The sequence below is a fragment of the Centruroides vittatus genome, unplaced genomic scaffold (genome assembly GCF_030686945.1).
Source record: "Centruroides vittatus isolate TY-2023 unplaced genomic scaffold, ASM3068694v2 scaffold_149, whole genome shotgun sequence".
NCBI classification, from domain to species: domain Eukaryota; kingdom Metazoa; phylum Arthropoda; class Arachnida; order Scorpiones; family Buthidae; genus Centruroides; species Centruroides vittatus.
Window position 1 is genome coordinate 2,813,746 of NW_027122681.1, and position 105,671 is coordinate 2,919,416.

The 105,671-nt window shown below is 31.7% G+C and overlaps 2 protein-coding genes and 1 long non-coding RNA gene across 4 annotated transcripts; 1 reads left to right on the forward strand and 2 right to left on the reverse strand.

The window, feature by feature from the left end:
* Positions 1–20,837: 20,837 nt before the first annotated feature.
* Positions 20,838–81,602, forward strand: mon2 (Mon2 homolog, regulator of endosome-to-Golgi trafficking). 2 transcript variants are annotated; one of them, XM_067284924.1, is made up of 36 exons: positions 20,838–21,033; positions 26,495–26,558; positions 27,996–28,123; positions 29,393–29,524; positions 31,189–31,321; positions 31,411–31,511; positions 33,601–33,726; positions 34,953–35,150; positions 35,231–35,355; positions 36,335–36,640; positions 36,897–37,202; positions 40,727–40,896; positions 40,971–41,158; positions 41,236–41,340; positions 42,440–42,594; positions 42,779–42,826; positions 43,028–43,115; positions 44,322–44,423; positions 46,971–47,081; positions 51,401–51,576; positions 51,643–51,805; positions 53,046–53,309; positions 53,385–53,519; positions 53,597–53,731; positions 53,811–53,917; positions 54,044–54,241; positions 54,332–54,494; positions 56,733–56,873; positions 56,951–57,079; positions 76,235–76,352; positions 79,149–79,215; positions 79,301–79,361; positions 79,593–79,719; positions 80,504–80,738; positions 80,900–80,982; positions 81,068–81,602. In XM_067284924.1, exons 1-36 carry the CDS (start codon positions 20,923–20,925, stop codon positions 81,232–81,234), a joined length of 5,166 nt encoding a protein of 1,721 aa, XP_067141025.1. In that variant the 5' UTR covers positions 20,838–20,922; the 3' UTR covers positions 81,235–81,602. The 2 variants fall into 2 exon arrangements, with proteins under 2 accessions (XP_067141025.1, XP_067141026.1); XM_067284925.1 differs by lacking the exon at positions 42,779–42,826.
* Positions 70,745–73,595, reverse strand: LOC136987251 (D site-binding protein-like). The gene is made up of 3 exons (XM_067284958.1): positions 73,437–73,595; positions 71,690–71,924; positions 70,745–71,493 (listed from the first exon to the last, which is right to left on the reverse strand). The coding sequence occupies exons 1-3, from the start codon at positions 73,507–73,509 to the stop codon at positions 71,229–71,231; spliced, it is 573 nt and encodes a 190-aa protein (XP_067141059.1). The 5' UTR covers positions 73,510–73,595; the 3' UTR covers positions 70,745–71,228.
* Positions 81,603–82,434: 832 nt separating the features above from the next.
* LOC136987258 (uncharacterized) lies at positions 82,435–83,914 on the reverse strand. The gene is made up of 2 exons (XR_010882592.1): positions 83,653–83,914; positions 82,435–83,155 (listed from the first exon to the last, which is right to left on the reverse strand). It is a non-coding gene; the product is annotated as an uncharacterized lncRNA (long non-coding RNA).
* Positions 83,915–105,671: the final 21,757 nt, after the last annotated feature.

A 105,671-nucleotide genomic window follows, 5' to 3' on the forward strand; every position in this document is an offset into this window, starting at 1 on the left:
ATGCTGATAACCTTATCAGTTTGGAGACTGGAAAGCAAAAGTAACACGTTAAGCTGTCACTTAGAAATAAGAATCATTATTGAATAAATTTTTAATGAATGATTCCAAATAACGACATATTTACATGTTTTATCATGTCAAAATTTTTATGCTTTAGTCTACTGAAAAAAGATCAAAGAGGAAAAAATTTCATTCTAAATTTTCTGTCTGTCAATGAAAAATCCCCAATCTGGAAATGCGAAGTGGCATTGCACGAAAACTGCCTTCGGTTCTCAATGTCACTTTCTGCTTTACTGTCCGAATTTGCCGTGCGACGTTCCGACGTCACTAGGAGTACGGTGCACGTACAGGAGCTCAACATTGCTGTTTTCCTGAAGCATGCTTTGTGGTTCAATTTCATGCTGAATGTCGAAATAATGGATTAGCGTCTTTATTTCTAGTATTATATTTTTATTGCCACTTTAATAAAAGATATCACCAGATGGCAATTTTGGCACTATGCGGTGCAACCCCCAAATTTATGACTATCATAAACTAGTGATGAACAACCTGCAGTCTGAGAGATCCTAATATGTGACCCCCGAGGCAACATAATTTTATTTTTCTGTATTCTGCCTCATTATGCAATACTAATTAAGCTGGTATTCAAGGCAAAGAACGTTCAAATTTGGCCAGTAGAAATACTGTATGAGAATAAACTGCATATTACTAGTTTGTATATCATAAAACCTTCAACTCTGTAAGAAAAAAATGATGTGGTCTGCTCGAAGCCTATGAAGTTCACTTGCAGCCTGCAAACGAACATTTTTAAAACAAATCAGAGACGAGTGCGGCAGAAAAGATTAAAACTTACTGGTTTAGAGAAAAGAAATTTATCTTTATTTTTAGTTTGTATTCAGAATTGGATTTCTAAAATGATTAGTACAACAATCAACATATTTTTATATTTTTCTTTCATTGTAATCTGTTTACTTGATACTATTATCTAGTATCAATACCAATGTTTATTTTTGTAAATTGTTCACAAAGCTTAGCATATCATGTTGATAAATAAAATGAATAACTGTGTAGTTCAAGTATTTATCAGTTTATCGTATTACAATGATGCTGATTATATTTGAGATTAAATCACATTTGAATATTCAACATAGTAAATTAATTCTAATTCCTTAATTGAGTTTAAGTTAAGGACAATCAGATGTTAAGCTGAAAATATTTGCTACCAAAACTAAATAGTTATTTTGTTTGGAAATTCCAATTGATGAGGTTTTTATTTATTTTATTTTCTCATTAATTATTTAATACTGTAAAATTACTTCTGATTATTATTATTTGTGTGTACAGAAGCTTATGCATAATAAATTTTAAATTTTCACAATGTTTTGGGAACAGTGTATAAGCTATTTGTTTCAAATGTTATCGTGAGCAGGAGTTAGTCCAAATGAATGTTTGTGGATGTTTTTCCATTATCAATTAGTTTCTTTCAACAGCTATTTCTTTTTTGCTTCGTAAGCACGATAAAGTGCAGTTAATTGAACACTAGGGTACCCTTTCATCGGTCTTTTTAGTTGATACATGCTTTACACATTCTGGCTTCACAACGCTTCTCTTCAGTCAACTAATTTAAGATGTACTGTACGTAATTATAACATAATACCAAATCTTTTGAATAATACATATAGTTTACAAACATACCTTCAATTCTGTATTTTATGTTAGTTTTAATTGGTGCAAAAACACGCTCCTGGAAGATGTGCGAATGGGTACAAATTTTCTTTTTTTGTTCCTTTCTGTTGTGACATAATTTAAGCAAATATTTTAACATAATCCCTCAAAGTAAGTGTATGCGTAAGTGCAGATCCTTAACATTTCATTTCATTCTGCTGTTGTACACTTCGAAGACAATTATTAGTTTTAATTCTTCCGAGACTGCATATTACTCAATAGATAAACACTTACTCGAAAACCTTTTAAACATGCAGCCAAATTTATTAACTTCAAACATTTTTGGTCTTGTTTGTAGATTAAAAACTTTTCTTAAAACTACGACAACACACTTTGGTTTAAACAATTTAGTAAGTTTGTTGTAGAAAAGACAATCTTTTCTCATGCACACACTTTTACAGCATTTTTCATCTACATCACGTAATCTTGTACCGATTTACATAATTTCATTAGCGTGGAGAGTCAAACTGTAGCTAGATACCCCACTAAAAATTTTTTTGATTAATTAAAGATACCATTTTATAATTAAAAGTACTATTCTTGATATGTCTCTTAGATAAGGAAATCCGACAGGAAAATCTAATTTAAATATATTTACGATTTTTAACATTTATCTAACATTATATTTTTTTCATGTTTATAATATTTTTAACCAATTTTCGTTTATTTTAACGCTAAGATTTTTATTTATGCTATTTTTATTTCTCAAGATCTCAGTACTTTTTTTCAATTTTCTGCTATATGTATCCTTTTCTTTCTGTAGTATTTTTATATTATCTGGATCTATATTGCTGTTGTTTAGTGTACAATGTTCATAAAATGCAGAATTGTTTCTGTAGTATTTTAAATCTGATATATGCTCCTTAAGCCTCGCCTTCACTTTTTGCTTAGTTTCTCTGATGTAGTATTTTGTGGTACTGCATGCACCTGTACATGGAATTTGGTAAACAACATTGTTAATTTCTTCTAATTTTTGTTTCTTTTTTTGAGGATTGTCTCTTTTTAATTCTTGAGTATAATTTTTCATATTTTGGCAACAGTTTTACGTTGATTTTTTTTCATTTCTTTGTTAATCACTTCGTATAAACCTTTTATATACGGAAAAGCCACAAATAAGTGGTTGTTTTTCTTCGTTTTTTGAAGATTCTTCCTATTATGTATTTTTTCTTCCCAGCTTTTTATTAACCTATTTGGGTAGCCATCTAAAATAAATTTCTTTTTCAATTTGTTTATATTATCATGCATATAGACGTTTTTACTAGTTCTGTTTTTTATTTTGTTATATTCCATTGTAAAGATGTCCTCTTTTATATAGAGAGGTATATTAGGATCATATTTTACAGTCATTTGTACTGAACATGATTTTTTGAAAGGTTTAAACTCCAATTTAGCTCTTTTTCTTTTTATTATGATGTCTAAATAACTTATTTCTTGTCTACTTTTGTCGTCTTCTTCTATTTTGAATTTTATGTTGTTGTGTACGTTATTTAGTTTCTTGGTTATTTCTTCAATTGTAATTTCTGTTTCTTTATACAGTATAATAATACCGTCTACATACCTCCTACAGAATTTTAACACTTTTATCTTTGATAATTTTATCGATATCTACCATAACTAATTCCGCCAGTTTTGGCCCAATTACTGATCCCATGCTGATACCGCCCGTCTGTGTGTAGAATTTGTCTTCTATTGTGAAGTAGTTGCTCCTGTAAGAAAACTCTATTATTTCTATTATCTCTTCTGTTTCTTTAATTTATGTTCTATGATTTTAAGCTATTTCTTTTTAGAGGTCTTTTTAGTGGGCTGCAATTTGAAAAAATTGTAGACCTATAAATTTCCATTGTCACCAGTTTATCCATTTGTCTTTCCTTAATCTCAAGAACGGAGTTAGATAGATGAAATCCAAGACCAGATATGGAAACCTTAGAGGCAGGAGGTCTCGATCAACTATATATGAACTAAATCAACGCTATCTCCAACCTATTAACCGGAGTAAAATTTGTTCTAAAATTCGCTAACGTTTTCGTCGCCCCTTCCGGGCACTTCCTCAGGCATTCGATAAAAGCGAATGCCTGAGGAAGTGCCCGGAAGGGGTGACGAAAACGTTAGCGAATTTTAGAACAAATTTTACTCCGGTTAATAGGTTGGAGATATCGTTGATTTATCATCTCGGGGTATCAGAAGAATTAGAAAATATATGAACTTTCAATGCAAACTGGAAGTAACGCTATTTCAAGTCAAAACTTTCCCCCGAAAGCAGCTAATAGATGACTGGCACGACTCTATTGTTAAAGGAAAATTATGATGTACAGGGCAAGCCACTACTAATCTGAGATGGAGAGCATATATTTTAGATTAAATTAAATTAAAAATATGATTAAAAATTGAAGCTCAGCATTGTGACAATGTCACAATAAATAATTGCTTATTTAAATTACACATAAATAAATAAATGTAAATTTAAATAAGAAGACCTGTATAAAGTAGTATTAGTTTTCTATATGAGGTCGAAGGTTAATGAAGATAATTAGCTGTATTTTATCATCATAAATTATTTGTTTACATTTTACCTGATATTTATATATTGGTTGTAAGTATAATTTTTCAGTGTTTTTCTTTTTAAGTTAATCATTAAAGATTTTATTCTGTATTTAACTTATTCCTGATAATAGTGGATTCTTTAATGATTACTAATTTGATCATTAAAGATTGCATTTTATTTTAAAATTTTAACAGATAATATTAATGATAGTAAAGTTTTGATTTTGTATTTATTTAAGTAGAATTAAGTTTGTCTTTTTTTAATCAGTTCTATTACTTTGTTTTTATTTCAATAAGTTCTACCATTTACATTTGTGTGGTTACCAATGTTTTCTGTTACTACTGTGTTTTTAATGTGGTTAAATGATTTATGTTTTACTTTGATTTTATAACTTTTTGATTCTGTAACATAAAATCATTTTTTCTAAAATTAAGCTGGTAATTGAAGATTTCATTTCTGATCCAAATGAAAAATGCTTGAAATTAAACACTTTAAGATCTACTTTTTATATCAAAAAAGATGGCACACATAGCTCAAACTCGTGTTCAAACGGCGTTAAACAATCTTCTTCAAGATTTAGATAAGTCGCATCTTAGAAAAATGCAAGGTGACATGCATAGATGTGCTGCAAGGTGTTGCGATTTAAATACGGCAAGTATGGAGGAAGTTCATCAATGCATCCAAAACTGTCTTAAAAATATATTTATTTACAGTATCATTATTGTCTGTTGATACGCCTGTAATTATAGCTGCTATTAATAGAAAAAAGTTATTTCTCTCACAACTTTTGCAAAATATTGGCATAAAATTTGGAAAATTTAATGTTATAGAAGATTGGTAAGGCAAAAGTATGAAATTGTTTTCTTCTCAAACTATATCGATGCCTAAGTACACCAAACAAAACCTTTAATAAACCTTTATAAATAAATAATTTTAATATATAATTGACAAATTTTATCAATCTTACACCAGATCTGCTAGAATGTTGTTGACCTGAAGCAGATCTTGTGTAAGATCAAAAACATTTGTCAATTATACATTAAAATTATTTACTGGATTATAAAGGTTTTGTTCGGTGTACTTAAGGCAAAAGTAATTATATTGAAATTATTAAGTGTATGAAGAGAAGTCACAAAGAAATTTTAAGACATTTTGCTAATTTACCATATTTTGCCACACTTTTTATGCCCAGATTTGTAAGGGAAAAATAAGGATGTGCACTATACATGGTTAGTACTAACTCCATATCTGAATAAACGTTTTTAATTCTTTTATTTATGCTTATGAGTTGAAAAAAAGTAATTCTAGAAATCAATAACAATATACAAAAGTACCTTGGAATTATTGGTTTTGATGAACCTGTGACAAATTAACAATGAAAGTGATTTTGACCAATGATTCAATAAAATGAATTGAAGAATGACGTACTATCAAATTAAAACAGAAATTATTAAAGAAAAGAAAAGCAACACTTGCGATATTGATAGTGACTTGTTACTGGTACATAAAATTTCTTGTACCTTGTATCTGTTCTTGTGTTTTGTAATTATTTGTTACATGAAATTTCTTGTACCATAATATGTTAAAAAGTAAATGCTAAAATTCCTTATAATACAAAAACCAAGTACCTAAATATAAACAAAAGTTTGAATTAAAAAATTAAAACAAAAGATTTTTTTTCCTGAAAGTTCGGGCCAAAACCACAGACATGCATTATACACAGCAAAGTATGGTATTCATTCATCATCAAGGAGTTAGAAGTTACAAATCATTATACTTCTTGGCATTCAATGTAACTCTGTTCCAATGATAGTTACATGTTGAGATTATTGGGAATCTTTTTATATTGTATGTATTAAGTGTTCCTTATCAGTATTCATTATAATAAATAGGCATAAACAGAATAGACTAGATGTAATGTAGGTGTTGATAATCATTTCATGCATTGTAAATTATTATTATTATTTGTACCGTGCATTTAATGTACTGTAAGTACATTTCATTAATCTTTATATATGGATGATACATAAAAACATAATGATTCATTATAGTATGATAAGGAGAAAATGCTATATGCATATAAATACTGTAATTGTATTATTATTTAAATGTATTTAGAACGATATGTAAAAGTCACCTCTACAGTTAAATATAAAGAACTACATTAAAACTATTAAAGAAAATTGAACAAAAATATTCAAAAATCTTATAATTTTAAAGAATGAAAATCTAATAGTACTTCGATTCCAATTAAGTTTGAATGTAATTCTGTTTGAACTCAACTGCTCGACATTTGAAAAAAGCCATTTGGAGAACCAATAAAATTATCCAACTTCTCAGTCAGTTTATAATAATGTCTATATATTTAGAAATAGATACACCATATAACCATTTAGATTACGTTCTTATTACGCCAAACCAATAGCCATAAACTGTATATGGCACTCGGCCAACTGTAGTTTCCACTCTTACATAAGACAAATTTCACACATAAAAATCAATAAATCTGGAAGTTATAACAAAATGAAAGAATCAAATACGGTTGAATTTTTTTTAGATTATTATTTTAATTCCATTTTCATAATGATGATTGTCTTAAAACAGATATTATTTAGACATTTAAAAGTTTTTAATTATGCTTGTTATGTATGTACTGTGAAATTTAAATTGATTAAATTCAATATTCTATTTATAATTGGCATTCTTTACATTATTTTAAAGATATTACAATTGGATATTGAAAACTGAATCAAATATTAAGTATTTTTAGTTTAAATATAACAATAATATCAAATTGTAGGTCTAAACCATAATTCAGATTTTGTTCAAGATCAAACTCTTTCTTTAAGTGTTTCTAAATTAAAATTAATTTTAATAATAAAAGATACATGAAGTGACAACATTGTCTATCTTCTATGCTAAATTATTTTACAAATTGATTATGTGAGAGATTGGACTTGACGAAATTTTTGAGAGAAAATTTTTCGTCTTTCAAATGTTAAATTAGTTCAAAACCCAGCGAAAACAAAATTTTTTCAATTTAATTATCAGAGGATGATTGCATCTCTCTCCCAGAAGTCACTTCCTTTCCCAGGGGACTCATCGAATGTGTCACCAGGAACTAACAACAAATATTCACCATTGGTCGTAATTAGTAACGTGGCTAAAAAGAGGGCATTGTAACCAAAGGGGGAGTACCCCCGAGATAAAAGGATTGAATTGAGGTCAAGAAGGTTGTCGTTGAGAGTCTGGGAATTCGCCGATCCTTTTGTTTTCCTTTCCACCAATCCCTCGACCGCTGTTCCTGTCCGTTTCTGCCATTCTTCAAACTCGACAAGCCGACATAACGAACTCAAATTCTTTCCACGATCCAGGATGATCCCATTCACCTGCAATCTTCAGTCTACGACCTTGACAATCAACGCACCAATCAAGGTATTTCGCATCGCGCATAATATTGTAAGCTCTCTCTCTCTTAGCTAGGAACTTGTTAACTTAAATACTCAATCATGTTACGCTACGTAGCTTTGTCCGATTTAAGCAGCTCTTTAAAGGTAAACAGAACTCTCTGCTAACCTATGTATATGTGTAAATAATTTATATAAATAAATGGGTATTTTTCTTTTATAAATAAGTTGAAGTGTGAACTTCTTTCAGCCAAGTTGTCTCTTGGTCTGTCTCCATCCTGGACTTCTAGTATTTACATACGTGACCGCTTGTGCACAATCGGTATAGCAGCCGAAGGTTTCTGTATCAGCCTTAAAGGATACAGTAGTGTCAGTCTTGACGTAGGCATCACCGGTCTGGTGCCGACCCTCCGGTCACAATTAAATTATAGTCAAAAAACTTAATTCCTTGATTTACTTATTCATTACTTATTCTTACTTAGTTCATTTTTTTTCTTTAAATTTTCAACTCAGTTCAGAGGCATTTTTGTTGTATGCAGTTTCCAACAAACTTTAGTAAACTTTTTCTATTTGTGAAAATTTCTGTGTAACTCAAAACTAATTTTTTAAACATATTTTACACAGCAATATTAATATTATTTTGGAGATTGTAAGACATACTAAGTTACTTAAAAATGAAAAGTAATTATATCATACGATTTTAAGATTTATTCTATATCTTAAAAACAATTAATTGTATCCCAGGATTCCGGGGAAAAAGTGAACTGTTTCTCGGAATCCCGGGACAAGCAAAAGATTGGGAAATGCGAAACCCTAATGACTACTATTTAAAGACACACGTAAATTAAAATGTCTTAATCACCATTATTGTGTAAAGAATAAATTAGTTTTATTTAATTTATTAGGTTGTTATGTATTTAAAAAATATTATTCTTTTCTGAAGTTACTTACAACTAGGGCTATAATTCATTATTATTTTTGTTAAAATGATATATTTTAACAAAAAAAAAAAAAAAAAAACAAATGTAAGCTTGAAACATTAAATTATTGATTTTATATTGGTAAATGTATACATTGTATAATAATAATTCTCTAGTTGTTTGATATATTTTTAACTTGTGATATATTGATTATTCATATTTACCATTTTCTTTTCATAACATTTATAATAGCAGAATGTATAGGTAGTATTTGCAGTTAAAAGTATAATATAATCTTACAATATAATAATAATAATAATTACATAATATATTAAATAATAAATTAGAGCTGTTAAGTATAGAATTGAAAGCAATTATCTACTAAATAAATTATGCTAATAATATGTCTGTCGAAAATAAATTACAAAAACAAATTGCTTGTATCTTCTTCAGAGCGTTAGAAGCCGATATTAAATATTACACTATTTTTCTGATAATAATAAATTGAATTCCGTTCTGTACGTTTATGTATATAAAATTAAATATAATATATTTTTTTTTTACATGAAAAATATTTTTATATAGAAGCATTTGAAGTTTGATCGTGTAACTTATGTTACTGTAAAATATCACATTCAAAAATATATTACGTTACTTGTTTTGAAACAAAAACAAACTAAACATGTCATAGTTACCAAATTAATACGTTAATTATTCAGCACAACATGTACGACGACATAGAAAAATAAATACACTAATCTCTGATGTACGTGTATTTTCATTCCCATAATAAATTGGTTCAACTTACATTGATTTTAATATTGATTATTTTGGATGAAAACTGTTTTGTTAGGCTATTTTTTTTTTTTTTTTTAAACAAAAATGTATCTTATAAAATAGAAACCCATTTGTTTTTATTGTATGAATATTTTTTGACTGCTTTTTCATTGTCACATGATTTTTGATTTCTTAATTTGAATGCTGTTTACATTGAAATGTAAATTAAAAAGTAAGTGAACTGAAGATGGAGGAAAAGCACACTGAAAATATTTGTGATATAAACAAATGAATTTCTCTTTTATAAAGTATGATTTATAAATATTTTATCCAGTTTTTCTAATGATATATAAATGTTAATAATTATCTAAGAACGAGTATTTTAAAGGACAATAAAATAGTCCACATTGATGAAAAAGTTCCATAAATACCGAAGCGTACACTTCACAACGGACCTTTACTTGTAGGCTACTGCTGGAGTTGGAGTTTTTATCTTCCCTACAGTTTTTATGGAATTTTTTTTTCAATGTAAACTTTTCTTATGGTCCTTTAAAGTATTCGTGTTAAAGTATGTGATGATTCCCTTCTACAGGAATTTTAATATTATTGTAATTTTACTATTATAAAATATCTGGTGTTATTTTTATTCTGAAGACTGTCAAACTGATTGATTATATGAGGAATATCTATAATTTAATAATATATTTGAAAACTACGGAAATTTAGATATAAAGAATTATTTTATAATCTTGAAATTTGTTTGTTCGTTCACTCACAAAACTTTACAGGAGTTATAATTTATTACAAAGCATTTGTTTTGTTAAATTATGGCAATATAACACTTGGGTGATCTGCCTAGAGGTGATCCTTTTCGGGAGGTCTTTGTAAGGTTAACTGGCTCCTATTCAGGCATTACAGACGTGGAGAAAATTCGGAAAACCCCACGTGGCCAGCCCGTCCTGGCGAGGCGCGAACCCACGACCAAACTCCCAGTGTTTAGGGAATGGAACCGCTTGGCCAATGGTGGACCCTTATTACAAAGAGAATAAGATAAATTTAGAAATTTGGTATCGGAATAATAGGAAAATTAATTTAAAAAATTTTTTAAATATTAAATTGTTTTAATTCTTTTTCAAATAGCTCTCTGAATTTTTTTTACAATAAGTAACGGATTTTCTGTTTAGTAATGAAGAACTTGGACTGTACTTCAATAGTATTTTTCAGCTTCAAAACTTTAAAATATGAATAATTTCCAACATTTACACTATATATATCTGAAAACTCAAATATTTATATAATTTTTTTCTTATTTCATTTGTTCCTAAAATTTTTCTTTCAGTAGCTAATTCCCTGGATATTTTAATTTTATGGGAAACGTGGTTATAAATATTCTCTGTTTAATCTGTTATGATAAATTATTCATTGTTATAAATTATTCATTATTAACTGTATTTTCGGAAACGGTTAGGAGATGATGAATTAAGCATTAATAGTTATGCCACAAATTACATTTTACTGACATTACACATACAAGAATAAAACCAGAAGCATTAATCAGACTGCAGTATAGTAAATTCCAATTATCTGGATGCTGATTTGCAGGATTGCCTGCCGACTTGATTAAAAATAAATAGGCATGCATGTATTTATACTGTAAATGCATGAAAAGTAATTTTTTTTTTCTAAATATAGAAAATACGCTATATTCGCTTCTTAGGTATTTTTTCACATTTACTGTTTTATTTTAATACAATTATGTATGTATATATATACATCTTAAAGCCAGATGATTATTACATTAAAGCCAAACAATTACCACTACTAATAATAATTGTAGCCTGAAAATCTGATAATCGTTTGGCTTTATTGTGTATACATGTACTATACATAATGGGATGTTCGAATAGAAAAAAAATTACTATATTAAACAAAAATACAATTATCCAGATATTCTGCTTATCCAGACAGCTGTAACTCCAATTAATTTGGATAATTGGAGTCTCACCGACTGTATTTAAGAAGCAATTATTTATTGTGACATCGTCGCAATGCCAAGCTGCAATTTTTAATTTATTTAATTTAAAATATATGCTCTCCACCTCAAATTAGTACTGTAGTGTTTTGCCCCTGTACATCATACTTTACCTTTAACAATACTCGTGCCAGTCTTCTATTAACTACTATCAGGAAAAAATTTTTGAATTGAAATGATGTGACTTCCGGTTTGCATTGGAAGTTCGTATATAGTTAATCAGGGCCTCCTGCCCCTAAGGTTTTCATATCTGGTCTTGTCTTTCATCTATCTAACTCTGTTTTCAAGATTAAGGAAAGATGGATGGACGGGCAAACAGACTGACAACAATGGGAATTTATAGGTTAAATCATAAAATAGATTATTGGGTTGTAATTTTTTCAAATTGCAACCCAATAATCTATTTTATGATTTAAGACTTTTTGACATGTATTGGGCTCAGGTTTATTCATTTCTCAGACTTCCACCTTTTTTGCGAATGAAATGAAAAAACAGTCACCTTAAAGTCATTTGTGGTCCTTATAAGTTTAGGTTTAAGGCGCATTAATAGCCAATAGAAAATTAACATAGTCATTCGAACAAGAAGCAAATTATACTAAAACTAAGATTTGTTTTTGCCTATAATTCGTATCTGTATTTTGCAATTACATCCGATTTTCGCTTTTATTTTGAGTGTATCCAATGAAATATGCATTCTTAAACTTCATTGTCCTCGACTTTGTACTTCTAATGTTGCGATTCCATTATTCAAAGTTTCCTCAATAGAAAGCATTGTTAATTTAAATCGAATGGAAAAGCAGTTAAAATATAAAATTTATAATGATAAACTGTCAAAACTATTTTGTTAATGTCAGTTAAATTTTAATTACACGTTTAATATTTTTTGAAAAATGTCTGATACTTTATCTCGGCAATCTATAATGCTTCGAAGCACGAATTACAAACTATACGTTTGTTTATAAAAATCAATTAAATACATAAATGAATTCTTTCAAATGATATTGTTAAATTAACAATTTAGAAAGTTATCATTAGGTATTTTTAAATAGCAATTACTTAAAATATTAATAATTCTGTGTAATCGAATTTAGAGTAGTTTTTTTTATCGATTGCTTCGTACTTTGTTAATTTTAATGTTTCTACCGAAATTGATTGATGAATTTATATTAAAAATTTTTTAATGCTGTTTTTAAATAGTAAAAAATAATGTAATGTTAAGGTAAGAGGGTTTTTTTTTATTTATTATCTACTGATTTTTTATTAACAGGGTGTTTTTAATGACTTCTTTTAATTCAGAATTTATAAATTCCCATTTACTTACAAAATCATTGTTTTAATAGAATACTTATAATTTTTAAAATCAGAATAAATTAATATCTGAATATTATCTCGACAAATTAACTTGACATTTACAAATTTAAATTAGGTCGTGTTAATTATGCCATTAACTGTTCCATAAAATTAAATTTTAATTGTGTTTTCCTTATATAGGAGTTGTTAATTATTGCAAAAATATAGTTTATTAAAATATGTAAATTATTATTTAATTGTTAATTAACTTCTTATGGGTTCTTCCTCAGGTTTTCTTAATTCTAAGCTGGATCTTCCAAATTCAATTGATAACATAAAATTGAACCACAAGATGAAAGGTTCGGATAATGCAATTTATGTGTGTGCGTTCCCTGTGTCATCTTAAATAAGATTGAACACTAAATATCACTGTCAAGTGAAGCCTGCCATGCCCCATTGAGAGAGACATCTCTTCCCTAAAATGAATGCACGTGGACTTGGAGTAGGCCTTAAAAATCTCGACTGCCTCTAACTACTTAATGTGTGGGGTAGTAAGGATGATTTGGGCTCTGGGAAAGTCTGCTGTAGTATCAGGCTCTGTCGCGTATGCGGACAATGTGGTGGTATTCCTACTATGCCGTATATCGGATTTATGTTCACACATCCTGACCCCCATTGAACGTTTAGTGGACCCAATGTACAGTACATTGGGTCTACTAAAACACCATCTGAGGTCTGACAATTGGTATAACAGAATTGAGAGAATGAGTGATTAAATCTAAAGTATAATCAATGAAAAAAATTGTCCTTAACTTAATGAGAATATTACAAAATATGTTGGCAAGGAATGTCATTGTCATTACTCACTTCTGATTAATCGTTGAAGTATTTCTCCATCTACACAATTATCTTGAAAATTATACATTGTAATGTAATTCTGAGGATATATATGTGGTGCCCGTCCCCCGCGCTAGCGAGATGGTCAAGTCGAATGTCGTGCGCACCCATTCTGGCGCACGCGGGAAAAGACGAAGACGAAGCTTAAGCGCATTCTTCTCCCCCGAGGCGAAAAGAAGACGGCGGTAAGAGTAGGAAAGGAAGAAGTTACGACGTGTTTGCCTCAAGACGATTTGTTAGTGTTCTTTGTGTTGTAACGTCCTCTGTATTATATTAAAGTGTACGTTCTTATGTGTTATAAGAAGTTCTTCGTGTTTTCTTAAACTGAGTTCTACATGCGCCTCTTAACGCTCAGCTCAGCCATCCACAGACACCACATATATAGTATTTGTTATGATAAAACTATCAGATTTGCTATTTTATTCTCTTGTTGTTATAGAAAAATTTTTTGAAAATAATGATAATTTTTCATATATTTATCTTATATTTGATCCTATTGTTTTCAAATTGAATTATTTTGATTTTGTATTTCAAATATTTTGGTTAATTAAAAACTTGGCTTCAGTTCTAAAGTGTGTGTATCTTTGCATTTGTCTTTTAATTTGGACACTATTAGATTAAAATGTATTTTGTAAGTTATTCATAATTTTTAAAAGAACTTTTTACATTTAAAAGTTAATTTTGTCTGCTTAGTAATATCTAATTTCTTCCAATGAAAACTGCATTTTAATTAGAGTATTATTCAATTCAGAAGATATAGTTAATTTAATTGACATTCTCATAATAAAATTTTTTCCTTGTGTTATAGTATTGTAATTACAGTTAATTTTTCAAAGTTCGATTTTAAACTTTTTACCTTTTAAATAATTATTACAAAATTATGTTGTAGTCTAGTGCCTTTATTCTATTATTACACAGTCCAATTGTAAATTCCTTCACAGTGGACCACGCCCGTGTGGTTCAGCTGAGTGGTGACATCAAAACTAACTTCGACTCTTTTCGTGTGCAGTGTGCCTGTGACGTCATCATTTCATTCCTGGAAGCTCTTCCCATTTTCAGTGGAAAGTCCCTCTGCAGTGGCAGAGAGACTTTTTGCTGTATGTTTGTATGTGTTATTGTACAAATGTAATAAATGTACTTTTTATTGAACTTTTCGACATATTTGAGTGTAACAAATAAATTAATCTATTTAAATTTTCTGAAAACTTTTATTTATTTTTGGCATTCTGGAATAAGAAATAATAATGATTCATTTTGAATACTGACGAAAATCCGAAATTGCAAATAAATTCAAAAATTATCTAAGATTCAAATTTGACTCGTCTTTATATCGGCACGAATCGCATAAAGTAGATCAAGAGTTATTTTATTTTAAAACACAACAGCCGTACACAAAGTGTTTAGCTGATTTAGCTGAAGAAAGGGTAGGAAAAGAGGGGAAGGGAAGGAGGAGGGTGAGGAGATAGAAAGAAGTGAAAGGAAGGATTCCTGTGATCGGCATATGTACAGTAAGGTCATTACTCCAGATCGAGAGTTATAAAATCTTGGATTTTCCAAACTGCAACTAAAAATTTTTGGGCAGTCAATTGTTCTCAGAATCAGTTGTTTTGGTGATCAGTTGGCAGTCACAAGTCATGTATCAGTCTAAATGGCATGACTGACAATGCATTTGACAATGAAAGTTGTGGATTTAATTTTTCATGTGTATCAAAATTAATTAATTTGATTTTGTTAATTATTAAAGTTTCTAACAATTGTAACAAGAAATTAAAATTTGTGAATTATTAATTAAAATAATTAACAAAATCAAGGCTGGAAATTTTTATTTGGTACTTTTATGTAGTTTGGTGATATCACATTAAAAATCACTTGTTGTTAACATAAATTTAAGTGATTATGCTCTTTATTTAAATGAAAATCGATATTTTTGGATTTTTAAAGTCACGATGACTTATCATTGCTAATTATAATAGATATATAACAATATAATGTATAAAAACTCATTTATTTTATTCAATCTTTTGCCTACTTTTTATTAGTTGTAAATCTTATAAATCAGAATACATGTTACTTATATTGAAATTATATTTTATTATTATTGATACATATGATTTCAATATCAATTGAAAATGTCGATAATAAAATATATATTAAAATAACCAATAATATACAGTAATTGTCCTTGTTGACTTATTCTGAAACTGTGTCTTTTTTTAATTCTTTATTTATTTCACAACTGGTTGCATAAGTAGACACTGGGATCTTTAACATCACGCTTTATTCAGGAATATCTTGCACAGATATGCATTTCAGACATACACCCCTCTTCCGTCGGCTACATAATAGAATATGAACACGTAGTTTTCACATTACAGTAATTCTTTATATAATGGTGTAATTTACCATTATATAAAGAATTATTGTACCTTTTTTTCTTTTTAAGACATTTAGTAAAGAGGTACTAATACACATCTTTTTAAAATACATATATTTGCAGTTAAAATTTTTCCGACATTGAACAGCACTTGGCCTTCGTTAGTGGTAGTGTTTTTCACCAGGTTTTCCTTAATCTTGTTAACGTATTAAAAATTTTTTTTGCTTTTTAAAAACATTTATAATAAAATATTCTTTTTTTATATTTGTACTTTTTACATGAATTTATATTATTACTTTTTTTACTGAAATTTTGCATTTTACTTATCTTCTAATTTACATAGTAATACACAATTTTCTCTTCCATTTATAATTAACTTACAGGTATACCTCGAATTACGTTGCTCTCGAGTTACGTCATTCCCGATTATACGTCGTTTGTCAAAAAAGTATATGGAAAAATAAAAATAAAGTTTAAGTCAGTTTATTCGACTTTAAATCCGTCCTCCATAAACATTGAAGTCGTAATATCACTAGAAAAGCGTTGAAAGCACATAAAATCATATTAAAATATGTACATTTACAGTAAATGTTAATATAATCATCATAAATCCTAGGGAACGAACCATGAAAACATCTGTGTTTCTGTGTTGTCGTCTTATTTAGCGGTCTTTAAGTGCTCATTATTGGCGTTTAGTTACGACGTAAGTCGAAACTACGACTTATGTCATATCTACACAAGTAAATTCGACTTACGTCGTTTTTCGACTTACGTCACCTCTCCTGGAACCAATTACCGACGTAAGACGAGGTATACCTGTATTTATACTTAATAGCTTGTGAGCACTAAGATTGGTTTTACTTTACTGCTAGACTTATTATACCACCACAGGACATCAAATTAGACTTAGAAAAACACTATTTTATTTGCGGTAAAGCCAATTTTAGTGCTCACAAGCTATTAAGAAGACTAGACATGAAGTGTATCATAGTATTCATTCGTTATTTATACTTCTTTATACCAGTTTTCATTAATCTTTATATTTAAATTCTTATTGATATTATTTTATTGACTTTTTATAATTTCAAAACTTTCTTTAAATTTTCTATTTTACCAATTTTTTTCTTTGTGTAAATTTTTTACTTTTTCATTGTTAATATTGCAATTATCTATTGTGCAATGAGCAAAAAAAAAATCGAATTTACTCTTCTATATTATAAATCGGCAACACGTTCTTTAAGTCTTATTCCTACTTTCCTTTTTGTTTTTCCTATGTAATTTTTTGGGGTTTCACAAGTACATGGTATGGAATAGACTACATTTGTTGTGTTACATATATCTTCTATCCTATTACTTTGTTGAGGCTTTATTTTTTGTATTCTCTTTTGTAGTTTTTGTATGTTGGAGCTAGTTTTATATTTACTTTGTTAAAATCTTTATTTATTTCTTCAAAAAAAAACCCTTTGATATAAAGGAATGCTTTATAAAACTATCATTTCATCAAACTTTGTAATTATATGAATATATTTCTAAATTGCAATAGTTTATACTATTTTTGATGATTAAATTCAGTGTTTTTTGCTCGAATAATAATTTACATTTGATGTACTGTACTTGAATGAATTTCATAATTAAAAATTAGGCCATTAATATAAATAGCTTTATTAGTTTAATCAGTTTTAAGTTTTGTATTTATTAAAACAGTTTATTTTCAATTTCATTGATTAGATAAACCAGGAGTTGCAAACTGGTAGCCCACAGGCTGGATACATCCCTTTAAAGCTTTATATACAGCCCATGGCCTAATGATTCCTTTCCTAAAAATATTTACTTAATAAACTTGTTAGATATAATATATTACAAGAAATTCTTATACAAACTGGCAATTTAAAGCTTCTTCCTACTGTTATATAATACACATATGCAAAATACCATGTTAAATTTCTAATGTTAGTCTAATTATCATTTGCGATTAAAATAATTTTATAAGAGTAAATTAATTAAAAAAGTTTGACTTTGAAATGAAAAAGAAAGCTTTCAATAAAATTCATAATGTTGAATGCATATTATAATATCAAAATTTATAAAAATTACTGATGTAACGAATAGTATATTCAGTCTCAGCCAAATACCGAATATTCGGCCAGGAGCATGGCCGAATGGCCGAATATTTGGCTAAACTATTTGGCTTGATTAACGCACATACGAAAATTGGCGCGCAAACCGCATTATGGCAATGATCATGCACCCTGCTCTCTATTGGCCCACTGTCACTACAATTTTTTCTTCCAGCAGGTCTAAATTATTTAAATTAATTAATTAAATTATAATTATTAAAGTTAATATGAGATGGAGCCTAACTTCTACCTCTAGTGCCGAATTGGTTTATAATTTATGTAATAGCCGTAAATAGCCCGATATGATTCGGCATTTATTGGTATTTAGATGTAAGTTATAACTTATAAGTTATTTTTTTTGCAATCGATCTTTTTAACTCTTTAATTAAGCAGTAAAATTTTATTTTTACTACGTATTTGTAGACTGAATAGTACCCTAAGGAATATACTTTAGTGGGGACATATGGTCTAGTTTCTCCCCAGTTGTGGAACAGTTCAAATATATTATTGGGGGTTTCTATTTGTGATATTTTGTTGCTATTGTTTTTGTCAATATTTTTAAAATTAACATGATTTCAAATGTTATCTTTTGCATATAATGAGAACTGCTCATTCTTTGCTTTATATATAAAATAAATTATGTATTAGTTACTCATCTTCTAGAAATAGATAAAGAATTCTTTCATTAAATACGATAAGTTTCAATAAAAAATTTCATAAATCATTTTAAAATATCGTAAAAGATATTAAAATATACGCGAATACGAATATAACATAATTAACTAAACAATAACATTAATGCCCGATACATTCTAACCTACACGCCATCGATGCCATAAGATATCGGGCTAGATAAAGGCTATAATATTATTTAATTACGAAATAATTTAATACTAGAGTTAGATGCTATTTCTTATTAACTTTAATAATTATAATTTAATGTTCAGCATTAATAAAAGTTACCAAAATGATTAATTTACTGTGTTTTTGTTATTTCTTACGCCTGTTTTTGGGTATTCGGTTGAATAGTGATTTAAATATTCGGTATTTGGCCAAATAGTGAAAAATAGGCCGAATACCGGGTAGTAACCGAATATTCGTTACATCACTAATAAAAATATTATGTAAATTGAGTGAATATTTAAAAAAATAAAATATTAATAAAAAAGTTATATATATTTATATATAATGTGTTTTTTTTAAATTTTTTATTTTATATTTTATTTTTTTTATTTGTTTTTATTTTTATATATATATAAAATTGTAAAATTATATCATTAAAATCATTAAATCATTCTTATCTGTAAATTTGAATGATTTTCCAGAGCTATTGTTTTCCTCTATTCATTGTTTTTGTTTCATAAACAAAAACAATAGCTGTAGGAAACCATTAAAAATTATAGATAAGAACAATTTCAATGATTATTATTATTTGAAATATATGATATAGCATTATAGTATATTTAAAACACTTAATTCTTGCTAAAGAAGTCTTCGAATGGTATTTGTTTTGTGTAAATTTTATGTCTAGATTCAAGGTATAGAATGCCTTTCTGATTGGCCTTGCTTGTGAGTGCTGTGCGCATAAAAAAAAAAGATTTTATTTTCATTAGTTTGCCTAGCAGCTCCAGTTTGCCATATTCTTTTCCTCCTCCTCCTCCTTCCCCCTTGAGATGCCAGGAGGTTCATGTATAATTATATACCTGTGTCTTAATTTAAATGATAGAAATTAAGCCAATTTTCTCATTCTGGTATTTGTTTGTGCATTAAATATTTTATTCCAAAATAGAATAATCTTTATATAAACTTTTTCTGTAACTTGATAAAGGCCTATTGATCAGGCCAAAAACTTTTTTTTTTTTAAATTTAGTTTCTGGAAAAGTGTGTAAGGTGTGTTTAGTGTTGTCTTATAATGGTGAAATTCTAGCCTAAAATATTATTGATAGTTTAAGGACTGATGAAGATGGGATAATTTATTATTTATATAGAGCTAGTTCCAAAATCAAGTAAGTAACAGTTCATCTGGAAAAAAGAATTAATGGGAATGAGTGATTATTTATTATGACATTGTCACAATGTCGGGCTTCAATTTTTAATCATATTTTTAGTTTTTTTAATTTAAAATATATGCTCTCCACATGAAATTAGTAGTGTCTTGCCCCTCTACATCATACTTTTCCTTTAACAATTTGAGTTACACTGATCATCTGTTTACTGCTTTCAGGGTAAAACTTTTGAATTGAAACAACATGACTTCTGGTGAAAACCAGAAGTTCGTATATAGTTAATTGGGGCTTCCTGCTCCTTGTCTCGGATTTCATCTATCTAATTCTGTTCTCGAGATTAAGGAAAGACAGATGGACGACATTGGGAATTTATAGGTCTACAATTTCTTCAAATTGCACCCTAATGATACAGACAGCTGGATGGGTTGAACAATTAAGGTGACAACCATTCAATTATCTATTCTGGAGGGCCTGGCGTTGAATCCAAGCCGGTCGAAAACTACCAGGAAATTTTGGGAGTTGTTTGTCCAGATATATATTTTATCTGGCCTCGTCCCTCACCACGTGAACATGGCCGAACCCATAACAAACTCACTAGAAAAAAGGTCCTCTTATTGCCCACAGGGTGGAAAGAGTTAAAAATAAGGGAAAGAATGATTCAATGACGTTCCATCATATATATAATTTTAGTTTAACTTTTAAATACAGTTATGCAAGTTTATAAAATAATTTGTGACATGAAATTTAATAAATTTTATTTTTATTTTTCAGATTCAAAGTGGTTATCATTGCATAATAAAATTAGCAGTATTAGTTAGTATTAAAGTTTTTAAATATGACAACTCAAGAAAGAAGTGCAGTTGAAAAGAAATTATTAGAAAATCTTCAGAATGATCTGAGATCATTGTCTAATGAAGCTAAAAAGAAACATCCTCCTTTAAAAGAGGTAATTTATATGAATGTTTTGCATAAAGTAACATTTTTAATGTATTAATAACTTCTTAAATATAATATTTTTGACTAACATCTTCAAGATTCTGAACAAGAAAATAGTCCTTTAAAAGATTAAAAAATTTTTAATTTAATATTCAAGGACTGTATTCACAAAAGTGTCATTAACGATGATAATGAATGCTAACAATATCATTAAAAATAATGTAATAATTTATTGTAGATGTGATTTGCAAAAGCTGCTTGTAGAATACTGTACAACTGATGTCAAAGTAATTAGTCTGTCTATGGTAAGAATCAACTTGAGAGCAACAGTGCACGTGATGCCACTCCAGTTAAACCATTTCTGTATGTTGAAACCATTCCTCTTTTAAATTACAGTAGAGGATCGATTATCTGACCCCCGATTAACCAACTTATCGGTTAACCGACTGCATTCTGGTCGGCAAATTCAAATGTCCGCTAGTGATGTGGCGCTACAATATTTGGTTATGTCTTGGCTACTTTAATATTATTTTTGTTAAATTTTTGCATGTTTTAGCTGGCAGCACTGGCTCGACCATGAAAGGGAGGCTAGTATTTAAACCAGGCCTAATACACTATACTAATAATGTATTTTTACATACTTTTCGGTTATCCGACTTTTCAGTTATCCAACCAACCCCAGTCCCCAATTGAGTTGGATAATCGATGCTCTACTGTATATTTTGAGACACTATGAAGTGTTGATACTAGACACTGGACTTTTTTGCATCCACTTTATTTTCTTATGTACTTTACCGTCTTTAAACTAATTATTTAGTGGATGTGAAAAAGTCCAGTGTCTAGTATCAACACTTCATGGTGTTTCAAAATGTAATTTAGTTAAACCAGTAAACACATTCTCTAATGATGTCGGCACTTTTTGCTTAATATGCCAGGCACTATGGGAATTTTATTTTGTTTTCTCTCATTAAACGGCAGAAATACTTTTCTGTTAATCGTGTTTCTTTCTTATATCATTCATTGACTGTAAAGAATTATGCATTTAATTACTACTACAGCAAACTTGTATTCCTATACCAGAACATGAAACTTCCATAACATTGTTTATAATGGTGGAAACATGTTATCAAATGAGGAAGAAAGCAGAAGTAACTTGCCACAACTAAGTAATCAATGGCTGATGCTCATTAGTTAATACCTAAGTTGATTCTTTCTATAGACAGATTGTAGTTTCTTCTAACAAGGGTATAATAAAGTCATCACTTCCATTGGCTGTGGCCAATAAAAAAATTAGTTTTACTCCTCATTGTTTCAGAAATTGTTTAGTGATGGTAATCATTGAAGAAGAAGAGTGATACGAAATTTTATATATTTTTTTAAAAATTGGTTATTAATGTAAAGAATAATAATGGCTTTACATAATGAATACATTCTGTAGTGTATAAAATTGATTAGATCACCATGACAACATATTATATATTAAAACAAGAAATAACTACTGTCTGTTGGCATTAAACAGTTTTTATCAACAAAAGTGTTTTTTGACATTTTTATCGATGTCATCTTCAGGCAAAGAACATAACTTTGGAACATGAAAATTTTAACAAAGAGGAACATTAAATATTCGAAAATGGAACACGTATTTTCGAATACAATATGAAATATTCAGAAGGAAATTCAAATATTTCTAAGTTAAATTTAAACCAACATAGGCACGAGAACAGCATGCGCATAGAGATAAATTAGTATGAAATAATGCAATCTGTTCTGATTTGTGTTGATGATAAAAATTGTTTAATGCCGACAAAGAGTAATTATTTCTTGTTTTAGTGGATTCTGCGGTTTGACTAACAAATATATTTAGAACATTTTTATAGTAAACTTAAAATAATAATTTGTTTTGAATTAAATAGTAGAAATGAAAGAATAAATGAAGAAACTGTATACAATTACATGTCTATTTAATGAAATGTCAGATTTGTATAGAAACCTAACATATAATTTATGTCATTATATATGGATCAAAAAATCTCATAGAAATAAAGGAGTACAACTGACATTCATCATTGATAATATACTTTAGTCCAATTTTACATAAATCATGGTTTGTATAACTAGTTACTCTAGTTGTTGTTACTTGATTAACATGAACACCATTTCTTACAATAGATTAAAACTTGCCATTACGGTGAAATTTTAATATGCAAAACAACAAGTATTGGCTAGAACGATATGTGCTCTCTTAGGACATTTTTATATATGAAAGCAATGCTCGTTGATTAAATTAAAATTACTTCTTTTGACAAACAATTATAACTAATAAGTTTGAAAACTATATCATTAATAATTAGACAAGATAATTAATAGATTCAGTGTAAATGTTTATTTCCAGTGTTGACAATGAGCTAAGTTTCTACTGCCATCTTGAAGTGATGGATAATGACACCCTTCTGTTGTCTTAAAATAATGAATGTAGATTAACATTTTAATTAGTGACATGTTTTGTGAATAAGTTCATGCATCATTATACTCTATAACAATAAAATATTATCATTATTTTAGTAATGACATATTCATAAATCCAGCCCGAAATTAAGAATTTGCAATTTACGTACATACTTCATATCTAGGGATTGCAATCCAGCAGTGTTTTCAATCCAGCTGGATTTTTGCTGGACCAACATTATTCCAGCTGGATCCAGCGCGGATGTATTTTTGGTGCAATAAAGTGTTATCTATCTATCATCTATCCAGCAATTTATGGTATTTTTTAAAGAAATAAAACATTTTTTAAAAAATACTTAAGAAACTTTCATTATTTAGACTGGTCACTATAAATCAGTAAAACTTCTTACACATTTAGGTAGTAAACTTAACTTTGGTTCGGTTTAACACTTGAGATAGAGATAATTAAGTTTAAATGTTTAGTTAGATTATAATTATAATGTAATCTTTAAGTTAAATAATAGCAAAGGTAATACTACTAATTAATTTATATTAATATATTATAATAATGTAAGGATGGATAATCAGTGGCTAAGTGGCTATCAGTCTTACCAGTTTTCTTATATAGGCTCTACATATCAGTTTGTAGTTATTTATAAGTAATTTAATTATTAGTGTTAGTAAAGTAGTGAGTAAGTAATTAGTTATTATTATCACAATCATGAATCACATACATTCATATCATCATATATCTAAGATATTGATACTTATTAATTTAATTAACTATTTAACTAACTAGGTAGTCTCAGTTTCTCACTAATTTTCACAATAAAATTGCCTATCGTAGCCCACTAACCACTTATAGAATTAAAGTTAAAAACTCATACTTAATAGAATTAGAGTATAAGTTATAAAATATTAGTCTTGTCTTGAATAAAGTATTTTAAAGGATTAAATAAAATTAAATCAATCACTTCTGTTATTTTTTTGACTTTTCTGGAAGTAGGATCTCGAGAAACAAATGGTATTGATGGTGTTGTCTCCCAACCTACTTCTTAATGAATTGCATATATATCCCGCTGCGGAGAAGGCCCTTTCTGCCTCTACGCTAGTTGGTTTCTTTCTTTCTTTCTTGTTTATATGTAGACCCTAGCCTGCCAGAAAGGTTTCAGGATCATCAAATAATCATAAATCGTTCAGTCACATGATTCATTGACGTCACAACCGACCGTAAATTAGAATTATGCACCAGGACTAGGAGAGGAATTACTTATTTTATTTAGCGCGAAGACACTTTATTTAGCGAGAGCGGAAAGTCAACTAGCAATTAGATCAGCAGAAGTAAAAGGGTGGGCGGTGCGGTATAGAGAGGGGGTGTAGCATGTCCCGCACTGAATGGCAACGTCACTTTTGCTGCCGAGCGATAGTGCACGAAGCAAAGTGGCAACCCAACAACATAGACTTTTGCACCATTATTTAGAAAGTTAATTGAGTATTTGTGGATCTGCAGTGCTGGATCCAGCAGGCTGAAGAATGTGCTGGATCCAGCTGGATTGCTGGGTGAGGGATCCAGCAATTGCAATCCCTATTCATATCTGATGTGAAAATGCAATATATTCAGGGCCTGAATTCTTAAGTCAGTCAAAATTTAAATTTTCGGATTATTATTGGATTGTTTCACTGCTTAATTTAAATATAGCCTTAAAATAGTATGGTAGTTTGAATTGGATTATATCATATCAGGTACATTAAACATTTTAAAATCTGTTTTCAGTTGTACACTGATTTTATAGATACATAAACAATGTCACTTATTACAGCACTTCACGACTGCATTAATTTGACATTATGTATTTAATTTATAAAAAGAACTTATACAATATTCAATTAATACTTTAATATTGTTTGAAAGTTTTATTTATATGGGATGTGAGCAATGAAAAGTTACCTTAAGTTGGAAAAGTAAATTTTGCTGACGAACAAAAATGCTCTCTTGCTATCCTAAGTTTGATTATTTTGCATGGTGTTGTGATGCTAGTTCTGGCTATTGCATGGTACTTTGCAAATATGTTACCTCGTTATACTCATACCAATACAGCTGACCCTCGATAATCCAACAGGTATGGGACCAAAGGGGTGTCGGATTACCAAAAGTGTCCGGATTACCGAAAGTGATTACATATTTGGCATTGTTTTGCTAGCAGTAGCCTACAATATTCCTACATTTTATGAGTAAAATGCTGCCTAGGTTAATATGGAAATGAAACACCCATTTCGGTTAACTAAAACGTGTTTATTAAAAGAAATATGGAAGCCAATAAATGTACATACAGTATGTATAGGCATAAATAATACAGTACTACAGAACTGCTCACGGAAAACACAAGAAATGTGTGTTATCGTGTAAGAATTGGGTGGGGAGATTCATGTCGCGACATCCTACTGTGCAAGCAGACACATAATGGGACGGGGACTGCGGTGACCTTGACGGGAGGTGCGTCGGACTACTGAGCATGTCGGATTACAAAAGCGACAAATTATCAAGGGTCAGCTGTACTCGTTTTGTTATCAGAATTCATTCATTCAGTAGTGAGCTTGTACATCTGTTTGCTGTTGAAAATTGTGAATTAATTTATTAACTGAAAATTGTAAGATGACTTATCATTAGAAATGTTTTACATTCACACTAATGTCCTCTGTAACATTATCAAATTGAATAGCCATTAAAATTTTGCATAATTTTCACATTCTATTATTATAAATTGTTTTTTTTTAATTATTTTCCATGCAAATGTGAAGTTTTTTTTCTGAAAATTATAATTTTATAAATTAAATTTTTAAAATTTTACATCCCACTCAATATTTAACCACTTGAGCTGAGTTTTTTTTTTAAATAATTCTCTCAGTCCGTAGGATAAGATGCACTCAAAAAATGATTTTTTCAACGTAAAGTATCTTTATATAGATTGATCTTATATATGTAGAATTTATGTAAATAAAATATTAACATTTTATAATATTTATAGGCTGCCGAATCTGGAATTATAAAAGTTAGAAATGCATCGGGAAAACACGACGATCTTCGTTTAGGTAAATGGTATATTATTATAATTACTTTTAATTTCATTCTTGCATTTTTATGTTTAGAACAATAGCTATTTTTTTTGTTTTGATTAGCCCACTCTTATTTTATAAATCAGTGGTTCTCAAACTACAGAGAATGGGGGATTTACTAGGGATGCGATAGAAATTAATAATAATGTTTGTTTCCAAGTATAACTACGTTTGAAGTTGATATACATTTGTTTTGAAACAGCCTAATAACTGCCTAGGTAGTAACTAAGTCATTCACAACCTTATGGAGCAGCAAAAACTTTTAATAGCTAACATTTTTGGTTTAAATATGACTGAACGTCCATTGAATATTTGAATATTGAATGAATATTTAATGTCCATTTAAAGTTTCTGTCACTCAAAAAATTGTGAATAACTTAGTTACTATGTAGACAGTTACTTTTTATATTACGCTATGGCTTTGCTGGCTAAAATGTGTCATAAGATTGTTTTTAAAGATTGCAAGATGGATACAAAAGTTTGTAAACCGGAGAATGGTTATTAAATATGACCAAAAAATGTTATATAAATAAACATCTCTAAGCCCGGTGAGTATATAATAAATTACCAACGATTGCCTAAAAATCGGGCTATAAATTGGCTAATTAAATATAGATATAAAGTAAATTTGTTACTAGAGGTAGATGTTAGGCACCATCTCTTATCTAAGTTAATAATTATAATTTTAAATAAATATTAAATAAATTTAGAAAATTTGGAATAAAAGAACTGACCCCGGGCCGGGCGAAGACTCACTCGGGGTCCTGGTGGTGTAACTGGCAAGTGCACTGCACGGCAAGCGGAGGTTGAGGGTTCGAGCTCCGCTTCGGTCAGTTCTTTATTCCAGAAGGTTCTAAATTTTATTTAATATTTATTTAAAATTATAATTATTAACTTAGATAAGAGATGGTGCCTAACATCTACCTCTAGTAACAAATTTACTTTATATCTATCATTTAATTAGCCAATTTATAGCCCGATTTTTAGGTGATCGTTGGTAATTTACCAAAAATGTTAGTTATTAAAAGTTTTTGCTGTTATAAAGTTGCAAATGACTTAGTTAAACTTGTTTTGTTTGAAATGTCATTATATTCTATCAAGAATATTCTATCAACTATATAATTTTCTTAGGGTGTTATGTTATTCTAGTAAAACTAATTTTTATATCCTAAAGAAAATTATAGTTCAGTATTCTGTTAGATAAACAAGAATATTTCTTTAAAAAGTTTGAGAATCACTTTTATAAATACATCTTTAAATAACTGGAAGCAAAATTCATAATTTTAAATATTTTACAAATGTTAAGAATATACATGGTATACAAATTACAGTTTTATCACTGTTTAATGATCTAATATAAAATTTAATAATGACGAATCTTCTAAAAATACATTGTTTAAACTTTTTAATTAGCATTGTTGTCGGAAAGTCCAGAAATTCTTGAGCCATTTTTTTTGGGATGTGATACAAAAAATCCAAAAATCGTTCAGATTTGTTTAACTGCCATGCAACGATTAATTACTCAAGAAGCAGTTTCATTGGTAAGAAAATTTAAACATTTTTAAATTACATTTGAAATGTTCATAATATTTTTATATGAAAATATTAAACAATATATAATTATCCATACTGTAACTTACGTATAAAAAGTAAAAAAGTATTGTAATATAGCAAAAATTATTGTTAATATAATTATGCTTGTGTTTATTGTGTGTAAAATACACTTGTAAATGCACAAACTTGAAGGATTATGATTAAAATTTGATTCGAATTCCATGGAATAGAAAGTAATTAATCGAGAAACTATTTTAATTATGTTTTACTAATTGAAAAATGTGTAGACAAAATTCATTATCCATTGAAGAAATTATTTGTAGGATCCATTTCAAGTCTAACGAAGAATTATCAGTCTGGTAGCATTTTAAGTTCAGAATTAGGATCTAGTTGATAGGATTTGATGCATTGGAAAATTAGAGAGAGTTATGAAAAAATATATTTAAAAAATTTCAGAAGTCTAAAAGCATGTTGAGAACAGAATCTTCAAAAAGAGAAGTGACAAGAGGAAAATGTTTAAATTAAAATAATGTGACTTCTGGAAGCTCGGAAGCTCATATATAGTTAAGAAGGGCCCCTCCTGTCCGAGCTTTCCGTATCTGGTCTTGTCTTTCGTCTGTTTAACTCCATTCTTATGATTAAGGAAAGATGGACGGACGACAGTGGGAATTTATAAGTCTACGATTTTTTCAAATTGCAGCCCAATTACATAGGACAATTTCTAATTTGTGTCAGAACCTTAACATATGTAATTTATGTGCAGATAATGGATATTATATAAATTATAATAAAAATCAAAAACATGAAAGTTTGATTTTTATTAAAATTAGATTTTAATTAATATGCGATAAGAGAATTAAGAAAATTTCACTGTAACAAATATCTAGCATTTTATACTTACATTAAATTTTCTTAACTAAAATGCATTTTTAACCGAGAATACTTGTAGGCACATAGGTGCATACCAAAAATTGTAAACAAATTGCAAAAAAAAAACACTTGAGTATTTAGTAAACAGTTGACCTTGGTGTTTATTTTTTACAGTTCATATTTTAAATTTTTCTAGAAATTATCAAACTACAAATCAGAATGAATGTCAAGCAAATAATAAACTTTCAAATAAAAATAATAATTGCATTATATATCAATATGTATAACTCGGTTAAAAAATATTTTTTACTAGTGTAATATTTATAATTTGAACATTGGTATTTTAAATGATACATAATTTACATTTTTGTTTTTTAAATTTTTAGACGGCAGCCACAAATATTATTTCGTGTCTTTGGAGTTTAATGGAAAGTGGAACCGAAGAACTAAAGTTATTGCAAACTGTAACATTGTTGTTAACAACCAATACAATAGTGCAAAAAGAGACATTATCTAAGGTAAATTTATAATACTGTATTTAAAAATAGATATTTAAAATCTTATTTACTATTGCCGTCTGCAGGTTAACTTGGAAAAATTGAAGAAGTACTCTATTATTTGTTGTTAATTTTTTTTTATACTTTTCTGGCTGTTACATGGGAAAGTATTGTAATCACGTCAAATTTGACTCTTTGGATGTTTGCAAATTTTGACATTTTGAGACCCTTGAACAAGTGTTGTGGAGTCTGATGTTTTTGGTTGGAGTTGGTAAAATTCTTTCAACTCTGGCAATGAAGTTTATTATTGGTAAAATGTGAAGTAAGAAAAACACTTATTAATTAATTAGTATTTAACCTATCATTACTAGACTGCTGCTCTCACTTTTATTTTAAAACACTTGTAACTTGGATTTCTTTGATGTTTTGGGCCAAACCCTCATCTACCTTCCTTCCCAAGTATCCCCTTCGACAAGATATCGGAATCTGAAATAATAGTCATTGCTAACACACTCGGAGCAACCTTTGTCACTCGTGTTGGAAAAGTTAGGGCAACACTCATAAGCAATTGTGTGTCTTTTTTGCAGTAGTACGATTCTAATTGCAAAGTAACATTGTATATGTGTACTAAACATGGAACGTGATTAAATTATTTTCAAATGGTTGGGATGAAGAGTCTAAGGAAGAAAATGTAGGCTCTTGGCAGACAATGAGAGTGAGGATCTGCACATGAAAACCCTGAAAATGTTGAGAAAGAAGCTAGATCCTTCACAGGTAACATCAGTAGGAAGAGAAAAGTGTGCATATTGCCAAAAAGGAAAATAGCATCTAGGTGTATAAAATGTACTTCGCTGATCTGAGGATACCACATAATAACAATCTGCAAACAATGCCATTTTAAAAATCCAGATCAAATAGATTCAGAACTTGAATACAAATTATAATTAAGTTTAACAATAATTTCAGATATCGTGTTTCTGTTTCTATCGTCGAAATTAATTTTAATGTATTCTAACAGAAGTAAAGTAAGTTAAACATTAAAATCTGTATTATTTATAACAAAATATACATATAACTTCCTGATTCAAGTCAAATTTATCAAGAGAAATCATTAAAAATACGAAAATATGTAGGATGAATGTGACAAATCCAATCACAGGGAGTGCCGGGTTAAAGAAACTTCTTAAAATAAGGACACTTGGATAAAGTTACATATCAAAATGATATTAACCTATAAAGGCTGTTTTATAGCAAAAATGTTATGTGTATCTCATACAACATGCTCTATACTTTCTGAAAATTGTTTTTAATTATGTAAGGTCCACCAATGGCTGAGTGGACAAAACCACCAAACTCTTGTAGTTAGATGTGGGATCGTGCCTAGAAAGTAAACACTTATGGTATCCCTTCGAAGCGCCATGCTTACCTTTACCAAACAGAAGTTCCCAAGAAAAAATTTGACTTTCATTTTAAGTGCCATAATTTTTACTTGGCACAATATTATTTTTATCCTGGATGTTTTACTTTGGATATCAATTATTTTTTTGATCAATTTGACTAATTTTTTCACCTCTCTTCTTTTGGTTTCGAATTTTAGCTTGAAATAAATTTCAAATTATAGTTTGAAATTAGAAAAAATAATTTAAAATAAAGAACGTTTTATAATATATAAAATATACTTTCAGGCACTCGTTCTTTGTTTTCGTTTGCATTTTACAAAAAATAGCACAACAAACAACACCGCATCGGCGACCGTTAGACAGTTAGTGGCAGTAGTATTCGAACGGGTGCAGTCGGAAGATTCCACACCAAACGAAGGTATTTCGATAAATTTTGAGTTTTATAACTTTGTAGAAATACTTCATTTATCTATTTGCATTAATATTATTATTAAAATTATGTTTAAGATAGGATAGGTGATTTAAGTTTAGAAGAACTCAAGACTGGTAGTAGACATCCTCCTAAGTCATTAAGACCTTGCGCTGCAGATGCTTTTTTGTTATTTCAGGTATTGGTTTTAAGAGAATAATTTGTATTTAGTTAAAATGGTTCAATGAAAGATATTAGTCTTAAGATAAAAAAGGAAACATTAAGTTTAAATATTATAAATTATGAGAATATTATGTTTATTAACATTAGAATAAAGTTTATTATTTAAATAGATCTTTTTAAAATGCATTTTATTTATAACTCCTTCATATCGATACAGTTTTTGAAGGTATAATAAGTATAATACAATAATAATCAATGGATAATGTGTATAAAAGTAATGAATTTTTTAATCTGTTATTTATTTTAAATTTTTAGCATATATTGAAAAGTATAAAATAAGTTTATGCTTACCTGTTTACAATTTGTTTCTTTTCGTTCTTAGTAAATAAAAATTATAAATCAATTTTCACATTGAAATTTTAATTTATAATAATTTAACATTTGATAATTTGCAACTTTTATTGACTTAACTAACATTGAAGATATTTTATAAATACAGTAGAGAGTCGTTAATCGGAATCAGTTGGGGACTGGGGTTGTTCAGATTAGTGATTTGTTCGGATTACCGATTATGTACGAAAAAATATATTAACCTGTCCGATGTTCAAATTTTTCTCAGTTGCGTGTCGCTCTCCGTGTTGAATTTTCGTCGAATTTAAGCCTAACGAAAATTTTTATAATAATAATCGAGGCTATCGTATCGTTAAAAATTATTTCTTCATTTTGTACAAACAAAATAAATATGTTGAAGAATATAAAAACATGAAAATTATACTTTAGAAGTAAATCTAGTATCAAAAACGTTCGATTCAGCACAACACGGTCTGACTGAAAATTGTTCCGATTACCGGCGATTCCTATTACCGGGGTTTAGATTAACGACTCTCTACTGTATATACATTAAAGTGGATTTTTATTGGCCAGAACTTTGTCCAATGACAGGAGACCGTGCTGATCTTTAAAGAACCATTTGAATGAAACACTCTTGAAATTATGCCATTCTTAGACTTTTGCTTAGAGTTTCATTTAAGTTATTTGGTGGACTTTATTGTTTTTCCACTTGTAACAGTTATTCATCTGTATTTTGTTTTTTTTTTTTATGGTGATTCTGGGTGCGATATGAGCATGAGGGATGAGTAATCATAGTGAACCTATCAAGAAAATATTGTTTACGATGATTAGATGCTGACAGCCAGATAGTTGAGGTTTTAAGTTGTCAGTCTACTGTGCTGAGGAACCTGGGATTGAATCTGGGTGGGCAATCTCAGGAATTTGTGGGCAGTCTGTCCCAAATATGTTGTGCCCCGTCTCTCACCATCCTCTTTATGTGCCGACCAAATTTGTGACAGATATGGAAAAAAAGGCCCACTGAGTGAAAAGAGTAAAAAATTGAAAATGATTGTATTAAGAGTTTGATCTATCATTGATATCTTGATGACTAGCTCAGATTAGATGTTATCAAATAGCAATGTAAGGTAAGTGTCACTTGGCAGTTTATGAAGTGACGTATATCAATTGCACAACAATATGCCAAATTAGAACGACGAGGAGGATGATTTGTTTCAAGTTTGGCGATTTGATGCATACTACAGTTTTCTGTTTTTGTAACATATTTGGAAGACTAATTTTCTGTTATTCAACTTGTTTCTACATTTGAAAAAATTATAACATATAAATTCCTATGGTCTTCTGTCTGTCCATCCTTAATCTCTAGAATGGAATTAGATCTGGAAACCTTAGGGACAAGAGACTCCCAATAACTATATACAAACTTCTGGTTTATACTGGAAGTTGCATTATTTTAATTCAAAGCTCTCCTCTGAAAGAAGTTAGATGACCGGTACAACTCTATTGCTAGCAGGAAAAGCATGATGTACAGGGACAAGACACTACTAATTTGAGATTAAGAGTATATATTTTAAATTAAATAAATTAAAAAATATGATTAAAAATTGTAGCCCGGCATTGTGACGATGTCACACTAAAATAACTGCTTGTTAGAATATATGTTTTTAAGTTTATTTTAGTTTAATTGAAAATTATAAATGTTATTTATGTAATTTAAAACTATATTGCAGATTTTTAATAACAAATTTTTGTTTTAGGATTTAGTTCAGTTAGTGAATGCCGACCAACCGTTCTGGCTTGTCGGTTTAACAGAAATGACGAGAACTTTCGGGTTGGAATTACTAGAATCAACCCTCACTACATTTTCTGATGTATTCTTTAAAGTAAGAATAATTTTGAAAATTTATTGATTCATAAATTTTTACATAGTTAGTCTTTGATATACAATACGCTGGTTTAAAATGTTAATTATATAAAACTGTACAGAAGTAAACTTAAATTAGTGCTGTTAAATTTTAGTAGATTGGCAATTAAACATATAAATAAGTTGCTTTTTTTAGTCAGTTTAAGTGAGTTTTTTTTTTACTGGGAAAACTGTCATCAGTAATAAACATTGCCTACCAATGGCCAAGTGAATAAAACCACTGAATTCTGTTAATTGGCTGCAGGTTAGCACCTCGCCAACAAACTGACCATGTGTTTTTGTAACATTTCAGTAGGGTGCAAGTTTCCCATAGAAAGTTGGCTTGGAAGTATCCCCTCAACAGATTGCCCACGTGTCATATTGCCACATACAAACAAACAGTAATAAACAATAAATTATTATCATTTCCTTTAAAATAATTTACACAGCCAATAGCTGCTTATGAATAAAAGCACTTAAAGAATGAAATCCAAGGAAAGATAAAACTGAAATTATTTTTTAGAAATCAAAATTTTCTTTGTCTGAAGCATTTCAAAGAATTTCTTAATTTTGTTACAAGTAATAATGTAGAAAAAAGAAATAGCTTGTCTTGACGTTATAAACCCTTTCATTGTTGATAGGCTATTCGTTTAATGTGTATTTAACTTGGGGAAAGAAGCATACTTAATTTAGTCTATTATTATTCTGTTTCCACTGGAGTTACATAAGAAAAATTCCAGTTACTTCTTTGGGTTGTTTCTCATTCATAATTGGAGTCTATTTAAAAAAAAAGTGAATTCTTTATCAAAAGATCATTAATGTTAAGAACATTGATACCTTGGTGTGAGGTGGGTAGTTAGGAAGAGTAAGAGAGAGAAATATAGAAATTGTTGATTGACTGCAAGGAGAATATGATTTAAATGAATTTAGAATGTGGAAGGAAAGCTTTGTTTCAGAATAGAATGTGTGTATTTGAATTTAAATTTCAATGAAAAATTGTGTTTGGTAAAGAATTTCACACATTTTTCATACTTGGAAATGTCCAAAAGTGTTTAGTTGGAATTTTTGTACGACTCCAGTGAAAGCATTGAAATATTACTCTGTAATGTTACATGTAACAGATTTAATTATCTGAAATATAATACAAATTTTACATAAGTGAAAATTTATTTAACAGTAATAAATCCATTCAAATATTTATTCCAGCATAAAGAATTCAGTTTTCTGTTAAAAGAACGTGTATGTCCTTTGGTAATTAAGTTATTTTCTCCAAATATTAAATATCGGCAAGGAATGCAATTAGCAGGACAGATTCCCACGTCAACAGATAAACCATATTTTCCTATTTCTATGAGATTATTAAGAATAGTATCAGTTTTGATTCAGAAATTCTATTCAATGTTGGTAAGTTTTCATTTTTATATATATATCTATCTTTAAAGCATAAATATATTTTTAATAATTAAATGTTTTTTGTTTTTTAGGTAACCGAATGTGAAATATTTTTATCGCTAATAGTTAAATTTTTAGATAATGACAAGCCAAATTGGCAAAGAGCATTAGCATTAGAGGTCTTGCATAAAATGTGTATTCAACCCGAATTAATTAAGTAAGTAATGTTATAGTGTTTGATTAAATTACAGGCATCCGTCGCTGAGTGTCTTCTTGTTTAACGTTTTTCTGATAGAACGTCTTTCTGTTTTAATACGCAAACTCTATAGAATGCACATCTCTCTTGATACAACATTTTTTTGGCACATCTTTATATTTACATCACAGAAGTTCAGTACAGTGTCTTTAACAAAACAATATGCAGGGAAAGTCTTGTTACATTTCAACTGAAATTGGTTAGGGTGTTGATGACTTCTTTGATGATACATGTCAATCAATCCTTAAATCTACAGAAGTATCAGAGACATTGTTAAGAATGTGTTGCAATTTATTTTACTTTGTATTTTTTATCATTTATCTTGTATAATAAAAGTAATATTTGTGATATGTTGTGCAGATAGTACACATTAAGATAGGTTTGCATTGTTGTATGAATAAACGAAACGAATAATAATCAAAGCAGAATGTTGTTTACTTTATACTATATGACACAAACTGAATTAGAATATGATTGTTTTGAAAAGATTTTGAACACTAATTGTGAAGAGTTGATCAGTCAAATGAACAGAAGTTTGGCAAAAGTTTAGATATTTTTAACTCCTAACGAACTTGTTGAACAGTTGCCGAAAGGAGACAAACTAGCAGTTTGTATCTACTTTATAGCAGCTTGTAAGCTTATATGTATTTAACTTTACTGCATACAAACTACTGTATTAACTGTTTTGTGATCAGAAAATGAGATTAAGCATTTTATATCCTAATATGATAGTTTGTAGCTTAATTAGGTATTATATTATGTTTTAGTTATGTTTTTGGAAATGAAATTGGGAAATATAATTTTTTTCATTCAAAATATTAACACTTTCTCACAGAACACCTAATTTTCAGAAACAGATTACTGTCATTAAGTAGTATATATATGCCTGTAAATTGTAAAATAATTTTATAGTAACTGAGAAATTACATTTTTTTTATAGATCATTCTGTGTATCATATGACATGAAGCTTCATAGCACTAAAATCTTTCAAGATATGGTAAATGCATTAGGATCGTATGTGCAGTCTTTATTTGTCAATTCGTCTTCTGTTAGCCAAAGTTTAGTATCATCATTAGGAGTGAATGCCGGACAGCAAAATTCAGCTGCTACTCAAGGACAATCTCCCGCTCTTGTGGCAGGAATGCCGATTGGACCGGGAGTCACTCCGCAACCAGCCTTCTTATATCGTGGCGTTTGGTTACCTTTAATACAGATTTATCCAGTTAATACCTGCAAACCTGTTTTGTAAGTTAAAGATTTTAAAAGTCTAATGTTTATTTTTTAATTTAAAATATCAATAATACATTTTATGTAAATGTGTTTTTAAAATTTGAGTCTAATAATAATAATAATAATAATACTTGCCATATAATTCTCTGTCTCATTCTGTTGTATATGGTTACAAAATCTTAAAATTTAAAGCCTGCCGTTTAATTAAATGTATAGTCACAGCTATAACAATAATAAATAATTTTATTTAAATAAAATATTACTTTTACAGTATTGAAATGTTAGATAAGCTAGAAGCTCCTACGATTCCTGAAGGATATGGTATTACTGTTGCGTACGCATGTCTTTTAGAAGTAATATGCAGTATTTCTAAGATAATTGAAGAACAAAATGAAAATTTGAATGATGAACAAAACTGCTCTAAAAAATCTAATCAAGAAACTAGTGACAATCAAATTGAAGAAGAAAATCCACAGGATGTTAAAATTTCTCTAGAATTGATGCCTCTTAAAGAACAATTAATCAATTCTTCATGGTGTGGACTTTTAGCTGCGTTTTCTTTGTTATTAGATGCAAGGTAGGTATTATTACTATAATTTACTTTTCAAAATATTTTAAATTTAAAACAAATTTTAAGAAATTTTAAAAGCAACATGTGTTACTTCCTAATAGCGTGAAACTTTTCAAAATGTATATATCGGGAGGCCAAACCCTGTCTCAATTGGAGTTGTGTATTGCCTATTAGAAATATGCAAGAGCTGCATATAACTATTATTATATATATAGATAACTGTTCTAAAAGAGTCCTTTGACTGTTTTAGATATTATATATTATATAGTTAAAATATTGTACTGTATGGAAGCTGCAATAAGGGTCTATAAGACCCGTATGAATCTTGTAAGCCTGAGTTTGGCCACCATGGGTATATAGTATGATGGATAATTATTAGTGATGTAACGAATAGTATATTCGGCTGGGAGCGTGGCTGAATACCGAATATTTGGCCAAACTATTCGGCTTGATTAACGCATGTAAACAAAAATTGGCACGCAAACCACGTTATGGCAAGGGTTCGCGCGACCTGCTCTCTATTGGCCTGCTGTCACTACGATTTTTTCTTCCAGTAGGTCTAAATTATTTAAATTAAATTATAATTATTAAAGTTAATATGAGATGGAGCCTAATGTCTACCTCTAGTGCCAAATTGGTTTATAATTTATGTAATAGCTGTAAATAGCCCGATATGATTCGGCAGTTGTTGGTATTTAGATGTAAGTTATAAGTTATTTTATTTGCAATCGATCTTTTTAACTCTATAATTAAGCACTAAAATTTTGTTTTTAATACGTATTTGTAGACTGAATAGTACCCTAAGGATATATACTTTAGTGGGGACATATGGTCTAGTTTCTCCCCAGTTGTGGAACAGTCCAAATGTATTATTGGGTGTTTCTATTTGTGATATTTTGTTGCTATTATTTTTGTCAATATTTTTAAAGTTAACATGATTTCAAATGTTATCTTTTGTATATAATGAGAAATGCTCATTGTTTGCTTTATATATAAAATAAATTATATATTGGTTACTCATCTTCTAGAAATAGATAAAGAATTCTTTCATTAAATACGATAAGTTTCAATAAAAAATTTCGTAAATCATTTTAAAATATTGTAAAAGATATTAAAATATATGCAAATAGGAATATAACATAATTAACTAAACAATAACATTAATGCCCGATACATTCTAACCTACACGCCATCGATGCCATAAGATATCGGGCTAGATAAAGGCTATAATTATTATTTAATTACAAAATAATTTAATACTAGAGTTAGATGCTATTTCTTATTAACTTTAATAATTATAGTTTAATGTTCAGCATTAATAAAAGTTACCAAAATGATTAATTTACTGTTTTTTTTGTTATTTCTTACTCCTGTTTTTAGGTATTTGGTATTCGGCCGAATAGCGAAAAATAGGCCGAATACTGGGTAGTAACCAAATATTCGTTACATCACTAATAATTATATAATATATATAGATATGCCTGTTGAATTTCAACATGTTTATTTTTATATAGAAAGTTTGTGTGTGTTCTGTTTTCATATGCATGCTTATGTGAAAGTGTTATCATTTTAATTTCAATTATTGAACGTAAAGATTTAAAAACACCAAATAAAGTTTAGAACAACCAAAAACATGAACCTTTACCACATCATACCATACTACCATATTGAAAACTCAAGATCAAAGTACAGTAGAACCTCGATTATCCGGATTTTTGATTATCTGGATTGTTCAAAATAAACAAAAATTTTACGAATTTGCTGATATGCACTTGGCAAATTGCGACACTGTTTATGTACGTGATGGAATGCATAACTCTTGTTTCAACGTCGTCTCACCTGGCGCAGTGGTTGTAAACTTTTTAATACATTTTGCATCATAATAAAAATATAACTTGACACACATATTTATAAATAATTTATATTCAAATTACATCATTTCTATGGCCAAGGGTGGCGTAAGGCATGGGCGACGTGGGTTACCGCCTACAGCCTTGCGGTCCGAGGGGCCTTGTGCCTCAAAGGTTTATGCATTACGGTACTTAAAAGCCGTGAACGCGACGAAAAAAATTTACTCATCATAAACAATAAATAGTTTGCATTTTTATGAATAAAAATTTGACAGTTTCAACTGCTTTTTATTTTATAAAATCCATCTTCTTGTGCCACCAGAGGGCCTGGTGAAATGTATCTTGCCCAGTGTTTAGATGTTGCCATGAAGTGGTTTGAGAGCCAAAAAGAATGTAACTCAGGACAAGTTATATGTCTTAAAAGTATTCACGATTTAGCAGCTTCAAAAAGAACAGCTAGCTTTAAACAAAAATCGATAATTGAATTTCTTAATAAAAAATAATTTAATATTGAAGCTATATGTAAATCTAGACAAATAAAAATTATTCATACTGTATGTACTGTACATGTCTTTTACTGTCAATTATTATTATTTTTTCGATTATCTGGATTTTTCCTTATCCGGACTACCTTGATCCCCAATTAGTCCGGATAATCGAGGTTCTACTGTATAACTTTTTTCCATTTTAGATTTTCTACTATTTAGGCACTAAGAGGGCCTGGAGGAAAGGGTCCGGTTAGGCCTATAATGGAGCAACAGGGTGATGAGGGATGGAGTCTGACATATCCAGGACAAGACAACCCACGAAAAATTTCTGAAATTCTTTACCAGTCAAATTCAATGTTGGATTTTTTAGAGTGGTAGGCTGATACCTTAACTGCCTTGACCGTCTGGCTGGCTCTTCTCTTGTCTAGTTGTATGCCATTTCCCCTGTGCAACGGAATGGGACACCTCTGTCTATAATATTCTGTTTAATGGGGCTATTTCTTAATCTGTCTGCATTTAATGTTTTAATATAATTTGTATGTGAAATTATAAATTCAGTTCTTAAATTAGAAAACTGTGAACAATAGATGATGTCGAGATCAGCATCACTGACTCACTTCTATATACATAATTGGATAAAATGGATGAACTAGTAACTGTAGTTAATATGCTGAACTAGTCAATACACATTTAATATTGAGTGAAATTTAAAGAAAATTAATATTTTTGATCTACTTAACAGGCCATCTTTAGGCATGGACAGTTGAAAATGGAATGGCAGCATTAGTAAGAAAGATGGGATAGATTAAACCGGTGAGGGAGGTGCACTAAGATGTCTGTCTACCCTCGGTTTATGCTATCCCATCTTTTTTCCTTACTGACACTGTTGTATATCATAATAATAACAATAAGTCATTGACGGCTGGATAGTCAAGCAGCTAAGCCTACCACTCTGGGGACTCTGGGATTAAATCTAGATAGATTGAGAAAATGCCAGAAATTTTTGGAGTGATACATCCAGATATGTCGGACCTTTCCCTTACCACCTGGCGCCCCATTGCAGACCTGGCTGAACACATAATGGGATTGCTAAAAATGTCTTTTGGTGCCCACAGGCTAGAAACAGTTTTAAAAAATAAATAATAGTCGGGCTTGAAATTGTGACTAATCAATATTGTATATATCTTTGCAGTACTGACGAAACAGCCACGGAAAATATTCTGAAAACTATACAGACTTACAGTAGTTTATGCGGAACTCTGAATATGACAATTCCAAGAGATGCCTTTATTACTGCAATGTGTAAAGCTTCATTACCTCCACATTACACACTAACTATTTTGAATTCAAATGTTCCTAAAGGTAAAATATTATCTAGCTAAAACTTTTTTTTTATTGTTTCCTGTTATTTTTATTTAATAATGTTTATTTATTAGGACACGGAAGAACTAACAGTCAAGATTTCTGCCATCCGAGTCCACCTACCATACCACCCGGACAACATCCGTTAGGTTTATATTTAGGATGCACGGATAGTTCTGAAATTAGACAACAAGTAGTCGCTGTAGGGACGCCACTTCCTACGGCTTCTCTACCACTCGGTGCTCAACAAGGACCCGTAATGGTAATTACATCATAATATGAATTTATTTTATCATCATAATAAGTGTTATATTTAATAAATATTATAAAACTGTTTAGTTAACTGCTAAGAATCTTCAGTGTATGAGAGCAGTTCTAAGTCTCGCTCATTGTCACGGAGCAGTTCTGGGCACAGCATGGCATCTTGTACTAACTACATTACAGGTAATTTAATAATTTTTCATTCAGAAATAATAACGTATTTTTAATTAAATTTAAATAATTTTTAACATTAATATAATACGCATTTAATTAATATGGGATTAATTGCTGTTAGTTGTATTTTTGGGAGGATTGTCCATTGTTACGAATTACTTTCTATCATAAATAGAATTGGAAATTTAAAAAGTAATTGTTTATTTCTGGATTTGTCTGATGGCTAAGATGTTTTCTACCAGCTCCTTCAAATTAATATTCAGTAAAGAAAATTGGATAAAAAAGAAAACAGAATATTGACAAAATAGATTTAATATGGTTTGGATATGTATATGACCAAATTAAGTGATAAAATATGTAAGATATAATGAAGAAAGGGCATATGAGAGAGGAAAAGTTTTGTTTGACAGGAAATTTCTCGATATTCAGTTTAGTTGATGAAAGAATTACGATTTGAATAAATTAATAATGCAGGTTGAGAATTCTTTATCTGAAATCCCAAAAACTAAAGTCACAAAGTTTTTTGGATGCCAACACAATGCATCATAAATGGAAAATTTCACAAAGCACTGAGAATGTACCAGTGTTCTCCGTGTGCTCTTATTGCCAGGTGCTCCGCCTGGCTGATAAACTTTACGAGAAGTATATTTAAATACACCAAAGGTGTGGCTTTTCGTATTCCTCGAATGTAGTTCAATCCCAATTTTTAATACAAGTTTACCAGAATACATTCAAAATTTAAACAAATATGCATTGTTTCAAACAGATCAATTAACACCTCTGTGGATATATCAAATTATTTTAACGCCTTTACGTGAATATCTTTTAAAAATATTTTCACATATCTTTAGTGGGTGTGTTTAAAAAAGTAGACATATAGATGTGTGAAAATTTTTACCTGCCAACTGACTTGCAAAAATTAATAATAATCCCTTAATAAGCAACATAAAAAAGAAGTCAAATCAGACTGATGTAGACGCAGATAATACAAATATTCCAAAACCCAAAACTTCTGGTCCCAAGTATTTCAGATAAAGGCATCTCAAGCTGCGTTTGAGGACAATAACTACAGTTGCAAAAGATTACAGAAATTAAAATTTTTTTTCAGCACTTAGTATGGATACTAGGATTAAAACCATCTACCGGAGGTAGCTTAAAAGCAAGCAGATCTGCAGATGCTCCCAATGCCGTGATCACCACGGCGGTCATGGCAGATTTACCCGTGTTGTCCGCGATGCTATCTCGTCTCTTTGAAAGTTCCCAGTAAGTATCAAAAGACTAGATCCTAAATATTTCTAAAGTAGCAATTTAAATCTTTTTTAAACTCACAAAAATCAAATACTTCCCAGCATGAAATTAATTTTTTTAATTTAAAATTACCTGCTTTAAATAAAGGTAATTTGGCATACATTAATTTTCACACTATTTTCTTTTGAAATGCGTCCAGTTACGTACCATTGGCAGGCACATTGTCTAGCGTCTTTCAAAGTTCCCAGTAAGTCACACATTCTCTCTTAACTAAATTAATAGTCAACTCTTTCTGCTATGGTTGTGTGGCAGTAGTTGTGCCCGGCTTGCAGGGAATGCTGTGCAGTGCAGCTTTTATAGCATGCAAAATTTTGGTTGACTAAAGGTCTTTTATTAATTATCTAAGTGTTTAATATTTATTTATTACATGAATCTCTTCTTTATACAGATATTTAGATGATGTTGCTTTGCATCATTTAATTGATGCTTTATGCCAATTATCTACAGAATCAATGGAATTGGCGTACAATAATCGAGTAAGTTTTTATTACTTGCAACATTAGAATGCACAAGTCAAACTTTTGTAAAGGAGATTAAACTATTGCAACCCTGTTTGAAATATCTAGAATTTATGGATATTTATTTCTTTGTACAATAAAAAAAAATAATAATAATAAGTCAAACCTTCTGCACTATTTCTAGCAAACAGTTTAATAAATTTAATGGAAGGTGTGACTTACTATTAGTAGGTTGTAGCTCACTACATAGAAAATTGTAAAAGTATTAATGAACTTTGATGAATTTTTGACAAATTTACTGTAATCTTTGTCAATGTAATAACTTTTATAATTAGATAATTTGGCAACTTTTTTGTTCCTTGGTTTAAAAACATTTCCGAATTTACTTATGATACATAAATTACAGACTCAAATGAGTCTGTAATTTATGAATGAATTCAAACCAATGAATTTGTCACAATAGAACAATAGATATTGCTTTTGAATTACCATATTTTCTGGCGTATAAGACGACTTTTTAACCCAGGAAAATCTTCTCAAAAGTCGGGGGTCGTCTTGTATGCTCAGTTGTCTTATATGCCGGAAAGTACGGTAGTCTTATACGGCGAGTATATCCCAAACTATATATTTTAACTGTAAAAGTCAGAGGTTGTCTTATACACCGGAAGGTACGGTAATCATATAAATTAATTTGAGCATTATTGATTATGATATGGTGCATTCAAAAAGTTACTGTACAGTGAGAAATTTGTAATGACATTGTCACACGTACAGTATTGAATACAAGAACTAAGTTGTATATAATATTGTATGGTCAACTGGTATTGAATGGACAACCTTACAGGTCTTGTAGCAATACCATGTAACTGTAATGTCATTAAAATTTCTCATTGCATGGTAACTTTTCTAATACCCTGTATATTAATTTTGCCAGTTTTAGGATTGCAGGCAATTTTTGTCCTCTGGCAGCATTATTTAGATTTCACTTTCTTATGGTAATTAAAAATTAAATTTGTTAATGAAACTATTACGTTTTCAGAAAATTTTCAAGAATACATTGAAAATATTCATTGAACATTATTATAAATGCGTTGTTTTTGAATAATTATGCATCAAATAGATAATACAAAAGTTTGACTTAATTTTTAGTCTGCATATTATAATTTGAAATATTTATTATATCTGTTCTGTAATTGTAACTATTTTCATGGTGTTATTTCGCAGGAACCATCATTGTTTGCTGTTGCAAAACTTTTGGAGACGGGACTTGTAAATTTGAATCGAGTAGAGGTTTTATGGAAACCGGTATCCAGTCATCTTTTAGAGGTAAAATTAACCGATTAAATTTCATTATCATCATCATTAATTAGCAAGAATTCTTTGTTTATATTGATTGATTGAAGTTGTTATAAAAATTATTAGTGTTATCATTTGTGAGAATCTGAGAGGGGGCAATTAAATTAATTACTTAGACTAATAACAAAAAAAAAAGAAAAAAAAATTTTTTTTAACTGAGAGGTCAAGTGATGAGGAAAGGATAAAACCCACACATACTATATGTCGAGATAGTTTGATAGATAAAACTCCTATCAAATATCACTCCAAGTCAACAATTGTTATGATGTTTAGATTTAACGAAGAAACCTAAGTCAAAACAGACAATTAGTCATGATAACAGACTGTCAAATAAACAAATTTATGAGGTGAGATGAACCACAATAACGGATAGACAATATCCATAAATCGTCAAGACATCTGATTCTTGACAGCCCATATACACAAAACACGGACCTAAATTCAAACTTAGAACATATTACATTCTAATGACCAGACAGTTCCCATGCAAAATGCGTATAAAAAGGGGCGCACTCGATCATCCAGGCGGACGTAACCAGGAAGGCCATAGAAGACAACAGCTGGTTTGCCATACTTTCGGTTCCATAAAGGATCCTCGACAAATACACTTCAACAGAGGGAGAAGACCTCCTTCCACTCTCTTGGAGGTATTATGTTAGAATATTTGTAAACTCTCTCTCTTGGTCAACTTAGATTTAAGATAGATTTAGTTGTGCCCTGGAATTTAGTTCCCTATTATAACGGAAGCTAATGCTTTATATTTATGTACATTCCTTTGGTGTAACCTTCTTTCTTTTGTATATTAAATTTGTTGTTTTGTTAACCTGTCGACCTGTCATTACTCAGAATCTATTGACTTACTCACCGCACTCCCCACTTAATTTTAGCCCTTCTAGCCATTCCGTGAACGGGATTTACCGTCCTGTAGCTGGTAAGTGGGAATAAGGCTCGCTGCCGACCCCCCTCGATTCTCACACATTTATTTTTTAAGATTTTATACAGTGAATTCTCACTAATATCAGCCCTTATGGGATTACTTGTAAAGGTTAGCATTAACTGATTATTGATCTCAACAAGAATTATGCAAATTTGGCTACAAAGAAGGTTATACAGTACAAATACAGTAATATTTTATTATGCATTTCATTATATGAATGCAACTTCTGTTTTTAGATGAATGTTCTATTTCAAGAATTGCAGAAAAATGTTAAAGTAATTATCAAATATATATAACAAAAGATTCTTGAGCAAAAACATATTCATTTAAAAGTATCTGTTAAGAAAAATTGACTTGTTTTTCTTAGCTATGATTTTATTAATGTATCGACATAAGTGCATAGTCAGAATTTTATTCAGATTGAATAAATCGAAGAAGATAGTCAATGAAAAGAAGAGTCACTTTTCAAGTAGAAACTCCTTTATCATTATGTTTTTAATGCTGTGCATACAATGGCAAAATTAAGACAACAATCAGAGTTGATGAACGGACACTCGTTTCACCATTTATCTCTTAACCTTGTCTACAAATCTGATTGGTTGAGACTGTCGTTTTAATTTTGCCATTCGTATGCATTGGACCTTTAATTGTCAATTTTACATCATTACTTTCTCGAATTTCTTATTATTTGAATGTATTTTTTGTAACTTGGTTTGGTGTTGTAGAAGCAAAAAACTTCAATGCAATTGTACAGTGAAAAGAACAAACAATACTTTTACATAATACGCATGTTGCTTGTTGAAACTTTTTAAACTTTTGAATAATATGTTGTGAAATTTCAAACACAGAAGTGAGATAAATTTGTTTATATTTTGTTGAAACTTTCAGAAAGCAATAATTATTAATAATTTTAGCATGTGTGTGTGTATATAAGCAAAAGGCACATTGACATTAATCAATATTGCTTGGTACATTACAAACGTACTTAATTAGAAAAAAAGGTCAGTGTATAACTGTTAATTGGGTTTCTCTTAAATGAAGTTAAGTATATATCGATGTACAGGGTTTCTGCTGGGATGTCAAACACCGATGATATCACGCTGATGCTAATGAGAATCCACTTTCTGTAATCATGGATAATGTTATTGGTTTAACATTGTATGAAAAAAAAAAACATTTAAATTAAAATACTTATAAAACTCTGCTTATTATAATCGGGTATCAATTATCATTATCAAATAAATAAATAATTTTTAAGCTATTTTTCTACACTGTTTCACAATATATGGCTGCTAATGCATGGTTATGCTATCATTTTTAGCTTTAACTAGTGCTTTAAATGTAATTGTTTTAATTGCTGTTTTTAATAGTAATTTAAATTGTTGGCATTTCTTATTTCAGTTATAGGCTGGATTAATTGCTTCTAATTAATAATAATAATAAGTTAAACATGTTTTTTAATTGCATTAACATATCTGTATAATACCAGAGTCAATAAAACTAGAGTTTCCACTAATTATAGTTGTATTTAGTAATTTTAAAAATTCTGTGTATTAATTTACGTATATTGTTTATTTTAGGTGTGCCAGCATCCTCATATACGAATGAGAGAATGGGGTGCTGAAGCTGTAACGTATTTAGTGAAAGCTGCTCTTGCAAATAATTACGATCCCCCTTTGAAAGAAAATAAGGTAATAATGGGTTTTTAAAAGTCGATATAATGAAAATTATACAAATTGGAATAGATTTTATTACAGTTCATGCATGTGTTATATATAAAAATGCATGGTAATGTATTATAAATTTAATTGCCATGCTTTGATGCTTTCTTTCATTGATGATATCGATTTATGCATTGTGATTTAAAGTAAACGTTTCAAATTAGAAGTTTTTCTACATATTTTGCATGTTTTTCACTTAACTGAATGATATTTTATTGAATTATAGTAAATTATTTGTTTACATTTACGTAATTAACATTGAAATATGACTTTATTAGAGATGTGTTATTCATGAATATTGTATTTGATACATTGTTAAATTTTATATAAAAGTTATTTAGGTTTAAAACGATCCAAGTTTTTATTTGGAAATCAAGAAAGAATTGGAAAAATTATATGTTTGGTCGTCTAGAATTCGGCCATACCGCATGATACTAAAGAATATAGAGGAATAGTTAATACTGTAATTTGCCGACTCTTTAAAATGATGGATGAATTCATACAAACTTTTTTAACATTAATCTTAAACATAATCGAAACAATACAAACAAGATGCAGTTCTGTTTTTACCTCTCTTCAGTTGGTTTTTACTTTACGTAAAGGAGCAGTTTACAAAAATTCTTTGTTAGATTAAATGGAAGATTTCTAATTAAGTCACAATAAAAAAATTCCTCTAAAATATGGTAACTGTTTACAAATATTTTACTAATTTGTGTAATTCTTGAAAACCCAAGTGTGTGACAATATAATGATAGGCATTATTACATTATATTGGCTTTTGAGTCTGTATGTGTTCAAGATTATCACTCAAAATTGAATTAAGAATAAACTACACTGTCTTTCGACATTAAAGTCATTTACTTGAAAAGTTTTTAAGTACAAACAAGTACTTCCGACATTTTGAAATGTCAACTTTGGTCAGAACGTACGTACATTAACATGTCATGCGTGCTCTGCCTGAAGATGTCTTTTGGCGTTAAAGTCTTTTACTTTTCGCTTAAGGGACTTTAACACCAGGAGACAGTGTATTTGTAATGTAAGTTTGACTTTATTAGCAAGCTCATTTTTACTTGTGAAGTTGAGGATCTTGGTTTGTCCTCTGCCAGTTCTTGTCCTGAAAACACTTTATGCTAATTAGCACACAACAGAACTTCACCACCATATACAGTTTTTAATGCATGATAAGTTTCAGTGGAACTTTTTTTTTTTTAATTTTGCATACAATTTCACTGAATATTATTGTTTGATAGTTTTCTTCATTTTTCCATAACCACTGCTCAAAACATGCGCATACTAGATCCTATGGTATCAACTTAACAGGTATTACTGAAGGTTAAAACTTGCTTCGAATGTTTAGGGAGGATTACACGATTGACTATCATGTAAACGAATGTTAGTGTCATCATAATGCAATACAGATTTAGTCTTATTACTTTTCATTCAGATCTTGCAAAAGAATTTGTGTAAATTACTCCTTTATTAAGAAGCAATTGCAGAGAGATACGCATGTATAATGCATCTTGTTAAACAGTGGTACTCAGGCTTTTTGATTGCCAGATCAAATTGCACTCGAGCCATAGTTGGCCGTGCCACGGATGTTTCGTTTATTACATATAAACCAAAATTAGACCTATTTCTATCATAAGTGATGTGCGAATTAAGTTTGTGGGCCAAATTAATGCATGCCGTTAGCCAGATTTTGCCCAAGGACCCGGTTTGGAAACTGAGTTAAACCGTTAGTTGTTTAAGATAGTTTGTCTGATTTAATCTGGAAAAGGTTAGCTTAATTCAGTTATTAATAAATGAAATGTTAAAATTGCCACAATAAAGAACTATTTGTAATTGTTGTTAACTTCATAACTCATTAATTTTAATATATATTTAAAACTTAAATTTATTATTACATAAGCAAATTTCAAGTAAGTCAGTTTTGCATCTTTTTTTACTAAAAATAGTTAATGTTACTGAATTTATTATTTCAATGTATTTAAAAAATAGTTTATTTGAAAATAATAATATCATGAAGAAAATGTCATATAATGCCGGAAACTATACAACACACCACTTTCGATTGCAAGCTCTTGGCGCAGACAGGTTATTTACATAGACATAATCAAGTAGCAAATATAATACACCAAGAGCTTGCAAAGAAACACAAATTAGTAGACATCCACGAACCATACTACAAATATATTCCACAGACAGTATTGGAAAACAACACGCACAAAATGTACTACGACAGAGCCATAATCACTGATAAAACAATTTACCGCAACAGACCAGACATCACACTCATTGACAAACACAATAAAATCACATACATTATAGACATATCCATTCCAAACACTCACAATGTACAAAACACATGCAGTGAAAAAGTCAGCAAGTACGCAGAACTCGCCCAGGAAATAAGGCATCTGTGGAGGATGGATAGGGTGCTTATTGTACCTTTCGTTCTCTCCTCTACAGGTGTCATACCACACACTACACAAAAGCCTGGGCACATTACAATTGAATAGAAACACATACGTCACACTACAGAAGGCCACTATATTGAATACATATCATATTGTGAGGAAATTCCTGAATTCAGACACACACACACACTGATACACTTCCTTAATTTTTGTTTTGGTCACTATGCCTTGAATTTGGTTCGGCATAGCACACAGCCACCGGTGTTAACCGAGTATATCTCACTTAACCCAACATAATAATAATAATAATAATAATAATAATAATTAATATTTTGTTGCTTTTGAGTTACACAAATCATCGATTTTACCAAATAAGAATACCAGATGATAAAACAACTAAAATAAACCTAAACAAAAATTACCCATAGACACTAATGTTAGGTAGACAGCCAAATTTTTTTAGTTTCGTCTTAACAGAAGGAAATTTGGATAATTAGAAGCTAACCAATAGCACAGCTTACTTGTTATGCCCACACAACCAAAGACAGAGAATTAAAATTAACTAGTTAACATTCACTTTAAATACCTGAGCACTTATTAACTTCTAAATTTTGATTCTTGGTTGCAAATATGGACATAAGTCTGTATTTTGAAACGTGTTGTCTAATTTGTATATTTGGCCAACTGGACGGCAGGTGTCAGCTTACCACTCTGGAGGATTCGGGGTCGAATCCAAGCAAGCAAAACATCCCAGAAAATTTTTCTGGTCAGTTTATTTTAAATACGTCGGGCTTGTCTCTTGCCACCCGACTGCCCGTATTGCAGGCCTGGAAAAACATGTTTTCTTAGTTGCCACAGGGACGAAAAGTAAAAAAAAAAATTGTATAATGTATGATATAAACATGTTTAAATGTGAAAATTTAGATTGAGTCTGTTAAAATGTGTCAATGATCAAAATTTTCAGGCCAAAAATTTTTAATCACAGTTTTTTTAATTGAATTGATCAACTGTTAATAGATAATTTCAAAGACACATTTTCTTATTTTAAATAATTGCAAAATTAATTCAAAGGAAATTTGTTGTTTTTTAAATAGTTATTCCATATGTTTAGTTTTTTACAGTTTTTAGAATTAGATGCACTTAAAAATTTTCTTTCTCTCTACATTCTAGAATTATAATTTCCCATATAGCCTTTGATGTGCACTTAAATATATTTTAATAAAAATATAACTGCCAAAATTATAAACTATGAATAAAATTTTTATAATCAATAAAGTAAAAAAACTTTATTGTAGTAATGAAAAAATAATAATTATAATAAATTCCCAGAGCCCGATGCATTGATACTAAACCAAACAATAGCCGTAATTAATTTGGCTATTATTAATAATTAGATATTAAGTAATTTGGTATTATTAATGTACTGAAATAAATAAAATAATAAATATTAAATGAAATTATTAACTGAATAAGCCATATAAAGTAATAAGTATTTGGGATATTTAAATTCGAGAAGTGATATTCGTTTATCTGTAATATTTATAATTGAAATTCAAGTAAACACAAAATAAGTTATAACAGTTATATACATAGTTTTCAGCATAGAACATAAATATATAAAATATCAAGCATTTAACATACACTAAAGGTGTACGTTAAATGCTTAATGTCCTGTACAATGTGGGGCTTAGAAGTACGTAAGCCCCACATCGTACAGGACTTTGCTTTATAATTTCTTATCTCCTATGTGCTTTGTTTTAATGTAAGAGTTATTATGAGAAATATTTGTTCTTTAATTATAAGTATTTTGTTATTAAATCAATAAACTTTACACAATATTCAAGCTTGTAAATATATTTAAAATGATTTCAGAAATTACAAATACTTTTATTAACTCCTCTGCAAGAACTCTCTAACATACCTCATCCAGACATTAGACAGAAGCAGTTAGACTGCGCCCTGCAAGTTCTTCACAGTACAGGAGAGTTTATTTCAAGCGGATGGCCGCAGATCTTGGACATCATTGCGGCCATCTCGGAAGCACAGGGGTAAAAATTTTCGTTTAAATAAATACCGATTCGGTTACCTTTGATCACAGTAAATTATAATTTCAGAGAAGAATTGATCCGCTCAGCATTTCAGTGCCTTCAATTTATTGTTGCTGATTATCTGCCAATTATGCCATGTATGTGCCTAAGACAGTGTGTGGATACGGCTGCAAAATTTGGTTCGCAGAGCCAAGAATTAAATGTTTCGTTAACTGCTGTTGGATTGCTGGTATGTTCTGAGTAGTGTTTTTTGTTTTATTAGGAAATAAGTAATGTTTTTAAGCAGTTGTACATGTGAAAATTGTATTTGGAATGAAGTATATATTTTAATTAGTGCATTAGATATGATATATTAGATCTTATTTCTGTTTAAATATATCTGTTGTTATTTTTTTTTGTTAAATTCATTGGGATTGTTTAATAAGTTTGCCTTTGTTATGTAATATACTTCATGCAGTAGTAGTTACGAAAATTGTATTATCTATAATGTAGACTTAAAAAGTGTTCAACATGTGTGTAAAGTAGCGTTGTTAAGCTATGATTGCAATTTGTGAAGGTAATATATTTAGTACAGGAAAGAGGAGAAGAAATCAAGATTATTAAGCCCAAAAAATGCTATTTTTACATCGTAGCATCCAATCTGTTAATGATCATTGTCTCGGGAACTTGTTCATACTTCTGGAAGTGAAAAAAGGGTTCACAGCATAAGTAGACCTAAAAATATAACATGAATAGTTATTTCTTGCTAAATGGGATTAAAGCTGTGAAGTATTACTTCGTAGATCCACCTCGAGTCTTACTAACAGCTTTGCGGTGTTTGGCATAGAGCAATGCGTTTCTTCAGGTATTCTATACCAAACTCTTCTCGTACACTTCTGTAGTCTAGTAATAATTTATTTTCCGGTCTCCTCTTTGCAGTTTAGTGCCCATAGTAAGCCAGCGAGGTTGAAATCAATTCTTTCCTGGCCAATTTAGGCAATGCTTCTTGTAGGAAATATTTACTTAAATAACAATTTGTGTGTCAGCTTAAGTGGCAATAATGCTTCTGTGTGCATGTGCACATGTTAGTATCTATTTTTCATTGTATCTTAGGACTGGATGAACCAAAAATTTTGAAACTTGGCAAGCTTTTGTTATCGTTTCAATTTTATATTGTTGTTTAATTCAAAATTATCATACTTCCGATCCCCTTAACTTTCTGTTCGATTGCTGGGAAAGTCAAACAAGAGCTCTTTCAAACTTTCAAATTTAAAATGTGGGAAATACTTAATTTATATTTAATTTTAAGATATAAAATCAAATAAAAAATTAACATTTATTAAAAATGTTATGTAAATACAGGTTTGTATCTGAATCTTCGTTTTGTATATACTTGTTTTCTCCATTCATAAAACTAGTCATTTTATTATTATACAAACATAATCTAAACTATACTTTTATTTAATATCACATCTGTACTTTTTTTCTAGTGGAATATCGCAGACTATTTATTTCAAAATCAAGAAAAAATACATAAACTATTAGACGAAAATATGGACGATTCTGTTGCCAATCAGTCAAGTTCCCTTCCTCCGTTTGACAATCTGTGGATGTGTCTCTTCACTTGTTTGGGAGACTTGTGCGTCGATTCGAGACCCGCCGTAAGGAAAAGTGCGGGGCAGACTTTATTTTCTACAATCGGAGCGCACGGCTCACTACTACAGCAACAGACTTGGCAAGTTGTGCTGTGGCAGGTATAATAAGATTTACTTAACGTCTGTAAATTGCATTTATTTTTGTGCAAATTTCATACGAGATTTCATGGCTAGGTATTATTTCCATTGCTGGATAGAGTTAGAACGCTTTCTGGTTCTGCATCTACAGATAAAATAAGTGATATGGGAGGAAATATTCTTATTCATCATTCCAGAAATACTGCTCAGAAACAATGGGCTGAGACTCAAGTAATTTATTATATTATTTTTATTGTAATTGCACTTATTTATTTTTAAAAAAAACTAATGTTTTTACCGGTTTTTAGGTTCTTACTCTTTCGGGGGTGGCGAGGATGTTTCACACTAAGAGAGAGATCCTTCAGAATCTCGGAGATTTTCCGAGAGCTTGGGCTCTCCTCTTAGAGTTCATCGAGAGTTCTTCGCTTAGCAAAAATAATGAAGTATTACTTTATAATTTAGATATTAAATAAGAAACTTTTTGCATAAATATTTTAAACATTTTTAAATCTTAACTTTTAGGTTTCATTTTCTGCACTGAAAAGTTTTCAAGAAATATTAAATATCAGTAGATATCCGAATATTGATGGAAAAATTCAAACAGAAGTAAAAACTGACCCACAGAAAATGTAAGTAAATATAATACACCCAATAAATTCTAAGAGTTCAATTCAAAATTTAAAAAAATTCTAATTCGATAAATTCTAAAAATAAATAAAACATTCTGATTTTAAGTCTTAATATTCTGATTTTAGAGATAATTTAACACCATGGATCACAGCTTGGAAAGTCTGGTACAATATAGGAATAGAAAGTACTAAGCCGCCTCCCGATAAATTAGTCGACGACGCTAACATTCGGAATGATTTTTCTCTTCTTTACATACCGTCGCAACCATTTTTAACTGCCCTCATTCAAATATTTCCATATTTATTCCAACATATAAAAAACAGGTGATTTTTTTTTTTAATTTCATTATATTTTCTATTGAAATTAAATTTTGTTGTGTATTGATTTACTTAACTATTGTATAATTTTATTAGATTTGTAGCTTTAGATTTACAAAAACTCTCTACGGTTCTGCAGAATGCTATTGCAGTTCCCGTTCATGGTGAAGCGTCGCCTTTTATTTTACCTTCGTTAACTGAAGTAGTTCTCACTCCTTTGCAGGAATCTGTTTTACAAGCAATGGATATTCTAATAAAGGTAATTTCTATTATTATTATTATTTTTTCTTTCTGTGTTTTAAATGTTAAATAAATGAATTGGTCATGATATACAACCAATCAAAATAACATGACTTCCGGTCCAAATTGGAAGTTCATATAAAGTTAATCAGAGCCTCCTGTCTCTAAGCTTTCCTTATTTGTTCTTGATTTTCATCTCCCTAACTCTGTTCTAGAGATTAAGGAAGGACAGACGGATGCCAGTGAGAATTTATAGATTTCACCAAATTAAATTTTCAAATACAGTAGGGCCATTAAGCCGTGGTGATTAGGGTCCAAATTGATTAATCGTGGCTTAGGTGGTTCGTGGATTGAAGATTGAAAGTGTGAATCGGTTACAATGACGGCCTCCATAACGTTGACAATCAGAGTGGATAAAACAGATTAGTACTGTATTTGAATTTCATTGTAAGTTATTTTATTGTTTATTGATAAATAAAAGACTAATCTTCTATAAATACCTCTTTGAAGTTATAAGCCAGCATTTAAATATTTAATCCATGATAGTGCTTAGCATGTTAATCACGGGCATTCGAAATGCCAAAATAACCGCTGTCAACACCTGTCTCGAGTGTTTGAGAGGCCATGTCCAGGCCGTATGATCCATAGTGTCAAAAAATCGGATCCAGGCTTTTTGCACAGCTTAAGCTAATTTGCTGATTACTGGTCCTCAGCTTAATGGCCCTACTCTGTACGATTCTTTCCAAATGGTTATTTTAAAATTGTTTTTGCATGTTAGTAGCTTTTACATCAAGAAAAATAATACAGATACTTTGAAAGTACTTTCAATAACATCACATGATATTCTGTAATTCTGAAGAAATGCTATTAGCAGGGAAGGACAGTTTAAAAATATATGTTTCGTACAATAATAATAATATGTTATTTTCTAAATATGAATGATTTCTACATTTAAATATTTTATTTTGTTTTACCAAATGGATTACACAGTAATACATAAATTTATTTGTCAATCAGAAACCATTTTGCTATACATTTTTGTTGTTTAAGCACTATGAAGTGCAATTACTATTATGAATTTTCATAAATTTACTATTATGAAAGATCTGAGATTGATTTGGATTCAAATCTTTTTAATTTATTATGGTTAGGATATCGTTCCTCATTTCTCTCCTATACTAACTGATCTTATTGCGGATTTGATCTAGAGCCGGCTATAAAGGTAACAATTTAAGGATTGCACCACAAACAACAATACTATTTGTTAGTTTTAAGTAAAACATGATGATTATTTATTTGTATATTTATAAAATTTAGGAAAACAATGATTTTCTTAAATGTAATAAATTCATTCAATTATTATTCGATAGCTTTTTATCAATTTGCATTGACCATATTGTTTGATTCTATCTAAACTAAGGAAGTCGTGCGTGTTTTTAAACATAAAAAATATATATACCAAGTTATGAAAATTTGTGTTTTATTCCTTTCAGAAATAAAAGTTGATAAATGAAAATAATTTGAAATTGGAAAGCTTGATAACAATACAAAATTATTGCAAGTGTTAAAATGTGAATAGAAACAATACCACGTGTGTTTGTTTTTTGAAAATTTGTGTGTTATGTGAGTGAAAAACATAGCTGTTGACATAAAGAATTTCGCTTGTAAACCTTTAAATTAAAAATGAAATATACATTTGACGATAAAGATATTTAGTACTAACAGTATCATTAAGTATCATATTAGCCTGAATATTAGTTGTTGTTATTTCCCAGTTTTAAAGTGGAAAATAAATTGCACTCAACTATATTCGAGTCCAATTAAAGTTCTCTCCAATTTCAATAACTGTCTGTGGTATATATATATATATCAAGAAAAGTTAAAAATGATACTAAAATTTGGTATAACGACTGTTAAATGATGATAAATGCCAGCAAAGTTGTGACCCGTCATGCTCCAGCCCACAAACTATGCATGGGAATTAAGTGTTTGTCATGATCGTAAATAATTGATTAGTTGACTGTGTTTAAAACAATTGACTAATAGATTTATATCAATCGTTTTTATCACATTTAGCTGAATTGATTGTAATTTTTGCTGTTTAGAGATAGAAATTGAACATTAACTTCATAGAATTAGTAGAGTTTACTTAATTACTGCCTTAATAATATACCCTTTACCCTGTTACTATTTGATATACTTTATTTTATTACTTTAATATATCCTTACTGATACTTTAATATTTATCTATATGTAGGAAGCTGTAAATGGTCATGATAATTTAAAGATGATGATTCCTGCAATATTCAATCAGTTATTAGTTTTTTCTTGTTATGCTTGTCATGCTCCATCCTTTGGAAAATTAAGAACAAGGTCTCCAAATGTTAAGCAATCAATGGTAAATATTATATATATAAGTTCTTGTTCATTCTTTCTATTTAATTTCTTATTGATATAGTTTATTCTTATTTATAGACTGATTGGGTTACTATGAATTTTGTACCTTTTGGTGAAAAATCACTTGAAATGGTTGTAACATTATATCAGCAAACAGCTCAACAACAAATTGTGATCCAATCACAAGTTTTACATTCCATTTTAAAAGTAAGTAAAATATTTTTTATATAAAAGGTACATATTATATTATTCTCGATGATTATAAGATTTGGATAACATGATATATGATATACAGTCGACTCCGCAGGTTAATTAGTCAGTTTTCTGTGGTCCCAGCCGACTTACATAGGCAATAATATTATTAACCTTTAAAAACTCGGTTTACTCGACATCATTTAACTCATCGCCACTGGATAAATCAACATACTTTTTCTGTTTCACACTTTTTAGAATTCTGATAAGTCGACTCCCCCTGAAAAATGAGTTTGCACCACACAGCTTATTGTACGGTGTGAACTCATTTTTTCAGGAGGGGAGTCGACTTATCAGACAGCTAAAGTGTGAAACAGAAAAAGTATGTTGATTTATCCAGTGGCAACGAGTTAAATGATGTCGAGTAAACCAGAGTTTTTTAAGGTTAATAACATTAATGCCTATGTAAGTCTGCTGGGACCACAAAAAACTGACTATATAACAGACGAGTGTCGAGTTATCCGGGTGTCGACTGTATAAAGCCTTACTATACACAAACCTTATTGTTTCTATTACAGTAGAGTCCCAGAAACTTGACTCTCAATAACTCAAAATTTCATAAAAACTTGCACTTTTTTTTTTTTTTTTGAACAACGTGATATCCAATTTTTACTTCTATAACTTAACATTGGGATTAATCAAGTTATCGTTCTTCACCAGCAACATTCGATAATAGCATCAATATCGTACTTTAACAAAGAATAAAACTATTTTTCCAAGGTCGGCAAAATGCAAATGTCACTAACTCGAAAATAGCCACTAAATAGCCAATATTTTTAAAATTAAAATTTAAGTACAAATAGAAATAAACACTATTGGTACATAGCTAATATGTATACGAATTTATGCATATAATACCTTTACGAAAATTTTACTATTTGGACTAGCATCATTTCTACGTCGCAAAACTTGTCATTTTCAGTAACTTGTCACCTTCTCAATCCATATTAAGTCAAGTTTGTGGGAGTCTGTTGTAATTATGAAAATCCTATTTAATTAATTCATTCTTAAATATTACTTACTATTTAATGAATACAGAATTATATGTAAATTTTTGCCTTTTTTTAATGATGATAAACAAAGTTTAGATCATTATTTTAAAGTCTACTAATTATCTATAAAGATTATTATATAAAATATGTATTATTTAGTTTTGTGTATTTCAAGTAATGAATTTTATCATCATTAAGTAATGAACAAATAATATGACAATGAATGAGAATAGCCAAGGATAAAGTTTTTGATGATTGAGATACCAAATAATACACAATTTAAACTAATTAGAACAAAAATTAAATCAGTTTCAATATATTACAAATGGCATCTCATATTTTGATTTATAACTAACAAAAGAAAAATTATGTAGAATTTTTTTAGAATTTTGAATTATGTAATTCAAAATTTATCTATCCACGAAATAAATATATTCATATTTGATAAGTATTTTATATCCTGGTACTAAATATACAGGCTGATTCCAAACTACGGGAGTGGGTTCCTGGCAGGATAAAGATCAAAAATAGATCCATCGACATATGTTCGGAAATGTACTATTTTCCGGTATCTAGACACCACCTTCCCTGACAGATAGATTGGTTAAGGGGCCATACATCAGATTTGCCAGATCCTAATCGTTGTGATTTTTTTATTTGTGGATCATCTGCGAAATGTCATATGTTGAACCAGTTTCTGATGTGAGGATATTGAAGAAATGTGAATGCAGCTTGTAACACATGGTTGGACACAAATCGAAACATCTAAAAGAGCACATTGATTTATGACCACATGCATATACTGTGACTCTAAGGTATGTATACCATACTGTTTTGCAAACTTATATCCAGTTTGTGATGCCCAGTGGTGTTATCTATGTCTACACAATGCATTCCTGGATATATATTAATGGGATTCTAATTTTTTGTTCTTTATTCAGCCGGGAATCCATTCCTGAAGTTTGCCTCCACAGTTCGGAACTATCCTATATAAGTTTGTTTCCATTAAAACCTACACTTCCAAAAAACAAACTCTCGTAGCCAATAATGTGTATTTGTATATTTTGTTAAGCAAAAAAATATTGTGGTAGCTCCAAAGTTTTTTTATAGTCTATCGAATATGAACAAAAATATTTTTATACCATTTGGAACATATCCTCGCATGCATCTATAATCCTTAAGATTTAACTAATGATTAATTCTGTAGGGAAGAATTTTAATTATAAAAAATTTTCGAAGGAAATGAAACATGTGTGTGATTAACAGAACATTGTAAAACATAAAGTAAAATGAAATCCAGTTTATTCTTTTAAGCGGACATCTGGAAATTTATATATTTGATTTCTGATTAAGTTACCATTATTAGTCAGAAACTAGTAAAACTGATTTAGTTGAAGAGAGAATATAAAGATACTAGACACCTGAACGTGACGAAAATTCAAGGAAACATTTGCAATAGATGATTTTTTTTTTTAATTTTCTTATTTAATAAAAAGTCTACACAATACATTACACAATTCTAGATAGAATGTGAAATCTTATATCATTAATTGAATGGGTATTACTTTCTGTGAACTGTGGTTATTTTATAGGTTTTAAAGATAAGATTTCCAGATAATTCTTTGTTTCGGATAAATTGTTTATTTAATATTTGTTAGTAATTCTTGTTATTTCAGAATGTGCGTAAAAAATTGCTGAATTCTTCTACAGATTTAATTTACATTCTCTTTTTTGATCTAAAATGTCCAAATTTAAAAATGTCTCTTGCATGTCATACGTATTTGTTTTATTTTTTATTATTATATTTGATTTGTTTGTAGAAATTGTTTTACACGGAGGTGGCTCTCTAAGATTTATAAGGCCCTAGGCAAAGTTTATTTTGAGGCTCTAAAAAGCATAGTGGAGACAGAGAGTAGATACATTTCAGTCTATATGAATATTTTTAAGGCAAAGCTTTAGCAAATTCTCTTCTATGATTTACAGAATTGTGTTCATTCTCAAAATCTGATGGATCGATTTTGATAAAACATTGCCATTTTCCATTAACTGTGATTACTCTAAAACTCTAATTATAAAATGGAGATCTATGACTTCGTTTTTGAGACAATATGGGGTCAAAATAGTAACGTCTCGCTCCCTGATGCAATTGAGCATGCTTAACAGAATTTAGGAAACAAAAATTAAGAAAGGGGGGTAAAGATTGTGTGCACGTAATGGAAAATAGTGCCAAAATGAACGAAGCAATCGGCATCAATTGCTTTGTTCTCGGATTGCCTATCATTGTTAGCAAGTGCAAAGATCTCATCTGTGGTTTGCGGGTGCGAGGATTGTCACTTTCTTTCTGACTCCACTTCAATTCTATTGCAATATGATAAAGTTGCATGATGTCCTAGTTAATTAGTATAGAAACAAGCAGTAAAACACACGATAAAGTAAGAAAGGTGTGTGCGATGGTTTTATGATGATTTGGAAAATTTAACAGGTGTATAGAAATTTACCTATAAAACTGTTTGGGGAAAAAATTCTGCTTTTAGCTGGGCTGAATTAATCAATTACAGAAAAAGTTCCAGTTCTGCAGGAATATCTCTTTCAGCGGACATGATCAAAAGTGAAGTCTCTCTCTCGACTCACTGTTGAGCGGAGGTAGTTCTGATCAGTTTTAACTTGAAAAATGATTGTTTTGTAGATATAACAACAAGTACCAGTACAATTAAATTTCCGATAATTGCCAATTTGATGATTTAGATACTAAAATATACTATCAAATTTATGTGACCCCCTAAAAATGCAAGGCTCTAGGCATTGCCTTTTTTGTATACACATAAAGCCACTTCTGATTTTACATATGCATCTTAATAAACTAAGCTTTGATCTTCGATACTCAAATTTTAATTAGAAAGAAACTGTCGGAGTTCGAAATTTATGGACTTTCTTGTTTGTTTTCCTTATTAAAGAAAAAAATCAATTGACTATTTGCATTTTAAAATTAGAAAACTTTTAATGAATATGAATTATTAGACTTAGAAAGTAGCGAAATAAAACCAAAACGTTTCGTTTAAGGTTGTTTTAAATTTTGTTCTTATAAAATTGATGACGATAACTTTTACATTAAACAAATTTTATTAATTTTTTAAAAGCTGAAAATGTTTTTATTGTGGATTCATATGTTCATGGAAAGTGTTTTCGTTTTTAAAAACGTAGAGATGCTCGTGTTTGGGCCAGCTAAAGAATATTTAAATTCGACCGCATTGCTTTGCGGCAACATTTTCCTTCTGTGCGTGTGTTTTAAAAACTTCTAGAACACTCTGCATGTTCTTTTTACAAATACTTCAGAGCATTGTCTTTGGTTTGAGTGCTACTCTTTTATTTTCAATTATCTTTTTGTTATATTACATAAATTAGTAAACACACAATTTTTATTTACGAAGGTGGTTTTTTCCAACCTTCGATGGTCATAAAAAAAAGACGAGTAAATAACAAAATGAATTTATTACCAAAAGTTAGGTACAACCATTGTTACTTTTTGACATAATCGCCGTGAAGATTGAGGCGTTTGTCATATCTGTGGACGAGCTTTCCCATTCCCTCTTCATAGAATGTTGCAACCAGTGAATGGAGATGGCCTTAACAACGATGTTTTGAAGATTGTAGTTAGTCTCGAACCTCTGCCCTCCTAGCCATGTTTTCACACATTAAAGTGGATTAAAGTCTTCACACATTAAAAAGTTTCAAACTGGGTGGAAGTCTTCACCACTTTTTAACGCCCAGCATATAGCCCTGATTTGGAGCCAAGCAACTTCCACCTCTTTCCTGAACAGAAAAAGGGGCTAGGAGGGCAGAGGTTCGAGACTAATGACAATCTTCAAAACAATGTTAGGGCCCATCTCAAGTCATTGGCGGCAACATTCTATGAAGAGGGGATGGAAAAGCTCGTCCACAGATGACAAATGCCTCAATCTACACAGTGATTATGTCGAAAAATAAACATGTTTGTACCTTACTTTTGGTAATAAATTGATTTTGTTATTTACTCTAGTTTTTTTTTTTATGGACCATCTGAGGTTAAAAAAAAGGCAGCGTACATCTTACAGAAAGTTCTAAAGCAAGTTTAGAATTTTAGCAATTTTTTAATTGAAACAAATGTTTTTATCTTTTTCATAAATCATCTTCAGGTTACATGGAATATTGCATAAAAGCATACATAATTTCATTTATTAGTTGATAAAAATAGAGTATTAAAATTAACGATGTTGACAGCCATTGTACAACAAAATTTTCATCCAAGAACAGTTTTGCAACCTCCCATATTATCATACTTGCCATTAATACATTCTAAAACCATTACACTGTCTGTTGGATTTGAATCAAAAACAATCAAAATCACTTTTAATAGAGAATTTAATTTATCCTAGAAGTAAATAAGATGATTTTAATGAATTACAAGCCTGTCGGCAGCAACGAATAGATTCAATAATACCGTATTTTTGCCAGGTAACAGCCAAAACCGTACCGCATCTTTCAAATGATATATTTTCTTTGTAAGTGACACATAATAAAAAAAAGATTTGAAAATAAAATATGAATAATGTAATAATGACTAAAGATATATACAATATAATGATATTATTAAAATGATACAACAGTTATGATGCAATGATTATACAATTGCAGTGACACATTTGTTGTTACGTAAGTATGACGTAATAATGCAGTAATGATATTCTTATTATATTCTGATATAATAATGCTGTAATAGTACGTACATTCCATAGAAAAAATCTTAATTTATTTATAGACGTTAATTATTTTTATAGGTTAACAGATTTAATCATCTGTATCTTTGATATCTTGCTACAGTTATCAGATAAAAATCTTGTGTGTTATATATATTTTTAGATTACTTAAATATTTTATATTAGAATATTTTTTATTCCTTTTGCCTTGTGGGCATTAAGAGGGCCTTTTATTGTTGGTATGGCCAGACTAACAATGGTGAGGCCCAATATATCAGGATTGGGCCCACTCACCTTGAAAAATTCATGGTTTTCAACCATCTGGATTTAATCTCCCAAAAAGCAACAAAATAACTATGGGTTTTGCCTGTTACTAAATAGGTTAACACCAAAAGATGGTTTATTTCTTTCTGGTTATTTGTTTGTGTCATTGTCAAGTACAGCAAAGGTCTTTGTAATCTATGAAAGCTGCAAAAAAAGCATTTTCTTTTATTAGAATGTGATGGCCAGAATATTTGCAATCGTGTTCTATTATGCTGTGCTGTACTTCAAAGTGTATCATTCTTATAGCTACCTCTCTTCCAAATTGTGAGAGACTATTACTTCTGGAGGTTGAGTGCAAGTCGTTAGCTCGTTTCATTAAAAACAAAAATATATTTTAAAGTAAATCAATGTTGTAAGGTATCAAATTTACTTCTGGGAGATTCAGACCTTCTTCTATCTTAAGGCATTGTTTTCCATCTCTCACCCGTACTGGCAGGCCTCATTTCTGGTTCGGTCTGCCCGTAATGAATGTAATTGTGTCTTACTATATCCTACTCCTTAAGTTACTAATCAATGTAAAGAAATACTCTGCGTACGAGAATATTAAAATTAATTATTTCTAATTCTTCCTCACAACAACTCCATCATTTTATTAGAAATCTCCAAAGTTGTATAAATGCTAAATGCTCTGCCTCGTTGAATTGTTTAGTTTTTCAGTCAGTAATTATTGAAAGTTTGCCGACAACCTCTAACCTTACCCACTATTAAAATCGTATTTTTAATGCTTTGAATAGTGAAACTTAATGTTTTTGACCCACTTAACTAGCCTTCTTCACGTATTAACGGACATAAAAGGATACCGGATTACCTGCCACTGGCATTCTTTAATAATTACATTTAATAAACATATTATTTTGTAAAAATTATGTAAAACATTAACAGCTTTTTGAGTAGTGAATTGGTTGTAATATTTCTCCTTCATTCATAATTACAAGTATACAGGTTTATATAAAAAAAAAAAAGAAGATAAAAGACAATGTTTCATTGATGAGTGACTCTGTTTAGTACGTAAATCTGTCAGGATCACGACTGTAAATGAATCTTACTTTTTCTCCATTCAAATTGCTGTATATGTACTTTTTTTATTTCGTTACGGTTCATACCAGTATAAAATCTTACTTATTGACAGTATCTAATAAAAATTTTATAATATTTACAGCAAAATCAAAATTGAATTAATATCTTTTTAAAAACATTTACAATCATTCTGTGTATTATTTTTCGTGCGTAATAAGACTAGTTTTTCTTTCTCTTATATGCACTGTGGTACATTGGCTTCGTCCGAAAGTTTGAATAATATCATATTTTAGCAAAGATTTCCAGCATAAGACGATTAAAAGTTACAGAAAATAAAAAATAATAAGGAATTCTCTCTCTCTGATTTTTGTTCCATAAACTTTCATTACAAATTTTTCTCTTGTAATTAACGAAATCAAAATTTTTAACAGATTTAGCATCATTATTACAGTGCACAAATATATATTGTACTGTTTTGGAGTTTATCTCAAGATATTACTGAAACTATGTAATAATTACAAATAACTGTCTATTTCCTGACTGTCCCTCGGGCTGAGTCGAGTGTGCAGGCAGGTGACCGTCGCGCAGCTTAGAAGGAATATCGATAAATGAAAAAGTTTTGTTACAGCCTACAATTATAGAACTGTTTGTTTCTGCTATCATAGTCACTGCTTTCTTTATTTTATTGTTTTTTTTAAATAAGTAAGTCTTAAAAATTGCTGTACAACTGCTCAGTTACCTAACTTAGAACCATCTGTAACCGTTTTTGGTTGCCGTCAGATGGCCGAGGTAATTAAGGTTTTGGGCTACTGCTCCGGGAGAACTGGGACCGAATCCGTTTGATCAAAAGGCCACGGGAGTGGTCCATCCCGGATACATTGAGTTGCCTTTTTCGTTGCTCGGCTTCTTCATTGCAGACTAGGTCCAAATATACCGAAGTTAAAGCTGTCCACAGGATGGAAAAAGTAAAAAAGGAAACTATTTTAGATCTTAAATCTGAAAAATTTATTTTGAACTGGCAAATCGGTTATCTTTGCATCCTTTTGTTTTTATAGTTCTTGTTCCTTTCATTGTCGAGTTACTGTCGTAACAAATCAAAGATTTTTTGTTATAGTTTGAAGCAGTAATTTAGACTTGAAACCATAATTATATTTTAAGAATCAAAACAAAAAGCATATATAGTGTTTTTTTTTAATTAAAAATAGACTAAAACGAAAACATTTTTGTATTGATTTTTTTTCGTTTTATATTCATTCAATTAAAGAATTTTATTTCGATAATACATGACTGTTTAGCAAACTGTCGGCTAATAAATTGAATGATGTAACAGATCTGTCACATTTATCCTTGTAGTAAATGCAGTTTTATTCCGTAAGGATCGACAAAAATATATAGTTGCAAATAAAAACAGTTTGTTAGATTGTTGCTGAATCAGTAACCTCTTTGTCATTTGAACAGAGTACAGTAATCTCGTGTTGGATCGGATCCATTATTTAGCATTCGTAACACTTGGAGGAGGGACAAATAGTAGGGATGTTTATTTAAATTTGTAAAACGTTTGCGATTAACATTTTGTATTATGCATTCGTATGGAGCACAGCACTATAAATCATACATATTTTTTTCTTCAGAAAAAAAAAATGTATGATTTGTAGTGCTGTGCTTCAGAAAAAATTTATGTATTCACGAATTATGGTTTTTAATTTTAATTATATTGAAATGGACTTCTGCTGTCATAGCTATTGACCGGATGAAGGAATGGCATAAAACTGAAACAGGTATATTTGAGTAGTAATGTACTTGACACAGATTTTGGAATTCTCCTATGTGAGACTGTCCGAGTCAGTAATTTCTATTTTTTGTTCTTAGATATTCTAAGCTTATTCTATTTCTTTTCTGCGAAATGTCTGCATCCTGTAAGTAAAGTATTTTTCTGAACTCTGTTCTGTCACTTTTCTGTGACACATTTTTGGTGGAGGCACTAGGTCCAAAATTGCATACCTCAATAAAATTTAGGAAAGTAGAAGACCAAGGGAATTAGGTTTAGAAGACATACCATAGCAACAGAGGCTAAAACTGTCTTGTCAACCCATCACAATGCAGGTATGTTGACTAACTTGTAGCTCTTGGTTGTTCGATCTGTTTTATACATTTAATAGGATTGTCAGTCCTTGATTAATCATTGGGAGTGGAACAAAGACACCTGTTGCTGGCTCAAAGACTTTGAGTGAGTTGCTCACTTATAACAAATAAAACCTTTAGGTCATTTTGTCAGCGTTTAGGTAAAACACCTACGGAGACTTTAAAATTGCTAAGAAAGGTGTACGGTGATTCTACCATGGTGAAGTCGAAATGTTGGAGGTTGTTCTTGAAACTCCACTTTTATTACATCACAGAACAAAGGTAACTATCTCCGGAAAAAAACAGCAGCGCTTGCGGTTTAATCACATGACATGGGTGAAATTAACTTGAACACGTAGAGGTGGTTTGGTAGAATCCATTTCTCACGCTGTAACTTCAAATACGTGCATTGTCATAGATTACTGCAGTCCCCGAACTTTTGGATCGTACCACATATTGCAAGAAACATGCTGTATAATTATAGGAAAAATGGTAGAACTCTTCACGGGCCACCCATGTAAATGTATTTCCCAACCCTCAGAAGCCAAACTTTAATGTGCCTCATATAAGTACCTTAGTTTTCTAGAAGTTTCATTAATTTCTGGGTACTTTTCTTGTTAGTGATAGTGAAAATTTTAACTCAGATTGCTTATTATTGTTTTAAAACAGTTCTGGTTTCAGTTTATGTATGATATAAATATCTTTATTTAAAAGGCCGTTATTTTATTCATAAATAATGATGAAATTTCGAACAGAGATAAGCTAAGAAGTGATTAATTAAATTAAAGTTTATACGGCATTACTTTTTGTCGCCAGTTATCATAAATTGATGTCATTTGCCTTTACAAAATTCGATTTTCCTGTGTTCAGATTTAATTATATGATGATAAGATCCTTAAGAGGGAGCCTGAAAGATTTATAATACACAAATCAACACTTATAGTGAATTATATCGGGATTCATTAAAATTATCATAAAGTTTTCAAGTATGTCTTAAAACTCTTCTGAATTTTCCATCAAATATTACTTCTGAAAACTCCAGACAATAATTTATCATTGAAATTTTGTCATCGCCCATAAAGCAGAACACTTGTTTATGTTCAAGTGTAATATTATGTTGCATAATAAGTGATAGGAAACCGATGTTCCTTAGAATAAATTTTTTACATTTTACTATAAAAAGTGTACATATTTATTATTCTCACAAGAATTTTATTTTATAGTGTAGACATCAATGGTCTTTTATTACTTACAGTGCATGCACATTTTGTAATTTTTCTATTTAATGATTGATGAGAACTTCAATAAATAACCTGATAATCATCTACTTAATGGGGAAAACCATCCGCACGATGATATAAATTTTATATTTTTAACTTTATAAAATTAAAACAGTAATTAACTTGATGTATAAATGTACTTTTATAGAATATTTGTCCAATCATAAGCAAGATCAGGTATAAAATATCGGCTAGAACAATTTAATGCTGAAGTAATTTGTGTGCGCGCAAACACAGACCCAAAGATGACAGTTATAACGTCGAATTATAAATGTTTAAATAATAATTTCAATTAATTTTTTGTGTAAAGTTATCATGCAATCGTGTTATAATTAATCTCCATAATCAGCTAATATTATGTAATTAGAGTCAAGTTTATCAGTAACCTTGAACACACATTTTCCTTCATTGAGCGAAGCTAAGATTTTTTTAAATATGGGAAATAATTTTATTGAATCTGCATTATATTCTAGTTACAAATCAGCATCTCCCCTTAACAGTTGCATATTTTTTTCTTCGATAAATCCTAGAGAGATTAATTACTGTATATTAAATGCTGTAAACTGTAATTATGGACCATTCAGTGTAAGTTACAAGGCTAAGATTATTTTAAATGAATTTTTTTTTCCCCCTCAAAGAAATTAATTCTGCCATTATTATTCCTTAGAAAGGTAGTTACTCTGTAATACTTAGGATGAGAAGGCAGAATGTTTTCAGATATGATTGAGAGAAGGTCCACTCACAAATATGTGGGGTCTCTTTCCAAAAGCCATAGAAATATGTGAATAAATTCAATAAAACAGATTTTTTTTTTTCACCACTTATCAAAAGAATTATGGCTTTCGTGCCATACTTTTCGTGTAAAAGATTAAATTTCAGGGTTCCTCTGTTGGGCGGAGAGACCTTATCTGTCTGGATCATCTCTGTTTAGCTGCATACATTAGCAATTATTTAAAAAATGAATAATTCAGCAAAGATCTAAAAATAAAACTTGTTACTAAGAGGTTGAGGATGATGAAAATATCATTTTAAGATAGAATTGTTTGATCAGATCAGGCATGCAGGCACTCGCAGGATGTTTTTAAAGCTCCTTTATTGTTTTATATTGCGATTACTGTAACTATAAACCTTAAATTTAATGTATATCCGATAGAAAAAGTACAATTCTTTTGAGTATTTTAATATTAACTTGCGCCATTGAAGTGCAATTTATTATTGTTTGTTCCACTTGAATATATGTAAAAAAAATTAACAAGGAAGTTTTTAGACTAAAACAAAGGGGAAAATCTGCAGGAAATTACTTCTATCTAAGGAAAAGAGTTAATTAACAGTTGCTGTTTAGAATAAACAGCAGAATAAGATATCAACGAGGACATTAACGATATCAGGGGGGCCCGAATTAGAACGTGCAAACCTACATTTACCCCTCTACTACCGGATTAGCGTGTGGACGTAGAGTAAATTTATATATGTTGTAGTGTAGTGTATAAACGCGTGTATCACGTCAGATTTTTCAAAAATTAAATTATCTGCAGAGTTATGAGGGGCCCGGTCTAGTGGGCCCCTCCCTGTTTATGCTGCTAGAATATTTGTGCGCGCGTGAACTCGTGGAATGTGAAACGGTTAAATATTTGTGATAAATCACGTGGTTCGATTTGGGTTTTGAAATCGCTTGAAATCTGATTTTTGTCTCCGACCGCAAAGGTTTATTAGAGGTTATTTATTTATTTCTTGTAATTTATTTATTTTTTTAACTCTGCAGCTGTAAACTGCGCACAATAAAAACGGTTGCGTAGTAATTTTTGGAATGGCAAACACGATGGACAAAATCGCGCAGTTACTTTGGCTCCTAACCAAAGTATTGGACCAAGCGAGCGCCGTACAGATATCACTTTCAGAGCAGTTAGCTTAGTCACAGGCGTGAGTTAATCGTGCCCATAATATCCGTTCGAAAGTATTTCTCGTGTTCTATTAATTCCAGCTGTAAACGAGGAAAAATGGCGCCCAAATATGGCGAAAAAATGTTTTGCTCGGTCTCTAAACCGCTCAAAATCCTCCATCTGTACACCTCTAAACGATGGCGCGTTATCCCACGGGCAAAAAGGGCAATTGCCTCCTTGGGTCCTCACCAATATGGTGTCCCGAACCAATTTTTTTTTATAGGAGGATATTTTCCCAATAAAAATCTCCCTGGAGTCAATACTGTACGTACCCGCTAATTCGAATTCTCCTGGGCCCCCCACCAAGCTACAACGCACCGATGCCTCTAGTTATTGATTTAATTCACATAAAAATGATTTAATCAAAGTTTTGCTTTGTTCGAAGGGGTTTTCTTGACAGTTAAGGCGATTTAGAGCCGTGATGATAAACTGAAAGGTGCTCGCTTGCATAACTGTTAATCACGCGTGTATGCCCTTATTATAAAAACTGCACGCGTGTTGTAGAGTCGGAAGGGGAAAATTGATTGGTACTATTAAGTACGACGACGTAATATTTATTTATAGGGGAAAAAAAGAAAATGCTAAGATGATGTACTGTACCAGAGTGGCCCCTGGTTTGATAAATAGTCTAATCTCTCTTACGACAAATATTTACCGCTCGAATGGTGTCAATGTACAGTACATTTCTCGTTGAACTTAATCGCGGTTTTTGTGTAATCGACGGGAAAGTTATTTATGTCGACGGTTTTAAGCGTGATCGAGTGTCGTACAGAACAGTAGCAACACGGTTCACGATGTGGTCGAGACCCCCACCGACCACGGGAGTGCCCACGTGCTTTCATCACGTAAACTTAGGCTGCTGTTGGTTAACTTTACACTTGGGCTGCAGTAAAACAGGCCTAGTGCTGGCTAGAAAATTGGATAATACAACTTTCCCTCCCCCTGTGACGTTTCTGGTGTTTTAAACCGCGCCGTGTTGCGGCGAGGAAGGACGAGTCGCGAGAGCCACGCTGAAAGCTTTTATGGCATCTCGTAAATCTAAAATTCACTCGTAATTATCTTAATTAAAATCTTCTCCTTATCGCTAACGCCATTTCGCCTCCAACGGTCGAAATTGATCTTTCGAATTTGCATACGAGAGCGCCACGTTTTTAATTAGGCGTTGCGGTTCTTCGCGGCGCCGTTTACGAAATGATACGACAAAATATACGTGAACTTTTTACTTTTTTTTTATTTTAAAATATCGAAAAATTCTCCTAATTCATCACACTTCAAAACAGAAAACGTGTATAAACTGTGCCATAACGCGTATGTATAACGATTTCCCGACATGGCGGCTTACAAGAATTGTTGAGCAAAAAAGTTACACGAATTTCCCCCTCCGTTAAAGTTGTTTAACACTAAATTCTCATTAAAAAATAAGGTGTTAATTGTAATTATGACGCGGCCTTAACCGTAAATTTACACAATCGAGTGCAATACTGAGCGTAACTTCGCGTCACCGGAGTTTCGGTACCCCGAAAAATTATCTTTTTCTTTTTTAAATGTGCAGGGAACAATGCTTTATTGGTGTATAATGATTGGTATTTAAAGAAAAGAAAAAAAAAAGATATATTTTTAAATAATTTTGGTAATTTTCTTTCGATGGAAATGATTGGTCGGAGGCATTCAATAGAAATTCCCTAATACTGCGTTCATCAGCTTTCGACTGTAGTTTTTGCGTAAACTAACTTCTGGAGTCTCTCTAGTTCCTGTTTTAGTAGGGAAACTTCAGTTTTTAATTGTAAATTCTCGTGTTCCAGTCTCAGAACCCGAGCCGATGTCTGCTGCTCTTTAATTTTCCTCAACGCCCTCGATTTCTTCGCGGATTCGTTGTTTCTTCTCCTTCTCTCCCAATACAATTTGTCCTTACATTCTTCCGGAAAAGGCTGAGGCTTTTTCTTCTTATTCGATAGGACGATACTGTAAAAGCGTTATTGTGACTTAATTAAATTGGCTATTATATACGCGCAACAGGCGCTTTAACGGGAAACGCGCTGCAACCCAACAAATCGGCGATGCCATTCGTTTCGTACGAAATCCATCGGCGTGGTTGCTGGTTTCTCGAGTTCCTACCCCGTTATAGCGCCGGTGAATTCCGATCTTAAACGCTACTCACGCTAGATTTTCGCCTTGATTCGTCCGTGGCACTTTGCCGAGATGGTCTGCTGCGGTTTTGTTCAGCCAGTCCGCGGGAACCCCGCTATCTGGGAGCATTTTACCGTTGACGTACCTCTCCTGAGAATTGAAGCTTACGGGAATAACATACTGTGGCTGCGTAATACAAAATGCTGGCACGTACTCGTTCCGTTTGCCGACAATTTCGTTCGATACGGAGGATTCGTTGCTGCTATCTGCAAAATTAAGATTAAAAAAACACTCGAGTTTAGCGAGTTACGTAACACTTGAAACACTCGAAATTTATGTTATCTGTTACCTGTGTAATACGAATTGTGTGCGTGTGTGTATGATATAATATACTAGTGTATAGGGCCAAACTTCGGCTCATCTACACCCTTACTGTGTTACATACGGTGGTTAAATTAGTGTTTATGTATAGCTTCGGTACAGAATGCGGCTCGAAGCGTGTACGACGTGAGAAAGTTTGGCCTGCCGTTCTGTAGTGTAGGTGTATTACATTTTATACACAAAACACGAGCGTATGTTTACGATAATATACAGTCGAACCTGCAATAGCGGCCATTTTTTTCAGGAATTTTTATGTTTAATTAAATGCATAGAATGTACTGTACCTCCAAACAACGGTACATTTCTGTTTCCCCATGTGGCCGTTTGGTGGTTTATCTTTAGGCCTGTATATATATATACATAGCATATATTCACGCTCCATTTTATATATGCAGTAAAACCTGTGTAAATCGGAATCGCACGATTTTCTCCCGTTTCGGACAGATTTCACTGTACGTAGCCTACTGTGTACACAAAACAGACATGGATTAGGCTACACTATGGTATTTATGCTATGTTTAAATATATAAATTACACCTTATTACACGTAATAAGGTTGCAGTTCCGTTTCTAGAAACCGAAATTAGGCATTTAATGCATTAGTCAGTATTGCGGTATCTATGATTAAGAGACGTATGACGAGTCAATTAACTGGTACATTCATCGTGACTTTAAAAAATTACATATATATAAATTTAAATTAAAAAAGAAAATGATTATAGTAATAAAATATTCGCCAGATCTTAGCGTTATCATTAATTAAATTAACGAAAATCTTTCGGCACGTTCTGTATAACAATTGTTTCGCGTGTGTTAAAAATTAGAAAGTTACTCGCTACTTTCATAAATTATAAATTAAAATATGAAGAATAAAATTTAATTACGTTTAATATTCGGTGAATGAAAGCTAGTCAGTCAGTCAACCTGTCCTAAACGGAAACCTGCCTAAGCGGATACAATTCTTCGAAACGGGGCGATTTTTTTTCCCCGCGTGAAAAAGAAACCTGTTCGGAACGGAAACTTGCCAATATCCGGTTCCGGTTTACACAGGTTTTATTGTGTACATATGTATGTTCTACACTGTATTCACGCACGAAAAATGTCTGTTACGCGCGGCTCACGGAAAGATTTCGTCATGTTGGAACCGATCCAAAATATATAAGTGAAAAATAAATGTAATATTGGTCTCTAAATGCCCGGAAAATCGAATAAATTATTCGAGTTTACCGTTTTCCAACGTTACTTTTAACGTGTTAAAGTTTGCCGATCGGGACATGCCACACCACACATACACACACACACCATGTGTCAGTTAAGTATCCTGGACGGATACGAGTTATATAACATAATATGACTCGGATATATAAGTAATAACGTTATAAAGGATCCTATCCTACCTCCTGCGCTGTCTGGTGACACCAGGACGGTCCTCCTTTCGGCGTTTTCCATCCTCTGATTGTACGGTGGCATCGCGACCTTAGCTTCTGCTCGTCTGACGACGGAAAGGCTTTGCGCAAGGTGATCGAAGCAGAATATTTCACTGTTACGTCACCGTATGATGTCACACGGCTTACGCATTTCGAAATTGCGCAACTGGAGGAAAACTTGTTTACAGACCTTTTTTTTAAATAAAAAAAAAATATGCCGCCTGTCACGTGGCCGTGTTGTTACAATGCCACTCGCATCCACTCAGTTTAATTATTAACGTCGTGTTGTGACGTCGGCCGTGTATATTCACCGGGAAAAAAATGCGCGCTTTTAGGAAACGGCCGGTGTTTCGTAAACAGTAATTGGGTGTTGCGTCACGGCTGACGAAATCGCTGGACGTCACGACTTTTCTGCGCGATTTCTCCCGCACGCAATGGTGTTTTTTCCTTGTTTATTTTCGACATGCATTTCGTCAATTTAATCTCGCGTTTGCGCGCGAATTAACTATTAATCTCGGGAATATTTCGCGGTAATTAGCTCGCGCCGAATAATGGGACGATACTTCGGCGAAACGTGGGTGTTATACAATCGACTTCCTAGAAATAATTGTATTAATTTTGCATCATGCAGTCAACAGATATCGATTGTTTGATAAATACGCTAGTTTCGTGTACCTGTTGGCGATAAAACGTGATAAAGTGTGCGTTCGGAAAGTGCAGTGTTTACCGTACGAGCGTTTTTAAAAATTTCGGAAGATGTTTTTGTTCGTATTGAGTAATACGAGATAAATATAGCGGCGTGCATATTTTAAGTAATTACTATAAAAGTCCCGAGAAGGGGGCTCTTCGGGGAGCCATCGGAAAACTTAGAATCTGTAGCGGCTTCTACCCCCTTTAAATTAATATTATTATTATTACTAACAGGAAATAATTCTCTGACGTTGATTTTTATTAAATATTCTACGTATTTGTTCGAAAAAAAGTGGGGAAAGGGCCCGTACAAGCTCTGGAAGGTCCTTAAAAGTTTCTAAACCCAGGAGTGTATAGTAACCTGTGTAAGCCGGTTTTTCTTTTACTCGGGTTCCGTTTTAGACAGGTTTTACTGTGTATATATATATACTCCCCTATAGTGCAATGAGTTTAATGTGGAATGAAACCTTTTACATGGCTTTGGGGAGCTTGTGTAGGACCCCAGGTTAGAGAGGCCCCTTTTGCCTCTCTACATGTACAGGTGTATGTGTATATATATTCAACTATACTTCTATATTTTTGAATTTTCTTCCTTCTCTCAAAACAGTTAGGACTGATCAAACTGCAGCTTTAATTTATAGAATTTTAAAGGTTAAAGCTTTAATTGTTGAATATTCTACCATATTTTAAGCTTGCAAGCGGGATTTATAACTTGAAATACTCTAAATCGCTCTCAGAAATATTTACACGTTCGTAAATTACGTAACGTGTACGTGGGTGGGTATGCAGGTAATTGTTACGGTTCGTTTCAAGGGGGGTGGGCGTTTACTGAAACGTTACGTAATGCTAGGTTCCTCAACCCCCACGGGTAACTCATGGCCAACCGTATAGTGTTACGCGTGTAATCAATAAAGTAATCTTACCTTCCATGCTCCTTGCCTTGTATTATTCCTTAGTACAATTGATGGGGATGTGTTATGTAATTTTGGGAGGATTGTAGTTGAAAAGAGTAAGGTAGCATCGTGTGGTTTAGGAATTTTAATAAATTTGGGATATTTTTTCTGTTTTAATACTATTTTACTTTCGATTTAAGGTGTACTCTCACTTTTATTCAAGGTGAGAGCTGTATACTTTTAGGTACGCTTAGATTAAGGTAAGTGTACTGTAAGATAAAATCCTTTCAGGTACACTTAACTCATGCTAAGTGTACTGTACCTGGAAGGATTTTAAGTGGGGATAAACTTGATAATTATAAACAAAAATAGTTTAAAAGAATTTATTATACTAAAAACGTTAAAAATATATTAAAATTTCATTACACAGACTTTCCAAGTGAGGGAGCAAAGCACACAAATTTAAGCGTGAAAAAAAAATCTCTGATAAATTAATGTGTAACCTCCAATTTTAATAATAAATCTTTGAAAATTTTATAGGAATATTTCCTCGTAATTTATCAATATTAATAAATACAAGCAAGCACTTTTATACATTTTAATTAAATATAATGCGTATTTATTTATATAATTTTTTTTTTTTAGAAAACCATAAATTCAATATTTGTTTCCAGAAATGTCCACTAGACAATAATAATGTTTCATGCAGCTGCTTCAAGTCTCAGCTGTCATACTACTGTTACTGAATATGATAGTTATTGATATGTTATACATCTGTATTGAAAATGTTTGTTTTTTTATATATTTATATATATAAAATTAATTATAAATTTAATATTAAAGTATGAAACAGAACATTTTGTTTATAATTGTCAAAATTTCATGTCATTATCATTGTCAAAATTTGTTGTTAACGAATATTAAAACTAGATTATTCCTTCCTCAGTTTAACATTATTTAGTATTAGGATTACGGAAATATTTTACTGTGATTCATTTAATACTTATTCGACGATCACTTATTAAAATATTATATTTCTATCGTATTCTATTTTACCTTCCAATTTTTACCTTTGTGACGACAAAGTAATTAAGATAACTCTTGTTAAGTATTAGAATTTAATGTCGTAATTTAGGAAGAAAGAACAAGATTGGTTTTTAAAGTGAATCTTTTTTATCTTTTCAGACGCTGAAAGTTCCGTTGGGCATGAAATATTCTTGTCCCTCTCAGTTTACGTGGAAACTTGCCGTTAATTCACTCTTAAAAGTGTTGCACGTTGGCTTACCAGTTGCTCGACAGCACTGTAAGTGTCGTAGGTTGTAAAGAAACTTTGAATGTTATGAATCGTGTATAATCTAAGAATAAAAAACTGTAGAATAGTATTTAGATTGTGTATTTAACCAGTCTAATTATAATTTTTAGACACTACTTTAATAATAATTACAATTGCCTATTAGAAGAATTTGTGTTGTGTGTTTTCTGGGAAGAGATTTCATTAAGGAAGAGAAGACATCCTTCTATACACAATAGTTACTTCACATAAAACAAAACACGGAAATAATTGGTTTTAAATCTTACATGTTATTTGTACCGATTTACAGACGTTTTAATTTTATAATTGTACCGGCATAATTAAACAATTTCATTTTTTTTGTTTTAAATTGTTAGTTTGGATTATTATATCTTTAATACAATAATTTTAAAATATGTACATTTATACGGCATTGTTGAGAACTTGTATGGGATCTGAACCCACGGAATGCTTTGTTAATAAAAAAACAGTCGTAAAGATTACATTTTTTGTTAGAAAAATAACATTAATTTATAGGGGTAGGGTTCTAAGTTTTGTCTGGACCCAAGAAAAAATAAATTTCCAGCTACGCTCTAGATTGATGGCATAGAATTTACTTAGATAGAGGGCGACACGAACCGCAAAATCGACGAGAAGTTGCTCTGGTGGCCAGTTTTAAATAAATATTTGGTGGAGTTAGAGAACATCACGTACAGAGTTTGGGTCCAAACCCAGCAATGGGTTCGGGCCCAAAGTTGGAGCGCAATGTTCTCTAACTCGCAGAAATATTCAGATTGCTATATTTCTGTAAGTGGGTTAAAGAACACTTGAAAATGATTAATACCATCACTCTCCAACTTTCATTTCATTCCATCTTACCCAAAAAGTAAAATGAATTATTTTTTTCTAATTAATAACTAAATATTCCATTTGTGTTTTTTAGATTTTGATTTAAAAATTATAGTTTTCATATTGACTATAAATATTTGCAAACCTTATTTTAATCTGGAATTTAAAATATTTAATGGTAAATCATTGTTTTCAGGGTCATCCATAAATTATGTAATGCTATTTTCGTACTATTCAACTACCATCCTACCCGTCATGCTCTGCAATGCTGTTACACATACCCATCCCCAAAATATTGATACATAACACGCATCCTCAATCAACCTCTTAAGTATACTAAGGAATAATATGCGGCACTGAACACCGAATGTTACATTTTTTTATTAATTACATGTATAACATACAAAGTGATATCTCTGGAAATAATTAAGGCTTCATGGTGGTTTCAAATCTCAGATGATGTCACTGTTTTGTGAAAAAATAGCTTAATTCCTACATATTTAACAAACAACAATGGTTGATTTAAAGACCTTAGCATTGTGTAACATTTTCGTAGACATTCCCCTACAACACATTGTAATGATTATTCATATACACACTCATTCACCCGTATCTATATTATGTAAGTTATGGACAACCCTTATCTGGGAAAGAGTATGGATTGATATCAGAGGATAGGCATGGCTTGTGCAGAAATATCTGCTGTCATTACAAAGCATAGCCATTGAATAATGAAAATGAAGGAAAATTGAGTCCTTTCTCATTTCAGTAAAGAACAAGGATGGTTTAGCCAAAAACAGATTATCCTTTGAAATATAAGATGTCTGATGATTCTAATATGCATATATATGTGACGCGCGCACACCTTTTTCATGTTTCTGAACCGAAAATGGTATCTTAAGTTTGAGACACTCTATCATTCTCCATTAATACATTATTAAAGAGTAAAAATGTTAATTAAGTCTCTAACACTTCGGTTCCATTTTGAAAGGCAATGAGTCTTAAATTTGAAGTGACTGCACGTCTTAAAAAAAGAATTACAATTTAATCTGCAAAAATAATTCAGGATCACATTAACATATCTGTACTATTTCTTATTAATTAGAAATATTTGAGTAAAACAATTAGATTTGGATTGATTATTTTTTAAAATCAATACCACTTCAGTGTTACATAACGTGTACCATTTACTCCTCAATTCTTATTTTGATGCGTTTTGTATGAAAAGGGGAGTGAATTTATTTTGGTGGTAATAATATCAGAATATTTTTATATTCAGTAAAGCTTGGGATTTAAAAAAATATTATTGTAATATTAAATTGTATTTCTGATTAAGCAAATTTCATCAAATTAAATTATTTGTTTCAGTTTGTGTATTATTATTTTTTTTTTTGTAAATTCCCCAGCCTTGAGGATAAGTTGATTAAACCAGAATGTTGTTAAATAATAATTAGTCCAGTTTTGGTTATGGTTTTGCTTGTATACCTGCTGATTTCAGTCATTAAAGAAGTGTATCAGTGTGTGTGTCCGTATTCAGGAATTTCCTCACAATATGACATGTATTCAATATAGTGGCCTTCTGTAGTGTGATGTATGTGTTTCTATTCAATTGTAATGTGCCCAGGCGTATTATTATTATTTTATTTTATTTTATTTTTTTTTTTTTTTGTAAATTCCCCAGCCTTGAGGATAAGTTGATTAAGCCAGAATGTTGTTAAATAATAATTAGTCCAGTTTTGGTTATGGTTTTGCTTGTATACCTGCTGATTTCAGTTTCATTTCCTTTTCTATTTTAAACTGTAGCTTTGTTAGTTTTATTTTTAATAAATCTTTAGTTTTATTTTTCAATAAATATCTTCTTATAAAATTCCTCCTGTTATATAAAACTTAATAATACACCTAACAGAAATAAAATTATTTATCATCTAAATTTAACAATAAAATAAATTTATCTTTCAGCAACCCAATTTCAGGGAATGTGGGTTGATCTAGCTTCTGCGATTGAAGATTTTTTATTTTCTAATAGGTATATGATTATTACTAATAATAATTTGTAACTGTTACATTTTTAATAATGCAGTTTCTGATACTTAATAATCCTTTATTTATAGTACTTCTCCTCCGACGCAGAGTCTAGAAGATCAGCAATGCGACGAAGCTCTGGACTGTAAAGTACGTGTTATATAATGATTCTTATTCAGTTTGGACGTCAACCTTAGATAAATTTATATATAGATTTTTATCATATTTTTGATTTTTAGAAATATCACCTGAAGTATTTTCTCGGGATATCATAATTTTAAAAATAACAGATGTATATATTCCATTATTGCAATTTACTTTTGAATCAATATAATATATGTAATTATTATATTTTAATTTAATAATGTATACCTTTAATAGGTTATTCAGATGATAAGAGAATGTATTTTACCTTACGCCAATCAAGTTCCGAAGGAATTTGTTGTTTCTCTTGTAACGTTATTAAATCGAGGATCGATTCATTCTGCGACGAGTAATACACCAGTCGGTAAGCAGTCTAGTTTAAACTCTACATTAAATTTACAGTACTTTTAAAAGTATAAGCTGAAACTATAATAGAATATTGGAAGAAATTACTGTGTTACTATCTGAATTACGTGTAAATTTAGGTGATAATTAAAGTAATACTATTTAATTTTTAGGTCCTACACCTGAATACTTTATCAAAAGTAAAATCATATCAAGTTACAGTATAGTTTGATGTACTTTTACTTTTGATTTGGTTGTATATAATAATCGGCTTTCATTTTTGCACCTCGATGACGATAGAAGACAGAATTTATGCACTGTTTGCATGCTTAACATTCTAGAGATGCGGCAAAAAATATTACTATAAATTAATAATTATTTTCATTTAAATGTGACATATTTTTAAATTATATTTCCAACCTATTTTCTGAAGTAGTAACTATGAAAGAAAAGAAAAACTGTAATTAATTTGATTTTTAATTATAAAAATAAAATTCCAAAACATCTCGGTGGTCATAATTTTTTCTTAAATTAGATTTGAACTAGAAAATCTGCAGAAATATGGAATTGACTGCAAGCTTTTTTGACTTTTAAAAAATGTTTACACTTTTAATTACATAAAATTTGAATAATGATTGCATTTTGAAACTATTAGTTTACTGTAGATAACATAATACAATGTATTAAAGTACATAAAATAATACAAATTATCAAAGAAATTACAGTTTAGATGAAAAATCTTATCAGTAAGTTGTTTTATATACAAAAAATAATAAATTTTAAAATCATCTGCCTAATTTTAGATACCGAATCAAGTCGGAGACTGAGGGAAGAATTTGCAAAATCTTGTTTTGAAACTCTCTTGCAATTTTCATTTCTGGGCGATTCTTACATTACCGACAGCAGTTCCATCGATTTGGAGAACAAAAAAGGCGTAGTTAACAAATTAGCGGTGGCATCGCTCTTACATAGATTTCAAGAAGTTATTCACAAATATGCAGAAGATGAGAGATTAAGTGGAAAATGCCCTTTACCAAGGTGATAATTTTAAAAACTGTGTTGTGGATAATTTGAAGTAACTTAAATGTTCTAGTAAATGTTAAACTTAAACTTTAAATAATTTATAAAACTGTAGATTGAAAAGCCAAATTTGGGACTGGAAATTAATTATTAAATTAATGTTACATATCAATTTTTAGGCATCGCATGGCAGAAATCTCATTTGTTTTAAAAGCCGTGGCCACTCTTACGGCCTCTCTGAAGAAAGCTCCGCGTGAAAATGGTATGATTGAATTAATTATTTCTTAACAATTCAATTTTTTAACTTAAAGTAATTGAATAACTAAGCGAAGTCACTTTTCTTTTAGTCGAATGGAGTGTTTGGAAACAACTGATAGCACTTTATCCCCATTTGGTGGACTGCACGACGTCTACGTCGGTACAAGTTTGTCGTTCCCTTCAAGAAGCTCTTCACGAATATGCCGATCTATTGGTTCCGCCCCAGCCGTACATTTTAAACGGAAACACCAGTTAGCATCATTAAAATTTCTAAAGTTTATTTAAATAAGATAAGGAATAAAAAATTTTTATAAAATTTCAATGATTACATAAGTTGTTTCTTTTGAAAATTAATGGCCCAAAACTGTATTTCATTTTAATGGTGTTGGCCATTTAACTGCAAATAATGAGTGTAAATGATGAACATGCACATCATAATTTAGGTTTTTAAAAAATATATACTGGTATAAATATATATATATATAATATGTATCCTCTCATGAAAATGGTTCTGAAAGTATATCAGCTAAAACCCACAATATAAGTTGGTATTTGTACTTCTTGTTTTGCATATTTCGGATAGGTTTTAACCTATAATTAAAAAAGAAAAGAGAAATTTATAAATATTAAGTCTTGTAAATAAATTTTTTGTACATTCTACGTAGTAATATTTTTCAGATTTTTTGCACTTATTGGAAACATATCAACTCTGTTACTACATAAACACCCAACGATGCTACGGTAGCATCCCACGGCATATCTTAAATGCCGAAGGAGAGAGAATCCGCATCGATATTTCGTTCTAATTTTTTCCCCAATGTCGAGTCTGTAAAAATTTCTTTCGAGAATTCCTGTAAGTATTCTGTTACCACTTCGAAATTCATTGTGATCATGTTAATATGTTAATTTACTTAAAATTAAGCAATATATATATATATATCTACATTTCTTTTTATTTAATGTTGCTGTTGGAAATCTTTCATGTCCAAGATGTATATGGTTTTATTTCAGAGAAGAAAATAATTAAATTATTGCTTTCATAAAAAGAAGTTTTATTGATAAATCAATTTAAAATGTTCATAATGAAAGTTCTTTGTAGCAACTATATTCTTATATATATATATTATCAATAAAAATAATTATTTTTTGATTCAAAAGATTTGTCTATTGTTTACATTAGAGAAGAGTAGCATCATGGAGAATTTTTAATAGACAAATCTTTTGAATCTGAAATGACATTTATTGTTTTAGTTTTATTAATTTGATATTACATAAACAATTATCTTTGCTACAGGAAACATGAGTTGTTCCGTTAGGAAATTCAATTATTAAAGTTGATTAATTGTAATGTATACCTTACTTCAAGCTGCTTATTAACTAACGTGATGAAAAATATGGAAGTTTATTCACTAAAATTAGCATTTTGATGAGTAAAAATGAGCTTTTTCTCCCTCTCTCTTCAAACGGAAACTTAGGAACAAATTAAAATTAAGTGAGAATAAATCAAAGTTTTAAAATCAAACTTTTATTGAATAAATAATGTAACATGATATATATAATCACTCCAGTTTGGTAATTATGTATAATCATTTACCTGTATCATTATTCAGAAAGCTGACACCTGTGTCATTATGAGATCATCGTAATCATTTTAAAAATGAATTTAATTAACATTTCAACTTCAATAATTAATGTTACAGGAATTGAAACTATTTTAGTAAATGAAATAAATTGATTAAATTGATTTAAATAAAAAAAAAAAAGGGAAGCATCGAAGATTTATTTTCCAAGTCCCAACATCATCCATCCTGGATTATACTTATTGTCGGTGCCTGTGAAAATGGTGTAACTCTTGTCTGTGTGATACTGATAATTGCTTTTGTCATCGTCCTGTTTTATTATTCTAGACGAATCTTCAAATTCTCCCTTTAAGTTGCTGAAAAACTGGTGGAGATTGCTAAGTGCTAGAATTCCAAAATAAGGATCCATAAGTTCAGTAGATGTGTTCAGATCATCCTTAAACTCTCTCTTTTCTAGAATTCGCAAATGTTCCTTTGTGTTCCTATATTCTTTCGAAGTTTTTTGGCTTTCTCTTGATTTTTCGGGATAATATCCCTTGGTCGTTTTCGGTAATTGAAGGAAATTCGATGCTTCTAACAGAGATTTCGAACGTCTTCCTACAGTAGAGAATGGCATTATTTATTAAAATGGCAATACATCGCGTGAAAATTTATATTAAAACTATACATTTACGCTAAATGACTTATTTAAAATTAATAGTCGAGTGGATGAAATCACAGAACGGTGGTCGTGAGTTCGTGTCTCATCTACAGGCCGGCCGCGTGGAGTTTTCCGGTTTCTTCACGTGCAAAACATTAAACAGGCAACCCATTTGGCAGATCGTCCACGTCACCAAATTAATAGTTCCAAACAGGGCTGGACTTACACTCGCTGTGGCCCTAATTTACAATATACAGGAGGACCTTCCCTTGCAGCAAATATTTGTAAAAATGTCAGGTCTTAAGCTGCAGGCAAATAAGGCTCCGATTCCATATATCCAATATAATAATAACGTTACGTAACACCCAGTGTAGTAACTTTAAAGTAACTAATTAATTAAATCTACTCGTTTACAATTAAGAGATATTCTATTAAAAATAAATCAAACATTTACCCAATGCTAGAGGAACCACAGTCGATAGATTCAGGCAGAAGAATAAGAGGATGCACAGCATTTTTAGTCGGAAAGTTGTTTTCTGTTTGTCTATCCGAAGATGCTATTTAGCTTTATAAACGTTGACATGCGGTAAACATCTGTGACATCACGTTGCTCAGTAGGAAAAGCTGCGTAAACGTTTTGCGCCTAGCATCGTGTGGGACGGTATTTAATTAAATATAGAAATCAATTTTTATATTTAAAAATTTTATAAATAAAATTATTCTATTTTTCAGTTGCTTTAGAACGAAAAAAAAGAGGCGTAAATAAGGAATAAATGATGCACCAATGGCGACGGATTATTCAAATCTGAGAAACTGACATACCGACCAATCGGGTTTGTTTACGGGTTTAAATTTCTTCGGCCGTTATTTCTCACAAGTAAAATTTAAATTTAAACTGCCAGATAATGTAAAAATTCTTTTCTTCGTTAATTTTAATTAAAATAACTTAACAGGATGGATTAAACTTGCTTGAACTTCACAGAACTCGCGTGGGTTAAGGAATTTAACATTAAAACAATTTTTAATTACATTTATTACAAATTAATCATAATTATTAAGAAGAAAATCCGTAACACATTTCCTAGATTATCTTTAATTGTTCTCCTTTTAATCTCTTCGCTAACAGGCAATGTAATTAAATGTACAAATCCTTTCTTAGCTGGGTTGGAAATAGGCCTAAACTTCACACAAACAAAATAAAAATGTCTATTTTTAATACTCTAAACTGACAAAATAATTTTATTAATGCTGCAAAAATATCGTCGGAAATACTTTAATCGGATTAAATTTTAATAAATGTTTAAATTTAGAATTAACAATTGTTTTTTAAGTGTTTTCTTTTTTTTCTCTAAGTGTCTTTTATATTATTAAATTTTCTTTTTCTTCAAAACAAATTAAAATATGTCAACATTTATTGATAAATTTGTCATTATTATATATTACTTGGTAACGTCAAACCAAGCGCAATTATGTTTGTGTAACTCTACAAAACAGGCTTTAAATTCCTTTTATAACTTTAGAAGGTGAATCATTTTGCAGAAATTATTTGCTTTAATTATTAATAATTTGTTACACAGGGTTATATTCTTTATTGCAAGATTGTACACTGTACAGAGACTGATTTGCTATACAGGGTTATATTCTTTATTGCAAGATTGTACACTGTACAGAGACTGATTTGCTATACAGGGTTATATTCTTTATTGCAAGATTGTACGCTGTACAGAGACGAGTTCGTTATACAGGGTTATATTCTTTATTGCAAGATTGTACGCTGTACAGAGTCGAGTTCGTTATACAGGGTTATATTCTTTATTGCAAGCTTGTACACTGTACAGAGACTGGTTTGCTATACAGGGTTATATTCTTTATTGCAAGATTGTACGCTGTACAGAGACGAGTTCGTTATACAGGGTTATATTCTTTATTGCAAGATTGTACGCTGTACAGAGACTGGTTTGCTATACAGGGTTATATTCTTTATTGCAAGATTGTACGCTGTACAGAGACTGGTTTGCTATAAAGAATATAACCTTGCATAGCAAACTACTCTCTGTACAGAGTATCAGATTGTTACAGAATATATTATTATATTAGCGAGTACAGGTTATACAGAGTACTTTGTATACTCCTGTATTTGTACATATACTCTCTGGCAAGGCTGCAAAGTATAGATATACGAAATTTTTTCGATCTTAACATAGGTATCTGAAAATTTAATTATAAAATACAAAAAAAAAATCGACTGTATATTATTATGATGTCACATTGCCGGGTTGCGCGTTTTACTGACACTTTAATTTGAATCACATTTGCTTATAGTTAATCGGGAGCTTTACATATCTGGTCTCGATTTTCATCTATCTAGCTTCGTTCTCGAGATTGACGAAGAACAGACTGACGGACAGACGACCGACATGGGGCAGTGTACATTGAAAAATGCAGTTAAACATGTGAATAACGGCCATTGACGGAAGCATAAAAGGTGGCCGTTGTTTGCAGGTTATTTTATGTGAATTTTAAAAGTCAAAAATTGAGCGTTGTTTTTCTAATTATTTTGATTTATCTATTTTAAGAATTCGTAACAGTTCCGTGAAATTTAACGTGACTTTCGTCATCAAAACGTGGAGTTACGTCATGGAGTTGCTTCGTTATTATTAGGTACAAGAACCGGAAATTTGGTGTACTGTCCAATTAAGAAAATGATACAAAGAGGAAAAAAATAGATGCTAGAGCTTTACGCGAAAGAGGTCAGCAAATTAAAGTCAAAAGGGTAAGGTTGTTTTTTTTTACGTAAGCGATGATGTCATAATAGGGAAGGTCGCCACTTCAAGTGCTTTTTTTTTAACTATGGAAGTTATGAATGAAGTTCGATCAGTGGAAACGTGGATGAGTATTTCTGTGTAATAATTATATAAATAACTCCTGTTCCTTTTGATGAAAATGTGTGAAATTTTGCAGAGTGGTCTGTGTATTAGGAGGGTCGATTCTATTAAATTTTGGTGGTTAAATGACGAGGGTGTCACTTGTCATATCTCGAGTGGGGTCGGACTTTATAAAGACTTTACTGGCATGCCCGCTTACACAGTAGTATCACTGGCACTAAATCGAGTGATGCTAAAGTAAAGGACCCCAAACGATGTGTGTTACATATAACAATGGGATCTACATACAAATCTGGAAGTTTGAAAAGTCACGATACGCTGTTAGTGGAGTTTACAATGTAATGTTTATGAGCAGAGTACAAACACATACAAATGCTTATACAGTCTTTTATACTTGCTAATAATTTCACTTATGCAATGGATGAGTTTTTAAGAAATAGTGTCCCATCGTTGCGACACTACGGCTATTTATATACACACGTACTGTACAATCACAGTGAACTTTTCTATAAGTGCTACTTATGTATACGTGACGTGTAGGTACGAAGGGTAACAAAGACCGATTCAAAAGTCAGTAAATCGAAATAAGAGTGATTAAATAGCTGCGCGTGACTCAGTCCCTTCGTACGATTTAGAAATAAAATAAAAGCGTAACTTAAGTTACGATAACCAACTTTCAATTTTGCTGACGAAATAGTCATAATCTTCTTCCTGTTATTTTTTTTAATCTAAAAATATATATTATTTCTCGTGATATAAAGCCGAATAAAGTTACTAACGATCGTGCCGTAACAGTCACGGCTTCGATATTTTGTGCGCGTAACACTTAGTTAGGCCTAAACTTTTAATGCATTTTAATACGGGATTGGATATTCTAAAATAAATTTTAACAGAATGCATCACTTCTGCTTCCTCTTGGGAAGTTGCATCACGCGTTGATAAGTTACTGTTACGGTTTCTCTTTGCACGTGGTTTCTAAGAAGTCGAGCGGAATTCTTTAATGCTTTTCCAGAAGCTAGTGCCGTTGAATTTGCAAGTGAATTTAAAATATTGTTTTCCCGAATATTTGTTAACACCAGTTTCCCATAGAAAGTCCTCCCGGGAGGCACCCTTTTACCCTTCGACTCTTGCGTTGCATTGCATTGTTCCATCAACGTGGACAGCACGAGAGTGAGTGCCAAGCCACTAATAATTTAGGGGGTTTCTTTAAATGTGAATCGATTGTTCGCTTACGTCTTACTGAAGATCAATTGCTAGATTTTAAAAATTAGTTTGTTAGTCGATGATCACACCCGCTCCACCCGTCTTTCTTCCCATATTGAAATTCCTAGAGATTTTACCGCCCATCAATCCATTCCAAAACTAGTTATAGCATTCGTTATTATTATTAAAATAGCAGAAATCGTTTGTGTATGACAAATACTATAAAGACCCTGCTCCACAATAGGTACTTCTAGCTTTAACACATCAAAACATCCCTTATTGTTTGTTAATCGATTAGCTTTCAATATTTGTGTGAATTGAAAGACATTATCTTCTGCAATAATCAAAGTAGCGTGACTTACTGTTTCCTGTTATCGAATGATAAATATTTTGTTATTTACAATACGTGTGTTATTTACAATACATTTTGAATATGCGATCGTCAAGAAGCGCCAATTCCTTTCTTATATACGTGATACCCGACTGATATCAGAGTCGAGCCGTATACTTTATATGTCCTTTGTTGCTTTCGCATACCAAAACAACACGAAACTATGCTAAATCATTTCTATAATTGGTAACCCACCAAATATCTGGTTGCTCCGACAATTTAAGGGATGTTGCAGTGTTATTTTCAATACAATCAACCTATTAAGTCGATTGTTTTGAAGTTAAATGATACGTTAACATCGTGAACTAACATTCTTCTCTCCTATTTTTTTACAATAGCATCGACCAAATTTACTTGAACGCTATTCTGTGAGTTTGTCAATGGAATAGGGGTGCAGATAAAAACATTACACCAGGCTCTATCTTACTTCTTCACAGGTTAGCTAAATACAAGTGCACAAGAGTATAAGTAGTGGGCTAAGACGTGGTGGCATGTTCCCCTCACTCTCTTCGTATGTTGAAGCTAATTATAACATCATTCTTCGATTTAGCGCCACCCTTTGGCTATAACGATGGTTTGTAATGCAAAATCGTACATTTAATACTTACGATTCTTTAATACCTATTCATTGGCGATAAATCGTTTGGCTGTTCCTCGATTACTTTATTCCAACAATTCAACCCCAGAGATTTTTCCCGGATGAGTCTCCAGGTCGTCACCACCCCTACCGAATTGTGGGCCTGTATTGAGTTACTCACGATGATCCTGGAAAAAGGCCCCTCTATGGCCCACGCGGCGGAAAGAATCGAAAAATAAGGGAAGTGTTATCTCTATTATAATCTTAGTAAGTAATTTCGTACGCAACTAAAGTTATCAGTTCTTTTGACCGTACACTGAAAGATAACAAAAAGCTTGCATGTGTTTTGGCTGGAATTTCACGGTCGAACAACAGTTGAGAAAATTCACTGTAAAAAGGGAGTTTAAACATCGATTTACAGACCATAAAAATTCGTTTTCTGTTACAAAGTAATCACGTAACAGAGAAAAGGGTAGAATTTAAAATCTTTCGCATTGTATTTCAGTGAAAATTTATTTTCAATAGAAAATATAATAATATCAATTATTTAAAAAATATTTTGAATCCTAACAAACGTCAATTTGTTTACCGGGGGAAATAACTGTAGAATTTAAAAACAAATATATATATTTATAACACAATCGCTACTAACGTTTGCTAAATTATAATACATCGAGCGTTGGAAAACAAATTACTTATATTATTCGCTCTGTTCGTTTTATTGTCTAGCAGATTTTCGATTATCCGGGGCGGATATTTAAGTCTTTAAGCCGGGATAAAAGTAGCCTACTGTACCGTTGTTAATTACGAAGACAGCGTAAGAAAAACCGGTTAATGTTACCTATGGTTCCAAGATGGCGGCTCGTCTGATTCCAGCAAGGAAACGGGGATGCACGTTCTAACCTAACCTAACCTAACCTATTCTAATAATTCTGTTGGTAATAATTATGGTAATTTATTAGAATAGGTTAGGTTAGGTTAGGTTAGAACGTGCGTCCCACTGTTTCCTTTCTTCTGTTTGCTGGAATCAGAGTCGAGACGCCATCTTGGAACCATAAGTAACATTAACCGAAAAACCATTGTAAATATTATGCATAGTGGTGCCAGAAAGAACCGCATTGCCATAACTTTGTAAGGATATTCTTTCAGCAGTTACGACACTGGAATATCCCTCCGGATGCAATAATGGTGGATTATTTGTGTACGGTAACGCGACACTTGACGATCTGTCGAGGAGAGAATTTCTAAAGGAAACTGGCCCCTATTTAGATGTTACAAATAACACGACCACGTGTTATTTATAGTGATATGTGGATGATGCAATTGCTATACTCGTGTTACATTATTGCAAGGAGCCTGTATGATGGAATCATAAACAAATTTCGGCATTTTAGTGCACTTGATGTAATTCATTTTCAGAAGTATCTAACGATTATGGGTGGTGCGGTTTTTCTGGAACCACTGTACATATAGTGCAGTGTGTATATTTAAATATACAGTGGTAATACGGCAAAATAGGGAAAGTTGGGGCATCCATCACTCAAAAATAAACGTTGTGACAGCACGTGGAAGAGTAGCGTAATGGTTTCGGCTGCACACGTTTGAAATTATATTCCCACGAGCAATTGCCAGGGGTTCCCCAGCCAATCTTTTGTAAGAATGTGAGGAATGAATTTAAAGAAATTGAGGCAATTTTTTCCATTGCTCGCATCATCTTACAGGCCGCAATTTCCTCACCATAGCCGTTAACCTAGGTAAATATCAGTATAAATACCTGCCTGCGTGTACTGGTTTCGAATTATTTTGAAATAAATTCACTTCGATTACAAAACAAGGGATCGTCCATCAATTATGTGTACAGTTTAAGAGGGAGGAGGAGGAAGTGGCTAAAAGTACATCATTGTACACCATGGGGAGGGGTAGGGATGGAAGCATTGTCTACTTGGGTTGTTTTTAGTGGTGGTAGTGGCATACGAATTTGTTCTTGCGAGCCTACTTAATAGTCATGTGAATAAACTAATCTAAGAAAATATTTTCAGAACTTTTTAGTCATTTCTTCACTGTCGGGATCCACGAACTATTGTACAAGAAATTAATACGAAGGGGTTTGCCAAAAGTGCGTACATCATTGTACGAAACGGAGAGAGGGGGATCAAAAATGGCTAAAAATCTACAGTATGTAATGAATGTAATCAGTGGCGTAGCTAGGATTCTCCGGGCCCGGTGCGGAACCAGATTTGTTGGTCCCCGGAAAAATTTTTCGTGTATTTTCGTGATTTTGGGGCCCCCATGGGCCTATCGTTTTTCAGGGGCCCGGTGCGGACCGCACCTACCACACCCCCTAGCTACGCCACTGAATGTAATGTAAAATTTCGTCTGTTATATTGAATTATGTGGTGGTTTCTCGCTCATCAGCACATAGTTCACGGTTATGTTCATTACGTCCGTTACGTCGACCTAACCTACAAATGATTAAAAAGAGTGAGGTATAGAGAACGATGCAATCTACTAGTACTGTTCATGATTAATTATGGAGATATGGACCGGCTTCGAACCCGAATCCTCCGATTAGTCCAGTGGATAAAACAGTTTCCTCACAGAAAGTTATTCCGGGAGGCACCCTGTTTGGCAGATGTTGAGTTGCCTTATCCCAATAATCCAATCCAACTCGGACCCTTCACTACAGTAACCCTGTACACTTTATTGTGTGCTGACGCAATGGAATGAATTACGACGATTCAATACTATTAAACAATGGAGTTTGTATTTAATTAATAAATAGTTAACACAATCAATAGCTAATAAGTAATTCAAAATTAATATTTAATAGTATATTTTAAAGTAATTACAGCTGTTGGAAATACTCTCAAAATAATTTCACGTGTTTTTAATAATCACGTGGAACTTTTCAGTTACGTAACATATAATACCCTCGAACAAAGGTAGATTACTTCCCATAATAGTATGGACCCATTACATTTTAGCTGTCAAACCGAAGTCTGTTCGAACTAAAATTGTTTCGAAACTTAAGTTGCCTGTTTAAAGTCTCCGTATATTGCAGTTCTCTGTAATGAAACACAAAATAGACCACGCATTGCACATTACATCGGTGGCCACGTGGATAAAACCACTGATCATTGGTAGTTGAACGCGGGTTCGTGCCTCCCGACTGACCACGTGGAGTTTTCTGGATTTTCTTCGTGTTTAACAACTGAATAAGGGCCAGTTCCTCCTGGAGGTACCTCCTCCTTGGCGAATCGCCCATACGTTGTCATCGGTTGCCTAATTACATCAATCCAATCTGTGTGACGTGTGTGGCAGAATTTCGTGCAACTTAGCGCATTTTAGTCTGGTGACCGAAATTGGAATTTGAGTTTTCCAAGATTTCGGGTGAAATATATTCTGTGAATTTCTTTATTGTTATTTATTGAATATAATTCCAGATATTGTGTTGAATACACAAAGCTTAATTGTGTAATTAACTTATTGGAGAAATATGTCCATACGTGGCAGGTATACTTGCGTTTATGATATCGAGTTGCTTAACACGTCAAACTTTGCACGGATCAAAAGAGCAGATCAATTAAAAAACAAAAGATTCATCTTTCTGTCTTGTAATAAATTTTTATTTTTTCATGGGCAGAATTTATTTCCCAATTGCTTTTGTGTAAATGTGCAGAAAATGGTTATTACGCCCGTCAAACTATGCGGCTGCATGGCCGAGCGGTTAAGTTGGCAGCCTACTGCTCTGGGGGGACGGGTCGAAAAATCCCTGAACTGCGACAAATCCTGTTCCAAGTTTCACCATCGTAATGAATTTCTTTGAGAATCTCTTGCACTCCACAATCTTTTATGTATCTATTCCCATGAAGACACAGGCTTTGAACTTTGAACTTGCAGACAGCTTAGGGAAGAAATCTCGAAGGCAATTAAAAGCTGAAGACTTCTTATCTAGAACTGTAAAAAATTGTTTCATTAGTCCAATTTGTTGGACACTGGTGGCATCAACACTTTCCAGATGTTCATCATGACTCGTTTAATATTGTTCTTCCCCACAGAGATCTCGGTCCGCTGTGGCCAGTTCCTCCTATAGTAGTGCCTTGCTTTACTGTAGGCAAAGATGGCAGTTTTTACCAAGTTTTGATGCTGTTACCCTCTTTGAAATCACCATAAGAGTTAGAGGAAGAGATGGTTACTGGTTTCCTTTCTGGAGCAGCACGGCTTTGAGGTTCTTGGACGAGCTGTCAATGAAGAGGCGTCAATCGTTTGTGTTAAAGACAATTCTAATTGTATCGAACATATCAATTACGTTGTAGCAAGATGCAGACCGCACGTTAACGAGTAAAGAAGCTGGAAAAATCTTGACGATTTCTCTGATCTGAGACTTGCACACTTAATCCTAGGCGTTAAAATTACTTAGCCAGCTGGAACCAGTTCAGTTTAGTTCGTAAACTGAAATTCTAGACTTTATGGCATCCATGTTCGTAATACCAGAGCCTTCTAGAGTTCTTTAACTATGTCGAAAGTTATAGAAGTTAGTCAGAGTTTACTCAGCACTGAATTTACCGTGAATGTTCTGGAAAATTACAAAGTATCATTGTCCTGGCCACCAAACCAAGTTTCGGTGGAAAATAATAGCCATTTTTTATACTTGTTAGGCATAAGAAACTGAAAAATGACACTTAGTAGTAAGGAACAAAGTGTGTGATCATTGCAATTACGTTTGCAATAAGCGATAAAGGTAGAGTAATCGATTATATAATTATCAACAAAATTCTGTTGCATGTATTAATAGATACACGTGGATTACTGACAAATTATCACATGTGGAAAATTTCCGTGTGTCTTTTGACATTTTGCACTTCCTGATAAGATTGTACATAATAAGCAACATACGCACAGTGTCGTTTCAGTGTTTGCAAAATAAATCGAGAATCATAGTATTGCATTATTATTCTAGGTAATTCTATGTAAATAATTTCGTTTGTGATATATTTATTATAAAATTTTATCGAGAAAAGAATTTTTAGCTCTTATGAGAGGTATATAAATAGAAACGGATATAGATGATAATATACACACGTTGTCCTTGAGATATTTACATCCATTTGGGAGATTGCTGTATAAATTACAGTCCGTTGTATATATCACGGGCCCCTGAGTGGGCGAATAGTTTGTCGTGGGCCACACGAACCCACGAGATGGTTTGGTTAAGTGCAACGCCACACGTGAGCGATCTGCCGAGGGGGTGCCTCTCGAGAGGAATTTCGTGGAAAACTGGCCCCTATGTAGATGTTACAAACGTGAAGAAAACTTCCACGTTGGAGAGGTGCGAACCCGCGACGTTCAGTGGTTTTATCCATTCGGCCGCTGGTGGCCACCTCGTGAGAGAAGGAGAGTTGGCCGTGGGTTTGGGCATCACCAACCGGCTGGTCACTCGGGAGTTTTAGGATTTTCTTCACGTTTGTAACACCTACATAGGAGCGAGGTTTGGCTTCCGGGGCATTTTCCCTTTGGCAGAACGCCCATGTGTCTCGTTCCCTCATACAAACAAACAAAAAATATAAATATGATGATGATCAATATTTACTGTATTATGGCGAGTAATTATAAAATTTATTATTATTATGTATAGATTTCCAAATTCTGTACTTAACTGGTGACAGATCTATATAGTTTGCAACAGTCGAAGTCGCCATATTTATCTAGTGTTTTCATTAAATTATTTCAAATAACACTGAAATTACGTTAGAATGAATTGAGAAAATGAGCGATTTATTCGTATTTTTTCTTATTTTATATTTATTTATTTTTGTACGTTAAAGAGAAGATAAATATTTGCGTAAGATGATAACGGTAAAATTCGTAGTAAATATATGTCACTTGTATCTTATTGTTAAAGCCATAAATGTCACATTGAAATTGAGAATAATTCTCGGTTATGATGTCAATTATACAGGAACATAATTAGAAATTTATTTTTAAAGATAATAATTAGCGTATGTATAATTCTAGTTTCATAAGTGGGCGATCTGCCAAAGGAGGATTTTTTGTGAAAATCTGGCCTCTGGTTTATGTTTATGTTTGTTTAGTTATGGCAACGCAACACTTGGGCGATCTGCCTAGGGGAGGTGCCTTCCGGGAGGTCGTTTTAAGAGAAACTGGCCCCTATTTAGGCGTTAACGTGGAGAAAACCCGGAAAACTCCACGTAGCCAGCCCGTCCGAGCGAGGCGCGAACCCACGATCGAACTCCCAGTGTTCGGGGAACGAAGACCGCTTGGCCACTGGTGGGCCCGCCTCTACTTAGACGTTACTAACGTGAAGAAAACCCGGAAAACTCCACTGGCAGGCGCGAACCCAAGACCAAACTACCACTGTTCGGTGATTTTGTCCACTCGGTCACTGATGGGTAAGTAGGCAGTTGAATATGGATGGATCAGGGTTCCAGCAATATGGGCACTAAGAGTATCTTCTCGCCCATACCTGTCGCGGGTTCGGCCAGGCCTCCAATGGAGGCAATCGGGCGGCGAGGTATTCGTGAAAAATTCCTAGACCTGGATTCGATACCGGGTCTCCCAGAATAGAAGGCTTGACCGCCTCAACCATCTGGTCATTCATTTCGCTTTCTACTAATTAGTAAAACAAATTGCACACGACAGGAAGATATCTTGTGACGTGATCGTCAGTCATCTGTTATCGTTTTAATAGATATAAGTAACCTAAACTCGCTGGGAGGAGAAGGAAAGGACTCTTCCTCCTGGATTTTTTATTGTATTGATTTTATTTGTGTATTTTTAAGGCGTTCGGACATACGGACGCTCCACATCTACGACTTATCTAGTCCTCATTTTCCTTCCCTCGGGCACAAAATTTATTCCTTTATCTAATCTTATTATTGTTATGTCATTTTCCATAATAGCGAACAATTGTGTTACGTAATGATATCAATTTTTTATTGGACTTTTATCATAAATAAACATATTATATATGTAATTTGTAGGGCCCTACATTCGCAATTGTAGGGCATTATACTCTCTGGAGGCATTTAAAATATAATACCAAAATCCTTATTCTCTACTATTAATAGCACGAACGATTTAATAACATGGCTTATAACTGAAGCAATGAAGACTTATAACTTGCATAATCAATGCAGAAAAAGGAGACAGAGAAATAAGAAAATGCAGGAAGAGGAGTGAAGAAAAGGGTGGAATGATAAGAAGATGCGGGAGGAGGAGGAATGGAGGAAAGAAATTGCATGAAAACGAAAAGGAAAGGGGAGGATGAGAGTGAAGAAAGTGGACGAAAAGAGGGTAAATTTAAGGAAATATTAGAAAATGCAGGAGAAGAAGTGGAAAAAAAACAGGACAGTCAAGAAACTCGCAGTGAGGTGGTGTTTCGACATACAAAATAGAAAAGCTTGTGAACATACCAATACTATTCGCTTTCTCCTACAGAATTTGTCAGTAAATGCAATGTGCCATGTATTTAATTCTGGAATTAAGGTAGTAGAAATAAAAGAATCGAATTTCATTGTTTTTGTGACAGAACGCATCCTATATGTTGGCAGCAGGACGAAGGCTGAAGGAAGCACGTGCACACGCATATTACATTATGCACCTAGAACCAATTTGAAGGTATACGCCTTAGACTGGTCGCTGTATAAATAGTTAATTTTCTATGAAATTTTTAATTGAATATATGAATTTCTATGAAATAATCGGTTATTAGCGTTTGAATACATAAAAATATATATTGTTTGTTTACTCTTCAGATTGAAAGTGAAAGTAATAGTGATGTGAAAAACCTGTCACGGTAAACCAATGTGATAATCGACTGTTTGTTTCGATAACGATAATTTAAAAAAGAAACAAAAATTAACGAAACCAATATTATAAAGTGAAACTTTAATTTGTTTATTATATAAATTATAGAATAATTTGTAAGATTTTTCTTTCAAACCCTAAATGCACCTTGAAAAAGTATTCAGGAAACAACATATGTGTTACTTTACACGGAAAATGGTTAATGTTACCTATGGTTCCAAAATGGCGGCTCGTCTCTGATTCCAGCAAATAGAAGAAAGGAAACAGTGGGGACGCACATTCTAACCTAACCTAATCTACTCTAATAAATTACCATAATTATTGCCAACAAAATTATTAGAATAGGTTAGGTTAGAACGTGCGTCCCCACTGTTTCCTTTCTTCTATTTGCTGGAATCAGAGACGAGCCGCCATTTTGGAACCATAGGTAACATTAACCGATTAATTATGAATCTCCCCTTAGAGGAGGAAGAAAATGTCATTGAAATTCTGTATCTTCGGACGTTAGGAAGTATTCAACTGTATGAGAACTGACTTTGAAACACTACGAGGGATAGTCACGATGAGATAGTCCTTATACAGATTTTCCACCAGCACCCGAAATGCGTGGTTGTAATTACGTCACGTTTTACCCACTTATGTCTTTGATCTACAATTGATAAGTGGCATTGACAACCCGAATAAAGGTTTCCATCCGCCATCTTTGAAAAGAAAGTACAATTCCTCATTGTGTTCGAGGTCAGTGTAAACGGAATTACCGCAAGAGCAAAAGGGAACAATTACCCCTGATTACTTATCAAACAAATAGGTTGTTAAGTAATCAAAGTAAATACACTATAAAAATGATTTAAATTTATCTAATGAAATTATACTAAAAGATAATCGGTTTCATCAGGTAAAGTAATAAGAAAATAATCAAATTACTGAGAATTTTGTGACATAAAATATGATTAAATTGTGTTTCGACGCCCCCGAGTGGCTAAAAACACGGTAGTTGGTCGTGGGTTTGCGCCTGGCACATGGCCAGCCACATGGGTTTTCTTCACGTTAGTTACACCTAAATAGGAGCCGGTTTTCCATAAAAGACCTCCGGGAGCAGCGGTGCCCGCAGACTATATAAAAGCGGGCACAAGCTATTAAAAAGGGCATCGTACAGTACATTATGAAAGAAGTTTCAAACTGATTTAACGTCGGATCATCGTTCCCATAAGATGGTACTGGTTGCAATTGGGACTAACTTGGCCTTCAAAACAAGGAACATCTTGATCAACATAGTTGCGTGGGACAATGGACAAATATCGTTCGTCAGGTTCTTTTAATGTTTACGGAATAGGCCAGAGCCATGAATTTTCTGTTAGTCGTCGAGAATTTGGGGTTTTCTTGGGGATTAGTAAAAGGGCAACAAGTGTCTCAACGTACGGGCGTCTCTACCCAGGAAGCATTTCCCCCTTGGCAGATCGTCAATATGTCGTGTTGCCGTATTAAGAAATAACAAACTGTGTTTCCTGGAACATAATTGCAGTTTATTTTACGAGTATAATGGATTTCACGCAACCTGATAAGAGAAAAAGAACACGTGTTGTTCTTTTTCTCTTATCAGGTTGCATGACATTTCATGCACTTAAGGAGTGATAGGAAAATCCTAAATTTAGTATCGTTATAATTGCAGATATTAAATTCTAAATTAATTAAATGCATATTTAAAAAAACTCAGTTTAAGCAGATTATAATTAGATAAATTGTAAAGAATATAGCATTCGATGGTGTCGAGACGATAAGAAATTGCCCTTTAAACGTAATTATCGTTGATCATGATATTATTATTAATATTTATTAAATATTTCGGTATTCGAATTTTTCTAGAAATAAATAAAATTATACAGGGTGGTTCAAAGGTCAGTAAACATTTTAAAAAATCGATATTCTAGTGAATTCTTGACGTATGGTAACTAGATTAGCATGGAGTTTCAGGAAGTCATCAAGATTAGTTCCAATTATGTCCACCGGTTGGCTCTTTACCGCTAATGATATCGTCAGAAATGCGTTTCATGCTGTCCATGACGTCATTACCATGCTCGATAACGAAAGCCATCACACTGAGCATTTGGTATGATTCGATTCTTTGCCGTCTTACGGATCAAAGCGACGCCTGGTAGATATAATTTGAATTAATTTTGACATCTTTCAGGCAAAAAACCCGTTATTCTATGCATTATATATTCATTTCTATAATAAACGAAATTATATATGTATAAAGCGAAGCGTTAAGTTTCCGTGTAAATAGCCTACTGTCTTTCCTTGAAGATAGGAGAAAGAAGGAATCGAGAGTAGAGATTTGGTCAATAATTTAAAGATGGAGGAGGAAGTTTAAGAGAGTAGAAACGGAAGGGAATGGAGAGGAATTTAGAAGCAGAAAAGCGATGCTTAATCTAATTCTCCTCTCTGTGAGCACTTAAGAGGGCTTGACTAATTATACTCATTGTGAATTTAGCCAGACTCAAAATGGGGCGGCCAGATAGTGAAATATGGAACCCAACGTATCCGGAACAGATCGCCATGAAAAATGCTCGAGGTTACACATTCGAATTCTATTCAAGATCTTCCAGAATGGTGGTCTACTACTGGATAAAACCACTGAATACTGGTAGTTCATCGCGGGTTCGCGCCTGACCAACCGGCTGGCCACGTACTGTTCTGGTTTTCCTAGCGTGTCTAATAACATCTAAATAGGGGGCTAGTTTCGCATAGAAAGTCCTCCCGGAGGCATAAACACTTGGCAGATCTTCCATTGTCGCTTTGCCGTATCCTATCGCATCGATCCAAAGCGGTAGGCGGTTCGAATCAATAGTGGTTTTGGCGTAAGCAAATTAAGTTTTTGCCTACTTGACTATGACACTTATAGAAGTTTCAGATCCGTTTGAAAGGTGCGAACCCGCGACTAACTACCACTGTTCGGTGGTTTTGTCCACTCGGCCACGACGAACGATAGAGAATGATGCTCTATCCATACAGGGAGGCCTGTACATTGGGCACGTCCTCCCTTTTCGTCTTTGTTGGGTCCTAAATTTATGACTTCTAACCTTTTATGCAAATATAAAAGAAACTAATGAACATCCTACGTAACAACTTAATCGTACGTTTTCCAAGTCTGCGTGCAACCAGTCCCACGTTGTGTGAGCGCTGATCCGAAGTTGAATCATAGCTTGAACTTTCTTGCTAAACGAATGTTCTTTTTCGTATCTCGTGACCCTCTTTGTATGGTCTGCGGGCGCTGCTATATCCATAATAAATTATAAAGATTTCGACTTCTAATCACGCTGTCAATGACCTCGTTTAATATTGATATGTTTAATTTATGAGGTTCATTTAACTGATATTAAGATATTAAAATAGAATGTTCGACATTATCGGGCGTCAAACTTGAAAAATATTGAGAAATTTAAATATTAATCTATCTGCCAATGATACAGAATTAGTTTTGCAATAAGTTGTTATTTCTTCGCAATTACTCGTAATTCTTTTTCAAATTTTAGTGTTTCGATATTACAAAATACAAAAATGATTATCGAAATCAGTGATGCGAGATAATAATTCTTGAATATTGTATTTTCCAATGGGTAATATGCAAATTCTGTGGGTTGTGAGACGACCCTACAGAATTTAGTTTATTGTATTTAGCGATGCGACAAGTAAGAATGCCTCCCGGGCGGACTTTTACGTGTTACAAATGCGAAGAAAACCAGGAAAACTCCACCAGGCCAACCCGTTGTTCAGGCACGAACCCACGACTAATTTCTAGTGTTCGGTGGTTTTATCCACCGGGCCACCGGGGAGGCGAGATAACTCCGGGTAAGTCATAAATGTGGATGGCATTTCTTCATTTTTCTGTGAAAGCCATAAAAATATATGAATAAAATAAGATTAATGTTACCCTAGGTATACAAAATGGCGGCTCGTCTCCGATTCCAGCAATCAGAAGATAGAGAACGGTGGGGACGCACGTTCTAACCTAACCTAACTTATTCTAATAATTTGGTTGCTAATAATTATGGTAATTTATTTGGGCGTAGGACTTGTTTACTGTTCTTTGTCTTCTGATTGCTGGAATCGGAGACGAGCCGCCATTTTGTATACCTAGGGTAACATTAATCTAAAATAAATTAAAACAAGTGAGAAATGCTATTTTTTCCATCATTTAGGATGAGAAACTTTAATTTTGTATGTTTTTTTTATATGAGATTCGAATCTGCTAATAAATTTTAAAGACGATTCTTATGGCTCTCCTTGCTTCTCTTTACCTAAGCCACGCAACATGTGAATGATCTGCCAAAGAGGGTTGGGAAACCGGCTAACCCGTTGGTCAGGCGGAAACCAGCGACCACTAAATAATGGTCATTGGTTCGGTCCTGATCAACGGTCAGTATTCGGCCACGAGAAGTATAATAGGAGTAAACCCCTAACTTTTCCGATTTAATTCGAGATTTTTTTGCTATGAATCATGAACTCTATTTCGCAAAAGTGACAAATCTCTTGCAATGAATAATATTTCCGTGAATCACATTGTCTCGAGGAGTTATTATTTTAAAATCGAGATAATAAATAGGAGCTTCGACTGTCCAATCACGTAACCAGTAATTCGAACGGAATTGCAATAAAGCAAACAATGTTGATAAATATGTAAGCTGTTATTTTTTGTGTTTAATTATCTGTGTAATTTAATAAAATCAAGTTAAATATAATCGAAGATAAGTAGTTTATTATTATTTGTATTCATAATACGAGTAACGTTGCGTGCGAAACGGAAATTTCCATTTTGAATCGAAAGTTCGTAAACTTTCGATTCAAAATGGCAGATCGGTCGGGGTAAGCGGTCGATCGTGTGAAAGCGAACTACTTAATATGGATTATAAACAATGAAAATAATTACAAAAATATTTTAAATTATTTCTTTCAATTCTGCTATGCTAAGGAGGGGTTTTTCTACGTCCATGTTTACAATGTAAACCTACAGGGCCGAATTTCAGATACGTTAATCATATTGCAGTTTAGGGCCTCGTATCTTAACCGTATCGTTTGGTAGAGAGAAGAGCCTGTTTTAAATTACATCTTAGGACCACAACATCAAGTCAAGCTCTGAGGATGTAGGACTAAACAGGAATCGGTTTCCTGTGGAAATCCTCCCGGAAGACACTATTTCTTGGAGGATCGGCTACTTGTCAATCTAATCCAAAATAATTTAGAAAGATTATTATAGGGTGTGTAGACACACCTTAGAATATTTTTTCTAATAATCAGCAGTAAGTAAGCTTAGGGCGTAGGACTTGTTTACTGAGCTGATTAGTCACCTACCTGTATCTGTAATTAATAAATATTATTCATTTATGCAGTCGAATTTATTAAATAAGGCGTAAGAAAATATATATGTTTTGAGAAAATAAAGCGGAATTTATATTTATATCTGTTTTATATAATTATAAAGTTGGAAAATGTCTGAAAACATGGCGATTCTGATCATTTCCGACGTTTCTCGTTGCATTAAGTCAGTATATACGTTGTGAACATTCTCGTATGAAATCTGTGGATTGAACATTACATTTGTATAGGGTGTTTCAATTAGCCACCATTTTGTCATTACCATGCAGGAATACAGCTGATGGCTGCATGCCACCAGCTGTATTCTAATATGATCCAGCTAAATGGATCAAGCAGGAACACAGTTAAGCTTCAAATTTTGGACCATCAAGCAAACGTACCAATGACGGCCTTCCTATCAACTCGTGGCCTCTTAGGGGTCTTTCTGATATCACCCAAATACTTTAATGTAAATAATTTAATGCTTTATTCCTTTATTCCTAAGTCGATCGGGATTCATTTTGTCAAGAATGGGACCCAAAAGGGCCCTATGTAGTTGCATAATCTTCATCTATGATAGCTCTGCCACTGGACGTTGAGCATACGTCCTGAAGATCTTCCATCTTTCACTGCAAGATTCATTTTTCAAGCTCTTATATCAGCATTCCAACAAACATGTACGAATATCGCTCTTATGCTATGAATCATGAACTCTATTTCGCAAAAGTGACAAATCTCTTGCAATGAATAATATTTCCGTGAATCACATGAATCTCGCAAATCTGATGAACATCTATTTAAATGATTAACGTCGGGTTTTCATTGGTACGTTGTTTTCCGAGAGGCATGTTTTTATTTGACTTGTCAGACATGTATATGCTTCTCGACGAGCCTTGACATCAGCGGTCATCTCCAGATATTGTTGGTGTGGTGTGTAATCTATCAACAAGAGACCACTAATCCTTTGTTGGGAGATTGCATACCATACCAACAGCTTTTGTAGAAGTTGTCGGTGAGCAAAACAATGGTTTCAATAGAACGAATCTCGGCCACACACAATCCCGAATTACTGCAGTTCCTTTATGCAGATTTTCGGAATAGAGTGGTTTCAAATCGTTTTTCGAATGAATGTGGATGAAGTTCGCTGGCTTCTATCAGTATAGGCTCATACCCGCGCGATTTTTTGGAGAATTTCTTAATGAAAAAGTGTTCCAAACTGCTCGCAAATTAAGAGATGGCGGAACAATTTCACAGCTTTACTGCATTTGTTTCTCAATAAACTATTTGAAACTAATCTAGCCTGAAAAATATTAATGAAGGAATTCAGTTTTTCGATGCTTTATGACAACTTCTGAATTCAAAGAAACATCTAAACCGGAATTGTTCGTGATGCCAATCAAATTACAAACCCATTAATGAGTGTAATAGGTCTTTAGGCCCATTGTAGCAAATATAGGCATTACATGAACGGCGTCATTCTGCTGATTTCGTGTTTTGAAATAGCACAATCAGTTGATTGTGTTATTTTATGAATTAGGCAATTAAACTGTTCTTCGTATTGTTGATTACGACATCTTTCTGGATAATCGGTTGTTTTGAAGGAAAATAAAAGTCAATATTGATAGATGACCGGATTTATTACATAAAATAGAAAAATAAAAATGTTATCTTATGATATTTTTTTCTTAAATGAGAATAAAAATATAGATACAGAATGTTAACATTTTAAATAGATATAACTCGTAAACCAGTCAGCAGAATGACGTCGTATTTCACACGGAGAGTTCTGCGGTGTTGGAACTTATTTGAAACAAAAAGGTTAGTTACCAAATTTCCGCTAGGGTGGTAAATGGTGCTGCAACACTATAGTGAATAACTCAAAATGTCTCAAAGTCACGGTACATTGAATAGTTACGTAACAGCGTGTGCGATACGATGGCCTCCGTTAAAGCGATTGTTTATGTATTTTCTACGACAGCAATAACGCATATAGAGCATGCTGTGTGCCGGTGTGGCAGAACTGTTTAGCGGGCATTTTTGTAGTTAACATTCTTTTTATTTCGTTCCAAATAAAATCCCATTCCGCAGAAGTCTCCATGTGAAATATGACATCATTCTGCTAATTAGTTCTCGAGTTATATCTTCTTGAAACGTGAGCTTTAATTGAAAACACCCATACAGTGACGAAAAATCTATTTTAGTTACAAATTTATAGTAACCCCGTTATCTGCGGTGGATATATTCCAAGACCCCGGTGGCCCAATAGTGGCTGAGGTGATAAAACCACCGAAAACTGGTAGTTGGTGTGGAACTTTAGATATGGAAAATCCAGACATGGGCTCTTTAAACTGAGTTTGAAAGTTAATTAGGGGTTTGATCGATGGTCAACTGAATAAAATCACTGAACGTTAATAGTTAGTAACGGGTTCACACCCATTAATAAGCTTAATTTTGTAATTTTCGTACCATATGCTATCGTCTTCCAGTATGAGTGGAGAATCTTGAAAATCACGATATCCTTGAAAAATTACCTTAAAAACCCGGGTAATTTCCAATTAATTATTTAAATGATATAAAATATATAAAAATTAGTTAATATTTTTAGAAAATGTTATGGCATTTACAATATTTTTACAGTGTAAACAGTACTTTTGTATGATCCTTGTACGAGACTTAAGAAACATCTTGTAGAGATTCTCTATAAGAAAAAATATAAGACTCACCGAAAATACGTAGTTATAAGCATATATTTTCTGTACAAACAGATTTAAGGAAGTGTGAATAATATTTTAGAAATTATCACATAAAAGTAAGTGAAATTTTCAGAAATTGCATCAGATTTTGCCTATAGATTATATTATTGGCAAATAACATAATTTAAATCGAAACAGAATTAAGAAATGACATCATGCTGCAATTTCTGTAAATTTAGGTGTGTCTGTTTATAAACTCTGTTTACCAGTGGTGAAGCCAATTGTTACGAAATGGGTAGGCCGAAATGTTAAACATCGCGTGTTAAAATATCTTTGTAAGATAGATAAAAAAATGCTACAACAAATGATTCGCCATGTTTATCTCTTTGACGCAAAAAATTGATTTCTCCATAAACGGGAGTGGTTCGATTTTGATGGGATGGGGTAACAGAATATGTGAGTAATCCACCATTGGGAGTCCTTCCCGGAAGAAATTTCCATGGGAAAATGTTAGACATGTGAAAAAACCCGGTAAAACTCCACGTGGCAGTTTACATACCTGCTAAAGGCCAATTTACAAGCCTGAAGCATGTATGTAACCTTAGATACAGCGCTCTTGGTGGCAACAACGGGTACTATCGACCGCCATTTTACTTTAAGTCAAAACATCGAAGTCGATACCACGTGTTTGGCAGGATTGTCACTTTAGAATCTATTTTTCTCATCTAAATATAGATACGTTTTGTTTGTTCCTAGATTTAAGATTTAGGCAATTAAAAACGTGATGTAAATCTAGATTGTTTCATCTAGAATTTAGCTATTTTCTAGACTGTATTTAATTCTTATAAAGAAAAAAAAAGGGTAAGATTAGAGTTTAAAGTGGTATAGTACTTAACCCTCGACATAATATTTTTATAATCTAAGTACAAGCCAGGTCTTGAAGGGCTTTACTCTCACCATATAATTGTTTACTTATGGTATATTCAGGTCAATCCGATCCGTATCATACTCAGACGTTGTTGATTTTTTCAAACAGTGTTTTTTTTCTTTTGCAAAATATCTGTTCTTGTGTTTTTATTATAATTATAGTTTGTTTGTGAACATTTTGGTTTCAAATTATGAAAAAATTTGCAATGAAAAGCTACATTTTGACCTTTGACGTGTTATTGAAGTTAAAATCCTTATAAAAGGTAATAAGGATATAATAACTGTGATAAATGAAAGAAGCGTTGCGTTTGCTCATCAAAATTAGACAAAGAAAACATGCTAGTAAGTGCAAGAGTATAGTATGATATACATATGTAAAACATCACCATTAGGATGCGTACAAATTGTGCACTATATCCATCATTCTGAATAACAAAAGTATATTAACCACCAAAATATAATAGCACCAATGCTCCTTATGTACAATCTATCATGCTAAATTTCGTTTCTTATAGACGCCAACACCCATACACGGAATGTTTTTTCTATTTTTTGGACTTTTTTGGGTTCGAGAGCAGTAACATGCGGTGACATTTGATGATAGGGAAGCTGTGCCGG

Bases quoted from the DNA above. Each gene is read 5' to 3' on its own strand.
- mon2 (XM_067284924.1), top strand. From the start codon at position 20,923: ATGACAACTCAAGAAAGAAGTGCAGTTGAAAAGAAATTATTAGAAAAT. The intron at 26,559-27,995 runs GTAAATGGTATA...CTTTTTAATTAG, and splicing joins ACACGACGATCTTCGTTTAG to CATTGTTGTCGGAAAGTCCA. The intron at 54,242-54,331 runs GTGATTTTTTTT...TAATTTTATTAG, and splicing joins TTCCAACATATAAAAAACAG to ATTTGTAGCTTTAGATTTAC.
- LOC136987251 (XM_067284958.1), bottom strand. From the start codon at position 73,509: ATGCCACCGTACAATCAGAGGATGGAAAACGCCGAAAGGAGGACCGTC. The intron at 71,925-73,436 runs GTAGGATAGGAT...TTAATTTTGCAG, and splicing joins GTCACCAGACAGCGCAGGAG to ATAGCAGCAACGAATCCTCC. The intron at 71,494-71,689 runs GTGAGTAGCGTT...ACGCTTTTACAG, and splicing joins AATCAAGGCGAAAATCTAGC to TATCGTCCTATCGAATAAGA.